Source organism: Petromyzon marinus, chromosome 7 (assembly GCF_048934315.1).
Source record: "Petromyzon marinus isolate PM22_M1 ecotype Great Lakes invasive population chromosome 7, UKy_Petmar_22M1.pri1.0, whole genome shotgun sequence".
Taxonomy (NCBI): domain Eukaryota; kingdom Metazoa; phylum Chordata; class Hyperoartia; order Petromyzontiformes; family Petromyzontidae; genus Petromyzon; species Petromyzon marinus.
Genome location: NC_133673.1, coordinates 15,885,499 through 16,028,792, shown reverse-complemented (window position 1 = coordinate 16,028,792; position 143,294 = coordinate 15,885,499). Strand labels below are relative to the sequence as shown.

The 143,294-nt window shown below is 50.6% G+C and overlaps 5 protein-coding genes and 1 long non-coding RNA gene across 16 annotated transcripts in view; 3 read left to right on the top strand and 3 right to left on the bottom strand.

Moving 5' to 3' along the window:
- Positions 1–24,589: 24,589 nt before the first annotated feature.
- Positions 24,590–67,547, top strand: ITFG2 (integrin alpha FG-GAP repeat containing 2). Of its 8 annotated transcripts, none has more exons than XM_032949416.2 (12): positions 24,590–24,998; positions 31,934–32,029; positions 37,569–37,610; positions 38,143–38,320; positions 40,459–40,601; positions 41,628–41,773; positions 43,524–43,621; positions 47,550–47,606; positions 55,202–55,290; positions 55,972–56,089; positions 59,423–59,596; positions 66,568–67,547. In XM_032949416.2, exons 2-12 carry the CDS (start codon positions 32,027–32,029, stop codon positions 66,702–66,704), a joined length of 1,185 nt encoding a protein of 394 aa, XP_032805307.2. In that variant the 5' UTR covers positions 24,590–24,998; positions 31,934–32,026; the 3' UTR covers positions 66,705–67,547. The 8 variants fall into 8 exon arrangements, with proteins under 8 accessions (XP_032805307.2, XP_075921552.1, XP_075921550.1 ...); XM_076065435.1 differs by lacking the exon at positions 24,590–24,998 and adding an exon at positions 28,250–28,362 and having other exon boundaries at positions 43,527–43,621; XM_076065434.1 differs by lacking the exon at positions 24,590–24,998 and adding an exon at positions 28,252–28,362.
- Positions 67,548–67,897: 350 nt separating this feature from the next.
- On the bottom strand, positions 67,898–91,564 carry LOC116940091 (nuclear receptor-interacting protein 3-like). Its single transcript, XM_076065439.1, has 6 exons — positions 90,682–91,564; positions 80,285–80,752; positions 76,808–76,890; positions 74,197–74,327; positions 71,233–71,291; positions 67,898–70,184 (listed from the first exon to the last, which is right to left on the bottom strand). Exons 1-6 carry the CDS (start codon positions 90,823–90,825, stop codon positions 70,104–70,106), a joined length of 966 nt encoding a protein of 321 aa, XP_075921554.1. The 5' UTR covers positions 90,826–91,564; the 3' UTR covers positions 67,898–70,103.
- Positions 91,565–96,451: 4,887 nt separating this feature from the next.
- LOC142924038 (uncharacterized) lies at positions 96,452–104,862 on the bottom strand. Its single transcript, XR_012941184.1, has 3 exons — positions 103,474–104,862; positions 97,824–98,249; positions 96,452–97,048 (listed from the first exon to the last, which is right to left on the bottom strand). It is a non-coding gene; the product is annotated as an uncharacterized LOC142924038 (long non-coding RNA).
- A 69-nt stretch (positions 104,863–104,931) lies between these two features.
- LOC116940084 (uncharacterized) lies at positions 104,932–109,110 on the top strand. Of its 2 annotated transcripts, none has more exons than XM_032949403.2 (2): positions 104,932–105,481; positions 106,128–109,110. In XM_032949403.2, the coding sequence occupies exons 1-2, from the start codon at positions 105,167–105,169 to the stop codon at positions 107,334–107,336; spliced, it is 1,524 nt and encodes a 507-aa protein (XP_032805294.2). In that variant the 5' UTR covers positions 104,932–105,166; the 3' UTR covers positions 107,337–109,110. The 2 variants fall into 2 exon arrangements, with proteins under 2 accessions (XP_032805294.2, XP_032805295.2); XM_032949404.2 differs by having other exon boundaries at positions 104,933–105,109.
- Positions 109,111–109,301: 191 nt separating this feature from the next.
- Positions 109,302–122,325, bottom strand: LOC116940092 (transmembrane gamma-carboxyglutamic acid protein 2-like). Of its 2 annotated transcripts, XM_032949425.2 has the most exons (8): positions 121,738–122,323; positions 118,017–118,164; positions 116,080–116,243; positions 115,767–115,806; positions 113,838–113,964; positions 113,232–113,402; positions 111,371–111,439; positions 109,302–111,256 (listed from the first exon to the last, which is right to left on the bottom strand). In XM_032949425.2, the coding sequence occupies exons 2-8, from the start codon at positions 118,138–118,140 to the stop codon at positions 111,205–111,207; spliced, it is 747 nt and encodes a 248-aa protein (XP_032805316.2). In that variant the 5' UTR covers positions 118,141–118,164; positions 121,738–122,323; the 3' UTR covers positions 109,302–111,204. The 2 variants fall into 2 exon arrangements, with proteins under 2 accessions (XP_032805316.2, XP_032805318.2); XM_032949427.2 differs by lacking the exon at positions 111,371–111,439 and having other exon boundaries at positions 121,738–122,325.
- An 11,569-nt stretch (positions 122,326–133,894) lies between these two features.
- The window catches only part of B4GALNT4 (beta-1,4-N-acetyl-galactosaminyltransferase 4), a 66,751-nt gene continuing 57,351 nt past the window's right edge, over positions 133,895–143,294 (top strand). The window contains exons 1-2 of one of the 2 annotated variants that reach the window (XM_076065433.1): positions 133,895–136,014; positions 140,708–140,784. In XM_076065433.1, the coding sequence (XP_075921548.1) occupies positions 135,801–136,014; positions 140,708–140,784 (291 nt within the window). In that variant the 5' untranslated portion in view covers positions 133,895–135,800. The remainder of the gene's footprint in view (positions 136,015–140,707; positions 140,785–143,294) is intronic. The other variant, XM_076065432.1, reaches the window with a different exon arrangement.

Genomic DNA, 143,294 nt, shown 5'->3' with positions numbered 1-143,294 from the left:
AAAACAACGACGAGGAACATTTGGAGTTTATTTAGCGTTTAAATGCAGTCGCGTTTTGAGTTGCTTTGCAACGAAACGACATTAGTGTTGAAGGGTGGAGGGGGTCGGAGGTGGTGGGAAGAGTGGTCAGGGCAGAGAGCCACGGGGGAGAGAGTAAGAGAGCGAGAGAGAGACGCTGCGGGACAGCCCGGGAGAGATTCAGCAACGGCCAGGGACCGTGCGACCCCGCCGACAACAACAGCAGCGAGACCCAGAACAGCCGGGGCAGCACCGATGATCCCCAGGACATCCTGGGAAGTGGGCAGCGCCACAGCCGGAAGAGGCAACTGACCCCTGTCCATCGCCAATAGCGTTAAGCGATTCCTTGGACGCCGCAGTGGCATCTGGCCGCGCGCGGCGGTGGTGCCAAGCGCTCGCCTCCCGCGCGCATGGACGTGGCACTTCGACGCATCCCTCGTTCTGTTCGTTTCATTTGTCGCCCAGAGGTATATCTAGAAACTTCCCAACATGCTGGGTGGGATGGGGGTGGGCGATCACCGCCCCCACCCCCCCACTTGGAGTCGTCGCTGCTCTTCCCGCGAGCTTCCCCTCGTTGATTCCTCCGCACCAGCAGCGTGTCGAGTGTGGGGGGCACGGGGTGCCTTGCCCCCAACCCCTCCGCCCTGGCGGCCAAAGCAAAGAGTTGGGGCCCCTTGTAGTGGTTGCATTTTGCGAGGACGGAGCGCTCCTACAGCGTGAAATGTTCGAGACCGTGAGCGTAATGAGGACGTGAGTAGGCAAGAGGGACCGCGATATAGAAGAGCCTCGAATTGTGACCGTGCTAGAGACAAATACAATATTGGGGTCCCATCTGACCAATTGCCGCACCCCCTGGGCTGATGTCGTCACTACGCTACTGATAATGTCGCCACTACGCCACTGATAATGTCGCCACTACGCCACTGCTCCACCCGTGTGGATGACTCGGTATGTACCAGACGCTGACTGTTTCGTCTCATCCACCACCACCACTCTGTGTTCACCCACCGCACTGCAGGTCACCTCAATCTCAGGCCACCAGTGCAGTCTCGAAACCTTCTGAGTAACCTCTCTGATGATGTACTATAAAGACGGGCCAACGTCCGAATCGTCACCAGTGTTGTTGGTGAATGCGCTGAGTTTGTTCAATTCACTCACTCAGCTACCCGCTCGCTCGCCCACTCACCCGCTCGCTCACCCACTCACCACACTGCCCGTGGCTCCCTGTAGCCCAGCGCTGTGGAGGCAGCAACGAGGGTTGGTGGCTCACCGAGCACACATGTTGTTGTGAGACTCCCTCCCCGTTGGGCGTCGTGGAGGTGCCCATACCCTGGCTAGCCAGGAGAAGGCAGCACAGCAAGCTGACTAATCACCACCTGTTTCCATGTGTACGGAGTGTTACCCTCCCACGCAGGGCACAGGCGATCTCCGGCTGCTCCGGTGTGTGTCCCTCGCGACGTGTTGTATAGTCAACACAACTCGCCACTGATTGGCTGAAAACACAGCTTAAAATGAAAAGCCAACGAAAAAGCAGGTCCCTCCTGCAACATTGTCATGATTATTGTTGTTATTATCATCAGCAGCACGCGTAATCACAAAATAACTTGGAAGCACGAGGCCCAGACCCCGCGTGTGTTTGCCGCGGCGCGGTACCCAATCCGTCTCCTCCGTTGCCAGGGAAACGAGCGAGGCTCCCGACTCCCCCGGGGGTTGGCAGCCAACAGAGACACGCGGCTGCCTTCCATCTTCGCGCGTCCGTCTGTCATCCTAACTTCACATCGCTGCTCTGCAGTGTCTGTGCGCGTGCACGCGTGTGTGTAGATGTGGCACTGGCCGTCGTGTGCCGTTCCGGCATTCATATACGCTCGCTGATAACGGCGCTTGCTGTCTGTTGAAGGCTATACGGGGGATCTTTGTCTTCATTTTTCCGTGTTTATTTGGGGGGTTTGTGTGAGTGTTCGCGTGTCTTTGTGTACTCCAACTCTCGCGTCCATCTGTCTTAAACGGTACATTGGTAATTGGCCGTGTCTGTGCGTGCGTGTTCTGGAGAGGAAGTGGTGAGCGCACTGCGCTACGAACCCGGCGACTCTGAGTTCGATTCCCTCTCATGAGCAATATCAGTGACGAATGTTTCACTCAGTCCTCGGCCTCCCCTAGGTCGACTAAACCTGAAATGAGTACCTGGTGGAGGTGTTTAATAATCGACAGTGGGGAGAGACAAAGGCGGCCAGCCAGGCGTGGTGCTCGCCACACAATCCCGTCGTGCACCATTATTGGATAAATTCGCGCTGGCTAACAGCACTTGCCCCATCAACTTGAAGAGACTCTACGGGGATCTTAGTCTTTACGTGTTTGTGTGTGTGTGTGAGTGTGCTGACACGTGCTGCCAGCCCGGATTTTTATATTGGTGTTGTCAGGGAGCGCAAAGTATTGAATTGCTGTGGCAAGATGTGAACGCTTTGAGAGTGGGTCTCCAGATGCCAGACAAGACTTTGACACGGACGGAATTCCTCGGGCAGAAACTGCGGCTTTACCATCCTCGGTTTTTTTTTCCTCTCTGTCTATTCAAACAAAACAATAGCAACAACAGCAAAAAAGAAAGACACAACACACAAAGTTATTGTAATTTTACAACTCGATGGAATTGTTGAGGTTTCCATCACGGCGTGGAATCAAGCGACTTTTTTATTTATATACCAGGTAAAGCCCCACTGAGCTATTCGTTTTATTTTCAGGAGCGACCTGGCCACAAATGATAGCTCAACGTCGTGGATTACCGTGTGGAATTTTATACCAGCCAAATACTCTAAACGCACGTTGATTCTAAATGTGGAGGGGTAAAACTCATCGGCCCGGAGAAAGATCCACATCACAGTGTCCAGTAAATCCTTCATCTAGTTCCTGGTGCGGTGTTTGCAGTTCAGGGCTGGGGAAGACATCGGCTGTCTCCACCACAGTGTCCACACCACTGTTGTCCACTCATCAGTTAGCCCGTCCGAAAGATTACTCATCAGCCAAATTGTTGTTCCCCGGACTTAATTTCTCACTGAATATGTTTCGGCTCTCTTGTAGACGAGAGTCGGCGGCGGGGCACGTGACACCAGTAGTAGTCACGGCCATAGCGATATGCATGTGGCGTGCCGGGCGTGCAAATGCTTTTATTGCGTTGCCGACACGGACGCACCCAGCCGAAATGAATATCTGCGTGAAACGAGGAATTTATTAATTGATTAAAATGAAAAATATTTTTTTTACGTTTCGTTATGCATATGTAGAAGTCGTGCGCGTGAGAATCGGCAATGTTATATTTGCACATGTCATTGTAACTAGTTCACGTGTCCCCCGCAGCCACTAAAGGCGCTATATTCGCCGCCACGCTAAACAAAAGTAGTCACTCATGAAGTGGCATCCTGATTCGAGCAGCTCCCATGCCGAACAATGCAGGGTCGCTCATCTCCGTTGGCAGCTCTGAGCCCGTGGAGAATGAGAAAAAAAATCCACATTCCTATGGATGGGGCCATTCTGAGAACAACCTTTGTTGACCTTCCGCGAAACTTGCAAAGTGGCACTCATTGTCTTGACTGCGGTGGGGTGGGCGGGCGGTGGAGATGATTTGCCGAATTGACCTCGCACTGGGATGCGAGTTCACAGACTCCAATTTGCGACACGCCAGATCTTACTCGAAGGCAACTGGGGTCATGTCCCTGTGCCGTGCGTGTCACGTCCGCGTGATCACCAAGCGGACCGACGGAACGTATCGCCTGTGGCGACTTGGCCCCCATTCGTGGTGATGAAGGCACAGGGCAGAGGCGCAGCCCTGCAATTGCTTGCCCACATCACTGCCGGTAGAAGGGCCGCCATTAGAGGGAGCCCTAGAGATTGCCCCGTAGAGGAGTTTTGGCCTACTCTTCCAAGCTGGCCGGACATCATGGGAGAGGTGGGAGTGCCCACACTTTACACAAGGCACGTGTTTACACCGTTTGGCATAACGTGCTGGTAGCGGTGGTGTAGTGGGGAGCGATAGTGTATCGGTCCGCACGCTGCACTACGAACCTGGCGACTCGGGTTCGATTCCCGCTCACGGTCAACACCAGTGACGATTATTTGAACCGGTCCTGGGCCTCCCCTAGGTCGACTCAGCCTCAAAATAGTACTTGGTGCGGTGTGTAAAAATCGCCACTTGGGAGAAAAAGGCGGCCGGGCGTGGTGCTGGCCACCCACCCCATCGTGTGCCATAGGTGCTCGCGAACAGCACTTGCTCCAACAGTCTGATAAGGCTATGCGGGGAATCTTTGTCTTTGTGTGTGTACGTGTGTTTCTATTAATGTCGCTCTTAAAGGTCAGTCGGCTCAAACCTGGAGCCTGTGTTCCGCTTGGCCAGATAAACTATGCCAGATTTATGTGGTGTTTAATTTAATTAAATCATCACGCCTTCCTCTTCTGCCTGGCGTCCCCGCTCGTGTGGGATCCGTTGACTTCCACCTCCTCACTCCGGTCATGGGCCATCATCTCCACGTCCGCTCCACACTCCTTCACATCTCTGATTCTACACTTGGAACTACCTCCTTCCTCCACGGCATCTCATTCTCCACCCCGGTGCTTCCACGTTCATCGCCTTTCTGTTTCCCCTGTGGTCTTCGCTTTCTTCTTCTTACGACGTGTCCTACCTGACCACCTGACTCGACCTTCTCTCATCTTGTCTGATAGATGAACACCACTCTTGCCTTCTTCCTTGAAGGTCATCCGTGTGGCCTTTCCAACCACACGCTACGATCACACGAAAAAGTGATTAATCACGGGGACCCTATTCCATTGTAGACATCATTCACCAATCACAATCACTCGCCCCCAGGCATATTTTGTATGGGCAGTCTAATGAACGTCATAACTATTGTTATACATTTTTATTAATGAATTTCCTCATACGGCTGAATTGTGCTTGGGGCTATGTTTGCGTGCGACAGAGACTAATGAGGCATCTACTGCTGCGGCTTGTCACTCCATCATCATCCCCACATCTACGCTTGCACAATTCGGGTTATATTATTAGGATACACGTGGAAAACATTTTCCTCTATAGCTCAGTCCCTGGATCAGTGGGGACAATTTCCACTCTCAGCAGCGTTGAGGCAGGGGAGGTCTGTCAATCGATAACGAAGCAGAGCAAATGCCAGATGGGAATCAGTTCAAGTTGAGTTTGTGGAACCACGTGCAATGTACTCAGGAGACCAGGATGGAGGAGTCTCATTCGCAAGAGTTACTTGGGTCACCATAATGGGGAGAGAGAGAAAAGGTAAGGAAGTAAAAAACAATGACAAACCAATTGTGTCACGTAATGAGGAATTCAAAATATTGCAAAAATACAATTGCCTGCAGCGTAAATCGGCCCGGGCAGACTTACCAACAAATTGATCAAGGCGCAACTTCCAAACCCAATGCAAAATGAACACTGAACATTAACCAGCTGTAGGGTGACACTCGTAGCAATACGTAATACACAGAAGGGAGATGCGTCAGGCCACTGTCGTGGAATGAGCACCCGCGTGTTCGAACGCCTCGCCGCGTTCACTGTTCAACACAACGCGTTGCATGCCCGCTATAGTACACCATGAAATGTATCTAAAATTAACTGTACGTCAGCAATGATTCGTTACGATTTTAGAGTCGTGACAAATGTCAAAACCGGTCTACGAACACGCAACGGCCGTCGACAAAATGGGGTGGTGGGGGCGGGGTGCATGGCTGATATAGATCTCCACACGATGATGATAAGCCTTCTTCGTTGAGATATCATTCGTGACCAGGTCGCTTCCGAAAAAGAGCTAGGTAGTTCAGTGGGCCTTACATGGTAAAATAAAATAAAACAATATCTTAGTCTCGTCCGTTTACCCCCCAACCTGGATATATACCTGCAGTGAAGTCGGGAGTGGTGGTTAAGTGGTGAAAATGTGCTGGGAACGTATTTAGCAAATGGACTGAATTCAATTCCATTACCTCTGTGCTCTCTTTAAAATCATCTCTCGAAACAAACAAATTTCGAGAGTGTCGAAGCTCCCAGCACGCAGAGCGAAACGTCGGACATCATGTCGAACAACAACAACCGCAACAGCATCAACAAACACGTGGTACAACTCTCAGCAAAATAAATAAACAGACAGACATCGCCTTTCAAGGAGAGATAGAGCCGAGGCGACGCTCGACCGTGAAACGGAGACGCGGACAGCCACGGCGAGAGCGGCGTCTCATCTCGCCGCGTGTGAAATCATTTCGTGCTGCTGTTGTGTCGCTCCTGCGGACAGCCCAACAGCCCCTGCAGGCTGTGGTGGGCACGGGGGAGGGAGACGAGGAGGAGGGGGGGGGGTGTTTGGGAGATGGGGATTTGAGGATGGTCGCCGTGTTACCCCAGGTCGATGATGCCTTGGACTAAACGAGAGCACGGGAACCTAATTTTCGGGCCCGGGGAGTAATCTGCTGAGAAAACACAGCCGCGGGGAGAGAGGGGAGGGGGCTGAAGGCAAAGGTCACGCCGAGCAATGTGGCCTGGGGAGGAGATCCGCGGGGAGGCTGCGCGGGATTATTTTGAGTGGGTGGGGTGGGGTGTGGGGGGGGACTCCGAGCACTCTTTGTGTTGATGTCCAGGGGTTCTCTCGCGGTGCAATGGTCAGTCAACTGGGATTTGTAAATCCAGAGGCCACCTGTTTGATTTGATTTCCCAGCGCGGCCGTTGAAACGATGGGCACAAATTTGTCTTCTTTCTAATCTCCCGCCGGCCAATGATCAAATCCCACCTCTGTCCATCCGAGCACTATAAATCGGTTCACCGCCGTGAGTAGATCGGAAGATCGCGTGTGGTGGTGGTGGGGTAAAGTGTGGGTGCTGCCACGTCTCGTTAGCGTGGAAGAGGAGGAGAGGCCCAGAATGCCGTCGGCGTTCTGTGACGCGACGCAGGAATTGCCGTGAGATTTCCGAATGGATTCTTCATCTCGTAACGCGGTGCCGGAGTCACAATTGGAATAAATTGGTGATAAAGTCCCAAATATATCTATTTAACCAGAGAGGCTCAGCGGTGTAGTTGACTCTGGATTATCCAAAGGCAGATCATGCGTGTTGCGCGCGAGCCGTGCTTTACACGCGCGCTCGTAGAACTCCATGAATTATAATAAAGTATTAAAGCTTTCGTGACTGCATAAAATTACTCATTGGTTTTTTCGGTAAAGTCACGTATGTAGAAATAAATAAAATAATATTATTTCTATATACGTGACTTAACCGAAAAAAACAATGAGTAAGTCCATGAATTATCATGCGCGCTCCTCACTCGTCGGAGGTCGGTGACTCAGTGCCCACGCGATTATGGACACGTGGGCAATTAAGCGGATTGATTTCAGAAGCAATTAAACTCGGCGATGCGTTCTCCGTCTTCACCCCCACAATAAATACGGTTATTTGAGAGTTGACTATTTCCTGATGTGCTAAGAAAAAGGCCCATTTCCCGAAACGTCGCCTTTTGTATATATGTTTTTCTTCTTCTTTCAAGGCGACGGTGGTATTGGCGAATGCTTTGAGCTGTTTTGTAAAATTTTTCTGGTCAATGCCTTAAAGACAAGACCCGGGGCAACAGATGGTACAAGCGTGCGAACCAGATCCAATGAGAGCCACTCACTCAGCTCAGCCAAGCCGATGATTGATTGGATGCTAATGGTAATGACATTGACTCTGATAACAAATGTGAAGATTATAATGATGATGATGGCAATGATTGTATGATGACGATGATGATGATGACGATGGTGGTGATGCTTTCACCGACACTGATGTTGCTGACGCTGTCCTTTCAGCTGCACAGCTTCCTCCCCCCTGCACCTTTTCCTCCCCACGATCGAAGTGAATCAGACGTGGGGAGGCAGGGGCACCGCGGTGGAGAGATGTTATCTCCCTCGCCTGGTATGCACGAGGTCGCGGGTTTTGTCCCGACCCTTTGCAGTCTCCCCATGGTCGCGTGGATTTTTCTCCGGGTCCTCCTGTGTTTCCCTCCACATTTAGAATCAACATCACGCGTTCAGATTACTTGGCTGCATGTCCACATGATGATAGGCCAGGTCGCTTCTGACAAAGAGCTCATAGCTCAATTGGCTTTTACCTGGTCAATAAAATAGTTATAAGCATTGTTAGTTAGACGTTAGATACTGTATTCTGTAAACCCGGGGCGGTGACACGGTGGGTCCAGTGGGAGCACGTTCACCGCTTGTTGCAGAGGTTCGCGGCTCGATATCTGGCAGGCCGCCCTGGTTATTCCTGCGTTGTCCAAGACCCGCAATAATGATGCTAAGCGCCCGTCTCCGTCACTCACAGTGCACGTTCACTCTCCCGTCACGTCACTCGCAGGAGTAAGCCAATCGTGTTGCCGGAGTCAGGGTGCACTTTTAAAAAAATTCACACCACAAATTACTAAATTGGGATTACACACACACAGGACAGCAAGCAGCAATCATCGCCACCTACTGGCAGACTAATGCCCCCGGTCATCCTTGCAAAATCCTGGGCTCTTGAATTCTTACCGGGTTACACGAAATAAACGTGAAGCGTATTTGGAGTAACCGCTCAAATGTGAAAGGCTTGCGAAGTAGAAACCAACCTACTTAAAATAAATTGTATTTTCTGTCCTAACCCCCCCGCACCTCACCCCACACTTCCCACCGCCGGAAGCTCTTTGAGGCGTTCCGGCACATTTCTTCCTCGTGGCTGGTACACACCACACTGGCAGGGACGAGCGGCTTCAGCCTCGTGCGGTAATCGCGTTTGAGAGAGAGCGAGAGAGAGTGAGAGTGGGCCCAGCGAGCGGCAGGGCCCCCTCGCCCCCCCCCCCCCGCCTGCCAGTTTAGGGGACATCAATGGACGCTCTTGGTGCGTTTATTGAATGCCAACAACTACCATCATCATCATCAACAACAAAGACCTCGTCAATGTCACCTCGCTGCCGCCAACTCGAGTCCCGATCCACCTTCTGGGATCGCGCTGCTGCTGCTGCTTTCACCCAGCCTATAATCTCGCCACCCAGATCCGGAGAAATGCTGCTGCTGTGCGAGAAGAGTGGAACAACGTGGACGTCCAGAATAATAAACACCTCAATCGAGACCCAAACATCATCATCATCATCGCACCTACTCCTGGCGTTGATATTCCTCATCATAGATGCTGGTGTAACCATGAACGCAATCAGAACATCGACGACAGGTCAATGTGCAGATCTCCTTCATGAATGGAAAATTAAAGACAAACGCCACAGGAGTCGTGCGATTGTGGCCATGCCACCCACACTACGGACCGCACAGTGAACGACACGGCACGAACTCTCTCTCTCTCTCTGCTGAAGCCCTCTCGTCGTGGCCAGCAGTAGCAGGACCTCGGCATTGGCATTTAACTCCGAAACATTTCGTTGCCATCATTCGCAAGAATATCATTGAATTAATTTAATATCGCGCAAAGTGTTGCTTTTTTTTGTTACTCTACAATACATTACGCGGGTATGATTTAATGGGTATCTTGCAGAAATTTGACAGTTTATAAAAGGAAAATCAACTCTCGCTTAATTGAATCACTTTATCATCCACTTTTGATAGATGTTTGTTTTTATTGTAAAGTGCGGCTGACTCCCACTTCTTCCAAGACGTTTGGCCAGCTTGGAAAATAAGGCCAAACACCGCCGGGCAGGAGCTCTCAAACTCTCTCCAGAGAGCCCCCAACAGCCCGCAGAGCCGCCTCTATTGCTCTCAAGAAGGCCTCCCTCTGGTGGAGGCCGGTCAGACAGCAGTGCTGCGCGCAAGTCATTGCAGGGCTGCGCCTTTAGATTTGTTATTACGTCTCCACAGATGGTCACCCGCAACAATGAGGTTAATCATTAAATTTTGACTTAGATTGCCAGTACACTCACTCCGATTAAGCACCAGGCTACAGTCTACATTAGTGTCTTTTTAGTATTTTTTTATTATTTTTATTCACTTTATATTTATTATTATATCTACGTGACTTTACCGAAAGAACCAAAGAATAACAGTTCCATGTTTCATCCGCTACATCCGCCCGTTCTCCCCTAACGTCTACCTCTGTGGAAAGCAGCTTCTGAGATTCATCAGTTTTTTTGCAGATGGCCGTAAAACGAACTTAACAATTAACTTTTTAATCTAGATTTTAAGCTTTCGTGACTGCCTGAATTACTCTTTGGTTCTTTCGGTAAAGTCATGCAGAAATAAAAAATAAAATAAAAAATAGATTACGACGTTTCGATTGCAATACAAGCAACCGTCATCAGGTGAGAACTGTATGTAAATGCAAGCTCGGAGAGAGACACATACAGAGAGAGAGACAAACACAGACACGGAAAATTACTCTTTTTATTAACTTTAAAAGTAATTAACTTTTTTTCATCCATTTATTCTACCTCCTCTCACCGAGAGGCCACTCTCTGGACAATGTTCTTGTGTGAGTTTTTATCAAGTTGGTGTGTTTTTTTTTCTTTCTTTCAGGACGCCTCTTGATTTGAGCTGCTGCATGAGAATTGAAAAGTCGTTTTGCACCGCGGTGGTAACGCGTCTGCGTCGCGCGTGCCGCAAGACGTGCTTTGTAGCTTACACATGCTGACAGATCTCCGTTTGTATTTACAGGCGAACGAATGAATTAATTATTAAATGGATGCGCTCGCTTTGTCAAAATAAACCGGTCCAACTTACGCACGTTAGCAGCTGCTAATGAGGGCATTTTTTTACCGGGCGGAAGGGGGGGCGATGATTTACCAAACAGGCAAATAAACGGAAATCCAAAGGGATATTTCGGTACGTGATGTTTTGTTTGCAATGCTTCTGATCAGCAAATGCGCTTTCAAGCACCGGCGCGATTGAAAATCTTCGCTTTGTCTCTCGTTTAATGAAGAGAAGCGATGAAAGAGGTCGAAATATGTAAAAACGCACTGATGAAAGGACGCGCTGGATTTTGTGACGCGACGCGTTGCTGCTGCTGTTGTTGTTATTGCGTGGGACGTGAGCGAAGCGGCATCAAGCCACCTCCACCGCCTCCACAGCAAGCCCCGGGCACCCGCTCCGTGATCACAGAGCCTCCCACGTGGCAACGCCGCCACCACCACGGGGCCAGGCCTCGCCGGGCACCACCGAGCGAGCGCCGCTGTCCCCCTACTCACCGCCCAGACAGCCACGCGTGTTCTCATGCCTGCATGGGATGGACTGGTGGGACGACTCCCCCCCACACACACCCCTACACCCCCCTTGGAGCGAGAAAGGGGTTAGCAGTGAGTGGTCTAAGATGACCCCCCCCTTTTTATATAATAATAGAAAATGCGACCCAGACCTTTCTTTAATTCTGTATCTCTCAAAGGTGGATACGGACACGTCTCGATGTACTATGCACAGGGTAACAAAAACACGAATGCGCAGCCCTGCAATAGCTCGCTTACGCCACTGCCGCCGAAGGCTCGCCAGTAGAGGGAGCTTTGACCTGCTCTTTCACGTTGGCCCTCTTGTATGAAGTGGGAGTAGCCACACTTTACCCCACCACACACGACCTGACAATCTACTGAATGTGGTGAACCAGTGGCGTAGTGACGACATTATCAGCTCAGGGTGCGCCAGTTGGTCAGGTGAGGCCCCAATATGTCATTTGTCTCGCACGGTCGCACCAAAGCTATCACAGATCGCGGCTCTTCTTGCCTAATCAACGTCATTACATAAGTGTCGTTGTTGTTGTTCTTTGACACTTGTTGAAAACAAATCTCGTGGTGCGTGTCAAAGGGGGCCCAACTCGTGGCTTTGGCCACCAGTGGAGTCCAAGGCACCCCCCTGCCTGCCGCAAGCTCGTCACGCTACTCTTGGTGAACCCATTTCCCTTGCTGGGTGGCCACCAGAGACGGTGAGGGTGGGGATTTAATAAACTCCCCTCCCACCCACCACCCCCATCGATTCAAATGCCGCTCTGGGAGATGGAGTGGAACCGGCGGCCTATTACCATCGCTGTAGCAGCAGCAGCAGCAGGCAGAGCTTACCGTCAGCGCGCCAAATCCACTGCCGCGCCGTGGATTCGTCTTTGATAACACACACGCCAACAGACGCGCGTTCCGTGCTCTTGAGAAGCCCAAATCTGTGATGGTGCAGTCCCCGAGTCATTACTCCGCGGTCGTTTCTCAACAAGGTGAGTGCAGCAGCCCCCCCCCCCCAGCCCCCACCCTCATCCCCCCCACCCCGGCCTCCCCGCCGTCGGGGATTCTATTAAGTTCGAGCGAGCGCTGTTTAAATCTGCCCCGCGTCGCCCGGCAGTGAGGAATGATGAGGCCCCCGGAGGGGAGAGGGAAGGGAGGGAGGGAGCCGCGCACGCGACGGACAGGTCAGGCAGCAGCTGACGCGGGGGGATGACCGACGTCGTCGAGATTCCTCATCGATGCGTGACGCGGCCGAGCGTCGATTGCTGAGTGATTGTGAGCTGGCAGCGTGGGTCCGCGTGCCCTAGGTCGTGAAGCCAGCACGGTGCGAGTGCTGACGGGCTGCCGAGCGCGGCTGTCGCGCGTGGAGGGGTTCAGACGAGGGTCGAGGTCTGTTCGCGATGCTTGCTAGCGGTGCTTTGTCTCAGGCCGGAATCGTCTGGATCGCTGTCCCGGGAATTATGTTGGCACGCCACATCCATCTCGCCTCATTCTGTGCCTCGTGATACTTGCTCTAACCTCGTGGAATTATTGGAATATAGGGTACAATAATATAGGATTTAAATATGTATACGTTGATATCTTATGGATAGGCGTACTTTATACTCTAGTGGTAGCGCCTTACGCCCGTAATCCATAACTCGAAGGCAGCCTTGCAGATTTGCGGATAATACCGAGTGAGAACTGAAGGTGTTTGGAATCGGAGACTTACTGGGAATATTTTGTGTTAAAGGCTTCGGCTGTAAGGTGGCCATATAGTAGCAAAGGATAAAGGCGCTGCCCGGCAATTTCTTGCTTAAGCCACTGCCGGCAGAAGGGACCCGCTAGAGGGAGCTCGAGACAGGCCCTTTAGACAAGCAGGTATTTGGCCTACTCTTCCACGTGGGCCAGACGCCTTGCAAAAGGTGGGAATACCCCATCACACGTGACCTACCTATCGCATATCTGTGGAATATCCGCATATACCGCTCATATGGTCGTACGAAAATATATTCTTGAATCTATCTGTGCGGTGTTTTGAGTGAGTTTCCGCTCGCGTGGGAGGGTTTCTCCCGCGTGCTCCGGTTTCCGCCCCCACACGAAGCCGAAATCTCATCAGCGGAATCGTTCCAAACATCGCAATGTGGCTAGCACCTCCTGGCAAACAAAAAAAAAACTTGAGTCTAGGTGAATTTTTCCTGGGTAAAATCGGGGGCATTCCGCTTCTTATTACGATGCCTATCTTGTCACACTCATCTCTTGGACACGTTCGAGCTAATTGTGGCCAACCAACGTATCGGGTTTCCGGCGGATAACAAGTTAGGAGTGCAGCAGTCCCATTCATCAATCGGCATGGCCTTGCAGGAGTTAACAAGACTGCAACTCTCATCTGGCGTCTGGCGACCCCGAACGGGTCCCGCGATGACTTCTCATTTGGAGCTGCGACGCAGCCTCGCGACCTCGCGACAGCAACCCTCGCCGCTTCGTTTGCTGACGGTCACGGTTCGACTTCCAGCGTCCGCGCTGATTAATACCGCGCTCGCCGTTACGATACGCGCGGCGTCGGCGCACACAGCGGACACTGATGATCCCGTGAGAGTGGCCGAGTGTGTGTTCAGGCGTCATGGTCTCGACGAAGAAGAATATCCGGCATATTTCTCTCAATTGCAATATCCACGTAATCGATTATCGCCACTTAAAATGGGTCGTGAGATTGAAATTGTATCCGGATATCTTTCTGGGTGGGGAAAAAAAGAGACCTAGAGAGAGAGAGAGAATTTATTAAATGAATGAATAAGTAGTTACATCCCACGTGGTCTACAATATAACCATGGCGCTTTGGGCCCCGCTGCGTCCGGAAAACAGCGGAGCCGCCGCTGCCGGCGCCGCTGCCCTCTGACTGCATCGAAATCTCTCTCCGAACAGCTCCCACCCCCCCCACCGCCCGCCTCAGCGCCTCTCGTGCAAAGACAGCAATTAATAAAATCGCGCCGTCTCTCTACGGATCGGCGATCACAGCTGTGATCGTCTCGTGCAGCTGGCCACCACCACCACGAGGATTCGATTTCCGGCCGGCTTTCGCAACGCGCCTAATTGGAATGTCATCCGTAGCCCGGCTACACGCGCGACGGAATTTCAAATTGCAAATTAGCGCCGGGGCGAGTGACCGAGCGAGAGAAGTTCGCCTGCTGCTTGCGCCTCCCCCTTCTGCCCCCACCCCCTCACCGCCAGCCGTTGATTAAACGCCCAATAAAGAAAAACGATGCCTACGCGTGGAACATTCACGCGCCCGCTCCCTCTTTTGATAGATGGCCCCGGACACAATTGGGAGAGCGGAGCGCAATGATCAGCGCTTTGGAAAGGGGCATCGCGCACAATCTATGAATCAAGTTTTATTATTTATTTATGCGATGACCCTTTGAGCTGCAGACTTGTGCCAGAAGGGGACTACGTGTGTAAACAATATAACAATGTATTTGACTTGGCAAGATTCCACAACCTTCGTAGCGACCCGTAGGCTATGCTACCACGGCTCTACTCCAGGGGGACTGTTCCCGTGGACTCGTTGATTCCTCCACCCCGTCTTGAGGTCTCGATCTATCAGACACTCACTGTTTCGTCTCGTCCATCACACCGCGTTCAACCACCAAGCTGCATGTCACATCAGCACACCATAACTCACCCATTCACTCGCTAACTCACTCACCCACTTGCTCATCCACTCGCTCATTCACTCACCCACTCACAACACTGCAGGTCACTCAGCCACTCTCTGTGCTTCTTCCCTCGCACTGACCCACTGTGGAATTCTCTCCTGCCGTCGTCGTCTCTTTCCCCAAGGTCTTACAGCCTTGCTCAGTTTAAGAAATGTGTTAGACTCTTGTCGATTACGACTTTGACAATGATGTTTGTTGCCGGCCGCTTGGCATTTTTCGCGTTTGGGCCTTGTGCTCAGTAACCGTGATAATTGTTTTTTTTTTAAATACTCCGGCAGACGAAAAACTAATCAGAGTGAGACAATGAATGGGGGTTGGATGAATCTGGTAATGAATGTCATGCAGGTATGACGACAGCATGGCGATTAACAAAACAAACAGCATGGAGCACAAATAGGCACGGAGAGGTGAACGTTTGCAAATACATTTAGAGGCAGACAGGGGAACACGTGGATTAGAGAGCACACACACACACACACGTGCACGGTAACGGGGAAAGTCGAACTGAAGAAGGTTGGTAGGCTTGAGTAGGACATAAAACTTGAAGGGATGATGATGATGATTGCCAAAGTGATGAAGATGATGACGATGGATGGAGGTAAAAAAATAATGACATGCAGGTGGTCAAGGAATGGAACGCGTTCGACAGGGCGTCCACCGATGGAAATGGAGCGATGAAATCAGCTCGTCTGCAGGTGCTGGGTGGATCGCAGGATCGTGTGAGAGGTGACGACGGCTTGGGACGGCCTTTATCCAGCAGTGGATTGATCCTGACAGATACCGATGATGATTATGATGATGACGACAGAATTACATGCAGTCAATTCCACAATGGGGGCATTACAGCATAGGCCACATTAACGGATAACCACAACACTTAACATAATGCGGCATCGCCAAATAATTAATTTAACGTAAACATCAGTTGGGCTCTTATTGTCTCTAATAAGAGCCCAACCGATGATGACTGAAGGAACAAAGTGGCTGGAGGACAAAGACGGAGTCCCATTGTTCCCCACGAGCCGACGGAAGACAAAAAAAGACGCGAGAAGAAGGAAAGAGCGGCGCTGCGCTTTGCGAGCGATTCGCCCAGATGGATGGCGTTCGTTTCAATGCCCCCGGGTGGGGCCCCCAGAAATGGAGCGAGTGCGCATCGCTGTTCAGCGATGGATAACAAGGTGGGGGCCGGGGGGAGGTGGGGGCCGGGGGAAGGTGGGGGTCGGGGGGGAGCAGGAGGGAGGAGGGGGGCTATGGGGGTAATTGCCCCGTACCCCTTTGAGGCCCGGGATTGTTGGTATTTTACTGATATATTTATAACCATAGAACATCCATTGAATGTGTACCGTTGCTATTATGTATGTAGGCCCTCATTTAAACAGCTTTACATTTCAGGACTGCCTCCACCACACCACACAAGCGAGCTCCCTTGGGGAGTCCCCCGAGATCTCTGCCTGCCTCTATGAGAGTGAGTGTGCGTAGTCCCAGCGGTAGTGTAGCGGTTAGCACGCTGCACTACGAAACCCTGCCACCGGGGTTCGATTCCCGCTCAAGGTCAACACCAGTGACGACCATCTGAACCGGTCCTAGCCATTTCCTAGGTCGACTCAGCCTCAAATGAATACCTGGTGTGGTGAACAAACATCGCCACTGTGGAGACAAAGGCGGCTATGCGTGGTGCTGTCCACCCACCCCCTCGTGTGCCGTGCAGGCCTTCATAGATGTTCGCTAACAGCACTTGCACCAACAGTCTCTTTAGGCTACACGGGGGATATTTGTCTTTGAGTGTGTGAGTGAGTTCACGAGGCGCGCCATGAACTCCCCCTCATCGCGAGATCCACTTGTTCGGGCCCTGCCTGCATCGTGCATGAGCACATTCCTCCTGCACCGCAAGCCTCATCTCGCCACGAGGCTGTGACAGTGAGACGGAGGAGGAGCAGGGTGGAGTTCAGGGATCGAGAGGGCTGGAATATAGTAATAGGTTTTACCCTTTCTGGCAATAAAACAGGTGTTAAAATTTTGATTTAAAGCTTTCGTGACTGCAGGGATTCATATTCTTGGTTCTTTTGGTAAAGTCACGTAGAAGGGAAACAATAAAATAATAAAAATATAAAACAATAAAATTCTCACGACGTTTCGACTGCAACACAAGCAATCATCATCAGGTGTGAAAACCACAGCAAGAAATTTTAAAAAAAACGCCACTTTTTTCAAATTTTCTTGCTGTGGTTTTCACACCTGATGATGATTGCTTGTGTTGTAGTCGAAACGTCGTGAGAATTTGATTGTTTTATATTTTTATTATTTTATTGTTTCCCTTCTACGTGACTTTACCGAAAGATCCAATAATATAGGTGTTCAAATTTTTAAACACCAAACAGAATCCATTTTCAAGGAAATCTGTCTGCATATTATTTGGGTATTTCGGTTAAGTCACGTAGATTGCTTCAAACAAAATAATGAATTAAGAACCACGACGTTTCGATCGCAACACAAGCGGTCGTTTTCCTGAAAACTCTCTCTTTGAACCTATCTACAGTGAGGGAAAAAAGTATTTGATCCCCTGCTTATTTTGTACGTTTTCACACTGACAAAATAAATGATCAGTCTATAACTTTAATGGTAGGTTTATTTGGACAGTGAGAGACAGAATAACAACAAGAAAATCCAGAAAAACGCATGTCAAAAATGTTATAAATTGATTTGCATTTTAATGAGGGAAATAAGTATTTGACCCCCTCTCAATCAGAAAGATTTCTGGCTCTCAGGTGTCTTTTATACAGGTAACGAGCTGAGATTAGGAGCACACTCTTAAAAGGAGTGCTCCTAATCTCAGGTTGTTACCTGTTTAAAAGACACCTGTCCACAGAAGCAATCAATTAATCAGATTCCAAACTCTCCACTATGGCCAAGACCAAAGAGCTCTCCAAGGATGTCAGGGACATGATTGTAGACCTACACAAGGCTGGAATGGGCTACAAGACCATTGCCAAGCAGCTTGGTGAGAAGGTGACAACAGATGGTGCGATTATTCGCAAATGGAAGAAACACAAAATAACTGTCAATCTTCCTCGGCCTGGGGCTCCATGCAAGATCTCACCTCGTGGAGTTCCAATGATCATGAGAACGGTGAGGAATTAGCCCAGAACTATACGGGAAGGATCTTGTCAATGATCTCAAGGCAGCTGGGACCATAGTCACTAAGAAAACAATTGATAACACACTACGCCGTGAAGGACTGAAATCCTGCCACGCCCGCAAGGTCCCCCTGCTCAAGAAAGCACACATACATGCCCGTCTGAAGTTTGCCAATGAAAATCTGAATGATTCAGAGGACAACTGGGTGAAAGTGTTGTGGTCAGATGATACCAAAATGGAGCTCTTTGGTATCAACTCAACTCGCCGTGTTTGGAGGAGGAGGAATGCTGCCTATGACCCCAAGAACACCATCCCCACCGTCAAACATGGAGGTGGAAACATTATGCTTTGGGGGTATTTTCTGCTAAGGGGACAGGACAACTTCACCGCATCAAAGGGACGATGGACGGGGCCATGTACCGTCAAATCTTGGGTGAGAACCTCCTTCCCTCAGCCAGGGCATTGAAAATGGGTCGTGGATGGGTATTCCAGCATGACAATGACCCAAAACACACGGCCAAGGCAACAAAGGAGTGGCTTAAGAAGAAGCACATTAAGGTCCTGGAGTAGCCTAGCCAGTCTCTAGACCTTAATCCCATAGAAAATCTGTGGAGGGAGCTGAAGGTTCGAGTTTCCAAACGTCAGCCTCGAAACCTTAATGACTTGGAGAAGATCTGCAAAGAGGAGTGGGACAAAATCCCTCCTGAGATGTGTGCAAACCTGGTGGCCAACTACAAGAAACGTCTGACCTCTGTGATTGCCAACAAGGGTTTTGCCACCAAGTACTAAGTAATGTTTTGCAGAGGGGTCAAATACTTATTTCCCTCATTAAAATGCAAATCAATTTATAAAATTTTTGACATGCGTTTTTCTGGATTTTTTTATTGTTATTCTGTCTCTCACAGTTCAAATAAACCTACCATTAAAATTATAGACTGACAATTTCTCTGTCAGTGGGCAAACGTACAAAATCAGCAGGGGATCAAATACTTTTTTCCCTCACTGTACGTGACTTTACCGAAAGACCCAAATCATATGAATTCCTGCAGTCACGAACGCTTTAAGTCAAGATTTAATCCTGTCTGCATTAGCCAAACACGGTACCTGTGGTGAACATACGAACACAAGAACGTGCTCTGATAATATGAGGCATTGTCTTTGAAACTGATTGGTCCACATTAGAGACAGCTTTCTTTCGACCAGAGGACGCCAAAAGGCGAACAGCACAAAGACAACGCCACTCTCAGGACATTTATAACTCGGGGTGAGCAGCTACAATATGGGACCTTTCTTGTCAGTCTCCAAATATAACAAAAGGTTTTACCCTTCCTGGCAATAAAACAGGTGTTAAGATATTAAAACACCAAACAGAATAATTTTTCAAGGAATCGCGTGTGCATTAACCACACACGGTACCTGTGGTGAACATGCAAACGCCAAATTGAATGTTGACAGACACACCCCACGCGTATACTCCTCACGCACGCATGCACTCCATCGCTGGGGCTGAACGTGCGTGGGAAGGTGGAGCGAGGGAGTTTGGAGGTTTTGTGGAGATGGTGGATGTCAAACTCGCGGTTGACTGAGGTGTAGGCGGCTCGCGGTTGTCCACATATCGGTATAGGCGGTTGGCTAACGTACGGTGCGAAAGAAGCTTCAACACGCATGCTTACGTGCGTCGAGAAGGGCAGTGACACCGCTTACAGACATGTTCCTGGACACTAATAACGCGCCATTTGATTTAAGCGCGGGAACTTTCTTCGCTGAATAAAACATCTAATGATTCATTTTTATAGCGTTGTCGTCGTTCATGCAAATTGCATCTCACAGTCGCCGAGTAGGAGACTCAGACCGAGCTGGAAGGCTGCCAGGCGGTGAGCTGGCACTGCCGACAATTATTTTGCAGTTCCTTGACAGATTAAGATGCCAAGTTGGAAAATCAACCCGCACGTTACTCAAACTGGATTATTCACAGCAGCGATCATTGCCGCCCCCTCCCCCACCCACCCATCCACCCAGTTCTGGCAGACGAATGCCGAATTCGCACCTCCGATTAGCACGGTTGGATAACGTACGGTGCGAAAGAAGTCCAACGTACCACCACAAACAAATGTTGACAAACTCCCGACCCGCGAGCGTCGAGGAGGTGCCCGTACCCTGGCTCGTCAGGGGAAAGCGGTCTAGCGAGTGGACGAAGTCGCCACCCGTATCCATCTGTACGGGGATAGAGCGTTGCCCCCTCTCCCCCTTGCGCAAGGCGTGGCCCACTGAAGTCGCCGCACAGGGGCAGCCCCCCACCGCGAGGATGTCCTCGGGGATGTCCTCTCGCGAGCATGAAGGGCACTCTATCAAACACAATTTAATCATCGTTATCGTTATTACCATCTCCCCCGACCGGTTCGCTCAATTGAAAGTTAATAATCAGCAATGGCTTCAATTAAACGCATCAGATTAAATTGCCTTTGCAGTTACTTTTGGCGGAATTTCATCTCTGAGAATTAAAATGTTTATTTCACTGTCGCGCGGCACGCACATTGACGCCGGCGGCGGAGGGAATGGGGAAGTGCTGTCCCCTACTGCGTGGACCGAAGGTGACTTGAAGGGGGCCTTCAGAGGTAGCTCTGCAGTATCCGCTTCCGCGGACCTTCCTCTAAGATCGAGCGTTGCACTCCTTTGCGAGAGTTCTGAACGGATGCTTCGTTGAGTGATGAAATAGAAAACTTGTGGATATATACCATATACTGCATAGGTTTACCTCGCTCTGTGCAATTTCGCGCCGACGCAGCAAACCTATTTCTACCCAGAATTCGCGATATGCGGTTTGAATTCAATCATATGCGGTCGGACGTGGGACAATATGGCGTGTGTTTACTGTGTGCGTTCTGTGTGTCGTGTGTTGTGTGTATACCGTGTGTGTATTGTGTGTGTAGTGTGCGTACTGTGTTGTGTATGTACTCTGTGTACTGTTTGTGTAGTATTTGTATTGTGTATACTGTATGTGTGTAGTGTGTGTACTGTGTGTGCGCGGTGTGTGTACTGTATGTGTGTGTACTGTGTGTGCTACTCAGCAGGTAGCTGTCCCGTGCGGTGCACTGTGGGGTTGGGTAACTGCACGGGTCATGCCACGCGATTTCGCTGTGTGCACTCTTTTCGTAACGCATCTACCGCATAAAGCGAGACAAACGTGTAAGTATATGCATATATTACATTAATATATTAATTTAATATAATAACATGCATTTTTATGATAATGATGATGATTATTGTTACCTATAGGGGAATATAGGCCTCTGCAATGGCCATTAATCAAACGTTACGCGCAACCTGAACGCTCCTCTCGGTAACCGACCAATCTCTTCCTCCAAACATGGCACGCGTCCCCCTTTGCACCACGTGCCAGTGGAAGCGCTCCCTGCTCTCAATAATCGCCGCACTCTTTCTGCAAAAACATTCCACCTCTTCCCCAAACATACAATTCTGAGCTGTTGTGATGGCAATGTGGGGTTTGATACCGCTTACTCTCTCTCTCCTCTCTCTCTCTACCTCTCTCCTCTTTCCGTCTCTGTGTGGCCCGCTGCCAGCAGCAACACTTGGCTTTAATCAGAATTTGTCCTGGGCGCAATTAAAACGATTGAGGCGCAGGATTTTGATTAAAAAAAACACCCCAAGGAGTGTTGCTGTCCTGCTACGATAAGCCGTGAGCTGCGGCTGTCCACATTGGAGCGTAAACTTGTCCGCGGAGGTTAAATTGCGTTTGCTTCTGCTCTCGCGCGTGACCGCATCGACTTTCATTAAAACATAATCATCAGGACCGAAAGAAAAATCATATCATGCCCGGGCAGAGGCCGCCGCTAGACCCAGATGACATGGACAGGTGCCTAAGGCGTTGGGTGTGTGGGACGGGTGGGAGGGTAGGTAGGGGGCATGCTGGCATTATGGATGAATGGACACGCGAAAAATAAAACCACGGTGTCACGGGTCCTGCCAATAATGCAAAGGCACACCACGTGTTGTTGTTCCTCTTTGTTAAAATCTTGTCCCGCCGTGCTGCGGATGCTGGGATTTTCGCTGGCTGCCTGTTGCCCCCGTGTGTACGTGCGCGCGTGTGTACGTGCGTGCCTGTTGTCGTTCATGTCTGTGTCCAATGGCGTCAGCTGTCGGGTGTACAGGCGGTGCAACTGCACCGCGGGGGCCCAGTGGCCGTTCTGGAGGAAATTGAAAATAGGACCGCATTTAATTCCTTGTAGCAGGGCCCATGCCACCCAGCACCACGCCAGTGCCTGCTGGGTCTGTGATGTCCTTTAATCTTTCTCATTTTCTCTCCAGCTATTTGCTTCTTCATCGCACCGCCCTTTACATGTTCCCTCATTTGCAAGGGTGACCGTGAATTTTACTCGTTTGTGCTCCGTGAGGCGCTCAGAGATGCCGTGGAATTTAAGCGATAAATGAATGTAAATCCACTTGCCCGGTTGGTGTAATGAGATGAAGACAAGGTCAATTCTGAGCTCTCCCAAGCTCGCGTTGCTTCCACCCAGTGGCAATCAGCTGTCCCCTGGAAGATGCCATCAAAGAACTGCTTCTGAAGTCACTGCTATCGGTTTCTCTATCCCAACTCGGGGGACATCGTTTATACGTCTAATTCTCAGAGCTGAAATAATCTGCATCAAGTGACGAATCGATTTTTTTAATGCGATGGCTTTTCTTGTGAGCAGCAATTGGTGACCAGGCTGGGACTATCAACCCACTACACTCGAGGAGCCCAACCTATTCACAGGTGGCTGCCTGGACTCGAAACCCAGGCTCTCGGCGCTCTGAATTCTGGGCCACAACCCAACTGGCTCAGTTGCCTGCACTATGTAGGGGCGCCGCGGTGGTGAGATATTGACTACTTCGCCTGATATATGTGGTGGGTTCGATCCAGACCCTGATGCCATGGTCGCGTGGATTTTTCTCCGGGTCCTCCGGTTTTTCCCTCCACATTTAGAAACATACGTTTCGAATATTTGGCTGTTATGCATTTTCACACGATAAGCCACTTCATTGGGCTATCATTTGTGATAGTCAGGTCGCTTATAAAACAAAAAAGCTTCATAGCTCAAAGGGCCTTACCTGGTAAAATAAGGAAAAATGTGTTTAGTATATTATAGTTTTAGTGTACTACTGTTCTTCGCTTGGACCTTGTGCACACCGTATTCGTACCGGAGACTGGCCATCCATCGCCTGCAGGCTTGGCAGGATACTCTAGCTGAGGGATCCGGCACAAAAACGAGTTTCTCTTGATTTACATATGAGATAACCGTGGCATTCACATAATCAATTATTCACGCCGTCTCTATGAATACACTGGGCATGCGTCTACAACAACAACAACAATAAAAAGGCCCTTGCGCAGGATGAGCTGTGGCTCAGTCTGAAGCAGCGGTTCGTACCCCGCCAGTTTTGGGCACTTTTTAATGGTTTCTCGTCCGCACGATTACCCTTTAATTCCACTTATAAATTGGCGAGGCGTCGTGGAGCAGTTGGCTAGTGCCCTGCGATGTGAACCCAGCGACCCGCGTTGATTGCCCGACCGCAGCTGCCATCAGCGACGAGCGAGATCTGGACCGGTCTTGCCCACACTCCACCACGCCACCCTTGAACTTCACCAACCCACACTGACCGGCATGATGAAGTATGGTCAAGCAACCTTCCGTGACCAAAATGGGTGGATGGGGCCTTTATCCAGCAATAGATTGACAAAGGAATGAAAATTATTATTATTATTAGTGATAGATATTTCAAATAGATGAAGTTTAAATTGCATCGTGCCGATCTGTGATCGCTTCTCCCGATTATAATCTGTTAAGGAGTGACGTCGCTGACGTCATGCGAATTAAGCAACAACCTCTTGCTGATTAGCATCATTAAGTTAACGTGAGACTGTGTACGGGATGCATGGGTCACAGTTTGAGAAGAGAACAAAAACCCTGGCCTGGAATGTTGAGCCACGCTGGACTGCCCTTGTGGGGAGGAACCGCACGCTCGGGTGGAGCCAGCTGCAAACATATAAATATTAATAATGTATTAATAATTATTAATTATACGTCAATAATTATTGATAACATAATTTTCAGCATACGATTAACATATTCATGTTTGATAATAATATTTTATATTATTTATATATTATATAAAGACTTAGGACTCTTTTTCAGGAGCATCCTGCCACACGGGGGTTTTTAATTTGAAGAAGTGTTCCGCCAATTAATGATGAGTTGCGTTTGTTATACAACAAGTGGGGAGGAGGAAACCGGAGCACCCAGAGAAACCCCACGCCTTGCGCGAGGGGGCAATGCTCGATCCTCGTACAGATGGAGACGGATGGCAACTAGTCCACTTGCTGCATCGCCTTCTCCTGGCGAGCCAGGGTACGGTAACTTCTCGACGACCACGAGGGAGTTTCACAACAACAACAACAGCAACAGCGTGTGTGTGTGTGCGTGCGTGCGGCGATCCACCCAACCCTCGCTGCTGCCTCCACAGCGCTGCACTGGAGGCAGCCACGTGCAGCAGCGGCGCAGCCATCGCCACGGCCCGGCTAACGTCGCCGATCCAAAACCAGATGACGCGTGCATCACTGCCGAGGTGTCAGCCTCTAGCCCGCACGATAGGCGACGAGGTTATTAGAGCACTTCGCACGAGCGTTAATGTGACAACAAATACGTATTTTTAGACCGTTTACCGCATCCTTCGCGAGGCTGTGGCTTTCTTTTTTTAAACATCTGCCGCGGACAAATGCACGCCGAGCGAGGCAATTAGGGGCGACAAATGCGTGATGCCCGCTTCAGCGGCCGCCTCTGCCGAGTCGCTCCCGCGGGGCCGAGGATCGTGGCGACGAGGGTACCGCACGCTGCTGCTCACGCTGCTGCTGCTGCTGCTTAAGCGGACGGTGGGGATTATTGCCTCTGGTAAGATGACCGGGGTGCCAGGTGAATTAATCTACGGCCGTTAAACACCTCCTTTGTTGTACGCCTTTTGGCGTCATCTGGTCGAGCACCAATTGGGTCGAGGCTCAAAAGAAAGCCGTCCCTTGGTGTGGACCAATCAGTTTCAATGACAATGCATATATTATTATAGTGTGTTTTTTGTTTGCATTTTGACTGCAGGTATTGTGGTTAATGCAGACTTGAATCCTTGTAAAAAGGTTTCAGTTTTGTTGCCAGAAAAAATGGGAAACCCTTATTTTTTTTATTTAAAGCTTTCGTGACTGCAGTGATTCATATTCTTGGTTCTTTCGGTAAAGTCACGTTGAAGGGAAACAATACAATTATAAAATATATATAAAACAATAAAATTCTCACGTTTCGACTGTAACACAAACAGTGTAACACAAACAGTGTTACAGTCGAAACGTCGTGAATGTAATTGTTTCATATATATTTTATTATTTTATTGTTTCCCTTCAACGTGACTTTACCGAAAGAACCAAGAATATAAAAAAACCCTATTATTACCTCCTCTGTTGGTTGTGGTATATTCCTTAAGGACCCCCTGCTCTACCCGTTTCTCTGAAATATTTATCTTTTTCGATTTAAAGCTTTCGTGACTGCAATGATTCATCTTCTTTGGTTCTTTCGGTAAAGTCACGTAGAATGAGAATAAAATAATACATTGATAAAATAAAATAACACAATAATATTCTCACGACGTTTCGGCCACAACACAAGCGGCCTTCATCAGGTGAAGGGACGAGACTGTCTGTCACTCCAGCGCTGTCCTACCAGACAGTCTCGTCCCTTCACCTGATGAAGGCCGCTTGTGTTGTGGCCGAAACGTCGTGAGAATATTATTGTGTTATTTTATTTTATCAATTTATTATTTTATTCTCATTCTACGTGACTTTACCGAAAGAACCAAAGAAGATTTATCTTTTTGTTTCGTTGATGCCACTTCTGCTGTGCCCGCGCGCCGCCACGGATCTCCCGTGTAAGATAGCCGGGAAATTGGTCAAACAGGATCATACATGCAACAAAGGCTCGGGGAGGCATTCATCCGGTAGTGGATTGATCATGGCTGATGACGATGATGGTAATTGTCTCTGCCGGTGACATTGTCTTGTGGCAACGTGAGATAGGAGGGCAGTGGAGGGAAGTGAAATTCAGTCCATGGTAACTCCGTAATCCACACGTGTGGGCGACTGCTGCTGCTGCTGCCGATTAATAACAGGCTGTACATTCCAAAGTGGCAAATCCACGTGTGAAATGTACTCAACACGTAATGGTAAATTTATTCAACGATTGAAATTGTTACACTCGCGATGCATTCGTCAAATTAAGTGCATTGAAGTTACTTGCTGTTTTATTCAATTTACGTGCAACTAATATGCCCGTGTTACGGTTAGGGTGAAGGTGGGGGGGAAGAAACCGCAGAGATGAGATACATTAGACAAAAACAAGACAAGAAACACGATTGTTGAATCGTGGCTGAAAAAACACCGCTTGGGGGAGGGTGGTGGCGCAAGTATATGGCGGGATATATTGTCTGTTTATCTGTTGTTGTTAAGGAAATTTATGAACTGATTATAATCTGGAAGTTGTGACCTCGCGAGCCAGCGGTGCGATGATGATGTCGCCACGAGGCTCGCGCTCACGACGGTCCCACAGCGCTCCCTTTCGTCCCCACATCTCTTCCTCGCATTGAGGAGGCCTCGCGAGAATAAAGGGGTGGCCGGAGAAGTCGCTGTCCTCTCCATCCCCTCTGTGCATTGAGCGGAGCTCTCCTAACACAACATGTATAGGGATTCCTCGATCACTCTGTATTAAAATATTAAGCAATGTATTTGACGATTCTGCGTTGGCAGTGGTGCACAGGTTGTCTGTGGCATTTGTCAAAATGCTGTGGCCTTAAGAGGAAATAAAAACATTCTCGCCGACATTTCGGGTAATAGCACATGCTATGAAGGCACATTGCCTCAAACGTCGCATGTTATATACTTGACCGTTTCCGACGGTGTAATTAACGAATAGAGTGTTTTTATTATAGTATTCGAAAAGCCAAAATAAATTAAGGTGCTTCACTGCTCAGTAGCAACGAAGTTGGCCAAAATATTATTGGTTTGCTTCCAATGTCCTGGTATTGTAAGTGTTGTAGATTTACTCTCCAACACACCGTTGGGCTGAAGTAGTCATTCATTGGCACGTTTTGTTTACGTGACAAACCTTACTGGCTGTGTCTGGTGGTGGAGGGTTACGGCACATTTGAATACTTACGCGATATAACCCAAAATCCTTTATTATGAATTAAAGTGAGCTATGTGATCACATTTGAAAATAAGTTGTGCTAACACAACATGCACTTAATTTATATTCTTTGGGTCTTTCAGTGACGTAATTTCCACGACAAGCATTTGGTGAAACGTCATTACATTAACCCCGGCACGTGGGGGTCGACAAATGGGCCGTACATGTAACCACGAAAGTTGTGCCACCTCGTCATAATCATTATCAGCAATAGCCACGATCGATCCACTGCTGGATGAGGGCCTCCCCAAGCCATCACCAACTCTCGTGATCCCACGATGCAGATACGATCGAGCACTCGCACTTGAGCTGAAGTTGCTGCTCTATCGCTGCTGTAGACTCCAGTGGTAAAATACTTTTTGCTTTGGCCCACGGACTATATGGAGATCAAATGAAAACTGGGAGACCTTTAAAATTTTATTTGAATGAAATTTTGTGTTTCAGCACCCCAAGTGAAACAGGGCCAGCCATTCCCTAGGACTGGCAGGAGGTTAAAGTTGGGATAGGTCTAAATAAAGATTATAATTCTAACATGTTAAGTTCAAACTGCGTGGTAGTTAAATAAGTACCACTTTCTGCTTAGTCAATAGTGATTTACATTAATTGACTGGGGTCTGGCATGGGAATGTGGAAATTCCACCCCTGTCTCTAGGCTGTGAAGTGCGATGAGCACTGCGTAATAAATTAATCAGCCAGACAATTAAACAGCCCGAAATAGTCTGGACCCAACTGCCCTTGTGGTTATGTGTGTGTGTGTGTTTACAAAAAAAATGTTGAACATTGAGGCGCATGACTTTGATCGCTATAATCAGACTGGATACTTCCCACTGGCAATAGACAGAGACGTGCATTGCCCTGTGATTGTCTACAATCCGTGTAGCTCATGCGCAAAGGCTGCTTTCATCGCTCCATCTCCAGCGTGCACGTGCTCCCCGCGGCGTTCTCTCATCCAACCGCCTTTCTCGCTGGACGAGAGGTGGCGACTGCTTCGAGAGGCCTTCGTTCAGCAGTGGATCGAACTGCACAGATGATGGTGATGTTTGCCTTTAAGGCATTTACAAATATATTCCGGTCAAGCGTACAGCCTTAAAACATTTTTTACCAACACCTCAGGCAAATGTATGACATTCCTCAATATCTCCTCATGCTCCTAAAATAAACACATTTGGTCATTTGTATTCCAATCACAATGTTTTTCATACATTAAACAATTTGCCATCCGTTTTATGTTAAAACTATTCATTACCACTGAGTTTTAATGAGCTGTTGCATTTACTTTTTGGACAATGTGAAATATTTCAATTGTTTAAAATGTCTCTATATGTGCAACGTGTACCTCATTTAAATGTGTAAATTTTCTCCATTCCCTTAGATTATTTTAATGCAGTTTTAATTCCCCCTAATTAGCCAACACACTGAGTCGCAATGCTCTTTTGAAAGGTTAGTCCTGCATTTTGATCAGAATGTTTATGAAGACTGTATGAGGGATCCGATGAGCTATTCAGCTATATTTCACAGATGTCCAATAGGGGAGGTGAGCAAGTTGCAGCAACAACGAAGAATAAAACAACGATAGGAGTGCAAAATAGAGAAAGGGTAAATACTCTACTGAGAACACAAACAGGTAAGACTCAAAACACCGCACAGATTGATTCAATAATCCATTGCCACTGCAAATCTCCTGGCCAACCCGTATATATATTTTTTATTCTGCATAGAGTTGTCTGCTGCACGTATTTATGAAAGGGGCTTTTATGCTGCATTCATTTTACATCATCATCGTTAAGCCATGATCAATCCACTGCTGGATTGAAAGTTTCCTTCCACGGGTGGCCAGAGAGGAAGTTGACTGGGGCAGAGCGGGGGTGATGACGTCACCCTCGTCACGGGGTACAACACCCACGTGGTGTCGCGACCGTAAACACAACTTTTACACTTAATTCCCCACAAATATCCACGCACGTTAACAATTCACAAGCCAGAGCTTTACGCGTCGAGTGTGTATTAAGCGCGTGCCTTTGTGCAACGGTGAATAAGATTGAGTTTTTTTGACCGACGCGCTCGGCGGCTCGACCACCCCAGGGCGCACTCGGCGGCGTCGGCGGCGGGGATTGGGCGCCTGTTTTCCGGCAGCGCTTCTAGGCGAGGCCGTGGTCTCCCCCGGCGCGAGGCCCCGTACAGCAACCGAGGGTCTTTCACTCGGGCCGCGGAGAATGCGTACGGTGTCGTTTGTGGAGCGAGTCGCGCTGGAGTTCTCCGGGAACCTCTTCCCGCACGCCATGTGCCTGGGAGACGCCGACAACGATGGGGTAGAGTTTTACCGCTACCTGAGGAAACCGGGGTAGTGCAGTGCACGGTGGACACGATTGTCAAAATTAGGGTAATCGTGTTGCGGTGATATGCGTGGTGTCAAATTACCCTTAATTTAACACGCGCATACTACCTAATAGGAATGCATATACTGTATGTTGAACTTCTTTCGCACCGTACGTAACCAGTCGGAGGTGCGGGATAGGACACAGTTGCCCGTTCAGTGAAACCATCTTAAAGCAGGACGGGACACAGTAATGTATGATCGCCACACACTGAATGTTGTGTATATCTGGCTGACACGAATGTCACACGCTTCGTTGTCAGTCACAAGGGGTAATTGACCATTATCTAGATTTTCAGTATGGTCTAATTGCCCATACATCATCAAGCTGGTCACTGCGGGTTGGTGAAGGCAGCGAGTGCAGCGGCATTGCCTTGGCAGCGTAGAAGTACAGTCCAACAATGGAATTTGCTGTACTTCCCTTTGCTGTCCAACAAATTGGATATATATTAAACAACCATAGATAGTATATATATTCTTGGTTCTTTCGGTAAAGTCACGTAGAAGGGAAAACAATAAAATAGGAAAAATATAAAACAAAATTCTCACGACGTTTCGACTGCAACACAAGCAGTCATCATCAGGTGTGAAAACCACAGCAAGAAAAAATTGTTGTGGTTTTCACACCTGATGATGATTGCTTGTGTTGCAGTCGAAACGTGAGAATTGTATTGTTTTATATTTTTGTTATTTTATTGTTTCCCTTCTACGTGACTTTACCGAAAGAACCAAGAATATTAATCCCTGCAGTCACGAAAGCTTTAAATCAAAATTTAACCATAGATAGTATTCTAGATTTGTAGTTTTCGTGACTGCAAGGATCCATACTCTTTGTTTTTTTCGGTAAAGTCACGTAGATGAAAAATAAAATAAAAAAATAATTTACGTTTTTTAATTTTATTTTTCATCTACGTGACTTTACCGAAAAAAAACAAAGAGCATAGTATATATATTTTTTCTTCTCAACGTTTTCTATTTGTATGTTTAAGTATGAATGCGGTGGCGCCTTGAGTGGCAGATTTGTGCCAAAAATGTGCCACAGGCGTGTAAGGGGCCGTCCATAAATGACGTCACGCACCTAGGGGGGGGGGTCAGACATTTGTGACGATATGTGACGAGGGGGGGCAAGGTTTGAGAAATGTGACGTCACATCAAAATGCGCAACTTTAAATAAATATAGACAACACGTTCTACTTAATTAAATAGACTTTTTAATAAATGTTTGCTCATACAACATCAGAGTGCAGCGGCACATTAAATACGCACTACAGTGACGATAGTTTAAAGCGATTTGAAGCATGTTTTATTTTTTGGAGGGGAGAGGGGGGCAGAGCTTTATGACGTCATATTTGAGGGAGGGCGTCGTGACTTTTTATGACGCCGTGTGACGAGGGGGGGGGGGTCAAAAATCGTCAAAAGCTGCGTGACGTCATTTATGGACGGCCCCTAAGAAAAAAAATTGACTGTGGCACCCTGTCTGTGCATGGTTGGTAGACACAATAACCCAACCACTATCCAGGCTCATCCCTGCATATGTTCCGAGATCTGACATGGAGATGGGGCACATTCGGCATGATGTTGTCTTAAACCTTTAAAAAAAATGCATTAAAAAAATGGCACCATCAACTGTGTCTGACGAATTAACAAAGACACTCCATTTATCTACGGGACCTTTTTTGGCAGTATCAAAAGTGATGAAAAATGAGAATAGGCTGTACCCTTTCTGGCCATAAAAGAGGTGTTAAGATGTTCAGACACCAAATAGATACTTTTTTGCAAGAGATCAAATCTGAATTAACCACACATACTTATGGAAACACGTGCAAACACATTCTCTGATAACATATGCATTGCCTTTGAAACTGATTATCTGACACCAGAGACAGCCTTCTGTATGGCCTTGACACACTAGTGTCAGACCAGAAAACGCTAAAGGGTGAACAGTACAAAGACAATGCAAGTATCAGAGCACTTATAACTCGGGTCGAGTAGTTATATAAGACACTCCATTTAGCCTTGTCAATTATTGAATTTGACATATGCTGTTAGCGAGCAACAACCAAGGCCACAAATGTATCATTGCATACCACACAGCTCGCACTACTTAACATGCACAGACTACCGATTACTTGACCTCCCCTAAGAACTCCCTCGATGCAATTAGCTTCTCAAGCTACGCACGCCCGTAGAGTTTAAGCTGATGCTGGATGGCTCCCTCTGTGTTTTGCAGCTTAACGAGTTGGTGGTCGGAGACACGAGCGGCCGCCTTTCTGTGTACAAAGGCGACGGCAGAAGCCCTTGCCTGAGCAGCAGCTCCCTGGGCATGGTGAGGACATCTAACCCATATCACTCTTGCATATGGACCTATCCAGGGTCTCTTTGAGTTATCACGTGGCTATAACAACATGAACTTGAAACTTGAAAAACAATGTGGCAAGGCCCACATGAACATTCAGCCAGATGTAGTTCATATTCTTTGGGTCTTTCGGTAAAGTCACGTATATAGGTTCCAGGAAATTAACAAAAAACTACGACGTTTCGATTGCAACACAAGCGTTCGTCATCAGGAAGAGGTCGTTAGCTTCTAAAGGCAAACTGTTTATAAAGGTTTGAAATGGGCGTAGCCCAAATGTCAGCAGCCAATGATAATGAAAGTGGTGGGCAGCGACCGCGACGGTGGTGGGTTTTCCCACCAATCAAAGGGCTGCCAGGTAAAAAATTTGCATGTTAATGTGAGATCGGTGAGAGGCCTCCACTGCGAGCGCCCCGAGGTGGCTCTGTTAATGTGAGAGATTATGTTAATGTGAGAGATTAGCATGTTAATGTGAGAGCTCAGCATGTTAATTTTGAGAGATTAGCATTTTTATTTTGAGAGATTAGCATGTTAATGTGAGAGATTAGCATGTTAATGTGAGATATTAGTATGTTAATGTGAGAGATTAGCATGTTGATGTGAGATATTAGGATGTTCATGTGAAAGATTAGCATGTTAATGTGAGAGATTAACATGTTGATGTGAGAGATAAGCATGTTAATGTGAGATAGCATGTTAATGTGAGATATTAGCATGTTAATGTGATAGATTATCACGTTAATGTGAGAGATTAGCTTGTTGATGTGAGAGATAAGCATGTCAAAGTGAGAGATTAACATGTTAATATGAGAGATTAGCATGTTAATGTGAGAGATTAGCATGTTAATGTGAGAGATTGACGTTGATATGAGCGATTATCATGTTAATGTGAGAGATTAGCATGTTCATTTGAGAGATTAACATGTTCATATGAGAGATTGGCATGTTAGTGTAAGAGATTAGCATGTTAATGTGTGAGATTTGCATGTTTATATGAGAGATTAGCATGTTAATGTGAGAGATCGCAAAGCAAAACCTCAAGCTTGGTGAGCGAGGTGGCTGTGTTAGGTTGAGAAATTTAACCTGTTAATGTAAAATCAGAGAGCCGAAAATAACAACTAACATCGGAAGGTGGTAGGATGGGAACATCACAGCTAGTTATGACTTAAACTCGTTGATAACGTCCTTCCAATGATGCTCTGTTTATACCCATCTTCTCGGTTGAAATTGTGTCTATATATATGGATGGCTTCATGAACTAATCTTTGTTGATAGCCAGTGGGTTTGCACAGTACCTTCGTCTTAGAGAAATACATTTAATGTGAGCCCACCGCATTAAAACAATGATCAGCCACGGCCGAGGTATTTGTCCTACCGTGTTTCAGGTCTGCCTTATGTTCACGAATATGGTTCGAGACATGTCGCTTAGTTTCCCCAATGTAACTACTGCCGCAGACAGCTTAGTTTGTAGACACTGGGTATTGCATGTAAGGGATCACATCCTTCACAGATGGGATCAGATCACGAATTTTATATACTGTGTTAAATCGAACCTGGATCTTGTGTTTGCTCATGATTTTGGAAATATTTTTGGTGACTCCTGCTATGTATGGCAAGGTGATGGTTTTAATTGGGTCCTCAGATGGTTATTTCCCAAAGGTTGGGGTGAAAGCTTTACGGATTGTGTAGTCTGAATATCTATTCGTCTTGAGAGCTTGGTGTACGTGTTCCAGTTCACTCGCTAGGTGATGATGGTCGGAAATACAACGAGCTCTATGGTGTAGAGTTTTGATGAGGGAATTCTTCTGGGAAGGATGGTGGTGGGAGTCAGGTTTTAGATAGAGTGAGGGAAAAAAGTATTTGATCCCCTGCTGATTTTGTTCGTTTGCCCACTGACAAAGAAATTATCCGTCTATAATTTTAATGGTAGGTTTATTTGAACAGTGAAAGACAGAATAACAACAAAAAAATCCGGAAAAACGCATGTCAAAAATGTTATAAATTGATTTGCATTTTAATGAGGGAAAAAAGTATTTGACCCCTCTGCAAAACATAATTTAGTACTTGGTGGCAAAACCCTTTTTGGCAATCACAGAGGTCAGACGTTTCTTGTAGTTGGCCACCAGGTTTGCACACATCTCAGGAGGGATTTTGTCCCACTCCTCTTTGCAGATCTTCTCCAAGTCATTTAGGTTTCGAGACTGACGTTTGGCAACTCGAACCTTCAGCTCCTTCCACAGATTTTCTATGGGATTAAGGTCTGGAGGCTGGCTAGGCCACTCCAGGACCTGAATGTGCTTCTTCTTGAGCCACTCCTTTGTTGCCTTGGCCGTGTGTTTTGGGTCATTGTCATGCTGGAATACCCATCCACGACCCATTTTCAATGCCCTGGCTGAGGGAAGGAGGTTTTCACCCAAGATTTGACGGTACATGGCCCCATCCATCGTCCCTTTGATGCGGTGAAGTTGTCCTGTCCCCTTAGCAGAAAAACACCCCCAAAGCATAATGTTTCCACCTCCATGTTTGACAGTGGAGATGGTGTTTTTGCGGTCATAGGCAGCATTCCTCCTCCTCCAAACACGGCGAGTTGAGTTGATGCCAAAGAGCTCCATTTTGGCCTCATCTGACCACAACACTTTCACCCAGTTGTCCTCTGAATCATTCAGATGTTCATTGGCAAACTTCAGACGGGCATGTATATGTGCTTTTTTGAGCAGGGGGACCTTGCAGGCGCTGCAGGATTTCAGTCCTTCACGGCGTAGTGTGTTACCAATTGTTTTCTTGGTGACAATGGTCCCAGCTGCCTTGAGATCATTGACAAGATTCTCCCGTGTAGTTCTGGACTGATTCCTCACCGTTCTCATGATCATTGCAACTCCACGAGGTGAGATCTTGCATGGTGCCCCAGGCCGAGGGAGATTTACAGTTCTTTTGTGTTTCTTCCATTTGCGAATAATCGCATCAACTGTTGTCACCTTTTCACCAAGCTGCTTGGCAATGGTCTTGTAGCCCATTGCAGCCTTGTGTAGGTCTACAATCTTGTCCCTGATATCCTTGGAGAGCTCTTTGGTCTTGGCCATGGTGGAGAGTTTGGAATCTGTTTGATTGTTTGTTTCTGTGGACAGGTGTCTTTTATACAGGTAACAAGCTGAGATTAGGAGCACTTTCTTTAAGAGTGTGCTCCTAATCTCAGCTCGTTACCTGTATAAAAGTCACCTGGGAGCTAGAAATCTTTCTGATTGAGAGGGGGTCAAATAATCAATTTATAACGTTTTTGACATGCGTTTTTCTGGATTTTCTTCTTGTTATTTTGTATCTCACTCTTCAAATACACCTACCATTAAAATTATAGACTGATCATTTCTTTCTCAGTGGGCAAACGTACAAAATCAGCAGGGGATCAAATACTTTTTTTCCCTCACTGTATGCATCCGTATGGGTGGCTTTCCTGTAGACAGTGTCCCATTGAGCCATCTGGTCTCCTTTCGATTAAAACATCCAAGAATGGTAGCTTGCCATCATTTTCCACCTCCATGGTGAATTTGATAGCTGGGTGTATGGAGTTTATGTGGTTGAGGAATTGATTCAGAGCTGGTCGGCCATGTGACCAGATGACGAATGTGTCATCCACGTACCTCTTCCACAAGGATGGACGTAGAGTGGATGCCTGGATGGCATCTGTCTCATATTTATCCGTGACAACATTGGCTACAACTGGAGATAAGGGGGAACCCATTTGGATACCTTCAACTTGTTTGTAGAATGTTCCATTCCAGGTGAAGTAAATATTGGTGAGGCAGTGTCTCACCAGGGCCGGTACATCAGCATTCAGTCCTTGTTGGACCAAATCTTCAATGATTACAATGGTGTCAGGCACAGGAACTTTAGTAACAAAGAAACTACATCGAAACTAACGAGCAAATCACCTGGGGATAGTAAGATGTCCAAGCGAGCTGAGTTAAGTAGAGCTGAGGTGGTCTTACTAGTGAATGGTTGTAAGGTCTCAGATGGAAATCGGGCAAGTTTGTAGGTGGGTGAGTCAATGGTGGAGATGATAGGACGAAGGGGTGTACCCTCTTTATGGATTTTTGGTAAGCCATACAATCTGGGTGGCCTAGCAGCAGAGGGTTTTAAGGAAAACCGCTTGGTTGGTTCGATTAAAGATGTCGAATCGGTGATCTTGTTGGCTTTCGTAACGAGGTTGTTGGTGGAATCTCTTTTAATTTTTGTATAGTTACCATCATTAAGTTGGTCCTGAATTTTGTTATTGGTTGTATTGTCCATTATGACATTGGTATTGCCCTTGTCGGCTGAGAGGATGAATGTCATCTCTCTCTTTTTTAATTGAGAAAGCTCAAAGCGCTCATCATACTGATGTTGCTAATAGGTGTCTTAGCGTTTTTGAGGATTGCAGCGATTTCCAATCTTGCCACGTCTGCAGTAATGTGTCCTAAACCCTTAAGGGCTACGTCGACCTGGGCAATAATATCAACTGGGATGTATTTAGGGGTGACTGCGAAATTCATCCCTTTAGTTAGAACCGATTTTAGGCTGTCGGAAATTAGACTGTAGTTTTTGATTTAAAGCTTTCGTGACTGCAGGGATTCATCTGCTTGGATCTTTCGGTAAAGTCACTGTAGTTGCCAGCCTGTAATATCCCACTGCTGGGCAATTGTGGCTCTCATTTTCCCCTGTTTCTTCCGTAGTCGCTCTTGTCCAGAAGTGGCCTCAAAATCGTTTGATTTAATCTCGCCATCTCTTCAACCGTCTGCCTCTGCTTTGTTTGTCTTGGTATCCTCTCCGGAGTTATTGTCTCATCTCTTGTCAGTTGTTCATGGTGCAGACCGTCTATATCTACTCGATATCATTTGCTTCGACAAAACAGTGAGCTACCTCCATTCAATGGTTTCTGGGTGTTTGGGGATTTCTCTCCCACTGTGACCCAATGCCGATTGAGAGATGGATCTTGAACCAGATTTTCCTTCTAGCCTGGCTGCCTTTCCAAAGCAGTTGAGCCTGATCTGCCCAGGTTTTGAAATCAGGACATTCCTTCAAGACAGCTCACAGCATCTTACATATTATCCGGTGCAACTCCTTTTGTTGGTTTCCCATCCTTAATTTTGCCCAATCTTTCACCGTATGGCCTCACTTGCTCAACGAAGTCTCGACACAGATTAAAAATAACGATAATAATTTGCAGCTATTTGTCAACCCACTGTTGGCTAATATTATTCTCTTTCTGCGTGTCACCAATGGCATTTAGCATGTAAGTCGTAGTTTATTTAACGTGGTGTACAGTAAATCCCATGGTAATAGTCCACTGACACTAGAGCCTTTTTCACATTTTCAAGGGATATAGGTTTCACAAATATTGGGATGTTTCTCATCTTGGGGAATGTTCTAGGGGAGGGATGGCTCAACTCTACTATATATTTGTTTTTACTCATGTGGAAATTGCAATATAGGTTGAAGTTCAAAATATAATTGCCATTATTTATTTTCTCAATTTCAGATTACTTGTGTTGGTATTGGAGACGTCTTTAACCAGGGAAAGGTAATATACAGCTACATATTTAATTGCACAACACTAGCCACAGGAATATTGAAAAGTGCAAAACTAAACGTGTAGGTTAATATTGGATAGTTCTTATTCAGCAATCTATTTTAGTGTCACCTTTTACGCGTTGGAACTTTTTAAAAATGATTGACAGTGATGGTTGAAAGCATTATGCATTAGCTCTGTAAAGGATGGTGGGGGGCATACTTTAACTCATCCAAATCGGCCAGTGTGAGCAATACTTTCCTATAAAGTTGTGTTGCTACTGGGAAGTTATACATAAATGAAAAATGTATAAATTGATCAAAACATTGCCCCAAATTTGCTGACCCAAACCGGTAGAAATGTGTATATTGTTTGCCTTGACAGCTGCCCGTTGCCTTCCATAGTGCGAATGAAATGCTTCTGAATTAAACATGTTGGAAAGCGCCACATAATGCACAATGTATGCATGATATTTCTTAAATGATTAATAATATGTCATGACGGTAGTCGTCACCGATGTCCTATCTCGCGCCTGACCACGCAGAACTTCGTGGTGTCGGTGAGTGGCGAGGGCCTGTGCCACGTGTTCTTTCTGCCGTGGCTATCAAACCCGGCACAAGATGCCCCTGCTGCAGAAGAGACGCCGCAGCCCACCGCAATCAGGCCAACTCTGCAACAGCACATCCCCGCCAACACCAAAGTCCTGCTTATCAGCGACATCGGTTGGTTTTTTTTATCGAGCCCTCTTGGAAAAAAAATATAAATGCTGAGCCATGCTGGTAACTTGGCAAACAAGAACCGGCAGAAGCATGCCTTCTGCCACACACTGTCTGCAGATTGCCGTGTAAAGCAACTGTTATTGATTTATTGGTGTGGCAGATCAGAATGTTCTGGCAGTGCGGTACAAAAGATGACATTAAAAAGCAGGAATGGGGAAAAAACGCAGCAAAACATATGTTACGGTTTAAAATACACACGCTTGATGTAATTTAATAATTCAAAAGCCGGTTTGCATTTTATTCCCGAAAAGCCGGCGTACTCTCTAGAATATCATCTAATCCTGATTTGATTTCCCACCTGATGACGGACGCTTTTGTTGCGCCCGAAACGTCGTGATTTATTTTTATTTTATACCTACGTGACTTTACCGAAAGTACCAAAGAGTATAGAATAGCACCTATCACGTGGGCAACAAGGGTGTGCTGACACCCAGCAGAACCAGTCCTTGTGGGAACTCTACTTACCCAATGTGCTAAATGGTTCACTTATTTATACGCTCCTGAATACACTTGCCAAATCACATTCATGCCATCCTCCGTAGAATTTGACCGCAGGATATAAAGTAATAGATATGTAACGATTAACGTGTTTTTTTTTTATTAATTTCAGGAGTCAAACTTTTTGTTTATCATTTGTTTGGTCACGTTTGTATAGTTCGATTAAACCAAATGTAACTTAAAGCATTATTCATCATCATAAGCCAAGATATATCTACTGTTGGATGAAGGCCTCCCCAAGCCATAGCAATCTCATTGTCTTGCGATGCAACAATCCATCTATAATCTGTGTTACAAATTGAATGAATCGCTCTATTGCCATGGTGGATGTACTTTTGGACTTATTCCTTCTTTTGGCTGCCACTCCAGTGTTAGTCTCCGCCACGCACGTGGCCTTACCAACTGTGGCATATCATTTGCATGCAATTTGGATGAGTCGTAGGTGATCAGTTCTCATTCGTATGGTGTGATACATGTATCTTGAGTGAAAGCTTCGATAATAAATCAATGAATCGATGCATTATTACATGCCTGTTAACCAAGGAGGAAGGGCTATTGCCCAAAATATTGCCTGTCATAAGAACATTAGAAAGAACATAAGAACGATTACAAATGAGAGGGGGGAAATGTGGTCCATCTCTCTCGTTTGTGTGTTCATAGCAGGTCTATGATGGTACAGCATCAAGCCATTTCTAGAAGAGTCCCAGTGCATCAACTTTCAACATGTTTGTGTCAATCTCTTTCAGACTCCCACCACTCTTTGCGTAAAAATATAAGAAGGAAAAAAATCCTGAATATTTCCTCTTCGGGGGAGAGAGGGTTTTTAGGAAGGTGTTGTGAGTAATAATAGGGTTTTTCCCCTTTTTTCTGGCAACAAAACTGAAACCTTTTTTACAAGGATTCATGTCTGCATTAACCACAATACCTGCAGTCAAAATGCAAACAAAAAACGTACTATGATAATATATGCATTGTCCTTGAAACTGATTGGTCCACACCAAGGGACGGCTTTCTTTTGAGCCTCAACCCAATTGGTGCTCGACCACATGACGCCAAAAGGTGTACAGCTCAAAGACAATGCACTATCAAAGTAATGAGGGCTCGGAGAGAGCATCTACATCATTAGACCTCCTTTGCCAGTACCAAAATGTAATAATAGGGTTTTTCCCCTTTTTTCTCGCATTGTCTTTGAGCTGTACACCTTTTGGCATCATGTGGTCGAGCACCAATTGGGTTGAGGCTGAAAAGAAAGCCGTCCCTTGGTGTGGACCAATCAGTTTCAAGGACAATGCATATATTATCATAGTATGTTTTTTGTTTGCATTTTGACTGCAGGTATTGTGGTTAATGCAAACATGAATCCTTGTAAAAAAGGTTTCAGTTTTGTTGCCAGAAAAAAGGGGAAAAACCCTATTACTACATTTTGGTACCGGCAGAGAAGGTCTCACGATGTAGGTGTTGTGAGTGTTTGTTATTTTTTGCTTGTGCACCGTTGGCAACGCGGCGTCACGGGAAATGTTTAAAGCTTTGTTCACGAGCGCTGCCGACGTCGCGTCTGGCCGGGCTGCGTGCTCGTCTCGCAGACGGCGACGGGCGCTGCGAGCTGGTCGTGGGCTACACGGACCGCGTGGTGCGCGCCCTCCGCTGGGAGGCCGGCGCCGGGGACTGCCCTGAGAATCCTGTGGGGCATTTCGTTCAGCTGAAGAAGTGGCTTTTAGAGGGACAGGTACTTCATTCGATGCAAGCTCGACATCCACACCCTGACGCCTGTATATTGGTATTTTGTCTGTTCTCACCGTGGTCGCGTGGATTTTTCTCCAGGTCCTCGGGTTTTTTTCCTCCACATTTAGAAACATGCGTTTAGAGTATTTGGCCGCGACACATTACCACGTAATTAGCCACTTTGTTGAGCTATCATTTGTGATAGCCAGGTCGCTTCTGAAAAAAGCTGGATTGCTCAGTGGGGCGTTACCTGGTAAAATAAAAAATATAGGTTGCACAACTCCATCTGAACCAGATGGGACCCTGGCACTTGGGTTATAAAGAGGGGCATATTGGACAGGGGGCTCCCGATTCTTTCTTCGCACCATGGCCCATGCCAACCACGCTACAGCGCTGCTTAAACATCATGGTTGCTCGTTTGGGAAGGTAATATTTTCCTGAAGCAAAGGGTCATCAGCATGTATTTAACAGAGACACGACCTAAAAATCAAACGGCTTTCACAAAGTTGGGTGCAAAATGTGTAAAGATAGTGATGTCATCTTGACATGTAAAGAACGCTGGGATTCCTGTTATGTTCTGAGGTTGTAAATACGTAGCTGTGCATGCTGCTGAAACACTCCCAAGTGGTGTTATGTTTTTTCTCTGCAGTGACTGGTGACCAGGGTAAGTGGCTTGTTCACCAAAGACTGTGCAATAAATAGCATTACATTTGTTTTTTCATTTCTACGAATGTTGGCTTTGACTGCTTTATGATTAATAACTATAGAGCAGGTGGAAAATGCGGCACCCCTAGTGTGCATAAATATCATTTGAAGGGATCTTGAAAGCAGTTCTGTAAAATCACCTTTCACAGGCCATTATTCTCTCACATGGGGTGGAGCACTTCTAGCTGCTGGATTCCATATGGGCATTCCGTCGTCTTGTAACACGACACTAATAGGACAACTGGACAACAGAACATTGCGAAAGAGACTAAAGAGAAACGTGACACCGGCGACGCTTTGTGCACGACGCGCGACCCGCTCGCAGGTGGACAGCCTCTCGACCAACCCGCGTGTGGACGGCAGCCCCGAGCTCATGGTGTCCCAGCCGGGCTGCGGTTACGCCACTCTCCTGTGCAATTGGGAGCCGGGCCACCCCAACTCCAACTGGGAGTCCGAGGCCAGCTCCGTCAGGTGCGGTTGCTTGCTCTTGAGCAGCGGCGCTCTCAAACTTGCGCTCGCTCACTCGCTCGCTTGATTGATTTCATCTCGTGTTTCATTGTGAGCGCGGCTCACTTCCTCCCCTCTGTATCAAGGACTAGAATATTCACTGCCAGGCGTTGTTTATCCGTCGCAGCCCCCTCCGTCTGGCATGCCACCCCCACTGCACATTTGCAGCATTGAATCGACACGGACTTTTAAGAGACGCTTAAAGGCCACCTCTTCTGCCTGGCTTTCGATTTACACGGAGCCTCGCTCCGCACCTATTTGGCATTTGCCGCGCAGACTGCTTGTCTACTACCGCCGAGAACTGCACCAAAGTTTTGATACCTCCACTCGCGGGGAGATTTTTTGATGTTGAAATCGTTTATATCCTCTTGTGCGTTATTAGCAAAGAGATAAACATTGAAGCAGTCTCTGTTCTGGAGCCCTCTACAGTAAAGGCAGCCTCATGTCAAGCTATGAAGCAAAGCACACCCATTGTGTTTTCAAATTCCCTTAACTCTTAGTGTTGGTGGTTATCAAGGGAGAAATGTATACACATTCAGTTGTTGTGAGCTCGTATTTGCGCATGCACTGCACATCTTCTTGCGTTATTAAATCTTATCAACCTCCCCTCTGAAATGTGTTGATGAGGTTCATGGTTTGATGAAAGAATCCATGGGTGTTTTATTACTGTCTGTATTGTCAGTTTGCCAAATCCATTCACCCCAGATTATATTGGTATATAAATTGCTGACATTGTATACAATTTATTCTTGGAAAAGCTGAATTCAGTGTGTGCCTAATATATTGAATGTAGTTTAATAATAGATTGAAATTGATGCATCGTTGCATGCCTATATGGGGATACATTGTCAGGAGAAGAGGGCATTGCAACAAAAGCCTTTTTTTACTGTCAGAATAAGAACCTTTATTGAGACTGGAGGAATCCGATAAGCTACGAAGCTTTTTTTTCACAGATGTCCATTAGGGGCAGATGAGCAAGTTACTTCCAGCAATGGATTCACAAAAGGGCTGTACATGCACATGTCTAGTACTTAACCAAGCCCAACCAAATTAGGGTTTGAACCCAGATTCTTACAAGTGCTGAGATATCAAATCTGACATTGGATTTTTCTTTTATGCCAACCACCGTATCACCCTGAATGCACCCAACCTCGTGAGATCTCGGAATCTAAGCAGAGTTTAGCCTGTTTAGTACTTTAATGGCAGGCTACCTAAGAATACCAGAAGTTGTATATTTTGGCTGTTATTTGATTGAATGTACAGGAGGTGGCAGTACACCAATGTGTTATTGAATCTGTGGGGGCTTCAAGTGTTCACCCTTTGTATGTGTGCATTTTCTTGGATACTTAAGCTTCCCACAAATACGCCAAACACTCATGAATGGAATTGACTAAACACCAAAATGCAGGACCCTCCTTTGGAAAAGAGTTGAGGCTCGGTGATTATTTCGCTGTGTAAGCCAACTGCATTATTATTAATATTAATGTTACATAGAGGACTGAGCCGGTTCACTTCCAGTCGAGCTCGCTTTCAAATTACATTTGTCCACAGTGATAATCCACTTGCCAAATCCCAGTGCATTCTGACTGGCAGATGGAGGTGAATGAGGCAACGATTGAATAGCCCTACCTGTTAGGCTAATGGAGGCGTAATGATAAACTGCAATGCATTTGTGTGCGTGTAATGCAATTTTGTCTCATTATTTTCCCATCAGCAGTGAAGCCCAGATGCGCGATGTGATTCCCCATCAGACCTCCGCACGAATCCAGAACAAGAACGTCTCGACGCACCTCATCGCGAACATCAGGCAAGGTAACGGCGTGGCAGGCGGCTGCCGTGAAACAAGTTTGCCCAATTTGTTGTTCTGTCGCGAGGGTGTGGATCGTGACGAATTGTGCCGATTTTTGGAAACAGTAATTAATCAAATTCTTGGCCAAGGTACGGGGAAAAGCTAGGTTGCGGCATCAGGTGAGACTCTGCCCCTTTCACCGCCACCCAGTGCACGTTTTTTTAATGGAAGTAAAGGAAGTTCCGAACCCCATGTGTTCCGCCAGCCAGTCCCAAGATTTCCTTTAAAACTTTGTTCGAACGCACGATTTCTATGGCCACTACGACCTCCAAGACAGAATCGTACGTAGACTTAGTCATGACCTATTAAAGTTGAATCCATACTCGGACATTACTGACGCCTGGGCTTCATACAAATGGTATGGTTTGCTTGTGGACTACAGATGCCAACCTTTCGCAGCATACCCAGAGTTAAGCTCTATTCATATAATTTATTAGGCGTGTGACAATCGATTATTCAGTTAAAATATATTAATTCACTCAAGAAATTGCATTTTATCATGCGCGGAAAAGTTGATAATTTATAATTCATATAATTATAGCGGGAGTGGTGGCACAGTGGTGAGCAGCGCAGTGTCCTGTGAACCCAAAAAAAAACTGTTCAATTCCCGGCCCCCTTCACTAGTCTGCACTGACCAGCGTGGTGAAATATGCTCAAACAATTCTTCATGATGGACACGCTATGAGGAGGCCTTCATCCATCAGTGGATTTGCAAAGTGTTTTAAAATTTTAAAACTCTACAAACAGGACCGGGAAAAATGAGAATGCCAAATGAAACGGACAACTGAAACGACTATTAAATGGCGACCTTTTAATCGTGGCATTTCATACCATAACAAGTGGGGCGGTGAATCCTAACATACCTAGAAATAACACAGCCACTAAGCTTGAAATACAATAAAACGTTATAAACAGTGAATGCTAGGAGTGCTTTATTACCTGAGTTCACACTGCCATACATAACGCTGAAGCAATGCACCGCTATTTTGTATAGCTTCTGTAGAAAAAATGGTTGCATTTTAGTCGCTATACAAACCCATATTGTATCACATTAGGACCACTTTGTGACCGCTAAGGGCCTATATATACAGCAAGCGACACCCGCTGTGTAATCCCATGAGTGTAGGGCTGTTAAAGGGCTGGCTGCAGCACGCCGCAGATGATTGCTAGGTGTCGGAAACTCTTAAGTGTGGCGTGTCCATCAGAGGGCAGTAGTGCACCTTGCTGTGATGATGTTGAGTTCATTGCTCAGTTTGTGTGGTTTCACAAACACTTTGGGTTGGCCATTTAGGCAAGAGAGCGTGTGGTGAAGTGATTGCCGGACGTTCTCAACCTCACTTTGGGATGGCCCCCCCGCCGCCCCCCCCTCTTCAAGACCACTGGTCGTTGTGCCACCCCCTTCCCCCAGCTCACTAAGGTCACATTACAGAGAGAGAGAGGGATCACCTGTCCACGCCTCTTGTCGTCGCAATGTTAGCAAGGGTTTTTGTATGATTTGCATTAGTAAGGCATTGGTTCCGTGTTGTGTATTGGCATGTTTTGTCGGCGCAGCGTACCGCTGACATTCCCTGCATGCTATCCATACCGCAGCCTGCACCCCCCCTCCACCTCCCTGTGTGCCTGTGCCACCCTTTGGGGCGTGTGACCCACGGGTCGAGAAATTCTGTGGTTAGCACGCTGCGCTACGAACCTGGCGACCCAAGTTCAATTCCCGCTCACGATCAACATCAGTGACGAATATCTGAACCGGTCCTGGGCCTCCCCTAGGCCGACTCAACCTCGAATGAGTACCTGGTGCGGTGTGTAAACATCGCCACTAGGGAGACAAAGGCGGTCGGGCGTGGTGCTGGCCACCCACCCCCTCGTGTGCCGTGCCGGCCTTCATAGGTGCTACTTGCTAGCAGGACTTGCCCCAAAAAGTCTGTTAAGGCTATTGGGGGGCTCTTTGTCTTGAAGTGAAGCTTCAAGTGGTGCTCGTCCCATTTTTTCCATCTGGTGTTCAGTACCTTGAGAGTGGATATCAGAAATACCGAGTTTTGTATGCCATATAAGTGTGCTGTGTATATACCGGGTAATCCATTTATAGATATCCCACTGATTTCTAATAACCTCTTACTTTCATCTAAACGGATAATTGAATGTTGTGAAAGCGGCGGCTCCACAGTTTGCAGAGGAGAGTAGAAATAGTCAAGAAGTGTATTGAGATTGATGGAAGACGTGTGGAGCGGCTTTTAAAAAAGTGTTGTTTTTTTTTTAGTGGGGTATCTGGCAATGGATCACCCTGTCTATTCTCATTTAACTTGCGTGCAACTGAACAGATTGATTGTGACTGTTGCATGCTTCATCACTCTCTCTGTTAACTGGATGCCAGGTCAGACGATCAGAATAGCTGTGACCCTTTTTAGAAGAGGCAACAATTTTTCGTCATCGATTCATTTGCTTTGACGCCCACCGAAACCAATTTTTCCATGACTACCGCCAGGACGATTATTGCTGCACGCGAGCACGGGGCCTTTGAAGTGAAACCCATTTGTAAGGTGTCAATATGCTGCTCGTGACCACGGCCCAGGCTTGTAATCGGACCGCCATACTCGTGTGACAGGTTTAATCAATATCAGCGCCCAGCATCGACGCGGCACAGGAGTTCATTTCACTTGACTTGGTCCCGGCGAAGCAATTACACGATCCCCTTTAACGACGCCGTGGCCACCACCGCTTTACGAGCCAAGCCGCGGGTTTGGCGATGGCAGTTTTCTGTGCGAGATGAAGAGCCACGATAAAAGGCTGCTTGGCTGGGGCGCACGGAAGAGAGTGCAGTGAAAGTAATTTAGATCGTGTTTTCGTTACGTGCATTGCGCACATCCGCGGTGTCTTCCCCTGCTCTAGGATGCGGCACAAGCGACGGTCTGGTTTTGTTTTTTTCGCTTCCGCAATATTTTTCTGGCTCGTTTATTCGGTGAAATGGAAATTGTCGCGAGAGCACGGACTGCCGCGCGTGATGGCCGTGCTGAGAACATTTCGTGGCCCTACTTGGCGCTCACAAGAATAGATTCTGACCTTAAAACATCTGCTCCCTTTAACATCACGGCTCGGTTTGTTGCAAAACCAGTGTGGGAATCCTTGGGACGGATCGTTAAAACCCCCTCCGCTACCATCCTCCCCACTGGAGCTCCCCTTAAAAACGAAAGTTATTGTGTCCGTGAGAGGGAATAGCAGTCGAATGGCAACCCCTGGCAGCCGCGACAACGGGAGCAGTAATGGGCACGCAATGCGGGGGAGAAACACATTGTGGAAATGAGGGCGAGCGCTGAGATTCACACACGGCCGTGCCACGTTGGGCAGAGCCTGGGTTTTTCTTTTGCGCAGCAGCAGCAACCTTGTAAACGCTGCACTCACAATGGAGATGGATGAACTTGGCGTTTTTCTCCAGCGATGAATAGCATGAAACACTGCGCCAATATGACGTGATCACGAAGACATTGCCCTAGGGGGGCAAAAAAAAAACTAGCGCATCACTGTTGCCAAGGTTACATGCTAACAATGCGTTTGCGCTTTGTCATCAAGCTATCATCTCCTAAGAATCGTCTGTGTGCATTATTATTGAACGGCGCAGTACGTCAGTGACTGATCATTATTTATTTACTTGCCAAGAAAGCAGGGTGAATTGGGTTGTATCCGCGGTCTGAGAAATGAGCGCCACCTTCATAGCTCAGTGCTCCTGCAGGGTCAGGAGGCAACTGGAGGATGTCACGCATCAGGGTCTTGGGTTACGTCACTGGAGGGCCCTGCTGGCAATCAGCACCATGGTTGAAACAGAGCTGTGCAATGTTGTCGCCGTTTTAATTTTGTTCCGTTTGTTGCTTGTGGGTCTCTTTGCCCTAATTGCCACAGGGGACATGCAAGGGGAGGCTGTGAAGTCTGGTCTCTTTGCGCTGTGCACCCTGGACGGTAAGAAGCCCACGGCGCAGGACACAGCCACGAACCCCCGAGAAATAAAAGCGAGAGTTGTGCCTTTAAGCAAATAACGTGATGAGTTTGATTGCTATTTGCGCGATACGTGTTAGCACAAGGCCGCTGTCACGAAAGGCGCTGTATTTCGCGGACAAGTATCGTCAGTCGTAGTTTCACAGTATGGGGCGCTGTTGCCACGTATTGTCAGCCAATTAATCAATGTTCAAGTAATTATTAAAATGTGGACCTTGACGCTAGCTAGCACACGCGGGGGCCTGCCCCTCTTTTTCGTTTTTGTTAGAATAACTTCACGGGATGCTTAACGCCTGCTATGGAGCCGACTGGCGCCTATCCGTGGCTAATGCGCCCGCGGCAGGAACCGAGGTGGCCGCGGGGCTCGAAACCGTGAACGTTTGCAGCGAGTGGCGCGCATGCGAGCTGCCGCCCGGCCACGTCGCCTTAGCAACCGCATAATAAGTTCGATGGGGGGAACGGTGCCCTTTCCCTAGGTAGGCGGGGGGCGGGGGGAGCCAAGTCGTGCGCCAGTCGATTCCTTCATATCTGTGCCACTGTGGCCTCGCCGTTGGGCTGTCACGTGTGTCTCGCTCGACGATGAAAGAAATTGTGTTCGTGATGGACTGACTGTGTGTGTGTGTGTGTGTCCCCACGCTGAGTTTGTTGTGAGTGGGCGTGGGGAACATTCGTGTTGCGGTTCGTGTGCTGCGCTATGTACCCGGCGACCCGAGTTCGATTCCCGTTCAAGGCCACCACCAGTGACGATTATCTGAACGGGTCCTGGACCTCCCCTAGGTCAACTCAGCCTCAAATGAGGACCCGGTGCAGTGTGTAAACATCGCCACACGGGAGACAAAGATGGCCGGGCGTGGTGTTGGCCACTCACCCCCTCATATGCCGTGCCAGCACTTGCTCCAACAGTCTGTTAAGGCTATATGGGGGATCTTTGTGTTGGCCTTCAAAGGCGCTCACTAACAGCAGTTGCCCCAACAATCTGTTAAGACTATAGGGGGATCTTGTCTTTGGTATGTGTAAAGTTGTGACATCGTCATACTATTTTTCCCCCCCCTCATTGTGATTCAAAGTGAGATTTCAACATCTCCCTGGTATTCTTCAGAGGTCAATTCACAGACGACGTTTTCATTGGGATCCGAACCCGTTTTTGGCATCCCTTAAGTCATCTCGGCCTAGCAAGAGTTTTTTGAGCTGTGTGGTCATTGTCGTTATCTTTGTTTGTCCCCACGATGTGTGCGTTGCCATTGGGCGTGCGTTATTGACGGGTAAACTCAACGGTAGCTTCTCTCTCTTTGAGCCTGCACAATTGGAAAAACAAACGTGTTTTTTTCAATATCTCGTTGGCATGTTGCCCATTTTGAAGCAAACCCGTGTTTATTGTCGACTTTAAAGGCAATGACCGAGTCGACAAAATGGGAGCGCATCACATAGCTGGCCACTTTAAAACCGTCGATCGCGGCCCACTGCGCCGACCTCTCCCTGCGGCCGTGTCTCATTCGCATTTCGCCGTAATTGCAAACCTAATCATTTTAACAAATATCCCAAATAGCGCTTGCACAAGAGCCCCCCCTGCGTGTGGTAATTGTGCTGCGCAGGAGACTTGCACACAACCCTGGGATTGCGTTATCGATCCTTCCGTACACCCCCCCCCCCCCATGTCACCCCCTGACATCTCCACCACGGAGCGTGCGTCCCGTCGGATGAGAGAGGAGGCCCGAGCAGGGCTCCCGGATCTCAGGACACGACACCCCACCACCACGCCCGTCCTCCCGCCAGCCACGCAAACACTCGTCCAATAAATTAGGATAAGTTACACATAAGTGTGGATTGCGTCACGCTTTCCTTCATTAGATTATCTTTGTAAGTATTGAATTGGCAGTCTGGAAGTTCTGAAAACGTGCATTTGCAAATAGTAATTTTTGTTTTGTGCTTTGAGCGTACGACTGCATAGGTTTTCGTGGTTGGGCTGTAAACTTCTCTCATGTGTTGTAGGGTGAGCCTCTTGTTGTTCGGCACCACGTCTGATGTTTCTCTCCGTGTGGAGTGAAATGTCACACATCATGATGTGTGACACGTGGTACAATCTGAAAACACATCAGAGGGCTGTAACATTTGATCAATTTGCCCAGTTCAATAGAACAAGTTTCAAATAGCCAAAACAACTTCATCTAACAGTCTTCTTGGTGTTTGATCATCTTTACGAGCGTTGTCGTGCTCCCCCCTCCCATTACGAATGGACGGACAGAGCTAATGATTTCACGCTTTCAACCTTTAGTTGTATAATTGGTGAAATCACCTTGTGCATGACCCTCATTTAGGTGCTTCGTGCCCATTGCTGTGCGATGGACACGTGAAGCCGACGCAGGCGTGGGATTATTAACGAGTCGAGTCGTCTGCGCCCACACTCCTTTATGAGCCCTGACATGTGTAATGCGCAGTATATTGGGATGTGTTTGTGGTCTCCGTACATCAATCGGGGTTACACCAAGGGGGACGGCTTAACCTCCGCGTGCAGTTTACGAAGCGGCTGTGTGCGAGTAAGCAATTGCACACATGCAAAGGATGCAATTGCATTTCAGGTTTAAAAATAAACCCTGCAAAATACAATGTGGAAATGCCAGCACTGATTTGCCACCTGCTGCATTACTACCACCTCCACCAACTCCACCACCACTACTTCCACCACCACCTCCACAACTGCCACATCAACCGACACCACCACTGCCACTTTCGCCTCCGCATTCACCACCGTCACACATTGTGAGCCTCTTGCACAACACGAAGTGCAGTGATTTCAGCTTTCGGGTGAAGCGGTGGCACAGGAGTTAGCACATTGCACTGTGAAGCCATTTACTCGAGTTCGAGTCCCAGCCAGGGCTAACGTCTATCTAAACCGGTCATAGGCTATCTCCCTCCTCACCAACCCGCACAGGCCAGCGTGTTCAAACCTTCCAGGACGATATCACAGCAACTTCACCGCACTCGTCTATATTAAGGTTCCTGAGCCAGCGGTGGAAATTCCATATTGCCTTGCTGGTGGTCAGTCTATCCGTAATACAGCCACTGTTGAATTCCCATAAAGTATTATTTATTTTATCGATCACGGAGTCCTGATATTGATGATGAACTGAATTGTTCGTCCAACTGGTATTTTAATCTCGCAACATTTTTCCCCCATCGTGAATAAGGCAGTGGCACCTCGCCAAGCCTGGTACCATTATAACGTCCCGCCTTCCTGTTAAACGGTTTGGCGTTCGAGGCGATTTTGCTAAACGCGCCCCAATTAAAAGGGAGCATTACGTAGCTCCCATCTGTGCTTCCACACAATCGCCCCATGGTGTTGTCTCGTCCAATTCGACGTTCAACATCCAGGTCGTGGTGAAGAGAGGAGCTATGGGGTGGCTGGGCGCAGGTATGGAAGACATCTGCAGGTTTCGGGAAGGAAGCAGCTGCGGCTCACAAGGGAAGTGATGAGGGGTCCATACCCTCCCCCCAACTCCCCACTACCCCCCGCCCCGCGCCTCAATGGTGACTATAATGAAGCTGGGATCCATCTGCTCTGTTTTGCCGTTGAGCGTTAGATTTGCGCACTTGCTGACCTGGGATTATGTTTGCATGAACACAAACAAGACCAGCCGCAGACTGCGTGACGCAAGCAGAGAGAATACGCACAGAAATATAACAGCGGTGGACGTGTCCTAAAGAAACAAATAATTATTAACAATAGAGACGTTATTAGAAAGAAACCGGGAGCTTTGAAATTAGTTTAATGTGAAAAGTTGCCGTGCGTGAGGTTGTAATTCATGTGGACACAGCGTTACAAGACGAGATCTGGGGTTCCTGCTCCCATTGTCTGAGCTGTCAGCGCCGAGTGAAGCTTCTGGCTCCGAGTTGAGCCACATAGCCCCGTGCCAGCCAGGATCTACCGTCGTGCAGCGGCTTTCAATCACGTGGGGATCATTTTCTAGGAATCTCCGCTGGTGCCGAAATGAGCTCCGTGAGAGGCCGCTCATCTCCTTCGGCGGCGCGAGATTGCATCTATCGCTTCTATCCCCGCACAAGAGAGGGCAATATTTTTTCAGGAGTGTTTGGCGATGGCAGCGTGTCAACGGCTGCGTCCTGTATTTCAACAGGAGGCATAATATCCTTGACTAATAGCTTCCGCGGAGCCCAGGGTTGGGCCACCGCGAATGCACTCTCGATCATTATTCCGTAACGACGTTATATGTCCCGGCTAACGAAATTGTACTGAATTCCAAGTGGTCATTACGCGATGGGTGTTAGTGCGGCGCTTTTACCCGGTAAACAAAGCCGCACCATCGGCGGGCTCTAATGGGTTCAGGTCGCCATTCCCCTCCCTCGCAGTTGTCCCGAGCGAGCGCCATGCGCCAGCCCGGCGCGCCGGACGGTTCCCGCGCGCTTTGTTTGTGAAACATGAAGCTGGTGGACTTTCCGCGGATGGGTGGCCAACGTGTCATTAGCACAATGATGAAGGTTCTGTTTGATCACCGCCCAGACGGCCATACACAACACCCTCCTCCTCTTCCTGCCCCTGCTGCTCCGGGCCTCTCAGAACCGGACCGTGATGCTGCCCGTGCTCGTGACGTGTCTTTGTTTTTACCCCCACGTTACCCCACGACAGTTGCGGCAGACCGGCAGTGACGTTTATTCTCGGCGTTTCCTCGTTTTCTCCCATCGCGCTGCGGCGTGGGCCAAGCAAAGGTCGGTAGCCTCGAAAGCGTGAGACAAACAAGCCCGTTCCTCTACCCGCTGCCGTAATAACGCGTGCGCAGTTTCACTTCTCGCCTGCCAACTGGTCTCACAAGTCTCATCGTCATCTCGGTCTGCGTGGTGCCGAGACCCTGGCCCCGTGCCGCTCCTCGCCGAGACGCTGTCGCGCGTGGATCCCCGTGATCTCCAGAACCGCTCGCTGGTCTAATTAACCCCCTCAACTGGTTCCCGACAAAGCAGGGGCCACTAATGATGGCCGGTGCTCGTTAGGAGTATTGATCACATGAGGCATAATGAAAAAAAGACGCTCTTTTTGACTCCCTTTTTGTTGTTGTTGTACTTTGAAGACGAAAAAATCCATACATCATTTCCCCTTCAAATATTTGTCCATGCCGTGCTTAAGATAAATCAATGTTTGCTATTTAACCAGGTGAAGGCCCGGTGTGAGCCATTACGCGTGTCATAAGGGAGACACAGCTAGCTATGGAGACCCCTGTCTGTAAATCATGATTGATAATAATGACTGTCAGCCCTTTGTCAATCCACTGCTGGATGAAGGCATCCCCCACCGACTGTTTTCTCACGTGATGCACTGCTGTGCGATACTTTCAAAATGGGCACTTCATCTCAAGACCTGATGCTCATAGCACAACTGGAATACATATATACACCGGCACTGCCCTCACATGTGCACAGGATCCATGGCCAGGCTGGAGGGTGGCTAGTGGGGTGGAGGTGTGATGTCAGCGCCAGCCAGCCAGCAACACTTTTTTTCTAATATATAATTTGACAATTATATATTGCCACAACTGGGAAAACCCAGTGGCATTTTGGGCAAAGCGGGCAGAATAAACCACATTTGCCCATGTGTAGAGGAGAGATATATGCGGTGCGCGCTGTTAAGCGGGTGCAACTGGGGTCGAACAGATGCGTGTGTTGCAACATGAGGTTTGCACCGACAAACCGCCAGTAATTAAGGGGAGAAGCGGGTGCAACCGAGGTCAAACAGGTGGGCACACTGTGACCGGAGGTCGGCGTCGAAGAGACGGGAGATGGGGGGTGATGATAAGAGATAAATGGGAGGGGTTGTTGTTGCTGCCTGGGAGCCAAGAGTGAAGACATCTCGCCGCTCCCGCTCCAGCCGTCAATGCGACCTCAACCCTCACGCCGTCGCCGGGCGGGTGTTGGCTGAACCCCCCGCCCGGGACAGATGGGTAAGCGGGTCTGAGGGAGTGTAGGTGAGGGCAGCGGTGGAGATGCGAAGTTGATGTGTGCAGAGTCGCTGAGTGCGAAGACGCTGAGTGTGAAGACGCTGAGTGTGAAGACGCTGTGTGTGGAGACGCTGAGTGCGGAGTCGCTGAGTGCGAAGACGCTGTGTGCTGAGTCGCTGAGTGCGAAGACGCTTTGTGCGGAGCTGCTGAGTGTGAAGTTGCTGTGTGCGGAGTCGCTGAGTGCGAAGACGCTGTGTGCGGAGTCGCTGAGTGCAAAGACGCTGTGTGCAGAGTCGCTGAGTGCGAAGACGCTGTGTGCGGAGCCGCTGAGTGCGAAGACGCTGTGTGCGGAGTCGCTGAGAGCAGAGTTGCTGAGTGCAGGATAAGTGAGGTGCAGAATAGATAATAGCAGGGAGAAGTTAAGTAAATGTGACCATACAGATAGTTATAGGAGTGCCTATAACTGGCGCAAGAACAGGTGAATAAAGTGTAGGCAGGTGACTTGCTACAACGTGTCCGTGTGAGTAATTGTTGAAGACACTACACATGTAAACAAAGACACGTTTTACAATTAAAATGCAGGAACCCATAAAATATACAACATAATTCATCATCATCCATTGTCAATCCACTGCTGGATGAAGGCCACCCCTAAGCTGCCGTGACCTCTCGCGATTCTGCGACGTTACCATCCACCGGCACACGAGTTGATTTCACCACTTCGTCTCCTCTATTCAACTGTTATTTGTAACGTTCTCAAGCGTGGTGTAATTTTAAGTTGATGGTGTTTTTGAAATGGAGTCGTTCAAGGAGATGCAGAGACATATTTTACAGAAAATGCGTCGCCAGAGTGTCAACCAAAGCAGGCAACGTGCCCGAGAGGGAATCAGCTGTGAAGGTGGAGCGATGATAATTTCGGGTTCGCAGGAGCAAGACGGGCGATGGGGGCATCGCGGGATTGCGAGAGACGGCGGCGTTGTGCGGGACGCCTTCACCCAGCAGTGAATAGGTCATGGCTGCTGGTGATAGTGTGTTTCTGCATTTTTTTATTTGCGCCTTGCAAGTTTCCCCCCCTTCACTGGGCTCTTGCCTGTTTTTTTTTAATTCCTGTTGCTCTGTGCCCACTGCTGCACCGTTCCCGTTCTGTTGTAATGTGCACCGATGCCTACTTCATTGAGGGCGATATTGGCACATAAAATACAATTTATTGATTTGTTTGGTTTAAAAGGTTATCTACCCATCGTCTTGCTCTTGACTTGACCTGGTGCAGACCGGCGAGGAAGGTGTAGATCAGGCCGGGATGTCTGTCCTGCTGTTCAATGTTGACCTTGTGCCAGCACAGTGGCCATCAGCAGGCATAAATATTTGCATAGAGAGTGGCGCTTGCTTGAATGCCTCAGCAACTCAGCACCTTGCATCATATCTCAAAATCTCAACCACTCCAGTGCCCCGCTGTTGGTTAGCCAGGTGGGACCCTCAGTGGCAGCCGTCTCTGTGCGACGCGTGGTACACGCAGGATCGGGCTGTGAATGGGCGTGAGTCTGTGAGTTGGGGGTACGACGTGAAGCTCTATTGCCTGTATGTCTCTGTGTGCCTGTGTTGTGTGTGTGTGTGATGCAGGTACCCTGAAGCTAATGGGTCCAGACAGCCTGCTGTGGTCAGTGCAGGTCGACCATCAGCTGTTTGCACTTGCTAAGCTCGATGTTACGGTGAGGCATCTCCCCACACACGCGCAGAGGCCGGAGGGTGTGTATGTGCTTACACGTGTGTGTGTGTGAGTTTACACGCGTGTGTGGAAAATGCGTGCGTGCGTGTGGTCAGTGCTGGTCAACCATGTGTACGCGTGTAGGAGCGGTGGCATCGTGGTTAACGCACTGCACTCCCAACCCAAACAACCTAGGTTCGAATCCTGGCTACGGCTAACATCGGTGGGGAGTGATATCCGAACCAGTTTTATGCCTCCTCTATGTCAACTCAGACTTAAATGAGTGCCTGCTGTGGTGTGTGACCATCAGCACCATGGAGATGAAGGTGACGGGGCATGGCACTCGCTGGCCATGCAACCCCCATATGCGCCGTGTCAGCCTTGATAGGTGCACGGTCACAGTACTTGCCCCGACAGTCTGTTAAAGGCCTCACGATGGATCTTTGTCTTTTTTACGTGCATGGCTCTAAGAGGGGATCTTAGTCTTTGGTGCGCTTAAGGTGATGTATTTTTCCTGTCACAAGTCAATCTTCACCGTAATAGGAAAACAGTTGATATATGGGAAGGGGGAAATGCAGAGGTGATGGGATGGCCACACACGCACGTGCCTTGACATCCTCTCAATGTCACCTCAATCTTCGAAGCTGCCAGTCTCTCACCCCGCTGTCTGCCGCTCGATGGGCAGAGTGACGGGAGCGAGGAGGTGGTGGCGTGCGCTTGGGACGGGCAGACGTACATCATCGACCGTCGTCGTAACGTCGTCCGCTTCCACTTTGACGAGAACGTCTGCACGTTCTGCGCCGGTAAATGTTCGCTCACTCGCCCGCCCTCGCACGCACGTTTTCACAGACGCTCATAATCCCAGTGCGGTCTACTGGGGTTTCGCAGAGCACTACTGCGGGCATATTGAACTGCAGCAACATATATTTTTGTTAAAGAAATTCAAGTGGGTGAGAAGTGATTGAAAAATGTGGGTTTTAGACGGTGACTGGCCTACATTGAGCCACTCTTTCTGACATTATTTCACGGAACTTCTGCAGCGATGTTAACAGTAGTGTGTGACAGAGGCTTTTGAGAAAAAAAATCCTCAGCATGCGACCTAACCCAGGAGATCATATTTTGCTCGCTCACTCATGAAATTGCTTACTCTGATGCCCGCCTGGTGTCTGGAGATGCCCTCTCTGCAAGGTCACCACTCGGGTTTAATATCCCACTGCATATTCTCCCAGTTCGCCAGTAAGGCCAGAGTAAGTGCCACGTGACAAGTAGCCACAGCCATAGCTAGTGTGCATGTCCGTTGAACTTCTTTTACACCGTACGTAGACAACCGTGGTAGGTGGATGTGGCGTGCCGAGTGCGGAAAAAATATTTTCCGCCACTGACCTGGACATACCCGGCTGTAATTAAGCCAAATTCAATACCATTATCGTCTCACAATACAAGACAGGGAAGCGGCCAGAGTGCCCTACTAAACAAATCCTTCACATCTGATGGATCCCATTGAGAGCAGAGCTCAAGCGTCCATAGGGTCCATTATTTTAAACAGCAGTGACTCAAGCTGCACGCGCACACACACACACACACCATCTTCGGGCCACTCGCTGCATTCAACTCTGTGATTTGTGTGTATTTTATGAGCGCTGTGGAAGCCCTCCGAGACTCGTTATTGCCTCCGAGGGAGGCTCGGATGCCGATAGTTTCTTAGCAACAGGTTTTTAAAAGGCATTTGCATCGTTTAGAAGTCGTCGTAGAACCGTGGTGGGGCGAGGGGGGGGGTGTTTTCGGGCTGCAACTGGCGCACAGCGAAGGCGTCCTTGCGGAAGATTCCGCGCGTGCGTTCTGTTGTGGGGTGGCTGACAGCGCGCACGAAACGCTTTATGAATCGCAACAGACGAACGTCAAACGGGATTGTGGTTTGCTCCGTGCAAACTGCACCGAGTGTGATGGGTAGCGCACACGACCACTGTAATGTTAATCCCCCTGATGTCAATCCTTTGCACAGCACATCATTATTTTATGTCTGTAACAATGAGAATGTCATGAATCAATAATAATTTGCGAACATCACAGTGCATTTTTTATTTGCTTTGCAAGTTCTTTTTTTTGTTGGATAAAAAAAAATATATAGCGTTAATTAACACCGCTTTCTCTGCAGGAGCTAAGATTGTCTCATTTTTCTTTTTTAATTAACAGCTTCGTAACGTATGTAGCCAACGGCTATAAATACATTCGATGTTAACACCCGCTCATCGCCGCCGCCGCCGCCACCACCACGCGCGCCGCGTCGTGCGCTGTCGTGGAGGCACGTGGGAGGCGATGGTGGTTGGCAGCGGCAGTGGTGGTGGTGGTGGTGGTACACGGGAAATTGTGGTTCTGTAGAATGATATAGGGTCGGTTGTGCATGGCGATTGCTGGTGGTACAGGGATAGCGGTGGGAGTACAGGGGTAGTACGTGGGTGGTGGTGATGGTACGGACAGGGCAGGCATTGTGCAAGGGTGGTGATTATTATTATTGTTTACCTGGAAAGCCTCACTGAGGTTCAAGACTTTATTTTCCTGCCAAGTTTTCGGAGTTGGAGGCGATGTTGCCGCTATGTGTAATCCCGGTTTAGTTAATTTCCCGGTTAATTTGTCATCATCGGTATGTTTTTAGCCACTGCCGGTTACATTGTGGGTTTTTTTTGTTTGTGATGGTGGCACAGGAGTGGTTGTGGCAGTGCAAGGTTAGAGGTGGCGGGACACAGGTGGTGCTGATACAGGGGAGGTGGCGGTACACAGGTGGTGGCGACATTGGGGCGGTTGTAGTACGCAGGCGGTGGTTGTACATTGGTGGTGGTGGTATTTACACAGTGATGGCACAGTTGTGGTGGTTGTTTCACTAGTTGTGGCCGTGGTGGTGCAAAGGCAGTAGCTCAACTCGGGCTCGTGCATGGGTTAATGCTGCACAGATGCCTTCCAGATCCACACGCATTCCTGTGCTAGTCATTGATGTCAGGCGGATGAGGCCCCTTGGGGTTATGGCAGCTTTTCACAACAACAGCCGTGCATCACCACGGCAGAGTCATCTCGCTGCACTCGCGGCAGGCATGGCGGTGCACGCGTAACATCTACGGAACATCCCCTCCCGTCACCGTGAATATTCTCTCGCCGCATTGACGCAGCCCGTTACACACGCACGAATGGCTTCGATGTGTCCGCAGTATGCAACGCACGCAGGCATTATGCACGTTTTTATAACAGACCCCGTTTTGTGTGTTTTGAAAATGCGACCGCCGGAAATAAATCCGAGCGTTTTGACAGTTAATATGGAAGTTGCGCGGTTATATGAATAGTCCTGTCGATTGTTAATCCACATTATTGTAGACCTGTAACAGTAATTGTTTTCCCTAACAGCCTACATATTTCCACACTTGCTCACCCGCTCGCTTATTACGTAGCCACTCGACCGTTGATTTAAGGCCTGATGCCTGCCCTTAACGTCACGGAGCGCCGTCCTGGTCATTGGGGCCCCGGTGTCGGTGTCCGGCCACTCGACGCCGTGCCTTGCGAGGGACAGGTGCGTCGCGTTTGATAGCGGAGGGGGAGTAACCGAGCGTGAATGCGACGGCGCTGATTGCACATCGAGCAGCACGGCCACGTCGCCGCGAAGCGACGGGTTTTAATCGGATAAATAGAGCTTCGCGTTTGGCGTTTAGGTATTCGCGCAGATCGCGGTGACAAAACGAACAACGACCAAACGGCGACCTGAGGCGTTTTATTCGCGTTGTGCGCCCGGTACGAATGCGGCTATTGACATTTATTCTTGTTACCTCCTTCGTCTCCGGCAATTGGAAAACGCTGCCAGTCCTTATCAGTGCCATGATATCTAAGAGATGGCAACGGCTTGGGGTTGCCTTCATCCGGCAGTGGATAGATCCTGGCCATTGATGATGATGATGATGCTAAAATTGCATTTAGTTTTAACGGAACGAACTGTCCAAACGAGACAAACGAGAATCAGCACGATTGAGGTGGTGCAAGCGAGGCCAGAAAGACAACGCTGAGAGATGGCGACGGCTTCATCCATCAGTGGACAGTCCATGGCTCGTGTGACCACGTCGATGATGGGGAGGAGACACGCGTGTGCTGTGACACAGGCATGTACGCGTGCAAGGGCGGGCAGAACAGCCCGTGTCTTGTGTACGCCACCTTCAACCACCACATCTATGTCTACTGGAACGTGGGCCTGCAGAGGATGGAGTCCTCGGACCTGCTCACCACGCTGCGCTCTCGCCCCGCCTTCGGCGAGCAACTCGCGCGTCTGTCCCTCGGTCAGTCCCCCCACCTGCCACCGCCCCCCCATGCCCCGCACCTCCCCGCCCCCACCCCCCACGCAGCATGCGGTGCGCACCAAGACTATTTAACTCTTGACAATTTCACTACTCATTGTTTTTTTCGGTAAAGTCACGTATGTAGAAATACAATACAATTATATTAAAACAAAAAACAATCACGGCGTTTCGATCACAACGCAAGCGATCTTCATCAGGTGTCAAGAACAAATCATGGAGGTAAATACAACAAAAAGATGAGAGACGAGAATTCAACAAACCTGAAGAAACATTACGTGATGCACATCCAGTCAGGCCAACAACACAGTTAGACACTTCCTGGCGGACCACGAATTTCAGAAGAGTGTTAAATTTCGTGTTCAACCTTTGGATTGCACATACCAGCATAGCTAGAATGAAAAATACGAGGTACACGGTCAGTAGAAATACATATACAAGTGCACCAAGAGGTAAGGAGGGAGGAAAGACGGACAGGGAGGCAGAGAGAGAGAGAGAGAGGGGGGGGGCCCGGAGGGATGAACTGTTCATCCCTCCGCCCCCCCCAGGTTTGTTGAATTCTCGTCTCTCATCTTTTTGTTGTATTTACCTCCGTGATTTGTTCTTGACACCTGATGAAGATCGCTTGCGTTGTGATCGAAACATCGTGATTGTTTCTTGTTTTAATATAATTTTATTGTATTTCTACATACATGACTTTACCGAAAAAACCAATGAGTAATTTTATGCAGTCACGAAAGCTTTAATACTTTCTTGACAATTTGTTTTTATTTTTGCAGGCCACGCCCACTGAGCTATGTAGCTCCCTTTCAGACGTGACCTGGCCACAAATGATAGCTCAACGAAGTGACTTATCATGTGGAGAACATACAAACTCCAAATATACAGCAGGCGTCAGGGTCAGGATCGAACCCACGACCTCCTGTATACCAGGCGGGGTCGTTAACATCTTTCCACGTCGCATATTCGGCACATTTCAGGGGAACCGGGCCTCCCCTCCACCAGGTTCACCTCCCCGTCGCACGGCTCGCCCTCACCTTGGGCTGCCCGCTCCTCCGATCACCTGGAGCAGCCGGCCGGCCTCTCTGACTTTGCCCCTTTAGAACATGACTCACTGCACTACCACTCCCCAAGGACACATTCAAAGACAAAGATCCCCCGTGGGGCCAACATAGCCAGATGGGAGGAAATGCTGTTGGCGAACACCTAGGAAGGGTGGCGCGGGGTGCAGGAGTGGGGTGATGTGGTCAACAGCATGCCCTGCTGCCTTTGTATCCCCATTGCTGATGTTTACACACCGCACCAAATACACATTTGAGGCTCATTTGACGTAGAGGAGACCCAGAATTGGTTCAGATATTCACCGGCGATGATGGCTGTAAGCGAGAATAGAGCTTGGGTCGCTGGGTTCTTGGCCCAGTGCGCCTACCACCGCACCACCGCTCCCCACACTATCATGCACACCCCATGGTAGCAGTGTGTGCATGCACACGCCATGGTAGTGGCGCGTGCGTGCATGCGAGCACGCGCTATGGTCGTGGTGTGTGCGTGTATGCGAGCACACGCACGGACGCACACAGTGGGTTGCGCCTGTCGGCTTCTGGAGTCTTCATGACGCACGCTTTTATTTTTGTGACATTGTCCTGGAGGGATAAGAGCCAGAAGAGTGCGTGTTTGTGTGTGTGTGTCTGTGTGTGTCTGTGTATGTCTTTGTCTGTGTGTGTCTCTGTGTATCTCTGTGTGTGTCTGTGTATGTTTGTGTGTATCTGTGTATGTCTGTGTGTGTCTGTGTGTATCTGTGTATGTCTGTGTGTATCTGTGTGTGTCTGTGTGTGTCTATGTGTGTCTGTGTATGTCTGTGTATGTCTGTGTGTGTCTGTGTGTATCTGTGTATGTCAGTGTGTGTCTGTGTATGTCTGTGTATGTCTGTGTGTGTCTGTGTGTATCTGTGTATGTTTGTGTGTATCTGTGTATGTCTGTGTATGTTTGTGTGTATCTGTGTATGTCTGTGTATGTCTGTGTGTATCTGTGTATGTCTGTGTGTGTCTGTGTGTGTCTGTGTATGTATGGGGGAGCGGTAGTGTTGCGGTTAGCGCGCTGCGCTATGAACCTGGCGACCCAGATTCAATTCCCCCTCACAGCCAACACCAGTGACGATTATCTGAACCGGTCCTGGGCCTCCCCTAGGTCGACTCAGCCTCAAATGTGTACCTTTGTTAGGTGTGTTAACATCTCCAATAGGAAACAAATACGGTCGGGCGTGGTGTTGGCCACCCCACCCCCTCGTGTGCCGTGCCGTCCTTCATAGGTGCTCGCTAACAGCCCCTTGCCCCAACAGTCTGTTCTGATTATACGTGGGTCTTTGTCTTTTGTATGTATGTGCTTGCACACAGAACTTGCCCCAAATGTCTGTTAAGGGTATATGGGGTATCGATGTCTCCGTTTCTATAATCCGCTGCAGTTTGGATTGATACAGTGCATGAACGCAACCACCTATCAAGATGCTGTACATAGACAGTGGTGGCACATTGTCATAAAGAAATAACAACAGCCTCATTGGCAGATAAACAGATACATTCGAAAACGGATTTAGAGAGGGCGGCAGGGTGACGCAGTGGGAACGCTCGCCTCTCACGGCAGGTTCGATTCCCAACTTGGGTGCCTTTCTATGTGGAGTTTGCATACCTGTCAACCCCTTATCAGTGCCCTACCTTACTCCAGACCAATCTAGACCTTATTGGTCACCACGTGCCCTTATAAATCTCAACGTGCATCCTAAACAGTCCCATCACAAGGGAGAAACTCAAACAAATAGACAAACATTTTTTTATTTTGCCCGTATTGAAACGGCTGTACGCCGTATGGATCTGAAAACTCAATTTTCCTGTACACAAGAATGCGGGTAAACCGTATGGGTTGACAAGTACGAGTTTGTATGTTTTCTCTCTCCCATTCCGCCATGTTTCCCTCTGAATTTAATGATAACCGATATCGTGGCAAACATCCCAATTTCCCACAAATTGCTAATTGATATGGGGCAACATCGCCCCTGCTGCAAACATTTTGGCAAGACCCTCTCGCCAGAAAAATAGTCTTGAGACGCAATGAGGCTTCCATGGGGAAACAAGAAAAGCAACAACAACAACAATGACAAGAGGCATGGCAGTAGGCGTGGATCATGACTGGCCAGCAGGCGGTCTGTCGAGGCACGCTTGTGAATTTTATTAATTAAATAACGGCGCCTCACCGGGATGTAGCCTCTCGCCATTACAAGTTTGTCTTGTCTCTTGTCAGTGTGACATCGCGCCGGTCGATGGTGACGAGTGGCACTTTTGTTCAAGAAGGAGAAATGCAGAACTGAGACTTGACCTTGCGCCCTCGCCTGTGGTGCTGTGCGCACAGAGATTAGCGGAACGGCAGCAGCCAGTGCCGTTTGGAGCGGAAATGTCTTTCACCTGCTTCTTCTGTCCGCAATGTTGGCGTGGAACATTCATTAGAGTACTCTGACGCTGGGAATAATGAAATGTCATCAGTACCCTGGCTTTTGTGTGTGTGTGCGTGGGTAGTGGTTAGTGTAGCGGTTAGTGCGCTGTGCTACCAACCCGTCAACCCGGGTACGATTACCGCTCACGGCCAACACCAGTGACGAATATCTGATCCGATCCTGTGCCTCCCCTAGGTCGACTCAGCCTCAAATGAGTACCTGGTGCGGTGTTTAAACATCGCCACTGGGGAGACAAAGGCAGTGGGGAGTTGTGCTGGCCACCCACCCCCTCGTGTACTGCTCCGGCCTCCATAGATGCTCGCTAACAGCACTTGCCCCAACAGTCTTTTCAAGGCTATACGGGGATCTTTGTCTTTGTTACGTTTTTGTATTTGGAGAGCGGTAATGTAGCGGTTAGGGCGCTGTCCGACGAACCCGGCGACCCGATTTCGATTCCCGCTCACGACCAACACCAGGGACGATTATCTCAACCCGTCCAACTCAGCCTTAAATGAGTACCTGTTGCAGTGTGCTAAAATCTATATGGGCGAGACAAAGGTGGCCTGGCGTGATGCTGGCCACACAACCCCCTCGTGCGCCATGCGGCCTTTGTAGTTGCTCGCTAACACTCCTGGCCCAACAGCCTGTGTAGGCCACATGGACATGCTTTGTGTACATGCTTGTATCTGCTTGTTGTAAGGATCAGTATTGCAGCGGTTCACTCAACGCACTTCAGTGCTGGCGACCTTGGGTGCAGTTCCCAGCAGGGCATTTATGTCGGTGGCAAATGGCTATCGTAAGCCTCTCCTGTAGATCAACTCGGCCTCGATTGAGTATGTGGTGAGTGTACGAACGTTACCGTTGGATCGACAAAGGAGGCCAGGCGTGGTGATGACGTGCACCCACGGTCGTCGATTTGTAAGACGATTTGTAACGCGTGCAATTTGGCAGCCCGGACACGTGTCGCACTCTTTTAATGCCCGAGTGTTTTTTATCGTTCGCTCTTTTTGCGCACCCGTCCGACCGATGTAGCCTGTGCGCTCGAGAGAGCCCGCGCATTCCAGCGATCCTGTCCCTAGCGAGGGAGCGCCATTATTTTATTCTTTGGCCAGGAAAAAAAACGGCTGCACTTCGCGCAGCTGAATGAGCGGGAGAGAGAGAAACGGCAAAAAAATATATAGCTGCGTTCCCCCGGTGCATTGTGTGTCACAGCAAAATATTGTGTGTGTGTGTGTTATGTTCACTTTGCTAACCGGCTGTGAAATTTCACAATTTGCTCAGTCGTATGAACAGATGTAGTGTATAGAGTACATCGAAATTACAATTGTGTCTTGTGTCCTTTGGCACCACCTCTCACCACTCCAGACACCCAAGAACTTGTTTTTCACTTCAACACTCCGCAAGCGGGCATCCATTCCATTCACGGTAAAGGATGGACCATTGATGGCGTGCAATCTCCACTCTCCCTCTTTCTCGTCGTCCAAAAAAGCACTGTTGTGCACTGTCTGGTCTTTCAGAAATATATTTTTGTTAATATATCTGCTGCTTTGCGACTCGCAGATGGCAGTGAGGCAGTTTTTCGGGTAGCTCTTAGTTCTCTTCAGTGATACAACAATAATCCATATATAGATTGCTTCTAAATGCAACTGAAAATTGTTTTTCTCCTATTCAGCTCAGGTCATTCCCTTTAAAAATCCAACCTGCTCTTTGGGAAATGGATTTTCTTTTGCTGATTTTTTCGTGTATTGCTCATCCTATTTGCTACTCGAGGCTCTGAAGTTGTAAGCGGAACGATGGACAAACGGACATCTTGCAATAAAGCAATACGAATATCATGATGATTATAATAATAATGATGATTTTATACCAATTTGCAATGAAAGCGTCATAGATTCTAAATACCCAGGATACCGTTATCGCTGCTTCAAAAAAACCCTCGGTCAAGTAAGCATTTTCTAATTGTCAGTTGCACAATGGACCATGGTAGTGGAACGCATCCTAGATGATGTACACCGCGGAGGTGGAGCAATGAGATCCTGTGATGTAACAGTCTGAGATCAGACTGTTACATCACAGGATCGTGTGCGGTGGCGGGAATCCAGCAGTGGATTGACCATGGCTGATGATGATGATGTTGATGACGCTGAGTATAACGATGACAACGATCGTGTGCCAAATTCAGACAGCCCAACTGGGGCAGTCGGTCTCATCATCAGCATCTCGTTTTCGAAGCATCGAAAATCCCCAGGCGCACCGACACCGGCGGCCGCGTGCGTCACCTGCCAGTGAACTTTGTGCATTATTGATGGCCACGAAATGCGTTCCCAAATCCCACACTTGAAGGCAGAGCCGCACACGTGCACTCGCTCCTGCCTTTAATATTCCTCCCTTTGCCCTCGTGCTGTACTGGAGAGCCGCGCGGCTGCCTAATTGGCTGTGCTGGCACCAGCAGCTGGGGGCGGGGAGGCGATGGGGGTGGGGCAGTTTTTGAGTTTGCATTTATTAGGGGGGCAGTGTGGGGTGGGGGGGTGGTGGGCTGGAGTTGCCCACGTGGGGTCGAGTGGCTCCCCTGAGCACGTGCTCCGAGCGTGCTCACGTCCGCTCACCACGCGGCAACAAAGCCGCTCTTGGGCAAAGAGCTCTCCACTCAACACACACCGTAGGTGTGCGTGTCTATATCTATGTACGTGTGTCTTGTATGTAAATGAGTACCTGATGTGTGTAAACATCGCCACTAGGGAGACAAAGGCGGCCGGGCGTGGTGCTGGCCATTCACCCCCTCGTGTGCTGTTCTGGTCTTCATAGGTGCTCTCTTACAGCACTTGCCCCAACGATCTGTTCAGGTTATATGGGAGATCTTTGTGTCTTTGGAGTGGTTGTGAAGTGATTTGCACATCACGCTAACATCGGTACCGAGTAATATCTGAACTTGTCCTGGGCTGTCCCTAGCATGACTCAGCTTTAAATGAATATCTGGTGCAGTGTGTAAACATGACCACTGGTTAAAACGAGGTACGGTGCTGACCACACCACCACCTCATGCTCCATGCCGTCCTTAATAGGTGCTCGCTTACAGCACTTGCCCCAGCAGTCTGTGTAGGCTACAGGGGCAATCTAGTATATGTCCTCAGGCAGCCACGGCATATGGCGGTCAGGAATTTATGTATTTCCAAAAAGAAATACCTACTTTATTTATACGTATTTCTTTTTTTCTATTTTGCACTCCTATCGTTGTCTGTATTGTTTGTTGTTGTAGCTGGCTGACCGGTCCCTATGAAGAGCTTCATATGCTCATTGGATTCCTCCTGCTCCAGTGGAAATAAAGATTCTCATTGTGAAGTGCCGACGGAGGGGGAGAGCGTTTGTGAAGCTTCCCCCGGCGCACCGTGCACGCGTCTACCTCGTGACGTGCAGATCCGAGCCGTGTGCCTCCTCCGCACGTGTCCCGTCCGTCTGCCCGTCTGCACAGACCCCGAGGACACGGCGCGAGTGCGGGAGCTGGTGACGGAGCTGCTGTACGGACCCGCGCGAGCGCCTCCCCTCGGCGACAAGAGCGACGTGCCAGCCTCAGCGCCGTCATCCCAGCCGTCGGAGCGAGACGCGTAAAGCAACTCGCTCCCGTGTGGGCCCGCGTCCGTGTGGGCCCCGTCCGTGTGGGCCCCGTCCGTGTGGGCCCCGTCCGTGTGGGCCCCGTCCGTGTGGGCCCGCGTCCGTGTGGGCCCCGTCCGTGTGGGCCCCGTCCGTGTGGGCCCCGTCCGTGTGCAAACGGCGAGACGCAGACCCCCCTCTGAGCAGAAGCATGTGCTGATGCCCAGAAGCCTTCCTGAGAACAACCACCACCGGGATTTGGTTGTGTGTCCGGAGTGCAGTGCACTGGCCACTGGATTGACGACCGCCACCGTGGTTTGTCTTTCCCAGTGTTCTGAGCACAGGCTACTTGGGCCTGTTTGTCCCCGGGGCTCCTCATTCATTTTCCTGCCACCACCTGGTGAGATTGTGCACGGAGCTTCCGCAGCGTGCCACACTGCAACCGGCATGCTGAATTAAAAGTTGTAAAAAGTTTACAGATTGTTTCCTTGTACGGGAGTCTGGGCAGTTGTGATGAATCTCGTTTGGTTGAATGCGGGCTTTGAGGCGACGACGAGGAAAGTTGGAGGGCGAGTAACAATCGGGTTCCAGTATAAGTAATGAACGGGCCGTGTAGGATATTGACATTGCACGGTTTGCTGTTTGCCATGCGGTTACACATTTGGTGGGCGGCCACCACCATTCCCGTGGCTTCTTTGTTCCCATGGTCTTTGTTCAGGGCATTTTATTGATGAAGGATGGTTGGGGCTGTTTGGTTCCTTTGAGTCTGAATGTCAGATTTGTTTTGTACAGAATGTGTATGACAAATAACAAAAAACTCGGGACGCATTCATCAATAAAGTAACCTGAAGAGGAAAAGTACATCCTAGTCGACGTTTTGTGCAAAGCCCTCCTTGAGGGAGGCCAGAGAGGTTGAGTGGATGAGAGTTGGAGACAGGACGTTATACACCATCACGCCTGATGAGCTTTATACATTGTTTTTTGATTAACCGTTTTTCATAATCCACTTAGCGATGCGTTCCTCGGCTTAATTCTCACTTCAATAGGATTAGAATGATCAGGATTCACCCAGCGATGGTTTCCTGGGCTTAATTCTCACTTCAATAGGATTCATTTTCAATCGGATTGTGTTTGTTAAAGCAATGACACTATCACTTTTTTTGACACTCCACCCCGCGTATAGTTCAGACAAGGCAAATGTCAGCACGAAACTGTTTAGGCGACATTTATTTCCATATAACAGCGTTTTGTCATATTGTTTCCCCCGCGCTCGCTACACATCAAAAACACACATTCCCAATATGCGCCAAAATATCACGTGCGTGCCACTGCGTACTCTTACGGCTGCGTACATTTGTATCAAATCGCCACAGGCACACGGTATAGAACACTGAAGAAGCGGCTTTAGAAAACATGATCACATACAAAACTAGCGTTGGAGCTGCGATTGTTAACCGGTGGTCGTAGCGTTTGTTGGTCCCCTTTGCAAGGAACTTTCTTTGGGTCCCCCTACGCCTCCTTGCGCCCCCCGGCATCATATCCTGACACCTGGGCCTCTCCGGTGTCTCCGGTGCAGTTGCACCGCCTGCACTCTCGATAGCTGCGCCACTGGCGGTGACCACGGACGTGCTTTGCGTCCAAATCTCGGGTGCAAGAGACCCCAGCGCTTGCCCAGACTGCGGGGTTTGCCGACGGTTTTATGCCTTGGCTGTCGACTGATAACAGTCGGGCGTGCTTGCCGGGGGTGGCGCGCGTCTCGCCGGCGAGCCTGACAGTCTCGTTGATATATTGGCCGCTCGCGTTCGGCCGCAACGCGCACACACACACACGAGGCCGTCGCGAGCTGGGCGTTCAAATGTTGCTCTCGACTCGGCCACTCGGAGAGCACGAGTGTTTGAAAGTGAATGAAAAATGCCAACCCACTCGCCCTTCTCGTGCGACTGCTGGCTAAGTGGGTCCGTGACAGGAAGGCATCGTCAAACGCTATCCCCCTCCCCTCCGCCTGCGATCCATCACGGCACGGGTTTGTGTGTTTACCAACTATCAGGCGCGTACAGCAATGTTAACGACTCGATTTGTGTGTGAACGGGGAACGTCTGCGAGCGTGGAAACGGGGCACCGGTGCGTGGTGGCTCGTGGGCGTCGTTTGAGAAGGACGTTGAAATCTGTAAATTACGAGAATGGCCATCGCAACGAGAACTTTACTGCAGGCTGGAAACAAATAGATTTAGGAACACACAAAGGTGGTGTGCAGCATTGCATGTCCAAAACTGAACTTGGCCGTTTTTGTCGTTGGAAGGATAGCCACGTTTTCTCAACCCTTCGAGCAGGTGGTCTGGATAAGGCTGAGTGCTTCTGTACATGCAATGCTGAACATTTTTGAGGGCCTGGTTTCAATTGAAACCCGTAACTGAGTTTGGAGGGTTTGGGTTGGGGTGGATGCTGAAGAGACGGAGTTCTGATGGTTTCAGCATTTCGGGCTACTCCTGAAGCCTGCCACTCGCTCGCTCACTCAGCAACCCCGACAGGAACGAGTAAACGCTCCACCAGATGAAAGAAGGGTGGCTGCGAGGGGTAGGCAAGACCTCCGTGGTCTGATTAACCGATTCCAGCATTGACTAGGACCCATATATATTCTTGGTTCTTTCGGTAAAGTCACGTAGAAGGGAAATAATAAAAATATAAAACAATAAAATTCTCACGACGTTTCGACGGCAACACAAGCAATCATCATCAGGTGTGAAAACCACAAGAAGAAAATTTGAGAAAAAGTTTAATGTTGTGGTTTTCACACCTGATGATGATTGCTTGTGTGCAGTCGAAACGTGAGAATTTTTATTGTTTTATATTTTTATTATTTTATTGTTTCCCTTCTAGGTGACTTTACCGAAAGAACCAAGAATATGAATCCCTGTAGTCACGAAAGCTTTAAATCAAAGTTTAGGACCCATATCTTTAAGTGATGGTCCTTTACCAGTAACATCGGGCAGTTCACCAGCATTGATTTCAGCAAGGCTGATGAGAGACCGTCGAAACCGATCCAGAGCTTGCTCGAATTGAACCAATGCTGCTGACGTTTTGCATTCCCAGGAGGCCGTGCGGCCGATGTGATGAGTAAGGAGTAGGTTCTTTATTTACTTAGGTGGAGCGATGAATACGTGAAGGAGTTACTTTGCTTATTTCCTATCCCAATTCCAGCGTGGTCGCTATGTCAGGACGCCCATGCCGAGTGGCTGTCCACGTGTTGGTCCTACGTTGGCCTGCGCCTGGTTGTATTGGGAGCTGCCGTGGTTGCGTTGTGCGTGCGGGGCGTGAGATGTGGGAGCTGTGACCGGATCTCGGTGGCCACCTCTCAGCCGCCGTGCGTGGCGTGTGCACGTCCACACGCTCAAACACGACCCCGCGTCCTCACGCGTTCTAACTCTCCTTGATAAACGGGATCTCTTCCTTGACTTCACCGCCCACGACCAGGCAGTCCCTCTCCAGGTCTATCGACACCTGTGAACAGGTGGACAAACAGGTAAAGGTGCAGCCCTGCAATGTCTTGCTCACGCCACTTGCTGACAGAAGGCCCCTCCCACTCTCAAGGGGAGTGGTTCTCAGCCCGGGAGTACGCGGACCCCCGGGGGCACGTGAGGTTATTTATAAATGTGTGTGAAATTATATCTTCCGTGAAAGTCATTGTTGAATAGTCACTCATGAAAGTGTCAATATCAAAATAACATTTACGCCCATATGGCAACCTCGTACGATATAAAAGACCTTTCTAAACTCATTGATCGTAAACAATGTTGGTTTCCAAGAGTCACCAGCGAGCGATAACACAATACGTCATGCGTGCAAGAACGTCCGTTGCTTTTTTTTATTCGCTTGCAATTATTAGCAGCTCCTTAGGGATACCTCACAACATGGGAACAATTTATTAAGGTATTTATGTTCATTATTCGTAAATGTATTTCTCAGAACCATGTTGGGTCAGGCAAGGGGGGGCTACTCGGTTGAAACAATTCAACAAAACAAGTTTGAGAACCACTACTCTAGGGCTCCTGTGAAGGGGCATTTGGCCTACTCTTCCATGCTGGCCACACGTCTTGAAATAGGTGGGAGTACTCACACTTTACCCCCCACCTCCACCTGTTGTGTTCTCACACTGCTGGGCAACGGAACCCACGCCCTTGTTACAGCTGCGCCTCGGGGAGATGGAATCGAACCGGCGATATCTGGATGCCAGTGGAGGTGGTTCTTGGGGGTGCAGCAGTGGGTGTGGGCACTTGCGGGGAGCGGTGGTGCAGTGCTTAGCGTGCTTCGCTACGAACCTGGCCACCCGAGTTCGATTCCCGCTCACGTTTAACACCTGTGACGATTAACTGGACCGGTCATGGGCCTCCTCTAGGTCGACTAAGCCTCAATTAAGTACCTAGTGCGGTGCATAAAAACATCGCCACTGTGGAGACAAAGGCGGCCGGGCCTTCATAGGTGCTCGCTAACAGCACTTGCCTCAACAGTCTGTTAAGGCTACACGGGGGATCTTTGTCTTTGTGGGTACCTGCAAGTCTCGCAGCGTCTCCAGGCCCAGTTGCAGGTCCGTCGAGTCGTCGTCGTCGTCTGCGTGGACACATGGAGACCTCGTTAACAAATAGGGCATCCGTGGTGAAGGCGGTGTGAATTTATACCGCCTGTTGAATATTCCACGCAAGCGATTGCGACGGACGGGTTCGGGTTAATTTGCCAAACGCTCAATTGATGTTTTGAGCACAAATTAGAATTTTAAATGTATGTTTATTATGAATAAATTCTGCCTTGGATTGTTATCAACAGCTGTCAGCGCCTCTATGTGCGATATATTCATAATTATGTTTTGTATATAAAATCAAATAAATACTCGCTGAGTCACAGAACTCGTTTTCAGGAGTGGTGCTGCTTTTGTTATATATGGCCAAAACCTATTAAAGAAGAGGGGTTTTTTTGCATTGAGGATTACATCATCATGGTCGTCTTCATTATGATCAATCGACGACGTGAATTCATCATCAGTCCACAACATCACCATTATCCCACCAACCATCGCCATTATGCAATGCCACGCGACATCGCACCCTTTGCACCTGGATTAATTATCACTCGCAGCACTGCCATCGGTAGCCCACCATCCCTGGGCACGTGGTGGCTCCTTTGCCCGACCACCACCAGTCTCGCCCTCGGCCACCACCCTCTCGAAGCCACGATGAGCCCTTTCCCAAGCTCGCCTCATTTCCTTAACGGTCAACATGTTGTCTCCGATTCGCATTGTGCCTTCCGCCTCTGCGCCTCGCCATACCGCGCGCTTCTTAAGCGTAATTCAGAGCTTGCGTACAACGTGCATTTGTTATTTATAGCGATCGCGCAGGAATATGGTTATCAGCCCGTCCCAGCTGCCCGACTCAAGGCGGTAAACGGAATCGTATGCATTGTAAATTGAGCGCTAGGGCTTAATGTCTCACTGAATATTTTCCGGCTTGCTGGGAGACTTGAGTAGGTGGCACGTGACTGGTAGCCACAGCCATAGCGAGAGGTATTCTCGACGTGGTTTGCTGGGCGTGGAATTATTTTACGTGGGTCGTTGACCCAGACAGATGCAACTGACATTAAGCCACGACTGTGATAATGAAAAACACACATTGTGGATGATGAATACAATGATGTGTTGAGATGCGGATCATCTTCATCATGGTAGTATTCACGATATTGAATGTCTTCATTATCATCACTTTATTGCAGTGGATCTCACCCGTTTGTGGTATAGAGGCAGCCCAATCAAGGTCGCTTGTACCCACGCGCCCCCAGCCTCTGCAACCCACCCGCGTTACCAAGGCCACAAGACGTGGATCCCATGTTCACGCCTCTAGCCAACGCGGTGTTAGACACATGTTAGACACATGTTTCACGTTGTGGATTCCTGTGCGTGTGTATCTGCAACGTGACGCTACGAGATTTAACGCTGTGCGCATTTTTCGGAAATTATTTTCTTTTAATTTGTAAACGACATTGTTGGCATTGGTGGTTAACTATTGGAAATTTTGCGGGGAAATTGTCTTCGCATGTTTGTACTTGTTTGTACTTGTTTATCTGTTGATTCGGGTGCCCCCTTTGTGACCGACTGGGCCCCTATGCGTGGCATGACGCTGCCGCCCCCCTCTCCCTCCCCCACAGTAGTAACGTGGCGCGAGCGGGGAATGGTGGTCGGGAGCCGTTCAGCTCTCTCGGCTGTAGGGCTGTGGGAGCCCCTGGCGCGAGATGCCCTGTCAGAGTGGTGGCGCGTAATTGCTTCGGGGCTCGACTGACGGCTCCCCCGTTGGGCACGGTGTGGGGAGTGCATGGCGAGATGTGAAAATTGACTGCCTCCCAATCTCCGGCCTCTTCCCAAACAAATCGACATTCATCTTCTCGGTTCTTTCGGTAAAGTCACGTAGAAGGGAAATAATAAAAAATAAAACATAATACAGTAAAATTATCACGACGTTTCGGCCACAGCACAAGCAGCCGTCTTCAGGTGAAGAAACAGAACTGTCGAGAAGACAGCGTTCCAATGAGACATTCGCACAATAATATTGAGAAAGCCACGTGAGGTCAGAGGCGGTGCCACGTCGTGCGGAAGGGGGGTGGAGGGGGAAGAAAATTTAAGAGTGAGAATTGCACGTGCGTCAGTGGCCCAATTTGTAGGGGGCAGTGGGGTGTGTGGAAGAAGGGAGAGACTAAAGGGGGAGCTGTAAATTAGGTGAGAGCGCTGCTCTCTGGGGTCTCGACGGCTCGGGGGAACAGCGCTGCCTTCACACGTCTCGGTTGTCCGTGACACGACCCCGCGTCCGTGTCGCGCGTTCCGTGCTCGTCGACGAGGCTGGCGTTATTCACAACGACGTCTGCCTAACGTCGTCCAGCCCTTGACCGCCGCGAGGAGGCTGTGCGCACGCCTCACTCCAAGGCTGAGTTGGGGTTGCGGTCAAAGTGGTGGTGGGGGGGAGGGGGTGACGCAGGGCGGTGTGACGGCAGGGTAGGAGGTCGGTGTAGGGTCACAAGAGTGAGTGGGGTCTTGCAGGGAGGGGTGTTGGCAGAGTGGGGGCGCCACGGTGGCTAGATGTTAACTACCTCGCCTGGTATGCATGAGGTCGTGGGTTCAATCCCGACCCTGACGCCTGCTGCTGTATATCTCTCTCCTCGCGGTCGCGTGGGTTTTTCTCCGGGTCCTCCGGTCTTTCTCTCCACGTTTAGAATAAAAGTCACAACGCGTTTAGAGCATCGGCTGCGATACATTTCCACGCGGCGTTCAGCCACTCTGTTGCGCTATCATTTGTGATTGCCAGGTCGCTTCCGAAAAAAAAAACACAGCGACATAGCTCAGTGGGGCCTTACCTGGTAGAATAAAAAATAAACTTGTTTAGGTTTAGTTTAAATATCTGTTCTGGTGTGGTTCAGAGCGTGGGGCGGTGGCGAGGGTGGGGTGGGGGGGGTGCGCGAGAAAGAGGACCCCACGCACCGATCACCCATGCGGAGCAGCGCAGCGTGCGGCCTCCCAGCTGCAGCAGTAGCCCCCCGATAAGCGCCGTGGCTCCCCCCGGCCGCGCGCTCCGCGGCCCCCCCCGCTCCTCCTCGCCCCAGTCCTGCAGCCTGGGGTGGAGAACCGTGGGCACGTGAGCGCGTCGACAGGTAGAGGGCCGGCTAGACGGGTCATCGGGCAGACAGGTAGGACAGCTGGCTAGACGGGTAATCAGACGGACAGGCAGACAGCCGGGTAGACAGCCGGGTAGACATAAACATATAGACGGGTAGACAGGCAGGTAGACAGGTAATCAGACGGACAAGTCGACAGCCGGGTAGAAATGTAATCAGATGGGACAGGTATACAGGCAGGTACAATCATATTTGTTTAACTGGTTGGCGGAAGCGCGAGAGACCAGGATAGAGGAGTCACATTTGCAAGAGTAACCTGGGTCACCAAAACGACAAAGGCAAAATTCGAATTAAATAAAGTCGAACAATGCAAGAAACAAGTGCTGGAACCCACCCGATCACGAGTTCCGTTGTGAATGCATTCCAACGGAACGCTTGAATTTGTTTTACTTTACCTGCATGGCTGCGTCAACGCTTATTCGTCACGTGTACATTGCATTATTTAAAGTAATATTAATTGCAGCTCCGAGTCGCCGTCGTTTTGTGACGCGCAGACGAGCGAACGCAGTGACGACGTTTCGGCCAAATTACGCAGCAGCAGCTACAGCAGCAGCAGCTGCAGCAGCAGCAGCAGCTGCAGCAGCAGCAGCAGCAGCAGCAAGAGTGGGCGGTCACGGCTGAAGGTCGATTGAAAGGCATTTTCTTTAAAGCGCTAAATTTGAGACTGGTGTCAGACCTGAGGCACGCAGCCTCTGTGCGTATTCATGAGATGAGAGCCGAGTTTTTGAATTGTAATTTCTTACCTCGGGGAAAAACGATGACACACGCATGCCACGTTTGCATCGAGACGTGCGTTTCCTTCCGGTCTGCAGTGCCTCCGTGCGTCTGCAAGGAGGCCGGATACACTGCCCTCTCTTGTCGCCTGATGAGGCTGATTGTAATTACCGGCGAAACGTGTGGTACTTGAATTGTAAATATTATTGTGGCTTTACTCTCCAACACAACGGTGTACTGAATTAGTAACTAATTGGCACGTTTTGTTTACGTGACAAACCTTACTGATTTGCTGCGTCAGGTGGTGGCGGGTTTTGACGACAAATTCACATTTACGCGATCTAACGCAAAACAACCTCTGTTACCGATTGTTCATCTTCGATTCTGTACGACTCCTCTTTTGCTCGCCTGCCTCCAGACCCATCTCTGGCTCCCTCTCCTTACGCAAAAGGCCCATCTCCCGCTGTCGTCGCTAAACAGGCGATGCCCTGTCACGTGTGGCCATTCGTTGTCTCAGCTACGAATGAGCGGCTTTGAAGGGGGCGGGGACGTTGCTTGGAACGTGCCCTGTTATATTTAAATTTCGATTTAAAGCTTTCGTGACTGCAAGGATTCATCTTCTTTAGCGCACCAGCGCTGTCCTCGAGACAGTCTCGTCCCTTCACCTGATGAAGGCCACTTGTGTTGTGGCCGAAACGTCGTGATAATTTTATTGTGTTATTTTATTTTATTAATTTATTATTTTATTCTCATTCTACGTGACTTTACTGTTATATTTAGTTTGTTTTCGGCATTTGGGCAATGTCAGGTCACGCGGATAGCTGGGCTCCGTTGCATCGATCCGCGAAGACCTCTGCGGATGACCTCGTCTCAAGGCTCATTGGCAGTAGCATGCGCGGAACTCATGTGATGGATGTGATGGATCCAGGATAGGCGAGGGCAATCATAAGGTCTCGACAGGGGTAAGTGAGCGACGTCCGCTTGATCTACTGTCAGTGGTGAGCTTCAGGGCCCTGTGAGCGTGGCTATATATTCGTCCAGGCGTGCGTCGTGTGGATTTGTAATAACGCTCCGATGCGCTTTCAGGCCGTGCCGGGTGTCGTACGGCACAGTGTCATACGTTTCGCCGCGCGCGCCGAGAGCCACGCAGCTCGCAAACCTACGCGGTAGGAATTGGACAACTTTGTAAGTGCAGCTGCTCACTCAAGACGCTGTCATGAATAGGGGCGGCAGGGCGGGCATCTCGTGGTCGCAGGGGGCACGCGATGGCCTTTTTGTTTTGTTTTCAGAGGCAATGGGGCGAGAATGGGGGGCAGAGAGCCCCGAACAGGTCGGCGTGGTGGGGAAGGGCGCTTGACAGTGAGCGGAGAGAGGTCGGAAAAAAGAAATCTGACTCCTGCTCCTCCTGCTCCTCCTGCTTCTCCGTCGGGGTTCATCCAATTTAAAACCCCACCGAGGCTCTTCCATCCCGCGCCGTTTGACGTCGCGGGCAATTCCCTCCGAGTAAACGGTCACAGCCGATAAATTATTTCGCGTTTTTTTTTCTCACTTCCGCGGGTGCTCTGTCATTATTTATTTATTTACTCGGTCAAATGACTTTTTTTTGTCATTTTGGCCTCTCGCGGAGCTGAAGCGAGCGCCCCGCGCTAGAGAGCACCGCAAACGGCGCGAGCGTCGCCCGCCGATTGCCGATCACCACTCACCGGAGCCGCTTGGTGCACGCGCGGGAGACGAGGTTGGCGGCGCGCGTCGTGCACAGCGCGGCCGTCGCGTCCCCGCCGGCGCACTGCGAGCCGCAACACACGGCCGGGGACGGGGGGGGGGCAAACGAAGCGGCGAACGGGCGGTTAACACGCGGTCGATACGCGGTCCATACGCGGTCGATGCGTGGTTGATACGCGTTGCTTCCGAAGCACTCTCTTCCTATCTCCAACTGCTGATGTTTCGCCCCCCCCCCCCACACCCCCACACATCCCCCCCCCCACACGCACCCCACTGTAGCGTAGCTGCCCCGTGCGCAGGCGGTGCAACTGCACCGGTGCTCGTGAGCCGCCGGAGAGGCCCAGGTGCCAGGCGACGACTCAGCGGCCCCACCATGCAAGCTGCGCTGTGCCGTTATCACGCCCGTCGTTACAACAACAACAATAATAATGATACAGTATTATCACTGATGTAATTGATGTATCGAGGAAAGCCTCGCTGAATAAAAGGCACGCCATGCGAGAGAGGATGGCGCTCAAAGTATAGAGCATGCATCGTGCACCCCGGAGCGCTCGTACGGGATTGGCTCGAGGTCGCCCTGACCTTGTTAATGCCGCGGTAAACCAGGGACATTTTAGAGGCAATTTTGACCGCCAATAGTTGCCGCGCCAACTTGTCTTTTGTTTTCTAAACAGAACTCCCCAACTGTCCCATTGGCGTACCAAGTTGCCATCGTTGCCGATTAATATTGCAGACAACGATTGCCAGAAAATTTCCCTGACGTATCGCACGGCTCTACCCTCTGCGCTCTGGTCAACGAGCAGGGTCTACAGAACCCTCGTCCGCTCGAGGCGTCACGGGATGAAAACAAATCCACTGCCAGAGGGCAGTGCCATCACCCTCCATGCGAGAGAAAAGAAGCAGATGTCAAAGAGCTACGGCTCAGATCCCTTCACCTGACCTCTGGTCGACGCTGTAGAGGGCAGCAATACATTCCCACCTGCTCTGCCACGTGAGAGCATTTGTTCGTTGATTCATACCGCGCCACCCATGCCGTATGTCTGCAGTCGCCCTGCCGCAGGGGGACCCTCAGTGGCAGGTGCCTCTTTGTGCCACGAGGTGTACGTGGCATTGGCCGGCTTTATGTGTTCAGTTTTTGTCTCCCCCCCCCGCACCTCGGATTAGCATGGTAGGTGGGACAGAAGTTCAACATACATACAAGTGATCGTTCATCTGCCACTAGGTGGGGGGGGGGGTGGAGGCGATGTTGCTACGCGACTACCCACTTCAGTAATTTGCGATGTCATTCATCAAATGTGGATCGTGTTTCCGGCACGCGTGGCCTACACCGAATTTGTAACGGCCGCTGCGAGTGTTCAATAGTACAACATTCAGGCAGTGCTTAGTTTTGGAGGGGCTGATGGTAAGTCTCCACCTCTTAGTGACAAGCTCCAGGTTCAGCAGCAGCACCTCCAACTCCTCCTCTGAGTGAGCAGCAATTACCAGATCATCGTGGGACAAAGTGGGGATGACCCACTTTGTCCCACGACGTTTTCCAGGCTGAGGGATCTCCCCTCCCCCAGGACCTCACAGAAATGCTCAGCAAATCTGCAAACCTGTTCCTGGGGGTCGGAGATTGGATCACCTCTCTTTACCCTAATGATGGTAATAGGCTTGGCGCTGCAGGTTACTTTCCTGATGGAATTAAAGAGCGATTTGTGATCGCGGGCCATTGAGGCAGACTCCATCTCCTCAGCAATCCGCGACCACCAACCATCCTTGCAGCGCCTCACGGCTCTCCGAACCTCCGAGCAAAGGCTGCGGTAAGCCTCCTCATTCTCTGACGTGGGATGCTATAGACGATGAGAGTGGGCCTGTCGCTTTTTCTCAACCATCCTGAACACCTCCTCTGTCAGCCAGGGTCTCTGAGGAGGTCTGGACCATGTACCCAAAGCAGCCATCGCAGCTGCATGAGCCACAGTCCTAAACCTCGCCCATTTTCCCTCGACATCAGGAGTAGTGGGGGACGATTCCAACTCCAGCCGCAAGCGATGATGAAATTCTTGCTTGTAACTTTCATCAGCTAGCTGTGGCCTTGCCACTATGGGTTTGAATGGGGTCCTGGGTGCACACCCACCACCAGAGTGGAAGAATGGCAGGCGCATCTTACAGATGACAAGTCGATGATCAGTGGGCAGATCAGTTCCACGGTAGGTCCTGGTGTCAAGGGCATGGGCCCGCATCCACTGTTCCGTCACTATGTAGTCCAGCAGATGTTCTTGCTTGGACCCGGCATGCATCCATGATGTTGTGTGGATGCGCCAATGCTGGAACAGCGTGTTGGTAATTACAAGCCCATGGGCTGCACACACATCTAGCAGCCTCCTACCGTTTTGCCCATGTCTTCCAATCACTCCAGACCAGGTGCTAGCATCATGATCAACTCGGGCATTAAAGTCACCCAAAAAGATTACTCTATCCCGAGGGGCCACTTTAGCCAGCACCTGTGACAGGAGGTCATAGAAGGCATCTAACTCATCGGCCTTGCCTGCATCCCTCCATGGATGTTCGTCTTCCGTGGGGGTTAAGTAACCACGACCACCACTCCTCGCCACGCTCCCACGCCCCTTCATTATTTTGTTCAGTAGAAGACTGCCACTCTCTGTTGTGTGGCAGTCTTCTCCCCCGAGTAGAGGACTGTCCACCCCTCATGGTGGCAGGAGCCAGAGCCGGTCCACCGGACCTCCTGAATACCTCAGAGATCCAGGCGGTACCGGTCCAGCTCCCGACAGAGGAGTGCCAGCCTCTCCTCCGCAGTGAGCGTTCGAACATTCTGCGTGGCCATCCGAAGTGGCTTTTTGTTGTTTCTGAAGGAGCCGCGAGGGAAAGGATTCAATCTCCCGGCTCCGCCAAATGGGGTTTGGCCAGGAGACGCCATAGACGCCTGTCTCCCCGAGACCTCCGGCACAAGCTTAATAAGTTTTTTACATCGTAGTTTAGTGGTAGTTAATTGAAGGTGGAGGGGTTGCCAGCCCCTTGCACCCGTCCAGAGCCCCCTTTTGGCCGCTGTGGTGGTTACAAACGCCATGAAGGGAAAGGCCAATCTAAATTGGCCCTCCCCCCATGGCACTGCCCACCACAGCGTTGCCGTCCGGCACCACGAGGAGATAGGGAGTTGTTTTTGCCGGACTACTCACACACCCACTCACCCTCACACACTCACTCATACACTCACACACTCACTCACTCACACACGCACTCACTCACACACTCACTCACACACACACTCACACACTCACTCACACACTCACTCACACACACACTCACTTACACACTCACTCACACACTCACTCGCACACGCACTCACTCACACACTCACTCACACACTCGCAGTTACATTATTAACAAGGGCGGCCGCGCCAGCAACAAACGCACGGACCACGATCCCCACCCCCCCCCCCCCCCCCCCGGATCGTCACCTTGCAGCGCACGCGGAGCGAGTCGTGCGCGGGCGCTCCCCCTCCTCCTTCTTCGCGCGTGGCCGCCTCTTCCCTCTCCTCGCGGGACGATTGGCTCTCCAGCACGGGCGACAGGGGAACGGCCGTAGCGGCCTTCGTCTCGACCACCAGGGACAGCGTCTCCAGCGTCGGCACGACGGCTTTCGGGAGCAGGGCGATGGTTTCGTGGACCGCGGTGAGGATTTCCAGAGACGGGGCCCCGATGGTCTCGGAGGTCGGAGTGAGGGTCTCGGGGGTCGGAGTCGGGGTAGGGGTCGGAGAAGGGGTCCCGGAGTTGGGCGCTTGGGTGTGCTGGGTCGAGGCGAGCTGAGCGGAGGTGAGCTGAGCGGGCTCCGTGGTGGAAGAGGCGGTGAGCGGAGCGTGCGGGTCAGATCGCAGCTTGGAGAGGTGAGTTTCCAGCAGGCGCTTTTGGAGCGAGTAAGGAGGTTGCTGATCGGCGCGCGGTAGGGGAGAAACAAGAAGCGCGGTTAGGGTCGTTACATGGCAGCCCTCTTCACTCATTTTTCAGAGAGAGGCCACTCTCGTATGATAGGACGTCAGTGTGAGAGCCGCCGCGCATTTGAAACCATTGGGTGTTTGACAGCGGCACGATGATTGGGGAGTGTTTTCACTCTTTGTGTAGTGTCGGGGGCCGCACTGAAGGCCACCAGGGACCACCAATGGCCCGTGTGCCTTGGAATGAAGAACACCGATTTATGACGACAAGATAGACGCAGCAGCAGCAGCAGGTAACGATGCAGCCCTGGAATTGCTCATTCCTGCACGTTGCTCGTTCCTGCACCTTGCTCGTTCCTTGTGGCGGAAGAACCTCCACGAGAGGGAGCTCCAGAGAGCCCCCATCGATGAAACTTTGGCCTACTCTTCCAAACTCGCCGGACGTCTCGGAAGAGGTGGGAGTTACCCACACTTTACCCCACCACCAACACGCGCCCTGCCGACCGCCTTCACTGCGGTGTACAGAGGCAGGGTGATTCTCGACACCAGAGGGGGTGCCCATCCAATTATTTGAGATGGTGGCGCTCTGGGACGCCCCGGCGTCTCGGGCATAGGAGTGCGCGATTTCAATAAGGACCCTTTGTCATAGTAAAGACACACTGCAATTATATTCATAGACATAAAACGAAGTTCTGTTTATATTTTCCCGATGAAAAAAAAACTAATTGCACAAACAACGAGCAATGCGATCTTCGGGACCTGTTTTTCTTTTCTTCTCAAAAGTATTTGATGATCAAGACAATTCGGGTTACACACAGAGAATGTGACAGGAGGTGCGATCGGACCTTTTTTAGCGTCTGCACTTACGCCAGAAAGCGTTTTCATGATTCAAGGCGCAATGAGTTAATTACCATCGCTGGTCAGCTTCCCACCACTCTCCCCTGCACTCCCAAGCACTCCCCATCACTCCCCACCACGCCCCGTCACTCCGCACCACTCCCCGCCACTCCCAAGCACTCCCAAGCACTCCCCACCGCACCAGTCAAAGGGACACCAATGGAAGGGGTCATTGCGTCGTCCCCTTTTGCAGAGTGCGCGGCGGTCACGCGCACGTGGCGGAGGAGGAGGCTCGAGGTCGCGCGACATCCACGAGCGCTCGGGGTTACTGCCTTTGTTGACGTTTTACGCTTCAGCGGCGGCATTGATTAATCGATCCCTACCATCGTTACAAAGACAGAATCCACCCGTTATAGCCTTAACAGGCTGTTGGGGCAAGTGCTGTTAGCGAGCAGCTATGAAGGCCGGAACGGCACACGAGGGGGTGGGTGGCCAGCACCACGCCCGGCCGCCTTTGTCTCCCTAGTGGCGATGCTCACACATGGCACCAGGTACTCGTTTTTAGGCTGAGTCGACCTAGGGGAGGCCCAGGACTGGTTCAAATAATCGCGATCTAACCCAAAAAAAACTCCATTATGAACGCACGTTGTATAAACGTCACTTTGCGGCAGCTCTCACGTTTTTATTTTACTCTACGGTTTGCTAAGCACAGTGCAACAGACGGCACCGCTGAAGGTGGAATAGAGAATGGCGATTAGCGCGTCTGTTGAATCGACCAAGGTTGTTATTGTTAGAGCTCGGGGAAGAGACAACGACGATGATGATGATGGTGGTGGTGGTGGTGGCAGGGGGGAATTATGCCAAAGCGGAGCGGTGCGAGGGAAGAAGCAGAAAGGGAAGTAAAGTGACATGCAGTGTGGTGAGTGGGTGAGTGCATTAGTGAGTGGGTGAGTGGGTTGGTGAGTTGGTTAGTGAGTGGTGTTGTGACCCGCGGTGTGGTGGTTGAACACAATGTAGAAGAAGCGATCAGTCTTTGCAGACCGAGTCCTCACCACGTGTGGATCAATCAACGAGTGAAGTTCATTGGAATGGTTACCATGGTAGTAGTAGTAGCGATAGAAGAGTGGTAAGGAGGTGGCTGACCGCCGGTAAGTGAGCGAGTGACGTCGATCACCGTGACTGCTTCGCATTGAATTCTACCCCAGCGCAGGATTCCAACTTTTGTGTCCTTCCAAATGTGTGCTTTGTATAGTAGTGGAGTAATAACATACATGGATAGACTGGCCCCGGACATGTGAATGTAGAGTTTCCTCCACTAGCTCAGGAGAAGCTCTGGTTCCTCATTCCAAAGGAAACCATTTCACGCTGAACGGAGCTGTTCCCCATGTGCGGTCGCACAGTAAGGAACGACAAAGACAAAGGTCCCCCGTATAGCTTGACAGGCTGCTTGGGGCAAGTTCTGTTAATGGGCACCGATGAAGGCCAAAATGGCACCCGACGGTTAATGTGGCCAATACCCCCCCTAATCGGCCACCTTTGTCTCCCCAGTGCTGATGTTTACACACCGCACCAGGTCGTCATTTAAAGCTGAGTTGAAATAGGGGAGGCCCAGGACAAGTAAATATATTGCGTCATCGATGTTAGCCGTGAGCGTCACCGCTCCCCCACGGGGAATACACCCAAACATTTTGAGCTGATTTAGAACACGGAGCGTGTATCAAAAACGGAATTGTTATTATTTCACTGTGAAATGTGAACTCAATATATTCATCAGATGGCATCCATTGTGTCACTGTCGGGTGTGCAGAATAATCTCGCTCGAAGTAATTACCCTTGAATCTCAATTGGCTGCCCACGAGTGCAGTACATTACAGACTGTGTGTGTGTGAGTGTGTAGCTGGTAGAGCGGTGGCGCAGCGGTTAGCGCACTGCGTTACGAACCCGGCGACCCGAGTGCGGTTCACGCTCACGGCCGGCACCAATGACCATTATCTGAACCGGCCCTGAGGCTTCCCGAGTTCGACTCAGCTTCAAACGAGTACCTGGTGCGATGTGTAAACATCGCCACTGGGGAGACAAAGGCGGCCGGGCATCGTGCTGGCTATTCACCCCCTCGTGTGCGTGCCGGCGGCTTTCATAGGTGTCACTCTCTAACAGCGCTTGCCCCAACAGTCTGTTACAAAAAAGCCCTTTATTATGGATAATGTTGGTCGTAACAGCCTACGTGTTAAACAGTCTGTTACACGCTGTACGGGTGATCTTTGTCGTTGCAGCTGGCAGAAGGATGGAAGCAAACGACGGCGAGGTGTGGCGGTGCATCGCTGACATAACAATTCTCGCAATTTCTAGGCCGCTTGCTTGAAAGGCTCGGCGATTGAAAGTCCCTTAACACAGAATCGCATCTTATCACTTTGGAAGGGCACCCCCAGTGGCAGCTGTCTCTGTGCGGCGCAGGGCGACCCGGCACGAGGCCGATAGGCGATGGTTGCTATTTGTGTAATCCCAGTCAGGTGAATGTGAATTGCCATTGTTGTTATTTAGCAAACTTGCACAATGACGCTGACACTCGTTTTGCATTACTTCGTGGGGCGATTCTTGAACGTCCATCGCGGTTTAATACCACGCCACAGTATTAACTAGGTCGGCCCACGGACGTTATTATCCAATAGGCCACAGCGGGGACTGTGCCTAGAGACTACGAAAACTAAAAGGGCCTACGGGGGGAAAAAAAGAGTTAACCACGTTTTGTGTGATGAAAAATGCAACCAAGATATCCTCTTGAATTAATGCATTTATATTGACAAAGGATAGGCACAGTGTAGATACAAAGAGGCAGAGTCGTGTCAATCATTTTTTTTTACAAGATGAGAGATAAATTAACACCGGAGATGAACTTTTCGAGATTTTTTTTATTTACAAAATTAGCGAATAAACACCTTCAAGTGGGGTTTTTTTCCCCCTCTCACAATCTCAATTCTCAATAGGGCGGAGCAGTGCTAGGGAAAGACAAAATGCGGCGTTGTTCTCCTCCGCGTGAAACAAGCGGAGTGGCCGCGGCGGTAGCAGCAGCACGGGGCAGCAGGACCGGGCCGTCTCTACCGCAAGCGGCCACCAACTCGCTACCGCGTGGTGCCCTCGCGACCTTGGCGTGAAATGAACAGCGGCGGGGGTCATTTGTATGCGCGTCTGTCTCGCGCAAAAATACTGCCTCGGCCGTGTGCGTTGCCGTGTCAATGTATAGATGGGGAATACAATGACGCAATGCCCCTTTGGTTTAAAGAACGCACGCGCACGCGGCCCCGTGTGTTACAACGCTTGGAATATACAGTTAGGGAAAAAAGTATTTGATCCCCTGCTGATTTTGTACGTTTGCCCACTGACAAAGAAATGATCAGTCTATAATTTTAATGGTAGGTTTATTTGAACAGTGAGAGAGAATAACAACACAAAAATCCAGAAAAGCGCATGTCAAAATTTTTATAAATTTATTTGCATTTTAATGAGGGAAATAAGTATTTGACCCCTCTCCAAAACATTACTTAGTACTTGGTGGCAAAACCCTTGTTGGCAATCACAGAGGTCAGACGTTTCTTGTAGTTGGCCACCAGGTTTGCACACATCTCAGGAGGGATTTTGTCCCACTCCTCTTTGCAGATCTTCTCCAAGTTATTAAGGTTTCGAGGCTGACGTTTGGCAACTCGAACCTTCAGCTATCTCCACAGATTTTCTATGGGATTAAGGTCTGGAGACTGGCTAGGCCACTCCAGGACCTTAATGTGCTTCTTCTTGAGCCACTCCTTTGTTGCCTTGGCCGTGTGTTTTGGGTCATTGTCATGCTGGAATACCCATCCACGACCCATTTTCAATGCCCTGGCTGAGGGAAGGAGGTTCTCACCCAAGAGTTGACGGTACATGGCCCCGTCCATCGTCCCTTTGATGCGGTGAAGTTGTCCTATCCCCTTAGCAGAAAAACACCCCAAAAGCATAATGTTTCCACCTCCATGTTTGACGGTGGGGATGGTGTTCTTGGGGTCATAGGCAGCATTCCTCCTCCTCCAAACACGGCGAGTTGAGTTGATGCCAAAGAGCTCCATTTTGCTCTCATCTGACCACAACACTTTTACCCAGTTGTCCTCTGAATCATTCAGATGTTCATTTGCAAACTTCAGACGGGCATGTATATGTGCTTTCTTGAGCAGGGGGACTTTGCGGGCGCTGCAGGATTTCAGTCCTTCGCTGCATATTGTGTTACCAATTGTTTTCTTGGTGACTATGGTTCCAGCTGCCTTGAGATCATTGACAAGATCCTCCCGTGTAGTTCTGGGCTGATTCCTCACCGTTCTCATGCTCATTGCAACTCCACGAGGGCTCTTTGGTCTTGGCCATGGTGGAGAGTTTGGAATCTGATTGATTGATTGCTTCTGTGGACAGGTGTCTTTTATACAGGTAACAAGCTGAGATTAGGAGCACTCCCTTTAAGAGTGTGCTCCTAATCTCAGCTCGTTACCTGTATAAAAGACACATGTGAGCCAGAAATCTTTCTGATTGAGAGGGGGCCAAATACTTATTTCCCTCATTCAAATGCAAATAAATTTATAACATTTTTGACATGCGTTTTTCTGGATTTTTTTTGTTGTTATTCTGTCTCTCACTGTTCAAATAAACCTACCATTAAAATTATAGACTGATCATTTATTTGTCAGTGGGCAAACGTACAAAGTCAGCAGAGGATCAAATACTCTTTTTCCCTCACTGTACAACGTATATTGGGCGAGCGCGTGTGTGTGTGTGTGGCGCGTGTGTGTGTGTCGTGTGTGTGTGTCTGGCGTGTGTGTGGCGTGTTTGTGGCGTGTGTGTGGCGCGTGTGTGTGTGTGTGTCGTGTCTGAATGATGTGTGGCGAGCGGTAGTGTAGCGGTTAGCGCCCTGCCCGACGAATCCGGACGCTCGTGTGACGGATATCTAAACCGGTCCTGGGTTTCCCCTAGGTCGACTCAGCCTCAAATTAGCACCTGGTGCGGTGTGTAAACATCGCCAACGGGGAGACAAAGGCGGCCCAGGGTTGCTACTCGCCACCCACTCCCTCGTGTATCGTGCCGGCCTTCATAGGTGCTGCTGGCTAACAGCGCTTGTCACAAACGGGGGTTCTTTGTCTTTGAATGATATATGTGCCAGAGGCGGACACGGAAACTTCGCATGGGGGGAGCGCCTCATGAATACACAACACATTTACCGTGTTTCCCCTCGCAAATAACAATACTCTACAAACTATGCATCTCCCACTCTGCACTACCTCCCTCCCTGCACCACCTCCCTCCCTGCACTACCTCCCTCCCTGCACCACCTCCCTCCCTGCACCACCTCCCTGCACTCCCTCCCTGCACCACCTCTGTCTCTGCATCACCTCCCTGCACTACCTCCCTCCCTGCACCACCTCCCTCCCTGCACCACCTCCGTCTCTGCACCATCTCCCTCTCTGCACCACCTCCCTCCCTGCATCACCTTCCTGCACCACCTCCCTCCCTGCACCACCTCCCTCTCTGCACCACCTCCCTGCACCAGCTCCCTCCCTGCACCACATCCCTCCCTGCACCACCTCCCTGCACCAGCTCCCTCTCTGCACCATCTCCCTCTCTGCACCAGCTCCCTCCCTGCACCACCTCCCTCTCTGCACCATCTCCCTCTCTGCAGTACCTCCCTCCCTGCACTACCTCCCTCCCTGCACCACCTCCCTCTCTGCACCATCTCCCTCCCTGCACCACCTCCGTCTCTGCACCATCTCCCTCTCTGCACCACCTCCCTCCCTGCACCACCTCCCTGCACCATCTCCCTCCCTGCACCACCTCCCTGCACAAGCTCCCTCCCTGCACCACCTCCCTCCCTGCACCAGCTCCCTCCCTGCACCACCTCCCTGCACCAGCTCCCTCCCTGCACCAGCTCCCTCCCTGCACCACCTCCCTGCACCACCTCCCTCTCTGCACCATCTCCCTCCCTGCACCACCTCCGTCTCTGCACCATCTCCCTCTCTGCACCACCTCCCTCCCTGCACCACCTCCCTGCACCATCTCCCTCCCTGCACCACCTCCCTGCACAAGCTCCCTCCCTGCACCACCTCCCTCCCTGCACAAGCTCCCTCCCTGCACCACCTCCCTGCACCAGCTCCCTCCCTGCACCAGCTCCCTCCCTGCACCACCTCCCTGCACCACCTCTCTCCCTGCACCACCTCCCTCCCCTGCTCCTCTCTCCCTCCCTCCGCAGCCGCTCGCACGCTTCGCTTCTCCCGCCGCACGCACGAGCGAGTTTAAGAGAGGACGACTCCAGACGGGAGACGATCATCCCTCTCGTCGCCCCTCTTATAAATATCACAAATACCACCGCTGTCCCCGTTACAATCACAACAGCGGCACGTGAGTCTGCTGCCACTGGCATCGCTAGCAGCGCACGCCCTCTCGTCATGCGTAGATCATTTCCCAAACAACACCGGGACAAAGGCCAAGGTGGCTCGTACAGCCTCAACCGGCTGTTGGGCCAAGTGTTGTTAGCAAGCACCTATTAGGACCGGCACGGCACAGGAGGGGGTGGGTCTATATATATATGATTCTGATGCATGTTGAAATTATTTCGCACCGTACGTAGCCAATCGTGCAACAACAGACGCCGTTCGCCGCTAAGTGGCGGTGACGTCACCACGGCGCTTGTGCCAGGCTAGGTGCACTTTGAGGCCACGCGAAGTGTCGAAGGCCCGCTGGCAGGAGGTCACGGAACAGACCCAGGGTGTCATGGGTTGACTGACTGAGATGACTGAGATGACTGGCAGATGCACCACCTGTACTCCCCATTGTGCCAACTGTCTGCGTTTTAACCGCCCTGCGCTCCCCTCGTTATGAGCGTCGCTCTTCTTATATCCGTTGTTGCTGGAGGGCTACTGCCTCCAACTGCCCAGTAGCGTCCTTTACGGACCTCGTGTACAGAGGCCGATCTTGACACCGCTGGTACTGGTCATTGGCAAGTCCAATAAGATCCACATCCCTCTGTACCACATCATTCCATCTCTTCTCTAGCCCGTGCCGACCCCGTTCACCCCCCTCTATTCGGCCGAATAGAAGCTGCTTTGGGCATGCGCTGGATGTGGCATGCGGGCTACGTGGCCCAGCCAACGCAGGCCCGTTAGCCTGAGGACTTGCACGTGCATACATATATGCATGGACACATTAAGCCCCACAATTGCCTGGCTGTGTAGTTGCCTGGCAGAAACTGCTTTGTTTACGAGTGCCAGGGCGGCATGCCACTGAGATTACCGCTGATTACAATGCAATTGGGATTTCGAGAGATGCGGTTGGTTTGGGGGAGGCCTTTATTCCAGCATTGGATTGATCATGGCTAATGATGATGCTGATGATTTTTGATGTACAGCCGGCGGCACATGTGCATCACTGGAAGCAAGGAGGCGTATATATTAAATATGTGTAAGAGGCGGGGGTGAGGGAGGGTGGAGGAGCGGTGGTGCAGTGGTGAGCGCACTGCGCTAAGAAATAAACAACCTGGGTGAGTGACATCTGAACCTTCCCTGCTCACACCATCCTCCAATTCACTCGCCAACCCGCACTAACCAGCGCGGTGAAGTATGGTCACCACATCACGTTTTGGAAGCCTTGAATCCATCATTGGATTGACAAACGCATTTATATTGTGATTACCGTATTTTATGCCCGTTGTCGAGAAGAGAGTGAAAGGCGGAGCCGAACGTCTTGCGTGGTCACTTAAACCGTGACAGGTTGAGACGACAGCACGGACGGCTGGCGAAAGGGATTTTTAGACAACGAGAACAGCAGAGGAAGAAGGAGCGACCTTCCCACTGGGTGCAGGTGGACTGGGCCTCGGCTTACCGACGCAGAGAATGCGGTGCAAGGCTCTGATGCAGCCCTTGAGCGTTGGGGTTGATGGATCACACAAAGATCATTGTAGGCCGAGACTCCTAATCTTCCAGGCTAGGAGTCGGCCAATAGATAGCAGTACACCAAGTAGGTTGACCATTTCTATATTTGTGTGTGTACCGTATATCGGATGGTTTGAGTGTTTATCCCCTCCTATGCGTGCGGTTTCTCTGGGCACAGCTTACGTAACATGACAGTGGTGAAACAAAATCATCAAGGGTACGAACTTCCTAAACCGAATCATCAGTACAGTAGCAGCACCGCCAATCCGTAACATCATCGTCGTCATCAATCGCCATCCATCATCCTCATCACTGTCATCTTCATCAGCATCCATCAACCCTTGTCAATCATATGTATTACTAATCATCAATCCTTTATCCTTCCATCACACCATCGTCATCATTATCAATCGAAACACCTTTCAATCAACACGCATCCATCAATAACCCATCACGTCGTCGTCGAAGATGAGCAATTCACAACCCACATCTCGATTAATAACCACGATGAGGATCATCTGCACTGCTATCAGCTAAAGGACTTTATAGGGGGCACTCAAGAGTGAAGATCCCCCGTATAGCCTTCGCAGACTATTGGGACAAGTGTTGTTAGCGAGTGGCACCTGCAAAGGACGGCATAGCACACGAGGGGATGGGTGACCAGCACCATGCCCCTGGCAATGTTTACACACCGCACTAATTACTCACGCATTTGAGGCTATGTGCAAAGACAAATATACCCCGTGTAGCCTTATCAGACTGTTGGGGCAAGTGCTGTTAGCGAGCACCTATGAAGGCTGGGACGGTACACGAGTGTGTGGATAGCCAGCACCACGCCCGACCGCCTTTGTCTCCCGAGTGGCGATGTTTACACACCGCGCCAGGTACTCGTTTTAGGCTGAGTCGACCTAGGGGAAGCCCAGGACCGGTTCAAATAATCGTCACCGGTGTTGGCCGTGAGCGGGAATCGAACTCGGGTCGCCAGGTTCGTAGCGCAGCGTAGCGCTAACCGCTACACCACCGCTCCCCATACCCAGGTGCGCACACACACGCGCACACACGCACACGCGCACACACACACACGCGCACACACACACACGCGCACACACACACACACGCGCACACACACACACGCGCGCTCATGTCACTTACGGCCTCGAGTTTTCGGAAGCCGTCCAGGGGCAGGAGATCCGCCGAGTCCTTGTGGGAGAACTGCGTGTTCTGCTTGAGCCTCCTCTGCTGGTGGAGCCGAGCGGCATTGTGCAGCTCCATCTCCCGTCGACTGGGCTCCGTCATCGTTACTGCTGCTGCTGAAGATTATGACAGTGGTGAGGATAAGGGGATGGGATGAGTTTGGGTGAGGAGTTGGTGGTGGTGGGAGACCGATTCGGGGGAACAGAGGCTGTGTTGGAGAGCGATGCTGCCAAGACGCAGACGCAGCGAGATGCACAATTCTGGATCGTGGATTCTTCACACGAGGCTGCCGTGCGCACTCAGAGCTGAAGGCAATTCGCACAAATCCGACACGGCACAACTACAACGGTATTGCTGTCAAGACAACTACGCTCCACACAATGAGTATTATTCTACACGAATCACACTGCACTCTTTAGTATTATGGTAAATATGATACCGTGCGGAATGTCTGTAGGATCGGGATGAGTCTGTGTGCACACTCGACAACCCGTCTCGGTCTGTGTGCGTGGGGGATGTGCTCTCTATATATGGGCGCGTGTGCGTGCGTGTGTGTGTGCATGTGTGTGTGTCTGTCTGTGCGTGTGTCTGCATGTGTGTGTGTCTTTCTGTGCGTGTGTGTGTTGTGTGTGTGGCTGTCTGTGTGTGTGTGTCTGTGCGTGTGTGTGCATGTGTGTGTGTGTCTGTCTGCGCGTGTGTCTGCATGTGTGTGTGTCTGTCTGTGTGTGTCTGTGTGTGGCTGTCTGTGTGCGTGTGTCTGCATGTGCGTGTGTCTGTCTGTGCGTGTATGTGTTGTGTGTGTGGCTGTCTGTGTGTGTGTGTCTGTGCGTGTGTGTGCGCATGTGTGTGTGTCTGTCTGTGCGTGTGTCTGCATGTGTGTGTGTGTGTCTGTGTGTGTGGCTGTCTGTGCGTGTGTGTGTGTTGTGTGTGTGGCTGTCTGTGTGTGTGTCTGCATGTGTGTGTGGCTGTCTGTGTGTATGTCTGCATGTGTGTGTGTGTGATAGTGTAGCGGTTAGCGCGTTGCGCTATGAACCTGGCGACCCGAGTTCGATTCCCGCTCACGGCCAACACCAGTGACGATTATCTGAACCAGTCCCGGGCCTCCCCTAGGTCGACTCAGCCTCAAATGAGTACCTGGTGCAGTGTGTAAACATCGCCACTAGGGAGACAAAGGCGGTCGGGCGTGGTGCTGGCCACCCACCCCCTCGTGTACCGTTCCGACCTTCATAGGTGCTCGCTAACAGCACTTGCCCCTACAGTCTGTTACAGGCTATATGGGGGATCTTTGTCTTGTGCGTGTGTCTCCATGTGCGTGTGTCTCCATGTGCGTGTGTCTCCATGTGCGTGTGTCTCCATGTGCGTGTGTCTCCATGTGCGTGTGTCTCCATGTGCGTGTGTCTCCATGTGCGTGTGTCTCCATGTGCGTGTGTCTCCATGTGCGTGTGTCTCCATGTGCGTGTGTCTCCATGTGCGTGTGTCTCCATGTGCGTGTGTCTCCATGTGCGTGTGTCTCCATGTGCGTGTGTCTCCATGTGCGTGTGTCTCCATGTGCGTGTGTCTCCATGTGCGTGTGTCTCCATGTGCGTGTGTCTCCATGTGCGTGTGTCTCCATGTGCGTGTGTCTCCATGTGCGTGTGTCTCCATGTGCGTGTGTCTCCATGTGCGTGTGTCTCCATGTGCGTGTGTCTCCATGTGCGTGTGTCTCCATGTGCGTGTGTCTCCATGTGCGTGTGTCTCCATGTGCGTGTGTCTCCATGTGCGTGTGTCTCCATGTGCGTGTGTCTCCATGTGCGTGTGTCTCCATGTGCGTGTGTCTCCATGTGCGTGTGTCTCCATGTGCGTGTGTCTCCATGTGCGTGTGTCTCCATGTGCGTGTGTCTCCATGTGCGTGTGTCTCCATGTGCGTGTGTCTCCATGTGCGTGTGTCTCCATGTGCGTGTGTCTCCATGTGCGTGTGTCTCCATGTGCGTGTGTCTCCATGTGCGTGTGTCTCCATGTGCGTGTGTCTCCATGTGCGTGTGTCTCCATGTGCGTGTGTCTCCATGTGCGTGTGTCTCCATGTGCGTGTGTCTCCATGTGCGTGTGTCTCCATGTGCGTGTGTCTCCATGTGCGTGTGTCTCCATGTGCGTGTGTCTCCATGTGCGTGTGTCTCCATGTGCGTGTGTCTCCATGTGCGTGTGTCTCCATGTGCGTGTGTCTCCATGTGCGTGTGTCTCCATGTGCGTGTGTCTCCATGTGCGTGTGTCTCCATGTGCGTGTGTCTCCATGTGTGTGTGGCTGTCTGTGCGTGTGTGTGTGACTGTGTACAATGGTAGCATAACGGTTATCGCGCTGCGCTACAAACCCGGCAACCCCAATTCGATTTTCGCTCACGGCCACCAACAGTGACGATTATCTTAACCGGTCCCGGGCCTCAAAGGAGTACCTGGTGCGGTGTGTAAACATCGCCACTAGAGAGACAAAGGCGGTTGTGCGTTGTGCTAGCCACCCACCCTCTCGTGCACTGTGCTGGCCTTCATATGTGCTCACTAACAGCACTTGCCCCCAAAAGCATTCTGAGGCTATACGGGGGATCTTTGTCTTTGCGATACCGCATCGATGGGAGGGGCTTGGGACAGAGAGGCGGGGCTACGGGGGACCGAAGCGCGTTCTCCGTTGCTAAGAAACCGGGGAGGGGTGAGGGGAGGGGTCGCGTATCGGAGCCCCCTCCCCCCTCTCCCCGCCTCCCACATGGATTCCCCCAGCTCCCCCCACGTGCCCCCAGCTCCCCCCACGTGCCCCCCAGCTCCCCCCACGTGCCCCCCCCGCCCTCTAGAACATGTCTGACGTCAGGACTTGTGCATAGATTAAAAGGGGTTCTAGACGGATCTATGGAGAGCGTTTAGTTGATGTTCGTGTAGTTGTTGAATTTGGTAGTTGTTTTCGTGGTGGTGGTGGATATCATGATAGTGGTGGTGGTCACACTGGTGTTGTGGGGAGCGGTGGTGCAGCGGTTAGCGCCACGCTGCGCTACAAACCCGGCCACCCGAGTTCGATTCCCGCTCACGGCCAACACCGGTGACGGTTATCTGATCCGGCCCTGGGCCTCCCGTAGGTCTACTCAGCCTCAAATGAGTACCTGGTGCTGTATGTAAACATCGCCACTGGGGAGACAAAGGCGGTGGGGCGTGGTGCTGGCCACCCACCCCCACGTGTGCCGTGCCGTCCTTCATAGCTGCTCGCTAACAGCACTTGCCCCTATAGCATGTTAAGGCTATGCGGGTTGTCTTTGTCTTTTTGGGGGTAATTTTGATGGCAGCGATGATTATGATGATTATGTAAATTGTGGAGATATCACCACCACCAGCGGTTAGCGTGCTGCGCCACGAACCCGTTCACCCGAGTTTGAATCCCGCTCACGGCCCACCAACACCATTGACGTTTATCTGAACCAGTTCTGGGGCTTCCCTTAGGTCGACTCAACCTCAAGTGAGTACCTGGTGCGATGTGTAAACATCGCCACGGGTAAGACAAAGGCGGCCGGGCGTTGTGCTGGCCACCCAGCCCGTCGTGCGCCGTGCCGGCCTTCCAAAGTTCTCCCTGTGAGGAGCAGCTGTCCCTGGAAATATTTACTAAACACAGCCACAGCGAGATGCATACTGGATGCGGTGTGCCGCGTGCGGGGGAATGAATCGCCTGCCGTGTCTCCTCCGACGCCTTGGCACGAGTTGAACTTCTCTCACGGCGCTCGACCGGGGCCATGCGCCTTTAATGAACGGCCCTGGCGGATTAAACAAAATAATACTCGGGGCTTGAAAGCGAGCGGACGTCGTGTGACGGCGAGTTTTGTTCTGATGAAAAACAACCGCCTCCTTCTCCCTCCCCCTGCCTCCCCACCCTGGCTCGCCTCGGCTCCCTCCTCAGTACCCCAGAGAGACATTGAGAGAGACAGAGGGGGAGAGACGAAGGGCGGGGATGAGTCGTAATGAGCTGGGACGACGTGGGTGCGAGAGAATACTGTACATACGCAGCCACTATCTATCCACTGCTGGATGAAGCCGTTGTGTTTTGTTTAAAACAAAATGAAGGGTAGTGGCCCTTCTTCATAGGGCCATTGCCCGAAACGTCGCCTGTTATTAAAATATATATTATGGCCACAGTGTGTTGAGTGTTTTTGTTAACTGTGCTTTGTGCACCACCGTCAACGCAGCAGCAGCATCACCAGGTATTTTGAATGAATTAAATCGGTGAATTAAATAAGTGAATATGAGTAATTGAAATCAGTTAATGATATACGTGAATGAAATCAATGAAAAATATGAGTGAATTTAATCAGTGAATGATATGAGTGAATGAAATCAGTTAATGATATACGTGAATTAAATCAGTGAATGATATGAGTGAATGAAATAAGTGAACGAGTGAATATGAGTGAATGAAATCAGTGAATGTAATACATGAATGAAATCAGTGAATATGAGTGAATGAAACAGTGAATGAAATGAGTGAAGGAAATCAGTGGATATGTTAATATAATCAGTGAATGATATGAGTGAATGAAATCGGTTAATGTAATGCCTTAATGAAATCAGTGAATTATATAAGTCATAATAAAGGTTTTTGGGTTAGATCGCGTAGGTATGTCTCGAAACCCTCCACCACCCGACACGGCCAATCAGTAAGGGATTTGTCACGTAAACAAAACAACAAAGTCACTACTTCAGCCCACCGGCGTGTTAAAGAGTGAATCCACAACATTTACAATTTGAGTACGACGTTTCGCTGGTAATTACATCCAGCATCATTGGGCGATATGCCAGAATAGTGGCAAATACTTACGCGATCTAACCCAAAAACCTTTATTATGAATATAATATTGGTCGCTAAAGCCTGCTCCGTGTTAAGCTGAGATGAGCGATGCTGGAGCGACACAGGGGGCCGTCAAGTGGCCTAGCGGGAAGAGTGGGCGGCAGCCACGCAGAGGGTTCCGGGTTCGAACCCCCGGTTGGTCTTCTCGTCGTTATTATATAATGCAAGTATAAATTTATACTACCAGAGTTACGTTCTCAAGTGCATGGTGGATCGAGTGCTTGTTTGAAATACTTTCTTTTGGAAGAATACAAAATACGTGACACTGACGATTATTTAATAACCAGAACTGGCCCTACCTTCCACCGTTCCCTCGTTGGTGTAGAGGACAGCACGGCGGCCCGTGGAACTCCGTGGCCCAGGTTCGAATCTTACGTTGTTGTTTTTTACGTTTTTTTTAAGCATTATGTAACTAAAGACGTGAAGACGTCACCGCACTTAATTATGTCACACGAAATTGCATTCGTGCTACGCGATCACGTAATTTCCCACGCTTACACGTCCACGCGTGCAGTGGCAAGTCACTTTCCCAGTGCGAGATACCCCGAGGTCTCCGTCATAAGTGGGATAATGAAAGACGCAGGCCACAGGACTGTGTCCATGCAGCCCAAACTATGGACCGCAGAGTAAACCCGCTGTGGGTCTGCGCTCCTTCAACGGAGGGGGAACAACGACACGGACACGAGCTCTCTCTCTGCTGAAGCCCTCTCATCGTGGCCAGGAGACATCGACATTGGCATTGAACTCTTGAATACCGTCGCCACGTCACACGCGCAATGCCATAACGAGATCACATCATCAGGCCACGTGTAGCCCTGGCATGTCACCGATGCTCGATGACCAAGTGGAATCCATGCGAGGTTGACAATCAGCGAGTCCCAAGTTCGAATTCAACTTTTATTTTTTTTACCTACCGAGTTTTTTTTTAAACAAGTTCACGCTGAACACATTTTTTGTAATAAATATTTAAATTACTTCATTTTAAAAAAACATCTGCAATGACGATGTTGACAAAAGACGATGATTTATTAACCAAAACATGCAAAGCATCCACCAAAGCCCTTGTGGTGTAATGGAGAAGCTGGCTACCCTTTATATTGGGCAAGATGGGTTCAAATCCGAGATTGTCCGTTTTGATATTTAAACTTTACGTGGTGATGATGACGTCATCGCGTGTGTTTATAACAGCCACGTGCGCTCAGTGCAATCACTACACGCGCAAAAGAGCACCCATCTACGTGAGGACTCGATGGCTCAAGGTGATGCGAGGCAACCCTGGCATCCGCAAGCGGACGGGTTCGAGCCCCAGCTCAGTGGCGACTATTCAGGAACATTAAAGGCTTGCACGAGGCAAGGTGAGTGATATGTAATGTAAGTGCCTTTCTATGTGTACATACTAACATGTGTGTGTATGTCTCTGTGTACAGGAGTTTGAAGTCGAAGGGAGTAGAGACATGGACGACCTTGGACAGATACCTGGAACGGAAGGGATGGAGGAAAAAGATGATAATTTCATTTTTATGACAATACCATTAATACATTTTCACCAGTAGGGGGCGCTCTTCTACCGCTAGGGGGCGCTGTTCACTAGGGGGCGCTGTTCTAAGCAGTATCCCATTTAAAAGTGTCAATTTTATTGCAAATAAACCAATTTACGCCGGTTGTTGGGGGTATTGCAGCTGTACGCTGTGGTTTGATGCAAAATCTCGGTGGAAACTCCACACGCAACGAAAACACAGTAAAAGTGACATTTACAAAGACCATGCAGACATGGTTTCAGTGCAATTTGGCACTAAAACTGCAATTTATACAACAGAATACGACCACAAACACGATTTGCCTGAGAAAAATTCCGTGAAATGTTATAAAACCGGCTACATCTGAGTCTGTATATCTTTAAAAAAAAGTAAAACGGTTAAGTATCATCAAAAAATCGCAAAGACCCACCCACGGATTATAAATTGCACTCATCCAGCAGTGGATTTACGATATTACTGCACAGTGACCAGTAAGGGATTATGAATGTTATCGACTCCACGCAGCTCTTTAAACATCACGAGGGTTACCGGTAATAACCTCTTTCACGGCCGTAAGCAAACAACCATGGCGTCTAAAAGGCAAGAGTCAACTTTAAGTCCTCAACAACAATTACGAACATCACAGTGAGTGAGCAAACACGAGGAGACCACCCTCCTCTCCCCGTCTCTCCCCTCTCGTCTCGCTCTCCTCCCCGTGCTCTCCCCCCTCTCACCTTGCTCCACTCCGCTCGCCCGTGGCTCCTCCACTTCAGCGGCCCGAGGCATCCTGGCCCAGACCCCAGCCCAAGCTCCACCCCACCGGTGTCTCCACTCCCTCTCTGTGGAGCCGCCTCTCCCCGCGACTCTCTCCACAGAGCGGCGCCCCTCTCCCAGTGCGCGCGGCATTTCCCCTCCTGCCCCCCTCGCGTGCCACGAGCAGCAACAAAGCCCCGCTCCGATGTCTCCCCTCGCTGCCAGGACAATCGCGCCGCCCCGCGTCTGTTCGCCGCCTCGAGACGCAGTCGCCGCACGCCCGCGGGACGCTGCCCGAACTCCACACGGGCGCTGGGCCGAGGGATTCCTCGCTGCGAGTGTCGCCCTCCAGTGGCGTGGGGGACGCGGAGCCCCTGAGTTGAAGGCGAGCGGTTGGCTCCCCGACCCTGGTGCACACAGCGCAGCACTCAGCCCGTGCCGGATTCAGCTCGCGCGGCTCCTGTCGCATGTGTTATAAAGGGTGCCCTAAAATATATACATAAAAAAAAACATAAATATGAAAACACCAATTTTTTTACTTGCATAGTAAAGTAAGTGTATTTTTTCATTTGCTATACATCCAGATAATACGACAAATCGCTAACATTAAACACCCAGTCGTTTATAAAAGTTTAAGGCAGTATAGTACTATAGCAATGGAGCGAGTGCAGAATCACTGAACCGGAATTGATAGCTTGAAAGCATTTAGCGCGGGGCCCTTGATAGTGCGGGGAACGTAGCTACTACTACTACATGTGTAGCTGCTACTACTACATGTGTAGCTACTACTACTACATGTGTAGCTACTACTACTACATGTGTAGCTACTACTACCACATGTGTAGCTACTACTACCACATGTGTAGCTACTACTACCACATGTGTAGCTACTACTACCACATGTGTAGCTACTACTACTACGCGTGTAGCTACTACTACTACGCGTGTAGCTACTACTACTACGCGTGTAGCTACTACTACTACGCGTGTAGCTACTACTACTACGCGTGTAGCTACTACTACTACGCGTGTAGCTACTACTACTACGCGTGTAGCTACTACTACTACGCGTGTAGCTACTACTACTACGCGTGTAGCTACTACTACTACGCGTGTAGCTACTACTACTACGCGTGTAGCTACTACTACTACGCGTGTAGCTACTACTACTACGCGTGTAGCTACTACTACTACGCGTGTAGCTACTACTACTACGCGTGTAGCTACTACTACTACGCGTGTAGCTACTACTACTACGCGTGTAGCTACTACTACTACGCGTGTAGCTACTACTACTACGCGTGTAGCTACTACTACTACGCGTGTAGCTACTACTACTACGCGTGTAGCTACTACTACTACGCGTGTAGCTACTACTACTACGCGTGTAGCTACTACTACTACGCGTGTAGCTACTACTACTACGCGTGTAGCTACTACTACTACACGTGTAGCTACTACTACACGTGTAGCTACTACTACTACATGTGTAGCTACTACTACTACATGTGTAGCTACTACTACTACATGTGTAGCTACTACTACTACATGTGTAGCTACTACTACATGTGTAGCTACTACTACATGTGTAGCTACTACTACTACATGTGTAGCTACTACTACATGTGTAGCTACTACTACATGTGTAGCTACTACTACATGTGTAGCTACTACTACATGTGTAGCTACTACTACATGTGTAGCTACTACTACCACATGTGTAGCTACTACTACTACATGTGTAGCTACTACTACACGTGTAGCTACTACTACTACGCGTGTAGCTACTACTACTACGCGTGTAGCTACTACTACTACGCGTGTAGCTACTACTACTACGCGTGTAGCTACTACTACTACGCGTGTAGCTACTACTACTACGCGTGTAGCTACTACTACTACGCGTGTAGCTACTACTACTACGCGTGTAGCTACTACTACTACGCGTGTAGCTACTACTACTACGCGTGTAGCTACTACTACTACATGTGTAGCTACTACTACTACATGTGTAGCTACTACTACTACACGTGTAGCTACTACTACTACGCGTGTAGCTACTACTACTACGCGTGTAGCTACTACTACTACATGTGTAGCTACTACTACTACTACACGTGTAGCTACTACTACTACACGTGTAGCTACTACTACTACACGTGTAGCTACTACTACTACACGTGTAGCTACTACTACTACACGTGTAGCTACTACTACTACATGTGTAGCTACTACTACTACATGTGTAGCTACTACTACTACATGTGTAGCTACTACTACATGTGTAGCTACTACTACTACATGTGTAGCTACTACTACTACATGTGTAGCTACTACTACATATGTAGCTACTACTACTACATGTGCAGCTACTACTACTACATGTGTAGCTACTACTACATGTGTAGCTACTACTACTACATGTGTAGCTACTACTACTACTACATGTGTAGCTACTACTACATGTGTAGCTACTACTACTACATGTGTAGCTACTACTACTACATGTGTAGCTACTACTACTACATGTGTAGCTACTACTACATGTGTAGCTACTACTACATGTGTAGCTACTACTACTACTACATGTGTAGCTACTACTACTACATGTGTAGCTACTACTACATGTGTAGCTACTACTACTACATGTGTAGCTACTACTACTACATGTGTAGCTACTACTACATGTGTAGCTACTACTACCACATGTGTAGCTACTACTACTACATGTGTAGCTACTACTACATGTGTAGCTACTACTACCACATGTGTAGCTACTACTACCACATGTGTAGCTACTACTACATGTGTAGCTACTACTACTACACGTGTAGCTACTACTACTACACGTGTAGCTACTACTACTACACGTGTAGCTACTACTACTACACGTGTAGCTACTACTACATGTGTAGCTACTACTACTACACGTGTAGCTACTACTACTACACGTGTAGCTACTACTACTACACGTGTAGCTACTACTACTACACGTGTAGCTACTACTACTACACGTGTAGCTACTACTACTACACGTGTAGCTACTACTACTACACGTGTAGCTACTACTACTACACGTGTAGCTACTACTACTACATGTGTAGCTACTACTACTACATGTGTAGCTACTACTACATGTGTAGCTACTACTACATGTGTAGCTACTACTACATGTGCAGCTACTACTACTACATGTGTAGCTACTACTACTACATGTGTAGCTACTACTACTACATGTGTAGCTACTACTACTACATGTGTAGCTACTACTACATGTGTAGCTACTACTACTACATGTGTAGCTACTACTACATGTGCAGCTACTACTACTACATATGTAGCTACTACTACATGTGTAGCTACTACTACTACATGTGTAGCTACTACTACTACATGTGTAGCTACTACTACATGTGTAGCTACTACTACATGTGTAGCTACTACTACTACATGTGTAGCTACTACTACTACATGTGTAGCTACTACTACATATGTAGCTACTACTACTACATGTGCAGCTACTACTACTACTACATGTGTAGCTACTACTACATGTGTAGCTACTACTACTACATGTGTAGCTACTACTACTACATGTGTAGCTACTACTACTACATGTGTAGCTACTACTACTACATGTGTAGCTACTTGTGTAGCTACTACTACTACATGTGTAGCTACTACTACTACATGTGTAGCTACTACTACTACATGTGTAGCTACTTGTGTAGCTACTACTACTACATATGTAGCTACTACATGTGAAGCTACTACTACTACATATATGTAGCTACATGTGCAGCTACTACTACATGTGTAGCTACTACTACTACATATATGTAGCTCCATGTGCAGCTACTACTACATGTGTAGCTACTACTACTACATATATGTAGCTACATGTGTAGCTACTACTACTACATGTGTAGCTATTACTACTACATGTGTAGCTACTACTACTACATGTGTAGCTACTTGTGTAGCTAATACTACTACATGTGTAGCTACTACTACTACATGCGTAGCTATTACTACTACATGTGTAGCTACTACTACTACATATATGTAGCTACATGTGTAGCTACTACTACATGTGTAGCTATTACTACTACATGTGTAGCTACTACTACTACATGTGCAGCTACTTGTGTAGTTACTACTACTACATGTGTAACTACTACTACATGTGTAGCTACTACTACTACATGTGTAGCTACTACTATTACATGTGTAGCTACTTGTGTAGCTACTACTACTACATATATGTAGCTACATGTGTAACTACTACTACATGTGTAACTACTACTCCATGTGTAGCTACTACTACTACATGTGTAGCTACTACTACTACATGTGTAGCTACTACTACATGTGCAGCTACTACTACTACATGTGTAGCTATTACTACTACCTGTGTAGCTACTACTACATGTGTAGCTACTACTACTACATGTGTAGCTACTACTACATGTGTAGCTACTACTACTACATGTGTAGCTACTACTACATGTGTAGCTACTACTACATGCGTGGCTATTACTACTACATGTGTAGCTACTACTAATACATGTGTAGCTACTACTACTACATGTGTAGCTACTACTACTACATGTGTAGCTACTACTACATGTGTAGCTACTACTACATGTGTAGCTATTACTACTACATGTGTAGCTATTACTACTACATGTAGTAGCTATTACTACTACATGTGTAGCTACTACTACTACATGTGTAGCTACTACTACTACATGTGTAGCTACTTGTGTAGCTACTACTACTACATGTGTAGCTACTACTACTACATGTGTAGGATAATCCGGCACTGATCGCCTAGGTGAAAGCAACTCCGATGAGCACTTGTTGGCTACGTGCGGCCAGAAGTAAGTTCATCATCCACACAGCGCCCGTCTGACTGTGAGAATAAACCCTGGCCGTGGTCACCCGGGGGCTTGCCCCTCTCTCGCCTGGCTGTCAATAACGAGGTCCACGCGTGACAGGAGCCGCTCCTCGTTCCGCGCGGGGAATTCATGACCAACACGCGGGGCTGCGTGGCTGCCAATGGGACGTTAAAGACCCCGTCCGTGGGAATGTCGGCACTGACACGTGCAGGCGGAATGCGATGACACACAGCGACTGTGGCGTGCGGGCACGAGGTTACATTCATTTATATATGTATGTATGTGTAGTGACAGTAAGCACTGCCAAATCATCCGATATCATCACATCTCAAAAGCTACGCAGTGTTGAGTCCGGGGTAGTGTTTTCATGGGCGACCACACACACGTAACAAGCGCTATCGGCTGCCTGGCTGTGATTGGCCGCGGGGGGCATTGTAGAAAAATATATTGTGTATCCTGTACGTCTATGCTCTTGCCCGCCTCCATCAACCCGCAGTAATCAGCGTGGTGAAGTACGGTCAAACGGCGTGACCCACGTGGAGTGGGCAGGCCGTCGTCCATCACGACTCGTGAGAGGATCAACCTCGCCCGAGTCGACACGAGCAGCTCCAACCCAGCGTCACCCCCCCCCCCCCCCTAGACTCTCACTTTCACTCCGCACGCCGCCAGCAAAGCGTCACTCAGCGCGGATCCAACACAGACATCGCCCACCGGGAAGGCGGCAACTCACGATTCAGACGGCGTGCAGGTGTAGGGTCTCAATGTGCAGGGTCTCCAGGCTCCAGGTGCAGGGTCTCAAAGTGCAGGGTCTCCAGGTGCAGGGTCTCCAGCTCCAGGTGCAGGGTCTCAATGTGCAGGGTCTCAATGTGCAGGGTCTCAATGTGCAGGGTCTCAATGTGCAGGGTCTCAATGTGCAGGGTCTCAATGTGCAGGGTCTCAATGTGCAGGGTCTCAATGTGCAGGGTCTCCAGGCCCCAGGTGCAGGGTCTCAAAGTGCAGGGTCTCCAGGTGCAGGGTCTCCAGCTCCAGGTGCAGGGTCTCAATGTGCAGGGTCTCAATGTGCAGGGTCTCCAGGCTCCAGGTGCAGGGTCTCAAAGTGCAGGGTCTCCAGGCTCCATGTGCAGAATCTCCATGTGCAGAATCTTCATGTGCAGAATCTCCATGTGCAGAATCTCCAGGCTCCAAGTGCAGAGTCCCCAGGTGTCTCCGGGTCCTCTGGTTTTATCGTCTCCATATTTAGAGTCAACAACACTCGTTCAGAGTATTTGGCCGCCATACATTTCCATCCGATGGTGATGATAAGCTCACTTCGTTAAGCTATCATTTGTGATAGCGAGGTCGCTTGTGAAAAATTGCTATATATCGCTCAGTGGGCCTTACCTGAAAAAATAAAAAAGATATAGTTTTTATAAATAAATAAATACCTTAATCTGGATGTACGCCTCAAAAACCTCCAGGGTACTCAGAAAGCTGAAATTTGTAGCTTTTAGGACACAAACAACAGGAACAATCTGAATTCCGATATTTTCCAGTTTAAGGCCCCCAAATCTCGATTGTAAGTGCCCCATAAAAATGTTTGTGAGTGTCATTCAGAAACCGTTAAAAATATTAGATTGCGGTTTTTTTCCGTTTGATAGAGCGTTATACCGCAAATTGCATTAAATGGAGAACCATTGTTCAATCTTTTATTGTTTTGGGGATATTTCGGATTCAAGCGGTTTTGAACGAGAACAATCCGCATTTTATGATGTTTAAATTTGAATAATTCGAAAAAGGTATAAGATAGGAGCATCCCCTCGTAGCGTATTAAGTTAATTAAAGTATGTTCTTTCTAATAAAAAAAGAACGGAATCTTTAAATTGAGCGGATTCCGATGGGTACATCTTGAAATATAAGAAGTTGAATCAAGTTGTCAACAATTTTTGGAGTAGTTGTTAGTGTCTGATCGCAGATTAAAATTTTTTTGTAAAAATAAAAATCGCATCAGGTTAATTGTTACATTTATTGAAAGCCTTTGCCTGGCGAATACAGGCTTTTTGTTTTTACAAACTAATATTTTTATTAACTCGTAGCAACAACGTGTGTGGGGGGGGGGGCAGGGGAAGAAGATGAGGTGATGATGAGGGTGATGATGAGGGCGGTGCCGTGCGTTGCGACGTGGCCACGAGAGGGCACACAGTGAGACACTTGCTGACAAAGCGGCGGTGAAGACGGTGGTGGTGGTGCAGCAGCAGCAGCAGTCGGGGGGGATAAGTCGCCTCGGTATTCTTCTTTCGACGTCGGCCTTCTTCTGCGTGGCTCGCTGCCGCTGCGAGCAGAAGCCACGAGAGCCGAGGGCGGTGGCGGGGCTCGAGATGGCGCGGCAGGTGCGGGAGAAGTCGGCGAACGGTTGTTGAAGAGTTGCGGGCGGGTGCCGGGCAGCCATGGCGGCTCCGTCCTCATCGTTGAGACGCGCGGCCCGAGGCTGCAGCGGCGGTGACGAGAGGGGAGGACGAGGTGAGGGAAGGGGGCGACGAGGCGGCGGTGGCCGCGGTGGACGAAGAGGAGTCGAGGGTCGGCGTGGAGAAGTCGGCGAAGGCCTCGGTGGCCGGGCCAGCAAGGCCCAACTCAGCTTCGTGAAGGCCCCGAGCCGCCTCGCTGCCGCCCCCAGCGGCCCCCGTCGCCTCGGCCGAACCGCGCCCCCTCCTCGGCCTGTCGTGGCCCCCCTCCACGGCCGCATCGGGAGCCCCCCTTCGTGGGTACGGGGTAACCGTTGGGTGTCTCGAGTGTGCCCGGGAGAATGTGATGGACATGCGGACAAGAGCTGTATAGCTCATCGGATTCCGCCGGTATAAATGCACGTTCTGATTGTGAAGGGTCAGTCGCGAACTGCACTTAGCCCCTGTTGGAGTCTACCCGGGGGATCTTTGTCTTTAGGAGTCGGCCACCCGAGTTCCGAGTCCCGCTCACTAAATAATTGGCGCATATCTGGAGCGGTCCTGCGCCTCGCTTAGATCGACTCGGCCTTAAATGAGTACCTGGTGCGGTGTTTAAAACATCAGCACTGGAGAGACAAAGGCGGCCGGGCGTGGTGCTGACCACCCCCTCGCACGGGCACGTAGTTGTCAACCCATACGGTTTAACCGTATTGCAGTACAGGGGACATTGTGTGTGTTCTGCCTTGTTGATGGGACTTTGTAGGATGAACGTTGAGATGTATAAGGGGCACGGGGTGACCAATAAGGTCTGAGTTGGTCTGTAATAAGGTAGGGCACTGATAAGGGCATTTGTGGGCAAGGCCGCACCAAAGTGGAGTCTTTGTATAGCAGTGTAAACTACCCACGTCATACTGATAAAACATTTGTAAAATACCTTTTTTACATTTTCAACCCCCTGTCCCCAAAGGTGACCTCGCAGTTTCCAGGCGGACTGGGGGGGGACCGTCCTTTGGGAGGCACAGGCCAGTGTGGAAGCCGCATCCAACATAGAGCAGTGGCCTCCGTGAGGGCCATCCCCTCCGGCCGGTTCCTGCCACTGCAGTTCCTCGTTGGCAACAACAGCGGCATCAACAGCGGCAACAACAACGACATCCATCGTTTGCCTGGAGCCCGCAACTCTAAGACCGCCTCTGTTATCCGTGCAGCAGTCGGCTGTGAAGCTCCTGAGACATCTACGTCCGAGACGTCTCCGCCCGTGACGTGTGGGGAATCTCCATGCGTGAGATCTCCACGTGTTGCCCCAGATTTTCAACCAAGGTCTTCGAGTTTCGAGAGGAATGCTGGGAGCGGACGGTGTAGGAGTTCGGAAAGTGGGCAAAGAAAAACATGGGAAAACGCTCACTGCAACAACGGTTTAACAAAGGTTCAGTTGACGAGCTTGACAGCAATTCACGGGACATTTTCAGAAAACGATCACGTGATAAACTCCAAAAATAGTCACTGTAAAGATGTTTTAAATGTCCACTCCAGAGATTCTGCAAATGGCCATGTACTATTATCTGACCAAAGTCACTTGAGAAATTCACAAAACAGTCCCTGCACCAACTTGGAAAACGGTCGCCCCAGAGGTTTGGAAACCGGGGCCTCACAAAGCGGCCACAGAAATCACGGCGAGCGAGCGTCGGGAGCGTGCGACACGCGGGCGGACGACAGCGGCCTGAGGGTGCTGCTGGACCTGTCGGCGCCCTCCGTGTTGACCCCGGACTACAGCCACCACCTTCCCGCGGACAACCCGGCGGCCATCGACGTCGGTCGCTCTCCGAGCGGCGCAACGCAACGTTGGGGAGGACGCGGCGAGGGGAAGACGGCGAGGGGGACGACGCTACCGCTGCGGCGGCTGCTGCTGCTGCTGGATGACCCGGAGGACGACTCGAGCCCCCCCGCGGGAGGCCCCGTGCTAACCGAGGACACTCCCGAGGAGATGCGGGTTAGGTCGGGGGTCGCGTTGCGCCGTCGGAGGAGGGGATGGGCAGCCGGGGGGTGTGTACCGCGGGCGCCACCCATTCGCGACCTTGGCACCTCGCTTCAGGTGGAGGAGGCAGGGGCTGGACAATACGTCCCAGGTTTTCCAATCTCAAGGTATTTACACGGGGAGCAGTCCATGATCGGAAAGTGAAGACACCGTGTGGCGACGTTGATTGAATTACAAGATTGATGCTGCTGCTGTTGCACCAGTGTTGGGCGCAGCAAGGGCAGTTCTCCTGGGAATCCACGTGGACTGTGAGCGCACCGTCTGGAGAAAGCCGCGAGGGTGAAGCTGCTGCGATCGCATTTCAGGTTCTCAATGAATCCATCTGCCTTGTCACCTGAGACTGGGAAACCGCCCGGGGTGGAGTTTGTAGCTTCCTCAACCTTATTTGACATAGCTCACTTCAACATCGCTGGTGGAGCTCCTATGTTACCGTGCTTCGTAAATTAATCTTGTGCTGTGTTAGCACCCAGTGGTGTGGTATTAGTCGCGGCTTAGGCTCTGCTCGTGGGAAATCCCGAGCGTGGCTGGGACCACGCTCGGAGCCGACTCAAGTTAAGCACGTGGCTTTGAGCCATGCCTCACTTGAGCCAGAGCTGAGCTCTGACTCAGAGGCAGGGCTGCCTTGTGGACTGATATAAAACCAGACCATTGAAAGGCTCTACGATATTAGTTGCACTTATTGGACAGGTAATGCATCGTTGAAAATTCATTACATGGGCTGTACAAGTAGGTGATGGCAGGTGCATTTTAAAATTCAAATGCTATTTTATATTTATATCAATGTAAAATCATCCCTATCAGTTTTTCCATTTGGCCTACGGTTATACTGGATCCCATCATAGTAATGTGGAATTTCCAACGACGATTAAGGCTGGAGATGGGCGGGGAGGGGTGGTGCCACCCCATGGTCAGTGGAGCTGGAAACCGGTTTGAGCACTTTAGGCAATGACCGAACGGACCAGTTGGTGGCTGTGGTTGAGAAATATTTTACATTGCTGGTGAGAATGAAATGGTACCACCCGCAGTTTATATTGAACTCTCCGGCTTCCACCAACTAAAGTCTTGCTTGGGAGGTTTCCCGATTTTAGGATTAATCTGCACTTCCTGAAAACGGCCTGAGATGCAACATTTTCAGATGATCCTAAATAACATCACGTGAAGTGACATCAACACTGCTCTTCCTGCAGAAAGCGGGTGTCAGGTGGCATCACGTGATGTCAAGGGAGGAAACGCGTTATCACATCATGGAAACGGTACGAAAATACAAACTCACTGCCACTACAGTCGGCACGTGATTGGTCCGGGGTAATGTGCAAGGGATGGCTTTGCTGTGTAATCCACGCATTATTGTTTAACCGTGAATTATTGATGCTTGTGCAGGTATTTTATGCACATGGCCATCTGGCGGCCCTCACCAGCGCACACCAAGTAGCTTGGGGCATTACGGTTACATAACCCGCATGGCATGGGGAGGTCACTCATCCAGCAGTGGCTGGACAAAGGAGCCCTGCATCTGCACAGAAACACCAGCAGGAAGTGGTGCTCAGCTCCATGAGATGAGAAATTGGTGGAAATTACACATTACTATGACAGGGGCCCATCCTATTAGTGTATCAACCACTTTTAGATGGTGCTCGCGATACACATGCCAGTGACCATGGAGAGATGATGGGTGGGTTGACTCTGGCTTGGAATAGAACCTTCAATCAATTACATGAGGTCCTCTGCCTCCCAATCCAAGTGTTTTCTAAACCTGAATTATTGGCAACTCCACACAGATTCAAAGAGTCAGGAATGACGCTGCGCGTGCATCTTTTTTACACTTGTATTTTTTACCAAATGTTTATAAAATTGTTTTTTAACGTGATAATTCTGTGATGTGGATGAGATTGTTTCACTATTAAATTAAGTCGATGGATTTTGTAAGTGGAATTTTTTTTGTATGTTCATTGTTGCTGTGGTACTCATGACCAAATCGCCCAGAATGCACCCGGCCCTGTCAAGCGACGCAGGGGTGAGCCTGGATTGCACTTGAATGAGTGAACACCACACATCCCCCCCCAAAAAACCGTGAGGGTCATTGTAAAGAAATAAATAAAATAGATCGGACATTGTCTCCTTCATATATACGTCTTTCCAATTTAAAAACAAAAAACAGTGATTTGTACACAACCCATCAGCCCTCTGGTCGTGCATTATCTCAGCAGTACTAAGGCCAGTACAAGCAACACTCTGATCCAGTTTCAACACTCAAGTACATCATGTCACCAGCAATCAAACTTGCGTGAAATAATGCTTAACTGCCAGATGTCATTGGCAAGGATAAGGGTTCAACATGTATGAAATCCACCCTAATAATTTGCGTCGTTTGTGCATAATATAAATCGCCATGCGCAAACGTGCCATGGCCTGTGAAGTACAATCCATCGTACTGCGGTTCTATTCTGCCAGGTCCATCCACCGCCTTTACTAACAAATCTGCGCTGACCAACACGGAGAAGTTGGTCAACTGACCCACACGGTGTGGGAAGGCTGTCATCCAGCGGTGGATGCGAGACGTGCGCGTCGCTCCTGCGCTCGGACTGTGCGTGCGGCGCTCGATGGATTTCATCTCCAGGTCGCTCCGCGTGATGTAGAACTCACTTTATTAAATCTAGTTAAAATTCTGCAGTGTAAATTACGCACGTCATACTATTCATAAAATAATTGCAAAACTGTATAATAATCCTCGTGAACTGATAAAACAATCGTCAGATAATAAGTGGACTCCAAGGTGATTTTAAAAAACAAACCGTGAGGTTTATCTGTCCGCCAGGGTGCGCTAATTGTGCACAATCGGCTTCGTGCAGTTCTTATCTCACCCAGCGGTGAAGCTCAACTTCCCAGGCGACAAACATCAGCAGCAGCAGCCACAGTTATCTTGCCGGAAACCGCCGGAAAGTCACCTTGGCGCCAGCTTCTCGGTAGCCGTGTCACCAGACTGCCCAGTTTCCGTTCCCACAACCACCCCCCCCCCCCACACTTAGTCCATCCCTGCCCAGTATTTTTATGTCGCTGCCCGAGGAGGTGCAAGGGTCGGGATGCACCGTGCCGAGTTCGCCGGTTCGTTTTTATCTCTCGGCGCGGCGATTCAAACAACGCTGCGAGTTTCTTAAATACCCCCCCCCCACTGCCTGCGTCCAACCAGTAGCAAAGATGGATTCACAGTCAAGTGTATCGGTAGGCCGCATTGCGGTGGGGTAAAGTGTGGGTACTGGAACCTCTTCCAGCGGGGAAGACTAGGCCAAAACACCCTCTGGAACGGCTCAAGCTTCCTCCGGTTGCCTATCGGCTTGCAGTGACGTCGTAAAGCAAATTGCAGGGCCGCACCTTTCTCTGCTGCCGTTGGTAGTATTTTTGTATTTCGCTTTTGCAGAGCGTCGGTCCGTTTCCTTGTGCGTCTGGCATTCCACTCCCGCCTCAAAACAAGCTGGCAGTGGGGCCCTCTCACCACGATGCAAATCTGATGGAGGCGGCGGAGCGCCGAGCGTGCCGACCGGTTAGGCCGGGAGGGAAGCTGCACGGTCCGTCGCCCCGCGCCGAGACTCGGGTCTCTACATCAAGGCTCGGCGCAACGCCTCGTCCATCCGTCCGTCCGTCGGTGCCCACTCTAAACTCGCCAACGTCGCCGTGCGCGCGTGCGTGTGTGCATGTGTGCGTGTGAGGACATCCACTGCGGAGATGGAGCAGTTAAATCGGTTCGTGTGACCGGTGCTCAGGCGGAGGATTGTTGCATCGCGAGGTCGCGAGGTCGCAAGGTGGCGGTGGTGTCAGCGGTGCTTGCGGAGGTGGCCCTCATCCAGCAGCGGAATGACTGGTTGATGACCATCACGACGCTTGTGTGCACGTCACAGGTCTTGTCTCGATCGTGGGGCGTAGGTTGCGACGATTCAACCACGACCGCAGACACAACCACGACCGCAAACAAATCCCCGGAGTCCTCGTGGCGGGGGAGGGGGCGAGTTGCCGGGGCTCATACTTCCCTCCTGGCAGTCCCCCTCCTTGATCCTCGCCGCGAATTCCTCCTGCAGAGGAGACACGGGGGTGGGAAGAGGCGCGTGCGGCAGGTTTACGTTACAACAACCGCTGGCTTTGGCGTGCGGTGTAATTGATCACGGTTTCAGGTCGGGTTTTGTTACCGCGTGTCGCTGGGCATGAGGTCCGACGTTTCTCTCCTCGTGCCGGGAGCTTCTGGGGTGCGGGGAGCGCTGAATTTAAAATCGGGGGGAGGGAGAAAGCAAGACGCTCGGTTCAGTTGTTCCCCGGGCGCGCGGGGCGAAACGTCGTGGTCACATTCGCTCAAATTCATTTCGATGCCGATCTAAAAGGAGAAGGGACACGATGGCAGCCCTTCAGGAACCGCCGATGGGTTTTTTTTGGTGCACGTGCACAAATTGCTGGAATCTTTTTTTACACGTGTCTGCGTTGTCGTTGTTGTTTGAAGCGTGTGCTTTTCGCAGCCTGCGCTGTTATTCTATTACAATGGGGGTTCGCTCATCATTTCCAGATTTGACCAAGATTTAAATTCGTCGATGCGTCTGCCAACAGCCCCTCCTCTTCACAGCGGCCGGTGTTACGGCAAACCTGGCGAGTTTTTCGAATTGTTAAATGTGCTCATGCAGCATTGCCAATGTAGCCGCGGCAGCAGCGGCAGCACAACCAGATGACGTTTTACTAAATTAACGGTCGGAGCACAAGATTGGTGTTGATGAATAGTCAAGAGTGAACTTCAGTCCGTGTCCGCTGTCGTTCATGATAGACGAACGCGGTTCAAATGTAGCCATTTAATGAATGACACTTAGGCCTCATATTCTTTGGGTCTTTCGGGAAAATAGTCACCTGATAACGGTCGCTTGTGTTGCGATCGAAACGTCGTAGTTTGACCGTTTGTTTTCATTATTTTTTTAACCCATCTACGTGACTTTACCGAAAGACCCAAAGAATACGAATATTCTTGCAGTCGCGAAAGCTTCAAGTCAAGATTGATGCCTCCTCGTCGCACCCGAGGGCTGTGCGTGTGTGTGTCTGTGTGGTAAAGAAGTCACTGGGAGCGAGGGTGCGGTGGTTCAAGAAGTATGCTGCAAACTCCGCGGCCCGAGTTCAATTCCCGGCCACGGCCAACACCAGTGGCGATTATTTGAACGTGTCCCGAGGGCTACGCTCGGTCGACCCAGGACAGCATTATTTTGATGTATTCTCTGTAACGTGGTTGTTATTGCATCGATTTCTGTTTGTTTCATTGCTGCACTTTGTTTTATTGTTCTTGTTTTTGTGGCAACTCAAGTCACTCACTTGAGTCTATGCTGGCCTCGTGGGTTCTCAAAATGGTGACACAAAATGCACTTCAAAATGAAACGAGTGTCTGGCGAGATGTGAAAACATCGGTGCTGGGGGAGACAAAGGCGGCCGTGCATTATTCTGGCCACACCATCGCGTCGTGCAGTGTACCGCTCCGGCCTTAAAGGAGGTGCTGGCTAACGGCACTTGCCCCCCAGGGGCTATGTTAGCTATTGGAAGGGGGAGGGGGCATCTTTATCTGTGTCTGTGTGTGTGGCGATGCTGCCGCACAGAGGGAGCAGTGGTCAGTCAGGGTGAGTGGAAAATCGGCGTCACGAGGCTCCACTGCAACCAGAGCCAGGAGTAAAAGTTTAACGAGAGGAGACGAGGTCGAGGGAGAGAGATTTTTTTTTTTAGTCGTCCTTCCTCCCTCCCTGCACCTCCGATTGACACGGTTGGTTATGTACGGTGTGAAAGAAGTTCAACAAAGTATAGCAAAATCAAGGCCTCGATTAAAGGGGAGCATGCAAAAAATCCCAAGCTTGGGCATTGCGAGTTGGGCTGCATTTTGAGCATTTCATCTCTCAGGCTTTTGCTGGCAGGGCTGGCCTCAATATCAATCGTGGATAAACCTCAGCCGGGAGCCACGGAGAGCTCCGAGAGACAACGGGCGAGCAACCAGGAGGAGGTGGACGAGGAGTCACGCGGGGCGGAGCTGCTCACCCCGTGTACGGTGGCGGTGGGCCATCGTACTGCCCCGACACCTCCATGGCCTGGTCGTAGGAGGGCAGCCCCAGCAGCTGGTCGGGCGCCGCCATCATCATGGCCGGATCCTCGCGGTCGGGGGGCGGCGGCGCCCTCGGCTCTCCGCTCATCTCCAGATCGTCGTTGCTCCTGGCGGGACACGGGCATGCTGACGAGCGGGAACATCGGCAGGGCGCTGACGCGGGGCTGTAAATACCTCCATCGTGTTACCGGTCGCTGGACCTATGGACTGGCCACTGCTCGGGTTTGCACTTCTGTTTCTGCTACTTCCCTCGCGCTGCTCCACTCTGGAACTGCCTCACATCGCCTCTTTCCCACCACTCACACCCTGCCCCAAACCCACCCCACCAAGTCCGTACAACCTTGCTTATTTCAAAAACACGTTCAACTTTTTTTTATCAATTGCAACAGCTCAGCTCAAGATTGCGTCCGTTTCCTTTAACAAGGCGATTAGTCAAAAGCCGGAGCGGGACGGAGCCTCCGCTGCGTGAGCGGCGTCGCGTCGCACCAGCCACTCCCCACGAGAGCGAGCGAGCCAGGATGGCCCTGGCCGGGCCCCGGTACCTAGTGTCGGCGCGCGGTTTCCTCCGGTACTTGCAGCAGTAGGCGAAGACGAGGCCGATGAAGATGAGCAGCACGACGGCCGCGATCACGCCGGCCAGCAGGCCCGGGATGTTGAGGCCGGAGTTCCCTGCGCGGAGCGGTCGGACAAGACGACGAGAAACACCGCGGCCTAGATTATAACAACAATTAGAAAACACCACGGCCTAGATTATAACAACAATTAGAAAACACCGCGGCATAGATTATAACCACAATTAGAAAACACCGCGGCATAGATTATAACCACAATTAGAAAACACCGCGGCCTAGATTATAACCACAATTAGAAAACACCGCGGCCTAGATTATAACAACAATTAGAAAACACCGCGGCCTAGATTATAACCACAATTAGAAAACACCGCGGCCTAGATTATAACAACAATTAGAAAACACCGCGGCATAGATTATAACCACAATTAGAAAACGACGACGACGGCGGCGGTGTCAACTTGTAACGCCATGCCGCCACCGCCACCGCAGAGTCCACGCTCCTCGCTCTCGTAGAGAGAGGAGCACAGCAGAGTCCATGCTCCTCGCTCTCGTAGAGAGAGGAGCACTGCAGAGGCCACGCTCCTCGCTCTCGTAGAGAGAGGACGGCTCAGAGTCCACGCTCCTCGCTCTCGTAGAGAGAGGAGCACTGCAGAGGCCACGCTCCTCGCTCTCGTAGAGAGAGGACGGCTCAGAGTCCACGCTCCTCGCTCTCGTAGAGAGAGGAGCACTGCAGAGTCCACGCTCCTCGCTCTCGTAGAGAGAGGAGCACTGCACAGTCCACGCTCCTCGCTCTCGTAGAGAGAGGACGGCTCAGAGTCCACGCTCCTCGCTCTCGTAGAGAGAGGACGGCTCAGAGGTGCCAGGGGGAACCACAGACGAGCGGGAAAAGGTGGTGATCCGGCAGCAAGGTGGTGATCCGGCACCAACAGTTTCCCAAGCTCTGCAGTCCCCTATATATTAAGATGTTAACGGCCAATTAATTAGTCACGCTGTACGCAAGTCCACGGATCTCTATCCGAGTCCAGGGTCTCTTTGCGAGTCTATGAATTGCGACAATTCCTCGAATCGCGAGGGGACTGCGTCGTTATCCCCACCCTCCCCTTAGGACCTGGACAACGCCAATCGCGGGACCTTTCCTGCAGAGGGCACTGCAATCCATCACAGCTGCAGGGTAAAGTCTCAGCCCCGCAATTCCTCACTCGTGCCACTGCCGGGAGAGTCTCCGAGGGGGGCATTTGTGATCCGCTCTCCCACGCCACCCAGACGCCTTAGAAAAGGTGGGGAGGGGGGTACTCACACTTTACCCCACCACACGCGACATGCCAATCGACGAACTATTATCCGTTTACACCGCTGGGTGGACAGAGGCTCGGAGGGCGGTGGGCATTTCAGGAATCTGTTTTTCAGCTGCCGCGCCATGAGATCAAATCAGACCGGCGACGTCTGGATTGCAAGCCCCAGTGCCCGAGCCGTTACCCCACGGCAGCGTCCACGATCGCCAGGAGGCGAATCATTTCATCTGGGCAGCACGGTGGTGGTGCTGGTGGTGGTGGTGCTGGTGGTGGTGCTCGTGCCTTGCAGTGGCAAGGCCACAAGTTTGACTCCCGCCTGGGGCGGGAGTGCGGAGTTTCTGCGTCCTCTCTCGCTCTCCGGTTCAGATAACAGTTACTGGTATTGGCCATGAGCGGGAATCTAACTCGGGTCACCGGGTTCGTAGCGCAGCGCCTTGACCGCTATGCCACCACTCAATTGGCATCACACGCAGCAACATCACATCCTCTGTACTGCGAAAGCTTGGCAGGACCCACCTGAATAAAAGTCTTGAGACTCGGCGAGGCCTTCCTGAGTAAACGAACACGTGAATAATAACAATATAATTTAATTCCATCAGCTTACCTGCAGATGCCGGATTCATATACGTTTTCCAGAAGGCGTTCTACAAAAAGACAACACACACCACGGAGAACTACGATTATCCCATCTTTACGGCAACGATAACCGCGCGTCGCTGAACGACGCCTCCGAATACGTGGCCGCTATGGAACACACCGCAGCGGCAGTGGCACGCTGCGCACGACGCCGGTCTCGCGAACCCGGCGGGGGGACGGGTGGGGACTCACCGTCTTGACCACACCAAGACAACGCACAGTCCTTGTGCGATGTCTTGTTGGGGGAGGGGGGGGCAGGGGGGGCAGTGTGGGGGACCCACCGTCTTGGCGTCGTCCTCGAATATCTCTCGCGCCTCCTCGTAGCTGCACAGCTCCTCGTTGCACTCACGCTCCAAGTTGTCCGGCTGGAACAGCTCAAAGTCCCAGTTGTTGGCACGCAGCCGACGTGACAGGTACGAGTTCGCTTCCGGGGCGCCCAGGAACGCTGTTGCAATGTGTACGGGTGGTGGGGGGGGGGGAGAATATATTGCATCATTAAGTGGGCAATATGGATCGTTACTTTGCTTTCGATTATTTATGTAGGCAAGGCACACTGAGTCTCAGAAGGGTCCTCTTAAGTTGACTTGGGCAGGGAGGGGAGGTGGGGGGGGATGAGGCTGATGGACGAGACTGGTGATGGAACGGCAGCCAAAGGAGAGAGAGTCCCGCTAGGGTTGCCCGCCGAGGAGACGGAGTGGTGAGATGATCCCGCGTGGTGTTGGAGTAACATCGATGGTCGGTTGTCGCTTCGCGTGACCGTGATGGATGGCGACGACATTGGAGGAGGGTGGGGTGGGAGAGGTCTTACTCCAGCAGTGGATAGATCACGGCTGGTGATGATGATAATAATCACAAGCCAAATTGTGACATGGCTGGGGCAAACCAGTCATGGGAAGATGGAGTGGATAGAACTGTCGATGTTCGAACGTTATTACAGTCAAAATAAACCTTGAGTGGCAAGTGGACCGGTGGATTGTGGGTAAGAGCTTTGAGCTGCCACCACCACCGCGATCCTGGGTTCAACATTTCAGCGGCCTGGAACTAGACGAGGGTCCCCGCGTGGAGTGAATCAAACAACCCCCTCGACTGACACGATAGCAGATTAAGAGAGGGCTGTACACATTTTTTTGCTATTTTATCGACACTGCTTGATAAAGGGCTGTGGGTGACCCCCAACTAGTTAATGAACTCACAATCCCTGAGTTGAGTGGTCGACGACAGCGCTGCCCGTTTGAACCCCCTATCTACACTTTTGTTGCGGTTAAACCGGAAGACTGGAATTTGCAGTTTGCACTTATCTTCCGAGGTCTCTAACCCGTGTATTTGTTTTTTCAGAGCTCGGAAAAAAAGACCCAGAGTCCACTTTTGTTGTTTCCCAATTCTGTTGACACATCTTCTCTCCTCCCTTTGAGCACGCAAACGCTCTCTGCTCCAGCAACCCGGGCAGAAACCTCGACCAACCTCCGCACGCAATGGGAGGTCGCTCCTCATTCGTTGCTGGCCCCGGCGGTCTTGAACTCATTCCCGCCAGCCATGTGCGGTGGAACCCGGTTGAATCGCGGCTGGCTGAAACCTGGATTCTAACCCAGAAGTGCAGCATTGATGGCCCAGTGTTCTCGTCACGGCCAATTACGAACCTCTTGAGACAACCAACACCACTTCCCATTGGCTGTTGCGTGTCTAATAATGACTGATTATTTTTCGCTTGCTTAGCATCTCGTTCGAGAATAATTTTGACCTTAAAATGTCAGATTAAATACTACGTGTGCCCTACAGTCGAAGAGTCGGTTGTGTTTTATTAAAAACAAGTTGAGGTCTTCATGAAACGCGTCGCGTCACCTGGGCGACTGAGACACGGTCATGATTTCACCAACAATCGAATAAATAAACAACACATATTTTAAAATAATAAAGAGAATTCAACAGCTCCACAGCCCGAATAAGGCCCGTGTGCATGAACTCGCGGCCAGGAGAGAGTCTCGTGAGCAAGAGGGACCTGGGTCACCGTGGTGACGAAAGCACGTGCATGAAATGATGTAAATGCGATGAAAAAACAACCTTGTTACTACACACACGCAAAATACCGCACGGTACGGAAATAAACGTTAAATAAAACTGATTTCTTGGCTCGGTTGGATCGCTCATGGCTCTTGATGATGGCAATGATGATGGCAACGATCACAAAGGGGCTTGGGGACGGGGGCCTCTGCTCACTCACCGTGCTGGGCGTTGGGGTTGCCGCCTCCCGGCTGCCCCCCACTGGCGGCGTGTGCCCCTGCCCCTGCCATGGGCAGCAGCGTGGAGAGCAGCGCCCAAGCGAGGGGCTCGGCCGATCCTGACATCGACCGGGGCACCGCGGGGTCCACCTGGGGGCGGCGGGAACAGCCGCGGTCAACTTTACACTCGGCCGCCGGTAGTTGACCGGAGGTAGACACGCGTCGGGTAGAAACCGCAGCCATAGCGAGCAGAATACTGGACGTGGTGTGCCGGGTTGCCGACTCCACCCGACCTGACCCGGCCCGGCCAAAATAAAGCCCCGGAGCACAGAGGTGGTGAGATGAGATCCGTGCCGCGGGAAGGCGTGACAGATGTACGCACAGGATTTACACCATACCTACACTGAACAACGATCCCCCGTACAGCCTTTATTAGACGACTGGGGCAAGTACTGTTCACATGTAGCGCCTACGAAGGCCGGCACGGCACACGAGGGGGAATGGCGACGGCTTTGAGAGGCGTTCATCCACCCGTGGATTTATCGTGGCTGATGATGATGTTATTATCAATGATGATGTTATTGTCAATGATGATGTTATTGTCAATGAGACAGTCTGACTCCCTGCGAGGAGGAGGAGGAGAGAGAGGAAGGAGGTTCAGCCGGAGCTAGAGAGAACCGGCTCAAGGCAGGATTCCCGTGGCCCTGGTGAACTTCCCCAAAGACTCTTGGAATGTATTCAAGAGGAGCGTAGATGAGGGGAGATGGAACAATGGAATTATTTCGCGTGCAAGTGCCGGGCGGATTTGTGACATCACGCGGCCACGGCGACTCGGGGAGAATTTCATCCAGCAGTGGATCGACCATGGCTGATGATGATTGATGAATGAACAAAAGAAAATTCAATTTTATTTTGAAACATTCTATTGCCTTTGGGCCCACTTTGCAGATGCACTAGGACACGAGGATATTTACAAAACACAGATTCGTGGAACAGGCCACACTATTTCAGGCATTTCCTTCCACATTTAGAATCAACATCCGTTTAGAGTATTTTGCTGCTATAAATTTCCACGCGATAAGCCACTTCGTTGAGCAATCATTTGTGATGGTCAGGTGGCTTTCTGAAAAAAAGACCGCTGTAGCTCAGTGGCCCTTACATGGTAAAAATAAAAAAAAGTTAGTTTAGTTTCATAGTTTAATTTTTTTGGGTCTTTCTTTAAAGTCACATAGATAGGTGATTTTACCGAATGACCCAAAGAATATGAATTCCTGCAGTCACGAAAGCTTTAAGTCAAGATTTTTTATAGTTTAGTGTCGACGCCAACCAGGAAGGGAGTTTCACAGCAACATCTGCGCAGTGACCCACCAAAACTCCCTGTTGCCTTCAGTGCTGGATTACAGACCGCGTCCCCAGACACCATCACCCCAGCACAGTTCAACTTCCTCACCACCACGAGGGTCTCTCTGTATCTCTATGGGTCTCGATGTAAGTCTACGGATTTATGTGCAAGGCAATATAAATGTTATAATCATGACCTTTATGCGTTGAGCGCCTTTCATACCACAAGGTGTTAAGGCCACTTAAGAGGAGTGAAGAAAAAACATTCACAAGTACACAAGTTGTAAATACACGTCAGAACATTTACCAGACAGTAAAAATAATTTTACGATGCCGGAATAAAACCAGAAGGCAGAATTACAGAAATAGGCCTTAGGCCTTTATAAACAAGACCCTTCGCACCTCCGATTTTAGCACGGTTGGCTAAGTACGGTGCAAAAGAAGTTCACCATACACACAATTTCAACATACATACGCGTAGGGGCGAAACCTATGACGCGTTCGGACAGAGAGCCCCACGGCCGCGTTGCCCGAACGCGGGAAGCGACCACCACCACCACGTCTCCTCTCATCCCAGCCTGACCCTCCCAGAGCGCAGAGCGAGGACCACCACGGTGAGCCGAGAGCCGAGCTCACTGTGGACGCAACACGAACTCCCGACATATCATCTGGCCCCTTTCAATTCCGAGATTTAACATCGGTAATCGGATTTAAAATGTAATTCCGTGATCGTTTCGAACCGATTTTTCCCCCATTCGTAAGTGGCCATCTGTACACGTGGCCATCTGTACACACGTTCATGGGATCTCTGTGCAAGTCCACCGGCCTCTTTCTAAGACTACGCAAGTATGTGTGTCTCTGTACGAGTCAAGGGAAGTACACGGGTCTGTGAAAATGTATGGGATTATGGGTCTCTACCTAGCTCTGTAGGCCTCCGTTGTCAGTCGATGGCACTTCGAAGCTCTCGGGTTTGGACCGAGTGCCGTTTGGCATCATGCCCTGACGCGTCACGCAACCAGAAAGCACGTGGCCGCCAAGAGCTACGCAGTCGTCTATGGGTCTCCATACAAGTCTACGGCACCTTATGTACGGACACGGATCTCTATTAAGTATCTATGTATGTATGCGAGCCCATGGGTCTCCATTAAGTATCAATGGATTAAGTCCATGGGTCTCCATTAAGTATCTATGAATGTAAGTCCATGGGTCTCCATTAAGTATCTATGAATCCATATGGGGAGTGCGTCCCGATTCGCTGTACTCTAGGGACGCCTCTGTCAGTACCTGATAAAGCTCACAGCGGTTTGAGCGAAACGTGGCGGGCGATACGTTATTGTTGCTGTTCATTGAATTCAGTCATCAAGTCTCAAGTCACCGCTGGTAAGGAGGAGCTGTATCGTCAGAACGTGACCAATACATTGGCTCATGTAAAAAGGGTAATCATAACGCTACCTTTTGTAAAGGTCACAATCGTGTTGGGGTGGTGGTGGCGCGTAAACTATAAGAATTTGCATGAAGCTACAACGTGGCCCTCACCCAATCGTGGCGATGTTAGCCTGTGCGTGTTGGAGGACTTTAGGTGGTTTCCCCTCGGCTTCATCAGCGTTTTGTTTAAACTTCAGATCACACTACTACCACCATCACCACCACAATCAGCAGGTTAACTTCATCACAACAATAATAATAATAGCTGCTTTCTCTATGCACGCCTTGTGGGAGAGGCGGTGGTGCAGAACCGCTGGGAGTGAAGTTCGATTCCCAATCACAGACCAAAAAACAGTGGCCGATATTTCCCCTTCGGCCCCGTACCTTGTGCGGTGTGTAAACATCAGAGAATGGGGAGACAAAGGCGTCCGGGCGTAGTGTCGGCCACCCACCCCCTTCGTATGACCTCCAGGCCGACACATGTGTGCTCGCTGGCGGCTCTTACCCCAGCAGTCTGTTGGGGGCTCCGTGTGTGGGGGCATGTACGCCGATGAGCCTCCATGCACGTCGATGTAGCTATTGAAGATTACGTAACACTGTGTGTAGGGTATCCACGGCCATGTAAGTGTCACGACACAACCGATGACAATCACAAAGTACGGCACTGGGCAGAGGGTGGCCAGCACCCGTGGCGCAGAGCTGAGAGCGCCCCAGAGCTGCCGCGAACCTGGCCGCCCGAGTTGGACTCCCGGCCGGGAAGGGCTCAACATCGACGACGGCGAGCGAGAGGATCCGAAACCTCTCCTCGCTTCACAACCCCGCACCGACCAGAGTGGTGAAGTATGGTCAGGCCAACTCCACCACGGCCGGACCCGACACACAACGCGCGGAGGATGTCATCCAGCAGTGGATCGACGATGATTTGAAACACACGGTGCGGTGATCTACGTCTCTTACCGTCGGGGGAGCCGATCCGACGATTCTTGGTTCGCGTGATTCTTGGTCTCCGCGTACCCACTTCCACGCGGCTCAAGATCTCCTCAATCCAGCAGTGGAGAGAGCAAGAGGAGGGGCTCTTGCCTCTCTTCGCTACCCCGGATTAGACCGCTCGCATTCCCGTGTGGAGGAACCAGAACGGAGCGCGGTCATGGAGCCAGCCGGGCGAGATGGAGACCGCGTCTCCAAATCCGAAACGATTCCTTCTGCGATGACGACGGCTTGACGAGGATCGTTGTGGTTGGTGGTAGTGGTGGTGATGAGGTGGTGATGAGGAGGAGGAGGTGGTGATGAGGTAGTGGTGGGTCTTATCCCGCTGCCTGTTCGCTACGTCCTGCATCCAGCCGCCGCTGGTTGAATTGCGGGGGGGTGAGGGCTGGGGGGGGGGACGTGCGGTGATGCTGATGATGGTGATGATGCTGCCGGTGGGAGGATGCGAGGAGGCGGTAGCAGGAGGAGGAGGAGCGAGCTGCTTGCCGAGCAAGTTAGTCGAGACGCGCTGCAGGCCTCCCTCCCCCTTTATCTCCCTCCCTCTCTCACTCCCTCACCCTCTCTCTCTCACCCTCTCTCACTCACCCTCTCTCTCTCTCACCCTCTCTCTCTCTCACCCTCTCTCTCTCTCTCACCCTCTCTCTCTCTCTCACCCTCTCTCTCTCACCCTCTCGCCATCCCCTCCCTACCCCCTAGCTAGCTCCCACCGCTTGTGGCACATCACATTCTCCGGCACGACCCAACACCCACCAATCTGCGCCCACCCCCCCAAACTCCCCTCCGCCCCCCTCTCCCCACCATGGACAACAAACGCCGAGTCTCTTGGCTGCCAGCCAATCTCCCTCTCGCTCTCTCTCTCTGAGTCGCGCTCAGCGCTCAGGAATCCGGAGCGAAGCGTTTGCCCCGCGGCGCAAAAAGCGAGTGACGTGAAGCAGCCGTGACGAGCGGGCCGACTCCTCCACGACGCCACCGCGGGGTGAATGCCCGAACACGAACGCCGCGGTGGAGCTATCGGGTGTGCAGGCGGTGCAACTGAGCAGGGGCGCACGGGCCCAGTAGCCCCCCTCCCACCACGGCGCCTGACTACGACGGCGTAAGGCACTACCACGGGAGTACAAGCTACGCCTATCCATAACAACCCTGTATTATCATACCCTACATTTCGACAATCCTTTGGACAGGTGCGTGTGCGTGTACAAATTACTCGTGTGCGGGTCAAAGTAAGGCTGCGGGATTGATGTGGTTTGAGTGCCAAAAATAATTCCCGGAACAGCGTTGGAGCTAAACTTAAATAAGCGCTGTCTCGATCTTGACGTGACCACGCCAGGGTACACGTGGCCTGCGCGCGTGTGCGGCTACAGTCTGACGGCCACGATCCATAATTAGGCGGTAGCACTGCACCGAATTAGCGAAGCCACACAAAGACAACCATCGCGCATAATCATCTCATTATGCGGGATGGAGTGGGCAGACAAGAGCAATGCATTGAGTTTAACAAAACATTGTATTGTCTATTCTAGATTTAAAGCTTTCGTGACTGCAAGGATCCATACCGTTTGGTTCTGTTCGGTAAAGTCACGTAAAAAACAACAAAAAATAAAAAAAATTAACGACGTTTCGGCCACAACACAAGTGGCCTTCGTCAGGTGAAGGGACCAGACTGTCTAGAGGACAGCTCTGGAGTGAACACAGCCAAGCTCAGACTGCGACCTTTAAGCTGTGTGAGAGGAAGCAGAGCGCCTTGACAAAGGAATTAGCATAAAAATTAGCATTTAATTGGCGGACTTAGCATGATGAACAATGTACAGGGGGGGAGCATGTGCAGACCTGCGAGGGGCGGAGGGGGGGGAGTTTACATATTGATGGTGTGAAAAGGGAATTTAAGCAGCTGCGAAAGTTTGGGATACCACTACTTGAAAAAATATACTGTACCATTGAAAATTAGTTTAATGTTTGGTTTGATTCAGAACATCTTTCCAATGGTTGCTTAATTTGAAACCATCCTCTCGGTTGAAATTGTGTCTGTGTTTGTAAATCTGAATTAACTCGTGAACAAATCTCTGATAAAAAAACCCATGGGTTTGCAAAGAACCTTGGTATCGGCGAAAATTATATCGTGATCACCCACAGTGCTGTAACAGTGATCAGCTACTGTTACAACACTGTGGGTGATCACGATATAATTTTCTCCGATACTAAGGTTCTTTGCAAACCCACGGGTTTTTTATCAGAGATTTGTTCACGAGTTAATTCAGATTTACAAACACAGACACAATTTCAACCGAGAGGATGGTTTCAAATTAAGCAACCATTGGAAAGATGTTCTGAATCAAACCAAACATTAAACTAATTTTCAATGGTACAGTATATTTTTTCAAGTAGTGGTATCCCAAACTTTCGCAGCTGCTTAAATTCCCTTTTCACACCATCAATATGTAAACTCCCCCCCCCCCCTCCGCCCCTCGCAGGTCTGCACATGCTCCCCCCCCCCTGTACATTGTTCATCATGCTAAGTCCGCCAATTAAATGCTAATTTTTATGCTAATTCCTTTGTCAAGGCGCTCTGCTTCCTCTCACACAGCTTAAAGGTTGCAGTCTGAGCTTGGCTGTGTTCACTCCTGAGCTGTCCTCTAGACAGTCTGGTCCCTTCACCTGATGAAGGCCACTTGTGTTGTGGCCGAAACGTCGTGAATTTTTTGTTGTTTTTTACGTGACTTTACCGAATAGAACCAAACAGTATTGTATTGTCTGTGGTCAATCGTTATAGCCATCAGCGCGGTATCGCTGTAATGTACTTCTATGCTCCCACGTGTGTGCTCCCCGCCATCACCTATCCGCACCGACCAGCGTGGTGAAGTATGGTCAAATTACCCCTCCCACCTCACGAGGTGAGGAGGCCCTCATCCACCAGTGAGGGGCTAGGGGTTGTCACGCGGGTTTGACTCCGGGTTGGACCCCGGGTTCGACCCCGGGTTTGACCCGGCCAGTTCTGAAAGTGGAATTTCTGTGTTGAGGCAGCAGCAGTAGCAGCACGTGTGAAAAACTACTGGACATCTGTGAAAAAGAGCTTCATCGCTCATCGGATTCCTCCAGTATAAATGCATCTTCTGATTCGTGCCGAGATCTGGTGCCGCTAACGTGTTGATATCTGCACTGCCGTGGCGATCGTCCCAGTGCTGGCTGAGAAATGTGACTGCCTTTCGTCGAGACTGGAAAGGCTGGCAAAACCCTGAGCCTTGCGTCATGTACAATGCTCTGTATATAATGGCAAAATTGGTTTTCAACATGTAACTACCGAAATAGGGTTTCAAAGAGTCATGGACTGGTATCCAATGTTTACCACAGAGTTCTTCACTGATTGTCAGCGGAGGGCCACCTGCGCCCATAAGCCATGAGTATGAGGGCAGCCACACATTTGAAACCGTTGGGGGGTTGACAGCAGCACGGTGATGATGATGATGGGGGTGTTGTCACGTGTTGTCTATTGTCGAGGGGCCGCACTAAAGGCCACCAAGGGGCCTTGCAATAAAGAACACCGGTTTACCAGTTTCAATGCAGCATGGTATGGGCTTGTGAGACCCCTGCAGCCACTCGAGGCGCCACCTATCACAACAATGTCCCGCGATGAACTCTAACGTGGCGTACAAGATATAGTAATAGGTTTTACCCTTTTAACTAGCACAAAAAACTGACACCTTTATTCAAGGCATCATGTTTGCAATAACCACAACACAAGCAGTCAAAATGCAAACAAAGGAGGTCTCATATGTAAATGCTCACCCCGAGCCCTCAATACTCTGATAGTGCGCTGTTTTTGAGTTGTACGCCTTTTGGCGTCTTCTGGTCCAACACCAGTGGAGACTAGGCTCTAAGAAAAGCTGTCTCGGGTGTGGACCAATCAAAATTCAAGGACAGTGCATATTATTATCAGAGTTGTCTCTTTTGTTTGCATTTTGACTGCTTGTGTTGTGGTTATTGCAAACATGATGCCTTGAATAAAGGTGTCAGTTTTTTTGTGCCAGTTAAAAGGGTAAAACCTATTACTGTGGTGTACCAGCTTTAAAGTGTATTTTGTTTGACCAAGGTAGTCTCAATGGAAAGAGTGACCTTGGGCCATCGACATTACAACATCAAAAACAAATAAAGTGCAGCATTGAAGCAAACAGCAGCGAGAACACATACAACTGCGGCCACCATCATGACGAACACAAATCATTGTTAAATAATAGACCCCCCCCATGGAGCGCTAATCGCCTGGGAAGATGCTGCTCACCGCGAGCTACACCATGCTCTGATAGTGCGTCGACTTTGTGATGTTCGCCCTTTGGCGTTGTCGTCTGGTCTGACACTGGTGGTGAGACGAGGCCACAAAGAAGACTGTCTCTGGTGTAGAAGGCCAGTCAGTTTCAAAGACGATGAATATATTATCAGAGCGTGTTTTATTTGCATGTGCAGTAACTTGATTCCTTGCAAAAAAAGTGTATATTTGGTGTTTGAACATCTGAACAACGCCACTCCGGTTTTATTGCCAGAAAGGGTAAGACCCCATTCTTGATGTTTTTTTGTTAGACCTACAAAATAAAGTTACAATAAATACTGTGAGGTATTGAACTCCCACCATCGGTGCACCGAGTGAGTCGCGTGAGGCGTGAGAGGCGACGTGAAGCGAGCCACACCATGGGGCGAACGCGCCATGCACGACTTAGAGCCGCCAATAAAGTCCGCCGGCCTCCTGCGCCTTCGGGGAGTGTGGGGGGGGGGATGAGTCGGTGTTTGCTTTCGCGGTAAACATCGCCTCCACGGCGCTTGTGTTCGGGCTCTTCGACGTCTGGCAACCCAGCAGCAGCAGCGGCGGCAGGGCGGCCACACCCCGCTGATGAGACGCAGATTCATAGCAGCCCGCTCCCGGTGTTTGCCTCCCGCTTAAAAAAACGGCGGCTCGCGGGCGACTCTCGTCCATTTTATGGTGGCTAGCGTGGTGCCTATCGTGGTGGCTAGCTTGGTGGCTACCGTGGTGGTGCCTATCGTGGTGGCTAGCTTGGTGGCTACCGTGGTGGTGCCTATCGTGGTGGCTAGCTTGGTGGCTACCGTGGTGGTGCCTATCGTGGTGGCTAGCTTGGTGGCTACCGTGGTGGTGCCTATCGTGGTGGCTAGCTTGGTGGCTACCGTGGTGGTGCCTATCGTGGTGGCTAGCTTGGTGGCTACCGTGGTGGTGCCTATCGTGGTGGCTAGCTTGGTGGCTAGCGTGGTGGTACCTATCGTGGTGGCTAGCTTGGTGGCTACCGTGGTGGTACCTATTGTGGTGCCTATCGTGGTGGCTAGCTTGGTGGCTACCGTGGTGGTACCTATTGTGGTGCCTATCGTGGTGGCTAGCTTGGTGGCTACCGTGGTGGTGCCTATTGTGGTGGATAGCTTGGTGGCTAGCGTGGTGGTACCTATCGTGGTGGCTAGCTTGGTGGCTACCGTGGTGGTACATATTGTGGTGCCTATCGTGGTGGCTAGCTTGGTGGCTACCGTGGTGGTACCTATTGTGGTGGCTATCGTGGTGGCTAGCTTGGTGGCTATCGTAGTGGTACCTATCGTGGTGGCTAGCTTGGTGACTAGCGTGGTACCTATCGTGGTGGCTATTGTGGTGGCTATCGTGGTGGCTACCGTGGTGGTACCTATTGTGGTGGCTATCGTGGTGGCTAGCTTGGTGGCTACCGTGGTGGTACATATTGTGGTGGCTATCGTGGTGGCTAGCGTGGTGGTACCTATCGTGGTGGCTATTGTGGTAGCTATTGTGGTAACTATCGTGGTGGCTAGCGTGGTACTATCGTCACGACCGGGAAATCCGCGTGATGCCACCGCTTCTTTGTTCGTCGAGGGTGGAGCGGAACACGCGGCTTACGTGATGAGTCATGGGGCGACGGAGTTCAACGCTGACATGATTCTCATTTCATGGTTTTTTATTTTCTCTTGGTGGGAATTGAAAGCCATCACAAGTGTCAGGAGGAGAATTATCACATTATATTTTGTTAATGGGGGAAAATATGTATTGAAATGGCAATATTAAAACACGGCAATGGTGTAATACGCCAGAGTATTAATGAGTCACTAAGGTTGAGGTGTAGCGGGTATCTTGGTTGTCTAATACGCTGGCAACCGAAGACGTCACGCCGTGCGTGATGACGTCGGCGCGCGTGTACACAAGGCCACGTGCGCCCTGTAACCCCTCGGGGGCCTTGCCACCACTAGGAGGCCCTGTCACCACTAGGGGGCCTTGCCACCACTAGGGGGCCTTGCCACCACTAGGGGGCCTTGCCACCACTAGGGGGCCTTGCCACCACTAGGGGGCCTTGCCACCACTAGGAGGCCTTGTCACCACTAGGAGGCCCTGTCACCTCTAGGGGGCCTTGCCACCACTAGGGGGCCTTGCCACCACCAGGAGGCCTTGCCACCACTAGGGGGCCCTGTCACCACTAGGGGGCCTTGCCACCACTAGGGGGCCCTGTCACCACTAGGGGGCCTTGCCACCACTAGGGGGCCTTGCCACCACTAGGGGGCCCTGTCACCTCTAGGGGGCCTTGCCACCACTAGGGGGCCTTGCCACCACCAGGAGGCCTTGCCACCACTAGGGGGCCCCGTCACCACTAGGGGGCCTTGCCACCACTAGGGGGCCCTGTCACCACTAGGGGGCCTTGTCACCACTAGGGGGCCTTGCCACCACTAGGGGGCCTTGCCACCACTAGGGGGCCCTGTCACCACTAGGGGGCCCTGTCACCACTAGGGGGCCTTGCCACCACTAGGGGGCCCTGTCACCACTAGGGGGCCCTGTCACCACTAGGGGGCCTTGCCACCACTAGGGGGCCTTGCCACCTCTAGGGGGCCTTGCCACCACTAGGGGGCCTTGCCACCACTAGGGGGCCCTGTCACCACTAGGGGGCCCTGTCACCACTAGGAGGCCTTGTCACCACTAGGGGGCTCTGTCACCACTAGGGGGCCTTGTCACCACTAGGGGGCCCTGTCACCACTAGGAGGCCCTGTCACCACTAGGGGGTGCGCTTTCAGTGTCCACCACGCTATGAACCTCCACCGTGTGTTCAACGTTTCGGCAGCACGCAGGGGTTGAGCGCAAGCAGTAAACCCCGCGATCACAGTCGCAACGCGCCGTGACACCGTTAAACTTCAGCGTCCGTTTACCGTGCTTTGTGGCTTTACTCTCCAACACACAACCCGTGTTCCACCATCACCACCACACAACAACACACGCACCCACATACTACTCACCCACTTACCCACCCACTCACCACACTGCAGGTCACCTCACTTATGTCGACTTATTACCTCGCAATGCTCCAATGTGGATTTCCCTCTCATCGCTGACTCTCCCAAGTCTTATAATCGCCCTTCTCAATTCAACTAACTTGTTCACTCATATATTACACCTTCTGTGTTGCTGGCGCTTCAAACTCAACAACCATACACAACAACACACAACAACCATATATAATAGATACAACCACACACAACCTCCCATACACAATAGCACAGACACAGATCCCCCGTATAGCCTTAACATACTGTTAGGGCAAGTGCTGCACGGCACACGAGGGGGTGGGTGGCCAACACCACGCCCGGCCGCCTTTGTCTCCCCAGTGGTGATGTTTTTACACACCGCACCAGGTACTCATTTGAGGCTGAGTTGACCTATGGGAGGCCCACGACCAGTTCAGATAATCGTCAGTGGAGTTGGCCGTGAGCGGGAATCGAACTCGGGTCGTCGGGTTCGTAGCGCAGCGTAGCGCTAACCACTACACACAACAACACACACCAAACACACATCATGCATCATCATCCACCTTCCCCGCAGACGCTGAGGAGAGAAATTGGCGGATTTACAAATGATCCGGACCACGCACCCGTCAAACTTCTCTCGTAACTTGAGAGCAATTGCTCATATCCCAATCCCTCGTTGATTCGGAGTTATGCAATATCAGAGCTAACGCAATTTAAACAAAACACGTGCGTAAGTCGTGGGTCGCTCAGTTCTCAGGATGGTCTCATTTGCAAGAGTGACCTGGATTGTCTCGCGACAGGACGTGTTGAGCAATCATCAGGTTGGTGCAGCACGTAAACCACTTCATGTGTGTCCCATCGAAGAATGAGACCCCGGTGATGGCTTGCAAGGGCTGAGTGGAATTGATGAAACCCGGAATCCATGAGTTGTGTGGATAGAGGCGCAGCCCTGCAATTGCTCACTGGCAGAAGAGGGTGCTCTCGAGTGCCACTCCGCATGGACGGTGTTTTGGCCTACTCTTCCACGCTGCCCAGACGCCTCCTTCGAGGAATATGGAGTAGCCACGCTTTACTCCACCGTACGCGACATCGCTTGCGAACGACTGAACGAGTTCATCCGTCATGATTGATTGATGAATGAATTGCGTCGAGTCGGCAAGAGGAGCTGGGGTTGACCGGGCCGCGTGTTCCTCTCACGCGCCGAGTCGCCGCGGGGGATTCCTTTCTGCCAACCTTGGGGACGGCGCCCCGCCCACGAGGTCACGGCGCCACGCCCACGAGGTCATGGCGCCACGCCCAGGAGGTCACGGCGCCCCGCCCACGAGGTCACGGCCATGGTCAACACCACCCCGCGGTGGCTTCCTTTCTGCCAACCTTGGGGACGGCGCCCCGCCCACGGGGTCACGGCGCCACGTCCACGAGGTCACGGCGCCCCGCCCACGAGGTCATGGCGCCACGCCCAGGATGTCACGGCGCCCCGCCCACGAGGTCACGGCCAGGTCAACACCACCCCGCGGTGACTTCCTTTCTGCCAACCTTGGGGACGGCGCCCCGCCCACGAGGTCACGGCGCCCCGCGCACGAGGTCACGGCGCCCCGCGCACGAGGTCACGGCCAGGTCAACACCACCCCGCGCGAGCACGGCGCTCGCAGCGAGCACTGCTCCGCCCTTCCCTTCCCCCCCTCCCCCATTTCCCTGCCCCCACCACCACTTCCCCAACCTCGTCCACCTCTCGCTCCAACTTTATAGCTCTACTCCTAACCACCTCATTCCCCCCACACCCGCGTCCACCCCTCATCTCAAACTCCCTCTCCCCCCACTTCCGCCACCTCTTCCCACCCCATCCCTAAACTCATCTCCCTACCCCCCCAACCCCCCAACCCCCCCCCCCCCGTATAGCTCTACCCCTCGTCATCTTCCCACCTCATTTTCTTCTCCCTACCACATCCTCTCATCTCATCACCCCACCTCACCCTCCTGCTCCACCAGCTTCCTGTTCCACCTCTTCATCCTCTCCTACCTAAAGGTTTCTCTCTCTCTCTGCGTGGTAGAGGTCACTCCACCAGCAGTAGAGCGAGCTGGCAATTGCAGGGCCGCGCCTTTATAGCTTCGCACACATCTAGCGTGCACCTATCCGTCTTCTTGATGTCGTGCGGGCTGCTGCTGTCGACGCAGAGCAGCGACTGCGATGTCACATTCAGGTGCTCAAGCCCAGACAACCGCGTCAGGAGCAGCGGGGTGCTGTGTCGTCGCTGTGATGTCTCCTCCTTCGCATTTGTGGATCGGGGCATTGCGTTGCGCGGTCTGTTCTGGGTGACTACAGTCGCACTCTGCCGGAGACTGGTGAATATCCCAACTCCTGTATGGCGTGGTGTTGTCAAATCCGCTTTATGCCGCTAGAGGGCAGCACTGACTCAACAATACCGCTATGAGAACAATGCAGCACGGGACCGAGATTGGGAATATTCCTCTGAAGTCCGTACGCACATTTGGTATTCGCATAATTCCTTGAGCGCAAGGCTAAATAGCAACTTCTGTGATGTGACTCTCCCTGGCGAGGAAGCGTAAATCTTTAATTGTTTGCACTTAAACAAAGCAAAACATCACCGCAGAGTGTTCCTGCAGTGATTCGAGCTGTAATTGTAATTGCTGCGATTTCGTTCGCCCATTTCCCAATCAATCAAGTCGACGACGTCACCACCGTAACGAGGAGAACGAGGGACTGCCTGTTGTTGTGTTGAGTTTGCGCCTCCGATTAGCACGGTTGGCTACGTACGGTGCGAAAGAAGTTCAAGATACATGGAGGAAACCCAGGCTCCTTTCTGGATAGGAGATATTTGTCTTCGGCGTTGGGACGTGTTCTATGGGGCTTAAATTCGGCCGGGTCTTTACAGGGTCGTTAGCCTGTGGAAAGTAGTGTGTGTGTGTGTGCACGCGGCACACCACATCCATCATACCTCTCACGACAGCAGTGGCCAGAAACTTCGTCACGTGCCACCTATTTCAGTCTACCAAGCGACCCAGAGATGTATACTCTCTGCTTCTTTCGGTAAAGTCACGTCGACTTTAACCGAAAGAAGCAGACGGTATGGATTCCTGCAGTCACGAAAGCTTCAAATCAAGACCCGGATATTATTCAGTGAGACGAGTCAAGCTCAGTGATTGCAAGGAACAGCTCGTGATGAGATGCTCCCAACAGGAACGATGCGTGGCTCTCACAAACCCCCCCCCAGTCACCCTCCTATTCAACCCGGCAACCAAACAACTGCACAGCTGATTTATAAAAACGCCATCTCCGCTGGTATCTAAGTGGTCTCTAAATCCGTTTGTGGGCCCTTCCCTAGGTAGACTCACCCCTAAATGTAGTCCATACAGTCTATACAATCGACCCTTCTTACGTCCAGTCGCTCGCATACGGCACGATTCTCAACTCAACATGCTTCCTATTCAGCCATGGTATGTGCCTGTCTTTTGTGTGTGTGTATATATAGGCAAAATGTTCATAGAATAAAATAAATTAGGACTGGGAAGACAAAGGCGGCCGGGATTTGTACCACGCCGCTAATAGGTTCTCGCTGTAAGAACATGCCACAGCATTCTCTAAGGCTAGCCAGAGGGCAGTGTGTGTGTCTGTCTGTGTGTCTATCTGTCTGTGTGTGTGTCTATGTTTGTATGTATGTGTGTCTGTCTGTGTGTGTCTATGTCTGTGTGTGTCTATGTCTGTGTGTGTCTATGTCTGTGTGTGTCTATGTCTGTGGGTATATCTATGTCTGTGTCTATGTCTGTGTGTGTCTATGTCTGTGTGTGTGTCTATGTTTGTGTGTGTGTGTCCATGTCTGTGTGTCTATGTTTGTGTGTGTGTGTCCATGTCTGTGTGTGTCTATGTTTGTGTGTGTGTCCATGTCTGTGTGTGTGTCCATGTCTGTGTGTGTGTCTATCTGTGTGTGTGTCCATGTCTGTGTGTGTGTGTCTATCTCTGTGTGTCTATGTGTGTGTGTGTGTCTATGTCTGTGTGTGTCTATGTCTGTGTGTGTGTCTATGTGTCTTTGTGTGTGTGTCTATGTCTGTGTGTGTCTATGTCTGTGTGTGTGTCTATGTATGTGTGTGTCTATGTCTGTGGATATCTATGTCTGCGTGTGTATATCTATGTCTGTGTCTATGTCTGTGTGTGTCTATGTCTTTGTCTTTGTGTGTCTAAGTGTGGGGAGCGGTGGCACAGTGATTAGCGCGCTGCGCTACGACTCACCCGGCCACCCGAGTTCGCTTCTCGCTTACGGCCAACACCAGTGACGATTATCTGAACCGGTCATGGGCCTCCCCTAGGTCGACTCAGCCTCAAATGAGTACCTGGTGCAGTGTGCGAACATCGCCACTAGGGAGACAAAGGCGACCGGGCGTGGCGCTGGCCACCCACCCCCTCGTGTGCCGTCCTGGCCTTCATAGCTGCTGCTCGCTAACAGCACTTGCCCCAACAGTCTGTTAAGGCTATAAGGGGGAATCTTTGTCTTTGTACCATAGCTACCAAGTGTGAAGATGGTGCCACTGCAGCCGGTACCCACGTGCCAGAGAGGGCTCAGGCATCGGGCTACGAAGAGTGGGGGGGGGGGGGGCATTTAACAGAGGGGGGGGGGGATTTAATTATTTTATTCCTTGCACCAGGGTCCATGCAAACGGCGCTGGCGCTGTGAGTGTGGAGGGAGCACGTTGGGTTGCCGGTGCTGTTTGCGAGCGCCTATTCAGGGCGGCAGGGCGCACGAGGTGCGTGTGGGAGCCGGGAGGGATAAGGGGGAGGGATGAGGGAGGGGGGGGGATGCGAGAGGGAGGATGAGGGATGGAGGGAGGGGGGCAGGGTTTATTTTTGAGGCGGAGCGCGGAGCTGAGTCAGAGAGGCAGCGAGGATCCTCGCGAGGGCGGAGAGACGGAGACGATCGCAGTCGTCTCCAACAACGTCTCCATCTGTGTCCCGTCATCATCCTCTTCGTCATCATCATCGTCTGCGTCATATCAATATGCTACCTTAACATAATCTTAATTTCCAACCTCTTCTCCTGAGTTCTATCCATCTCTTCGTCATCTCCATCATCATCGTCATCATCTGCTGCGTCCCTTTCATCAGCGTCTCGTCGTCATCATCATCAGCATCATTCCCTTCTTGATCAATCTCCTTATCTTAAATCCTTCATAATCATCCTCATCCGCTTGACCTCGTCCTCCGATTCATGCATCCTCATCATTCCCTCCCTCCTCATCCTCACATTCATAATCCGCTTCATTCAGCTGTTATTCCCCATCTTCATTCTCATTCCTCCCCCTTCTCTACAACTTCCTGATCCTCCTCGCTCCTCATCATCATCCTCTTCATTTCCATCATCCGACAGTCGTCTTCATCGTCAACTCTGTCTTCATATGAATCCTTCTAATCTCCCTCCTCTGCCTTGTCATTAGCATCATCATCGTAATTTCGCCCTCCTACAATTTTATCTTTATCCGAGTCACATTCATCATCTTCACAACCCCTCTCCTCTTCCTTCTCCAACCGAATCAGTCTGTTCTTTTTCTTCTTCGCGGAGCAAAGAAGTCGACCTCGCCAAGTCCCGAGTTGAGAAGTCCGCGAACCCTTTTCAGGGACCCGGGAATCCTTTACAGGGACCTCAGGTCCCCTCTGCAGAAACCCAGGTGCCCTCTGTAGGGGCCCAGGTCCCCTCTGTAGGGGCCCAGGTCCCTTCTGTAGGGTCCCAGGTCCCCTCTGTAGGGGCTCAGGTGCCCTCTGTAGGGACCCAGGTGCCCTCTGTAGGGGCCCAGGTGCCCTCTGTAGGGGCCCAGGTCCCCTCTGTAGGGCCCAGGTCCTCTCTGCAGAAACCCAGGTCCCCTCTGTAGGGGCCCAGGACCCCTCTGTAGGGGCCCGTTGCTCATCGGCAAGGGCCCAGGAACTATCTCTAGGAAACCAGAACCCCACTGCAGGGACCCAGGAACTATCTCCAGGGTTCCAGGAGCTATCTGCAAGGACTCAGGAGCTCTCTGCAGGGGCCCAGGACATCTCTGCAGGGACTCAGGACCCCTCTACAGGGGCCCAGGACCCCTCTACAGGGGCCCAGGACCTCTCTACAGGGGCCCAGGACCTCTCTACAGGGGCCCAGGACACCTCTACAGGGGCCCAGAACCCCTCTACAGGGGCCCAGGACCTCTCTACAGAGGCCCAGGATCTCTCTACAGGGGCCCAGGACCCCTATACAGGGACTCAGAACCCCTCTACAGGGGCCCAGGACCTCTCTACAGGGGCCCAGGACACCTCTACAGGGGCCCAGGACACCTCTACAGGGGCCCAGAACACCTCTACAGAGGCCCAGGACCTCTCTACAGGGGCCCAGGACCCCTCTACAGGGGCCCAGGACCCCTCTACAGGGACTCAGGAACCCCTCTACAGGGACTCAAGACACCTCTACAGGGACTCAGGACCCCTCTACAAGGACTCAGGATCCCTCTACAGGGACTCAAGACACCTCTACAGGGACTCAGGACCCCTCTACAGGGGCCCAGGACCCCTCTACAGGGACTCAAGACACCTCTACAGGGACTCAGGACCCCTCTACAGGGGCCCAGGACCCCTCTACAGGGACTCAGGACCCCGAAGACCATGCGTCCCCACGGCGAGACCCACTCCTCCTCGCCCGCGGAACCTCTCATCCCGGCGCGGCTCCACTGAGGGAGACAAAGGGGGCAGCGGAGAGGGGACCTGGTCTGGAGAGGTGTGGGGCATGGGCAGGCGGGGCATGGCCGTGCTGCCCCGGGGCAGCCTCGCCTGCCCTTTCAAGAAGCTGCGGAAGCGCGCACGGGCACTGCTGCTGCTCCTGCTGCTGGGGCTCGCAGCAGCGGGAGCGATAGCCACGTGGGCTGCGGCGTGCGCCGAGGAGACGAGAGGAGCAGGAAGAGGAGGAGAGGAGGAGGAGGAGGAGGGCGCGAGAGGGACAGGTACGATGTTGGGAGAACTGGCGAGCATCGGGACTTGGGGGGCACCATGACAAAGATCCCCCGTATAGCCTGAACAGACTGTTGGGGAAAGTTCTGGTAGCGATTCAAATAGTCGCCGCCACTGTTATTGTTCGTGAGCGGGAATCGAACTCTGGTCGCTGGGTTAGTAGCATCACAGTACGCTAATCGCTGTGCCACCGCTCCCGACATTGGGGGGTGGAGGGGGGGGCACACAGAGACAGGCAACCTGGCACCCACCCACACAACCACACCCACGACAAAGACTAAGATCCCACGTGTAGCCCGAACAGACTGTAGGGGCAAGTGCTTTTAGCAAGCACCTATGAAGGCCGGAACGGTACACGAGGGGGTGGGTGGCCAGCACCACGGCCGACCGCCTTTGTCTCTCCAGTAGCGATGTTCACACACCGCACCAGGTACTCATTTGAGGTTGAGTCGACATTGGGGAGGCCCGGGAACGGTTCAGATAATCGTCACTGGAGTTCGCCGTGAGCGGGGATCGAACTCGGGTCGGCAGGTTCATAGCGCAGCGCGCTAACCACCCCCACACCCCCCACACTCCCACACCCCCCACACTCCCACACCCCCCACACTCCCACACCCCCCACACTCCCACACCCCCCACACCCCCACACCCCCCACACTCCCACACTCCCCACACCCCCCACGTGATCACGAACCGCGCGAGTTTGGGAGACGCGCGCGTGTGGAGTAGCGGGCGGCCATCGCTTTGCCACTGCAAGGCGGCCAATTTTTTCCGTAAAAAAGAATCATGGTTAATATTGTTTGTTATTATTATAGCATTTCCTCTTGTTTACCAAGGAGAAGGCTCGCTGAATCTCATGACGCGGTTTTTAAAGAGGGTTCCTGACAGCTTTTAGCAGCAGTCTGACGATCATTGATGATGGTGGTAGTGGCGTCGTATTTGTGATGGAGATTTGGTCATTGTGATAATGATAGTATTTGTGATTATGATTGGAATTGATGATGATGATGATTACTTGGCAGTTGTGATGGTAATAATTATAATAACGTGGTGATGATGAACGAGGTGGTATGATGATGATGAATGAGGTGGTATGAATGATGATGACGATGGAGGTGGTATGATGACGATGATGAACAATGCAGTCACCCGTTATTCTTCAATTGACACCACGGTGACGTCACTGGAGCGCTCGCTCCAGTGACGTCACCGTGGTGTGCGCGTGCCTGTTGGCGATGTCACGATCTTCTTCACTTCTCACCGCATCGATCTCCAATCTCGTGGCACGCGGCCCAGGACACGCGCGGCCTTGGGTGTGTAGCTGCACGATGAGAGCCGCTTCCGTCTCGGTTAAATGAAGGAGACCGTGAGCGAACGCGTGTGGACCCAAGATCGCGATGTCATCACCACCACCACCACCACTAAAGACAAAGATCCCCCGTATAGACTGTAACAGACTGTTGGGGCAAGTGCTGTTAGCGAGCACCTATGAAGGCCGGCACGGCACACGAGGGGGTGGGCAGCCAACACCACGCCCGGTCGCCTTTGTCTCCACAGCGGCGATGTTTACACACCGCACCAGGTACTCATTTAAGGCTGAGTCGACCTAGAGGAGACATATGACCGGTTCAGATAATCCTCATTGGCGTTAGCTTTGAGCAGGAATCGAACTCGGTTTGCCGGGTTCGTAGCGCAGCGCGCTGACCGCCACCACCGCCACAACCGTCAGGGTGGGATCGAAACCACGACCTCCTGTATACCAGGCGAAGGAATTAACATCTCGCCACCGCGGCGAGATAGAGACCCATGCGCTCACACCGAGAGACCCAAGGCTTACACAAAGACCCATGAGGCCTACATAGAGACCCACATACTCATAAAGAAGATACGTATAATCACACAGAGACGCATATGATCAGTGAGAGACCCATACACTCGTACAGCAGCACCACTGGTCGGGACGCCTGAGGTCAAATGCCAACAGCTGAAGTTTGAGTCATCAGTCCAGCCCTGCTGCCTCAAATGCCCTCTTCTTTACACTCAGACCTGCAAGTAATGGAAGGTGTTCATGAAGTAATGAAAAGGCATTCATTAACCCCCCCCCCTCCCCCCTTTGCACGTGAAGGGCTCACAAGTGACGTTATCACATCTATCCGTCGATTTAAGAAACGAAACGGGAGGATTTATCCACAGCATCTGGCTGTCCGCCTGATGATGCTAGTTGTAATTACTGGCGAAACGTCGTACTCGGATTGTAAACATTTGTGGATTTGCTCTCCAACACACCGGTGTGCTGTACTAGTAACGAATTGGCAAGTTCTGTTTACGTGAAAACCCTCACTAGTTGGCTGTGTCGGGTGGTGGCGGGCTTAACGGCACTTTTATATATTTACACAATCTAACCCCCCCCCCCAAAAAATATATATAAAACCCACCTCTATTATTGATTAAAGGAGTCTTTCTCAAGGTGATTTTGTTTTGTTTTTGCGAACGAGATGGAGACAGTGAACGCAGCTGCAGGGAGACCTGCACCGGACGACTGAATCATCACAGCTGTAGCCGGCAGTCAATGCTGCATGGACGAGCTTCCGTGTCGAAGCGAAGACACCACGCGTCGTGGTGGTCTCTGCGTGGTGGTCTCTGCGTGGACACAGCGGACAGCGTGCTGTGTTGCGATACCCTGCTGCTCGAGTTCGGTTCCCGTTCACAGTCAACACCAGAACACGATGATCTGAACGAGTCCTGAGCCTCCTCTAAGTCGGCTCAGCCTCAAATGAGTACCTGGTGCAGCGTGTAAACATCAGCACTGGGGAGACAAAGGCGGCCGGGCGTGCTGTTGGCCACTCTTCTCCTCGCGTGCCGTTCCGGCCTTTATAAGTGCTCGCTAATAGCACTTGCCCCAACAGTTTGTTAAAGCTATACAGGGGATCTTTGTCTTTGTATATCTGCGTGTGTGTGTGCGGTGTGTGTGGTGTGTAAGTACGTGTGTAGTACAAAGGGCCTATTAATAAACGGCGACCTTGGGGCGGCATTAATGCTGAAGACCTTGGGCAGCATTCATTTGCAGCTTCGCACCTCACTCTGCACATCCCACATACACACACACCGCACTCGTACGTGTGTGTGGGTAGTTCCCATTCACACGTCCTCATCAGCACACACACACACACCGCGCACGTGTGTGTGTGTGTGGTTCCCACTCGCACGCCCTCATCAGCACGCACACACCACGTCCGTGTGTGTGTGTGTGGTTCCCACTCGCACGTCCTCATCAGCACACACACACACCGCGCTCGTGTGTGTGTGTAGTTCCCACTCGCACGCCCTCATCAGCACGCACGGACACACACGGTGCCCCGTGCGTGTGTGTGGTTCCCACTCGCACGCCCTCATCAGCACACACACACACACCGCGCTCGTGTGTGTGTAGTTCCCACTCGCACGCCCTCATCAGCACACACACACACCGCGCTCGTGTGTGTGTGTGGTTCCCACTCGGACGTCCTCATCAGCACGTACACACACCGTGGCCGTGTGTGTGTGGGTGCGTGCGTCTTTGTGCTCGCTCACAGCACTCATCCCAACAGTTTGTTAAGGATATACGGGGAGGGGGGGGGGGTCTTTGTGTGTGTACATACACGCAGCCCTGTATTAATCCACTGCTGGATGATGTCCTCCCCGTGATGTATCGCTTCGCAGGGGTTGTTGGACAAGGGTTAAATTTCTCACGCGATATTTTCCAGCACGCTGCTGCTGGGTTGAAGGAGGAATTCTCGGCGTAAGGCACTACCACTAGAGTCCAAGCTAGAGCGATCCATACGAAACCTATATCGTTGTACCCCTGTATTGCTATCGCATGTCACAAATGGGGAAGATGAGCACAGCATTCTGGACTCTTCCGGCAAAAATTGAGCAGAGTGTTTGACCATACTTCACCGCGCTGGTCAATAAACACGTGTGTAATCTCATTCGCATAACAGCCATTATTGATCCACCGCTGGATGCAGGCTTCTCAACCGCCAATTAATTGCATCTCGTTGCCGTGTGCGTTATACATTTATTTGCAAACGCCGTTCCGTCTCCCGTTTGGTAGGACCCGCGTTTCTTCCTGGGGGAATGCTCCCCCTAATGAGATTCTAACAAGTCGGCACCACAGCGTCCAACACAAACACAACACCTATTATAAACACACACACACACACGGACAATGACAGAGATTCCCCGTATAGCCTGTAACAGACTGTTGGGGCAAGTGCTGTTCGCGAGCACCTATGAACGCCTGGAACGGCACACGAGGGGGTGGGTGACCAGCACCACGCCCGGCCGCCTTTCTCTCCCCAGTGGCGATGTTTACACACCGCAGCAGGTACTCATATGAGGCAGAGTCTACCTAGAGGAGGCTCAGGACCGGTTCAGATAATCATCACTGGTGTTGGCTGTGAGCAGGAATCGAACTCTGGTCGCCGGATTCGTAGCGCAGCACGCTAAGCGCTGCACCACCACTCCACACGTACACAAAGACACACTCACACAGAACTCGTGCCGTCTCTGATCTCAACCAAGCACATAGTCCCTGTCTCACGACCAGCCTTCATCACCCCTGAGCTGGGCACATTCCCTGACCGCCCTCTCCCGCTCTCTCCCTCCCCATCCTTCTGTGCACCACCAACCCCGTGTCGTTCCCAGGGGTCGGGAGGTCAGAGAGCGTGCGGGGCAGAGTGCGAGACGAGACGAGACCCGGCGGTCCAGTCTCTCACCTCTCCGTGAGTCCTGCCTTGACACCACCACAACCACCACCAACCACGTTGTCTACCACCACTACCACAACAACAACCGCTGTCAGCCACTAAGCGGTGGTGAAATCACCACGGCGCTTGTGCAAAGCTAGGGGCACCTTGAGGCACACTGTCTCTACACCACCACCACCACGCCATCTTTACCACCAACCTTCCGATGTTGCCGTTCGCGGCACGAGATCAAGGGGGTTTGGGAAATCTATAGCGCAGAGGAAAGTTACATCTCCTCTCGACCATGACAAAAGTATTCTCACGCCCATGCATTTCTAATGACCGCATGGAACACGCTGGGTCGGGCTCGGCGCTCCGGTGAGCCAAGCGGCCTGGGAGCCTGGACTCGTGGACGGGCGTCTACCGACTTCGTGACGAGCAAGCAGAAGGCAGGAACAACAACAACACGAACAACAACAACAACACGAACAACAACACGAACAACAACAACAACACGAACAACAACAAGAACAACAATAAAAACAAAATCCATTATTCCTCTCCACGCACTGTCCAACCACTCCCCCCCTACCCCCTCGAATATCACCAACCCGCACTGCTGACCAGCGTGGTGAAGTATGGTCAAACAAAAGCCCCGTGATTGACACTGTACACGGGGAGGCATTCATCCATCAGTGGCCTGCCAAAGGGTTCTGTAAATTACGATGAATATTTTATTCCTAGTCGGATGCAAAAGCAAGTATCCTCTAAGGGATCTCTTTGAAAAACAAAATTCATTCACGGCAGGCGGACGAGTGGGAGGGGAGCGTGCGCGTGGATGATGTCGCGGGCGGTGAATTACGCGGGGGGGGGGGGGGGGGCGTTGATGCACCGGAGGAGAGTTATTAACGCACGCGTCCACTCATCTCGGCTGGGATTATCGCCAGCACGAAGAGACGGCATCGCCGTTTTTCGCACGGACCCCCGGCGGCGCAGCGCGGGCCACTCTCATTAACCTCTCGTGCCCCCCCCATTCCCCCACCCCCCCCCCGGAGCTCCGTACTCCCGCTTCCTCCATGCGTCTGCGTGGCGCGAGCTTCTGAGTTCATCCGAGCGACTGGCAGTAGTAAGCAGCATTAGCAAGCACGGTAGAAGCAGATAAGCGCGTGGGGGTGTTCGCCCTCCCCCACCACCCCCCTCCCGACAGAAATCGTTTTAGAGAGTCGATACGAGCAAGCGTGACACTTGCGCGAGATGTTCACGGCAGGGGGTGTTTCTTTTCGTACAAAATAAACACACGTTAGCCACCTGTAAATCAAAGATGGCCACCATTGCTGGGTGGCGGCCATATTTTATTTTGGCAGTCATCTTAGATGTTTAGGTTCGGTCGATGTGAGTCTATGGGTCTCTCTGTGAGTCTATGGGTCTCTCTGTGAGTCTATGGGTCTCTCTGTGAGTCTATGGGTCTCTCTGTGTGAGTCTATGGGTCTCTCTGTGAGTCTATGGGTCTCTCTGTGTGAGTCTATGGGTCTCTCTGTGTGAGTCTATGGGTCTCTCTGTGTGAGTCTATGGGTCTCTCTGTGTGAGTCTATGGGTCTCTCTGTGTGAGTCTATGGGTCTCTCTGTGTGAGTCTATGGGTCTCTCTGTGTGAGTCTATGGGTCTCTCTGTGTGAGTCTATGGGTCTCTCTGTGTGAGTCTATGGGTCTCTGTGTGAGTCTATGGGTCTCTCTGTGAGTCTATGGGTCTCTGTGTGAGTCTATAGGTCTCTCTGTGAGTCTATGGGTCTCTCTGTGTGAGTCTATGGGTCTCTCTGTGTGAGTCTATGGGTCTCTTTGTAAGTCTATGGGTCTCATTGTGAGTCTATGGGTCTCTGTGTAAGTCTATGGGTCTCTGTGTGAGTCTATGGGTCTCTCTGTGAGTCTATGGGTCTCATTGTGAGTCTATGGGTCTCTCTGTGAGTATATGGGTCTCTCTGTGAGTCTATGGGTCTCATTGTGAGTCTATGGGTCTCTCTGTGAGTCTATGGGTATCTCTGTGAGTCTATGGGTCTCTCTGTGAGTCTATGGGTCTCTCTGTGAGTCTATGGGTCTCATTGTGTGAGTCTATGGGTCTCTCTGTGAGTCTATGGGTCTCTCTGTGAGTCTATGGGTCTCTCTGTGAGTCTATGGGTCTCTCTGTGAGTCTATGGGTCTCATTGTGTGAGTATTTGGGTCTCATTGTGTGGGTATTTGGGTCTTTCTGTGCGAGTCTATAGGTCTCTCTATTCGAGTCTATGGATATGTGTGAGTTTATTGATCTCTCTGTGCGAGCCTATGGGTTTCAGTGAGTCTAGTGGGATCCTCTTAGACCCTAGGAGGTATTACCTGCCGGGGTTGGCGCTTGTGTGGCCGTTAGAGCGAGTATTCCCGCTATCTGCTTCCCAAGCGCGTGTCTGTGCGTCAGCTGTGCTCAACCCAACCAGCCTCGCTTTCAAAGGTGGCGGGCGCAGGCTGCGGACTGGATACCGTGCAGGAGAAATTCAGACGTTTCGAATGTGGGCGCGGC

Coding starts and splice junctions, on each gene's coding strand:
- LOC116940084 (XM_032949403.2), top strand. CDS start 105,167: ATGGCGGCTCCGTCCTCATCGTTGAGACGCGCGGCCCGAGGCTGCAGC. Junction 105,482..106,127: donor TCGGGAGCCCCCCTTCGTGG/GTACGGGGTAAC, acceptor CTGTCCCCAAAG/GTGACCTCGCAGTTTCCAGG.
- ITFG2 (XM_032949411.2), top strand. CDS start 29,543: ATGCGTACGGTGTCGTTTGTGGAGCGAGTCGCGCTGGAGTTCTCCGGG. Junction 32,030..37,568: donor GCAGCAGCTCCCTGGGCATG/GTGAGGACATCT, acceptor TCTCAATTTCAG/ATTACTTGTGTTGGTATTGG. Junction 56,090..59,422: donor CGTCTGCACGTTCTGCGCCG/GTAAATGTTCGC, acceptor GCTGTGACACAG/GCATGTACGCGTGCAAGGGC.
- LOC116940092 (XM_032949425.2), bottom strand. CDS start 118,140: ATGTCAGGATCGGCCGAGCCCCTCGCTTGGGCGCTGCTCTCCACGCTG. Junction 113,965..115,766: donor TATGAATCCGGCATCTGCAG/GTAAGCTGATGG, acceptor CGCTCCGCGCAG/GGAACTCCGGCCTCAACATC. Junction 111,257..111,370: donor CTCATGCCCAGCGACACGCG/GTAACAAAACCC, acceptor TCTCCTCTGCAG/GAGGAATTCGCGGCGAGGAT.
- LOC116940091 (XM_076065439.1), bottom strand. CDS start 90,825: ATGACGGAGCCCAGTCGACGGGAGATGGAGCTGCACAATGCCGCTCGG. Junction 76,891..80,284: donor CGCTCCGCGTGCGCTGCAAG/GTGACGATCCGG, acceptor TGCGGCTCGCAG/TGCGCCGGCGGGGACGCGAC. Junction 70,185..71,232: donor AGACGCTGCGAGACTTGCAG/GTACCCACAAAG, acceptor ACCTGTTCACAG/GTGTCGATAGACCTGGAGAG.